This window comes from Podarcis melisellensis, assembly GCF_964234715.1.
Source record: "Podarcis melisellensis genome assembly, chromosome: 5".
Taxonomy (NCBI): Eukaryota; Metazoa; Chordata; class Lepidosauria; order Squamata; family Lacertidae; genus Podarcis; species Podarcis melisellensis.
In genome coordinates, this window is record NC_138537.1 from 49,449,921 (window position 1) to 49,576,734 (window position 126,814).

The 126,814-nt window shown below is 40.7% G+C and overlaps 2 protein-coding genes across 4 annotated transcripts; one reads left to right on the forward strand and one right to left on the reverse strand.

Annotated features, from left to right (window-relative positions):
* Positions 1–28,180: 28,180 nt before the first annotated feature.
* HABP2 (hyaluronan binding protein 2) lies at positions 28,181–59,960 on the forward strand. 3 transcript variants are annotated; one of them, XM_081912113.1, is made up of 14 exons: positions 28,181–28,307; positions 34,536–34,569; positions 42,477–42,611; positions 43,347–43,457; positions 44,278–44,394; positions 44,844–44,963; positions 46,582–46,753; positions 47,605–47,699; positions 49,988–50,237; positions 51,171–51,313; positions 52,222–52,356; positions 55,308–55,453; positions 57,058–57,260; positions 59,124–59,960. In XM_081912113.1, exons 1-13 carry the CDS (start codon positions 28,239–28,241, stop codon positions 57,232–57,234), a joined length of 1,704 nt encoding a protein of 567 aa, XP_081768239.1. In that variant the 5' UTR covers positions 28,181–28,238; the 3' UTR covers positions 57,235–57,260; positions 59,124–59,960. The 3 variants fall into 3 exon arrangements, with proteins under 3 accessions (XP_081768239.1, XP_081768241.1, XP_081768240.1); XM_081912115.1 differs by having other exon boundaries at positions 42,489–42,611; XM_081912114.1 differs by lacking the exon at positions 59,124–59,960 and adding an exon at positions 57,388–57,751.
* NRAP (nebulin related anchoring protein) lies at positions 59,008–117,690 on the reverse strand. Its single transcript, XM_081912025.1, has 42 exons — positions 117,460–117,690; positions 116,983–117,077; positions 114,674–114,761; positions 110,519–110,623; positions 109,151–109,249; positions 108,848–108,955; positions 107,552–107,656; positions 107,359–107,466; positions 106,625–106,717; positions 105,860–105,964; positions 103,420–103,536; positions 102,707–102,811; positions 100,608–100,712; positions 99,126–99,230; positions 96,057–96,155; positions 95,604–95,708; positions 95,317–95,424; positions 93,991–94,092; positions 92,401–92,598; positions 91,563–91,667; positions 89,918–90,016; positions 88,351–88,455; positions 87,495–87,602; positions 84,319–84,630; positions 83,140–83,244; positions 81,759–81,857; positions 80,503–80,607; positions 79,247–79,354; positions 77,210–77,320; positions 75,918–76,115; positions 75,392–75,496; positions 73,739–73,837; positions 71,842–71,946; positions 70,364–70,471; positions 68,239–68,550; positions 66,840–66,944; positions 65,931–66,029; positions 64,787–64,891; positions 62,248–62,355; positions 61,202–61,513; positions 60,120–60,272; positions 59,008–59,222 (listed from the first exon to the last, which is right to left on the reverse strand). The coding sequence occupies exons 1-42, from the start codon at positions 117,529–117,531 to the stop codon at positions 59,100–59,102; spliced, it is 5,211 nt and encodes a 1,736-aa protein (XP_081768151.1). The 5' UTR covers positions 117,532–117,690; the 3' UTR covers positions 59,008–59,099.
* Positions 117,691–126,814: the final 9,124 nt, after the last annotated feature.

Sequence of the window (126,814 nt, forward strand, 5' to 3'; positions counted from 1 at the left end):
GTGGCAAAGCATATACTTTGCTCACAGAAGGTCCCAGGTTTAATCCCTTGCATCTCCAGTTAAAAGGAGATTTGAAAGACCTCTGCCTGAGACTTTGGGCAGCTGCTACCAGCCAGAGTGGACAACACTGGCCGAGATTAGCAAACAGTGTGACCTTGTACAAGGCAAGCTTCCTAATGAGAAGATACTGCTGGGCACCATCTTTGCTCTGTGAATATCCCATGACAGGACAGGGAATGGCCTTACCATTTCCATGTCTAGGGGCCCATTACTGGCAGTAGTGTCTGGTGTCATATAATCCATATTTTACAGATGGCAAAAGTGCTGCAGAGAAAGTGACCTGCTTAACATTGCACAGAAAGCCTATTGTAAAACCTGATACTTAAATCTGACCACCCGGGAATCACGAATACTAGCTTTTTTCTGCCTAGGATCAGATATTACAATGGGGGTGGGGGGGTTTCAAGGCAAGGAAATTCTATTAACTTATAATATCAAACTACACTTACTGGCTGGATATAATTTGGTGAGTTGCACAGCTAGCTGCACTGTGGTTATGATGTACATTTAAGAGAAAGAAAGGCGTTGTTTTCATATAACTTTGTACCAACTTATATAAGGAGTGAAAGCAGTGCCCACAACAGTAGATAAAATTACCTGTTTAAGATGCTCTACAAGAGTTTTGGAGGAGATGCTCCCAGGATTCAGTAAAAGTCTACTAAGATCAGGTCCTTTAGTGTGATAGCACCCGCCATTTGGAATGTGCTCCCAATGAACATCAGAAAGGCACCTATAATGCTGGCATTTAGGCATCTTCTTAAAATATATCTGCTCATCCATGCTTTCCCTGAGGGGTTATCCAGTTATGTTGATGTAGCAATCTGATCTACGGATCAGTTATGCATTTTATTATTCTTTATGAATGTAACTGTATTGTTGATTTTAAGCTTTGCAGTGCCAGGATATTTTCTTCTTAATGCTGGCATTATAGAGGTTTTTGTTCTGTGTTTTTTTTTTTTTTTGAAAATGATAATAATAAATGAATATCTTTGTCTATCACATTCAAAAGATGATGTTCCCACAGTGTTGATCTTGAGCAATCTACCAGCCTCACTGGTGGTACGTTCTTCATATTTCATGTGCTTTACAATGGGAACCCTTATCTCACCCAGCAACACAGAACATTAATTTCCTTTATAGACTATCCATGGAAGTCCATAGTTGTATCCTGCATGGATGTAGCACAGAAGACCCAAGTGTTTTCTCTTCTTTGTCTGCTAGGGAAAAAATGAATAGTGGATATATTCATTAGCCTTACTCTGTAGGATTTGACCAGTAGTGGAATGGTATAAAAGACCAACGGCATTCTGAAAAAATGTTGACATTGCAGGTGTTCAATGGCAAATTGTCCAGGATATTTACATATTGAAAGATATTATTGTTAGCTGAATGAGAAGCTATACATTGCCAGATAATCTGTCATTTTCTGCTCAAAATTACTTACAAAATTACTTATATCAGGCCCATGCAGAGCTTGTCTGAGGCCTGGGGTGGGAGTCTTGTTCTTGGCATGACAGCAGAAGTCCGGCAGCGCCCTGGCAGCCCAATGCCCGGTGCAAGTGTACCTGACTGCCCCTCTCTCTACACAGGCCTGACTTATATCCTTCCAGCTTCCTCACCACAATGTCCATTGTCTACAGCCAAGCCCTACAATACAACTGCAACTATTCAAACTTGTCTGACAGAGACCCACAGCTTAAAAAGTTGCATTAGGCATTCATCAGAGTCAGACCAGTGCTTTTCTTCTAGAAAAAATAGTGTCAGTACTCATCAGGAAGTTGTTACAGTAAGTGCTACATTTTTAACCAGTGCTTTTTGTCTAGAAAAAAAAGGTGCCAGCACTGGGTACACTTGAGTAAAAAAAAAAGCACTGCATCAGACCATAATATCCACCCAACAAACTGCAATCATTATGGCAGGATTGGTAGCTAGACTACTACAAGATAGCCCTAAAAGAGGAAATGATAACCCACCACTTATTGTCACTTACAACTCCCAGTTAAAAGCATTCAAACGTATCCTCAGTGATCCACAGCTTTCTACATACAGGCCAGTCTCTACATGCACACAGCTAAATGGGCTTAATCTAGCACAGCTACCCCACTGAAAATTATTGCATATAGTGAAGATGCAATTTACTGTTTTCAGTAACTAGTAATCCCATTTTCCTTTTGATTCCGGGAAGGTCTGCATCAGCCCAAGCACAATAAAACTAGACATAGCAATATATGATATTGAGTCAAATGTGCAAGAGGTCAGTTTCCAACTGCAATGCCATCAAAGAGTTTTTGCTTGATTTTTTAAGCAGATACTTTCAACAGTTAAGTAGCAAAGTTTCACTAGCTGTTAAAATGTCTTTCTGTGTATGTACATGGCTCTCTTTTAGCTAATGAAACTGAACCTCCATTTCAATTCTTCCATCTAAGGTTGAGCTAGCTGAATTTTTCCCATATGAATATTTGCAATAAAAGAAACAGTAAAGCCATTTTGCTAGTTAGAGCTTCAGATTGCAGTGCCCCCCCTTCCTTCCTTGCTTGCTTGCCTTTCCCTTTTTCCTCCTTTTTCTTTTTTGGTATGGTGCCTCCTGTTGGGATACAATCTAATAAAACTTCCATTTTCACGTTGAGATGAAAGCATTACCTATCTGATAAATCTGGCTGTAGACACTAATGCTGCTTGGCTTTGTTTTCATATATTATATGCACAACTAACATTAATTGTCACCTTTTTTCTTGAGTCTTTCCCGTACGTTTTTAATCTCTGTGGGCTGTATTGATTTTCTTCTCTGTTGAATCTACCGTTGCCACCAGGACCTCCTTGTAGATAAGGTGTTTCAATTCTGTGTGTGATATTTCATGGGAAAACACTTTTTAAAAAAGTATTCCCCACCCCCACTCCTTTTTCAACGTATTAAAAGGAAGATGCTGTAAAAAAAGAAAGAAAGAAAGAACTCAGAGCACAAAGCAGAGACTTTTGATGCCCTTTCTTTTTTCGTAAATCCTTTTATTCGACTGTTGGGAATGAAGCGTTTTTGTTATGGCAAATGCAGACTTGTGTTTTACAGCCAAAGCTGTTTAAAAGGTTACACAGCTGGTCTGCAATGCTGAGCAGGCCTCCAGTATTGGCAAGAAGGAAGTGGTGCTGTATCACCATCTCTGTAGTAAAGAGCTATCTTTTCTCTTTCATTTTTTCCCCTCCCTTCCTCTCTCATTTATAGCCCAGTGGAGTTGAGAGGAGAAAGTGTTAACATGGAATCTTGAACTGACATATTCTGGGAAGTTCAAGGATGATTGTCCATGAATGAATGTAGTGACATCCATTCTCCCAACATGATGGATGATGACTGATATTCTACTATAAATAACCAATTATAGAGAAAACGACTTGGAATGGGCGCGGGGGAAGGGTCCGATTACTGGAAGAACATACATTGGAAAATCATGGGATGTATTTCGCAAATATACCGCATTGTATTTAAGAAGCAAAAACTTGAAATGAATGCCGCTTTATGGAAGTGCATCATACTGCAAAACTTTGTTCAGCATGTTTGTGGGCCAAACTAAGTAAACCACAGAGCATGTTTTCATATGTGTGCCCTGAAATCTGGTTGAAATCATAGAAGCATAGAATTGCAGAGTTGGGAGGGAAGCTGAGGCTTCTCTAGTTCAACCCAGTGTCTCTCCACCCATGCTTTTCTCAATTTTCTCTCATTATTTGACAGCGAGAAGGTAGTAGCACAGAAATAATAATTTTTAAAAGGGTGTTTAAAATTTCACCCTCTTGTATACCTCAGCTGCTTCATATGAGGGTGATAAATGATTCAAAGCCCTCAAATATTCCATAATACCTTCCCACAATGTATCTCACTCCTGGTACCATGTGTTCTCTTTAGCATGAAGCTCCAAACTCAGTGTAGTAATTTAGAAGCGATACTTTATTAACAAGAAAAAATACACGTGCAACATCAATAAATGGAACTTAACCTTCTCTGACAGACAGACAGACAGACTTGCTCTTAATATTTTGTTCCTCTTAAAGATACAGTAACAATTAGCAGCCTGGGATGTGTGCATAAAGGAGGGGCGCTGAAGAGGAGAGAGGATAAGGCATGGAAATGGGGATGTAAAGTAGAGTTGGGGAAAGTGAAGTGTGTGGAGGGGGAAAAAGGGAGTGAAAGGGAAAATGGGGGTGTAAAGGAAGAGATATGGGAACGGGGTTGAAGACATAAGTAAGGGGCATGAAAAGGTCTGAATAATAGAAGAGGATGGTGGCTTTATAACTGAGCAGAAAGTGAAAAGGCGGCTTAGTAGTTGCTCTGAAAGTGAGGAGAAAGATGCAGGAGTTTACCACAGAGGGGCTTTGAGTGCAAGGGGGTTGCACAAAAGGACAGGGAGGCATGGGAATTAATGGCGGAGAAGCAAGAAGGCTAGTGAGCAGGGACATGACACCTAGAATATCTATGTCTGCATTAATATCAATAATTCTTTCTCCCTATTGCTGTGTTACAATGATTTATGATATTCATTTGTAGGAAACTGGATGTGGTGAACACTGAATTCCCTACAACAAATAAACAATGGCTCATTGCAACATTTGTTCTCCACATGAACATTGCCATTGTATTTCCAAGGATGGATTTGCAAGGAATGCATTTCTATATTTCACAAAGAAACATTAGGAATGTAATGATGACATGGAAAATAAAGCAATTTGAATTCAAATTGTAATCTCTAGAAATTTGGCTATTGAATTATGTACGTTTTTCTGTCTTCTGCATAGACCCTTCTGAAAGGCCATTTATCTTGCAGCAGAAGTGGTAAACTCCCATAAGCCCTTGCAAACATGGCCAGTGGCCAAGGATGACAGGCTTTGTAGTTCAACAGCTTCCCCACACCTGTCTCTCAGAGACATAGCCATATAGCATCAAAGCTGACATCGCAGATGAATGAAGAATACCCTGGCCTAATAAAATGATCAGCTGACATCCTGTCTTGGCTTAGTCTTGTAATACAGCTCTAGTTTCTATCCTATCAAAACTTCTTATTGAAAAACTATACCCCAATGAAGTTAATGGGTTACTGCAAAGTAAGTGGTATAAGGACTGGGGCTTTTGAAGGCAAAACACCACACCACACTATCTTGAGCCAACTGGAACATAGCTGTCAACGTTTCCCTTTTTTTAAGGGAAATTCCCTTATTCCGAATAGGATTCCTCTCAAGAAAAGGGAAAAGTTGACAGCTATGAATCGGAATGCCTTTGCCAAACAAATCACATTGTAGGAATAGGGGAAAGGGGTTCCTGTATCCAAAACTGAACATACTAGCAACTGAGAAGAAATATTTAGCCCCACTGTAACCCCTGTTTCTAGGCTGCACCATTAAAATGATTTGGATGAAGCTTCCACAGCTGTTACAGTCCTGTCTGACTAGCTCAAAATTCTGCTCAGGAAGCAAGCTAAATGCAGCATATCCACCCCCACCGGGTAATTTCACAGTTTGTAATAAATATACTATTACTTTAAATTCCATCAGCTCCATCCATATCAGTGATGGAGCAACACAGATGCACAAATTGCATTGCTGCTTCTGAGCCAAACATAAGCAAAGCAGGCTGAATACAGAAACTCTCTGTAAAATAGAGCACCTCTGAAAAAGTTTGAGCAGAAAGTGAAATGTTTTGCAGTTTTGTTTTGCTTCTGGACTAGATGACTATTGAAGTCAGAGCTGTGTAGGAGAACAGTTTAACTGGAAGAAAAGAAAAGTGGAAAGAGTTAGAGAAAAGTACCAATATCTTCACGGAGAATTTAAAAGCCTTCTTTCTAAAAGGAGCCTGTGTCCAAAGAGCTGGTGTTTTCATATTTGTTCCTGATGGGAGGAATATTGGTCCATAAATCTCCCAGTGATGCAAAAGAGGGTGGGTGAACGCATACTGAAGTCAGGAATGTTTAGCAGTTGTCGTTTAGCAAAGACATAATTTGTGTTAGGGAGAAAATGGTTCAAGTGTTTTCTTCTGCCTGCACTGCAAGATATCAGGGTGATTTAAACTTGGTGCATGCTGAATGTTCGGCAAATAACCCAGTCACCCCAGGAGAGAGAAAGATGATTTAAAGAAAGATGCTTTATTCTTCTTACTTAATATTGTAGTTTCCTTTAGCAGCAAAAGCAATCCTTCCAGGTTTTAAGACAGATGTTTCTTTCTGATTTGTTTTTGTTTATTCCTTCTTTGCATTCAGGAATTTTGCAATGTGTGTGTGTGCGCGCGTGTGCAATTAATTTAGAAGGAAATGGCAAAAGTACTGCAGACAAAAGCAGAAAGCAAATATGGCCTACCGTAGATCATTTATAAGAAGAAAAGTTGTGGAGCTTGGGCCAGCCATAAGCATAACAGCCTTGTTATCCTTATTTACTCCTAATCCCACATATGTGAAGACAAGGTGTATATACTCCTCTTCGTTTTTACCATACTTCCAGGGCTGATTTCATGGCATTCCATTCCAATTTAATGTTTCCAATTCAGCCCTCTGTGTGTGCCAGAAAGATAGTTCCAAATCTGCAAAACTGGGTTTCAGATGATCACAGGTCAGCCATGTAGTCTTTAGAAGCCCCTAAGCTGTCAGAAAATATGGGTGATCCCCATATGACTGCTGTTGAATCACTGGCCTCTCCTGCTGTCCTGATAGAATTCCCCTTATTAGTGTAGATAACATAGGTAATGGGCTGTTTGTCCAGCTGCTATGCCTCAGTTCTTCATCTATAAAATGGGGATAAGAATGACATGCCTCATAGGGGTAAATGAAGGAAAATTCACTTTTAAAAGTGTCCAGAAGTATTTATGGCAAGCTAGCACAAACATATGAAAGTTACCATCTGAATTCCACCCCCAAATATAACTGAAGAAAGAGAAATGAGAGAATATTATTTTGATTATAAATCAAAATGTAGTTGTACCAGACAACATTGTTTTCTTGGGATGCTGGCCACACACGGGAAAAAGAAAAACCAGCCATTTGGGATTCAAAATCTAATACAACCTTCAGTGTATAATAAATCAAAGCAAATTCATGAGAATTGGCATTTATAGAGGAGCCAAAATTCTGAGAGTTACTCGAACAGAAATGGTCCCTGTATGGTGACAATGAGGAAAACGTGACAATTGAAATATAAAATTTAGCTGTTAAGTGTTGCCAATTGAGTTTAGGAATCTAGGACACCATGAGAGCACCTATTCAAATAAAACATTCAGATTGATATCTGTGTCATTACTTCTGGGTATTTTACAATACCTTCACAAAGAAACAATGTGGAAGTATCTTGATCAAGTGTTTTCTTTACTTTTATTTAATGAAAGGAAACTCATAAATTACTCCATACTTCGGATAACCAACATGTGATTCAGGAGATCCATGATTCAATTGTCCCAACATTTTAATTTTTACTTAAAAGCAGCTGTGGAAAAGTGGGGGCGGTTCAGATGGGATTGGCACAGCCGTTTTTCTCCCCACCCCTGTGGTTACACTGATCTAAAGCATATCTCAGTGGAAATACCTGTATTTTCCCCCAGCAGAGCTAATAGCAGTCTTGGTAACTAGGTAAATGGCTTGAAAAAGGAGGAAGTGTTCAACAAACCATCGCCCAGCATCTCTGGTGCTATATATATACTCCAGTTCAAGGTTTGGGACACATCAAAACCATATATTTAAAACACTCTTATAGCACTCCAACAGTCATAGATGTCCCCAGAGGATCCTGGGAAATGTAGTTTGTTAAGGATACTATGAGCTGTTAATTCACATCACCCTTAACAAACTACAGTTCCCAGGATACTTTGGGCAAAGCCAGGATGGTTAAATAAAAGTAGGCCCTAAACAACTTGGGTCCCACATACCTAAAGGAGCAATATTGCCTCTCATGCAGTCCAAACTGGATGCTGTATTCATTTAGTGAGGCTCTGTTAGCAATTCCACTACCCTCATTCAGCATGTTGAAGGTGGTTCGCTCAAGTTATATGCAGCTTGATCGTGGACCACTCATATTATACGTAGCTTGGACCCAGCATCCCAGTATTGATCATTTTGCCTTAGATTAACAAAATTACATTCTATAGTTTTTGTTCAAGCTGTTCATTGCCAATAAGTATAATATGAATCATTTTTGCATGGCAAAGGGCATTTAGAAATGACGCTGTGAAAACGGTTGTGGATATTATTCATATGAAAGTAGGGGAGAACCATTTAAAAAACTGGATGTTGTATTACATTCACTATCACAGACATGGGGAAGATTTTAGAATCATTTATGATAATCTCTTCACTCCAAGGCAGCCAAAATCTGTACTATTTGATATCGTAGGTACCTTCTGGTCATGATAATTTTCCTTATATTTTCTTTTCTTCCATCACTTGGAATCCTTTCCCCTCCTAATGTTTCCTATGAAAACCCTAACGTTGTTTCAATATAATAAGCCGGGAAGCCAACTAATCTGCATAAGATACAAAAGAATTACTCTAAAAAGAGGCATATCGCAAAATCTTTATTATTTGCTCTTGCTGATGTTATCTCTGGAAGAATTTCAGGTGGTGTTTCATCACTTCCATTTCAGAGCCGACTTTGACATTTCCATTATGCTGTACATATTTTGCATTATATTGGCAGTGGTTTTATTTAAGCAGCACAGTTACTAATTTTTTACTCTGCCAGAATTGTTGCCTCAAATGCAATACCATATTAAATATGTGTGCTTTTCGTCTTCCTTTCTTTTAGTAAAAATTCTATGAGAACTGTGTTAGCAAATCAAAATGATAGCTAAAACACACCTATTTAGATAGATCTAAATACAGCTACGTATATCTACTTGATTCTAATTCTTTATAGTATGCATAAATTGTTGCTATAATGTGGGGGGGGGGAATAGCTAATAGTAAATATACAGCAACAAAAACCAACAGAACTAGAAAACTTATATTATGAGTGTTTTGTTCCTTTGAAATAAATTTCAAATATATTTTGCTGGTTGTAGTTTTTAAAACAGTCCAATGTTCTATCAAGTACAAGCTTGCTTTGCAAAGACGATTGTATAAATGGAAATGAGCACTAGTTTTGTTTCAAACTCCTTCTCACAACTGGATATGTAGTAGTAAATGTATCTATATGCTGGTTCTTTCCCATTTTTAACTGAAAATATAACTGCAGAAAAAAGAATAATTCATATCAGATTGCAGGTCAATTCCTCATCCCCAAAGTGGACAAGAGTAGCTCAACATATTTTTTAAAGCTGAACTATTTCAGCTCATGTAGCCTTGTACTTTAGTGTCCTCTAGTGGCTGAATTCACAATTTTCTGTTGTGATGTGAGAGGAGGTGGGGGTGAGAATAAAGAAACTAAAACATTCATCATCGGGCAGAAATGAACATTTTACCTCACTGTGTATAGCCAGAGGGACAATGCACGTAGCCATTGTTGGACTTTCCCCCTAGCTGGCTTCTCTTCTACACAAACCTAGTCTAAGCCCAGCAAATTAGTCCTATCAAGTGGCAAGAACAGATGTGCGCAGTTTCATATGTATATATATTTTTCACCTCACTAAAGCAGCCTGAGTTTTATGGTGACTGAGTCACCATGCACATATAGATACTGTAGGTATTAGCAAATTGAAAGAAGTCAAAATAGAGGGTTTAAAGAATGACTTTTGTTGAGTTAAATCATTGGCTAAACTGGTTTTCTGTTCATCCTGACTAGTAGCACATTTTCAAAGTTTTACAGAAGGTGAACTTCACCCCCACCTCGATTTGAACCAGCATTCCAGAATGCCCTACATTTATTCAGGAGAGTCCACCCTGCAGTTTATACAGGATGGGTAGGGCAGTATATGAAAATGAACTGGGAAGGATTTTTCTATATGTGGATGCAAGGTGCCCTAAATTCCTGGAACCAATAGTATTAGAATTTAACTAAGGCTTGGAGTATTAAAACCTTGAAACAGCCAGACTCATGTGTATTTAGGATAGATCCATGTGTTTATTTGAGTTGTGTACTAGACACTTGTAATTCTCTAATTAGTGTGTTTGAAAGTCTAAATTAGGCCAGGGTTTCCCAAACTTGGGTCTCCAGCTGTTTTTGAACTACATTTCCCATCATTCCTGACTCCTGGCCCTGCTAGCTAGGGATGATGGGAGTTGTGGTCTAAAAACAGTGGGATGTTATAAATAGGGGATGGTTAACTGTATCCCTATTTTCATCCATCAGGCATTGGAAGGTGTGCCAGCTCATCAGGGATATTCTTGTGGGTTTTGGTAAAACATTCAATCCCAAAATCTGCCACAGTTTCATTCCAGACCTGAGGAATCTCCTTCAAGTGTTGTCTTAAGCAGCATTCAACAGCAACTCTGGACATTTTTTATATACACACATGTATCTATAAATAATCATTCCTACACAGAGGTCATGTACTGTTGATTCTACAGGGTTCTAAGAGAGTGTATGTATCATTCCAGTGGGGAAAAATCTGTTCTTCCTTTTTTCCATTGCTGGGAGAGTACACTTTGCAGCATGCACAGCCAGACACCATGGGAATTGTAACTGATGAATGAGCAAAGAAGCACAATGCTGTTTTTTAGCCTTCTTGGTGATACAAGTTACCCTTCCAAGAATATGTTTTGCCCTTTTTTTAATGCACCTCCTCCTGCTATATTTTTTTTTTGTAACAAGTGTAACAAGATCAGTGCATCTCGTTACACATGCCCATAACTACATGTTCCAAACAAATATACCTTTGTCCAGTTGTAACCACAAAGGCATCCTGTTTCAAATTTCTTTTCTCCAGAGTAGTGTTATGTCAGGAGGATGTTGCACAATACACTTCAATTAACAAGAACAACCCAGTCATGGGTTGGGATAGCTCACTTGCCTTCTGAACCCTAAGTGCTGCTGTCAGTTCCTGAGAGGGTGAGGGGTAAGGTGAACTCAGTACAGCCACGGCCGTGGAGCCAATCCATTGCTCCGGCCAAATCCCTTTCATTTTCCTCCATTGATCACTGCATGGGGCTGACCCAATTGTTGCGGGATGACCATCTTGTATAATGCTAAGACTTCAAGCTATATACTTCAGGAATATATTCAAATTCCTATCCATTTACCATTAACAATTTCTACCTGCTGTAAAGACTGAGCACTGACTGGTACTCAGAACTACCAGCTCTATTTAAGTCCTTCATCCTTTCATGCTCATCCTTTCATGCTGCTGCTTGGGGGCCTCCATCTGTCTCCACCAGCCTGGACCTACAGACCTGCAGCTGCTGAGAGTAGTGCAGGGACTAGGACCCTGGGCAGGCAGGCAGCATTGATAACACTTGCTGTCCCAGCTAGGTGTGGATCAGCTGCTGGGACAGAACTATAAAGCCTGCCTGTCTGCCTGCCTGCCTGCCTTGGGGACCTCCATGTGCCTGGACCTGCAGCTGCTACTTGAGAACTTCCATCTGTCTCCATGCATTGGGCCTGCAGACCAGCAGAGAGTCATGCATGAACTGGGTGGGCAGGCAGCACTGTTAATACCTGCTGACCCAGCTAGAATTTCACCAGGTGCTGGTGTACCAGGAACTCACACCTGAAAGTGTGCCTGTGGACCCATACAAGGTGAAAACGCAGTCAAGGCTAAAAACTATGACAGATCTTGCTGCCTGGAAGTGTGCTACCTATGGCCTGCTGCCCTAAAGAAAATAGAGACTGCTTCTAAGAGAGGATGCCGTCTGCCACAGGGTAGGTGCTCAGCAGCTCTTTCTGATATTTTGAATTACTATGAGTTTATTGAATTGCATTAATCATTTTGATGAATTTGTCATTTGCTTTGTGTGCTATTGTGTTTGATAGTATAGTGACTGCAATGTTTGTTCTTTCTTTAACACTGTTGCGATCGTTGTGAGCCGCTTTGAGCTCGGCATTTGGTATTGGAAAAGTGAAATACAAACATTAAATAAAACCATCAAATGCAGCCAGTGGCGTAGCGTGGGGTGTGCAGGGGGGGCCGGGCGCACCGGGCGCAACATCTGGGGGGGCACACTCGCAGCTCTCTGCCCCCTGCTAAAATCCACGGGTTAGGGGGCGCAAATTACTTGCCTTGCCCCGGGTGCTGACAACCCATGCTACGCCACTGAGCGCAGCCCATTCAGTGCTTATTCTAATCCAAACTCCTTTGCAGGTGTGAGGGCATTAAGAGACACCACACATTTAGAGCAAATACTTATGAGAACTGTAGTTTAAGGGTCCTGAGAATTAAAGCTCTGTATGAGCAAACTACAGTTCCCAGTATTCTTTGGGAGAAGTCATGACTGTTAAAGTGCTATAAATGTGCTTTAAATGGATGGTGTGGGTGTGAACAAAGAAGCTACTCCTTCCATCCCATTACCATTCCAACATATGTAAATAATGTGCTTCCTGTAACAGAATTGCTTAACCAAACATTTTGTAATATGGGGAGAAAAGGCCAGATTAATGGTTAGCTGTGTGCTAACTCAGACTCTGACCCGTCTACTGCAAACAGATCAGCTGTCATCACCACACACACAGATACACACACACATGTTAAAAGCACAAACACACCTGGTAACACACAGCTTTTTGGTGTGGCTTCTCTTCGATTAGCAACACTACAAGTGATGAATGGTTTATAATATCTAAAAAGGCCTTTCAAAAGGTCTGTGGGTGGGAAACAGTCACTGAAAGTTAGCAGTTATGTATTTGAATATAATGGTTATAGATCTGCAATTTGTCCCTTCAAATATGACTTGAGTGTACACAAATCTATTGCATGTGGATGCAAATTACATTCACACATCCATCTAGGAATACTTTTATTCATTTAGATTATATCACCCTGATTTATCACTCCATTTCTGGTAATATATACTGAAGGTTTCAACAGCATCTTAACTGTATTTTACTGGGGACACACTTTACTGCGTTAAATTACATTTGCGTGTCGAGGTCCCCAGGTCCACCCCAATAACTCACACATCACACAGAATTTTTGTTTAAGGTTTTTGGCATAATTTTGGCCACAACTTTATTAAAATACAAATTTGTGAGTGGTTGCTTAGGCATTGGTTGCGACTATCTGCCCCCACCATGGGGGACAGACTGACATTCCGCACGATGCGGAAGTCAGAATGGGGGAATACACTTGGGGGTTACGCGGAGCAGGGAACCTGCCCTCACCCCAAATGCAACCAGGAGCTCATTGCTATGGCCCGAGCCCCCTTGACAGAGTGGACAAGCAATAGTTAGCCCCCAATTCCTTTAACGGAATCCCTTGCAGCAGCAGCATTAGAGGGGCAGGCACAGCCAATCCATGCCCCTCAACCAACCAAACCATAAACCAATGCCTAACCGCAACCTTACAAGTTGTGACGATTTGCTACGCAGTAGGCAAAAACCAAATGGCCCCAGCCAATCAGCCAGATGGACAAAATTCCTACCAGGCCCCCGCTCCAAAGCAGACGACCCCATGACAGGCATAGCAAGGTCAAAGCGAACAATCCTATTCTAGGGAGGGAGGGACGGGCAATCCGCTGCACGGGTGAAAAGAGGAAGTCCTAGCCTCGTGCAAGGAGTTTTAGCATTTTTGGCTGTCAATCAATAAATGGCAACATTAATTTCTTCCCAACAACAAGGGAAGCCCCAATCGCATCAGTGGCCAACGATCAGTTAGCCCACCCCCAACTTTGGAGTGTCCTGGCGGCCCCCACCGCAACACGTGCTCTCCATGAAGGAGAACACGCTATGTCATTGACAATATTAAATATATCTATATGAACAGCCTTTAGGAGATTTTCCCACTAGTAAGCAGATGGCACTCACAGACAAAAAAAGTAAGATGATGACACCAACTTCATGTTTTCTTTTACGTCTGGATCAGTGTAGTCATGCAGGTTGGATGAGGGTCAATAGATGGATGGATGAGGGTCAATAGATTAACCCGAACCTTGACAAGATGGAGTTGATGTGGGTGAGTGGTTCCTGGATCTAACAGTCCTGATAGGCAGAGTCAACTAATGCTAGTTTTGTCCCCATTGTCCTATCTGCTTAGCTCTCCAAGGGCAACACTGAGACTAAGGACCAGGATGCTGGCAGGCAGCGTCATCTTATGGACTGGTTGCAAATAAGTAGGTGGGGAGGTGGGAACTGGCTGAGGGCAGACTGAGGTTGGTTAGGCAGAGCTCCATTCAGTCCAGTAGACCAATCTCCACTACACAGCAGAAGTCATCATCTCTCTCCTTCCCAGAAATTCAACACCTACTACTTACATTGTATGTTAGAGGTTTTATATCTGTTATGCTATTTCAGGAGGATTTATCTTGTAGTCAATAAAGCTGAAAGTTCTCAGAAGACTCTAGGTGTAATTTATGTGCAATTAATCTGATTTTTCCCTTTTTAGCAGCTTCAACTCTTTTGGATCCTTTCACCTTAGGTTTTTATTTTTTTACAACCCCATATAAGTAATTCAAGTAATGCCACTGTCATAGCATACAAAGGGGTTATGAGATCTAATGACAAGTCCTAATGAGCCCTCTGACATTGGCATCACCAGCATGAATTGCTACATTGGCTCTCTCAGCATTTTCACCAATAGCTTTGACTGAAACGGGCCAGCTAAACAGTCCTTGAAACTGCTACTCCAGCTGTTCCTTTTTTTGCCAATTCTATCATTGGATAGATTGAAAATTCTGTTCTCAACTTCACCCTGTCCAAAATGAGCAATCTTAATCCACACAAGCAATGCATAAAGGCGTATACTACCTAGCACCCTGCATTCTGTGTTTATATAACTTATCCTTGTGCTATAACTTTGCTGTAACTCTGATATGGTTCTTGGGCATTGCCCTGAGGGCTCATGCAATTCAAATAAAATGCTTTATTGAAATAAACAAGAAAAAGCTCTATTTTTGCAGAACTAAGTTTTATTACACTGAGATGAAGTAAAAGAATAGGGTGAATCAGCAGGGATGCAAAAGCTATTGAATATATTCTAGAACCTAGAAGGGTAGAGTGGAAATCTGCTCTCTTGGATCACTGAAGCTTGTACTAAGAAGACTTCTACTATTTCAGTTAGATTCTTGGCTCTTACGTAGTCAAGCTTCTCCATATCCTTTCTTCTACACATGTTAGCGTTAATGCCGTAGCACCTTGGAGAAAATTAAGGTTTGAAAGCTGCACCATATCAATGTATGTTAGCAATATTGGACAGCTCATAAAATGACAGCCATTTTGCATCCTAGGCATGAGCTATACTTGGGCATGATTATTAGTTTTGGTCCAAAGTGTGATATGTGTACATAACCAGATGAAACAGCTAATAAAGGTAAAGGTAAAGGTACCCCTGCCCGTACGGGCCAGTCTTGACAGACTCTGGGGTTGTGCGCCCATCTCACTTAAGAGGCCAGGGGCCAGCGCTGTCCGAAGACACTTCCGGGTCACGTGGCCAGCGTGACATCGCTGCTCTGGCGAGCCAGAGCCGCACACGGAAACGCCGTTTACCTTCCCGCTGGTAAGCGGTCCCTATTTATCTACTTGCACCCGGAGGTGTTTTCGAACTGCTAGGTTGGCAGGCGCTGGGACCGAGCAGCGGGAGCGCACCCCGCCGCAGGGATTCGAACCGCCGACCTTTCGATCGGCAAGTCCTAGGCGCTGAGGCTTTAACCCACAGCGCCACCTGCGTCCCCCGAAACAGCTAATAATAGAATGTAATTACTGTCTTTCCTGTATGAGGGAATAGTGATCTATGCTACACATGCACCTCTTCTTTGTGGCATCTGAGGCAGAATGAAATTCAAAATGGCGGCCACTCTATGACATCCAAGCACTCCAAGGATGCTTTTCTAAAAGGTAGCTGCCAACCTCAAGTAGCTTGGTGTCTTCAATTCTTGAATGAGATTGTGTCTCATTGAGGTTTGTGAGGCTTACTTCTGAGTAAGCATACAAAGGGTTGGGCTCCACCAGTAGCAGAGGCCCTATCCTCACAAGGGAAAGCACACAGCTACATAGCCAAGTGTATCTCCAGCTAGCCGGGAAATCTTTTTATCCTCCTACTGCTCTTCACTTGTATGTTGAGGTGAAGGCCTCTAGCTTTTGATAGCACTTTCCCTAACTCTCAAAAGAGGTCCTTTGATTTTGACGTCCATTCTTCCCAGTTGAGAAGCCAAAGACATAGATCAGAATGTATGGAGATTCCCTCTTCCCCTCTTCCAACCCGTGGCTCGCAAGATGCAAATCTCAGGCCTATTCTTTTCAAGTGTTGCTCCTAATTCCTTTAAAACAGTGTTCCCGGTGATACACACCGCCATAACGAACATTTTTCATGTATTATTAATGCATTTCTTTGTTCGGTGTTCGAAAGAAGGAGGTAAAAAAAAAGTTTTGATTTATTCCATACCTTAAACCCAATGTGACAAAATTCTGAGATGGCAGCGGGCTGCCTCTTTCTTTCACCAAGATTTGAAAACTGAAGTTAAAAGTCTGGAATTATACTCAGATGCATTTCTCTCTTGTAATATTAACATTTTTTTTTATTACCTGAACTATTTCCCCTGTCTCCCTTGACTCCCACAGCAGGGACTCTCATATTATTTCCCGCAGCGTTCCACCTCCACTTTCAGAGACGTGGATTTCAGGAGCTGCCCTACCGTTTATCAAAGCTTTCCCCTTGGTCATCAGAGACAGAAAGAGAGAGAGAGGCTTGTCTAGTTTGGGCTGGTATGAAATTGTCGGCTTCTACTCTCCCCCCCCCCCCCCGCTTTTTCTTCTTCCTCTTCTTTGTATTGAGTTATCTGTTCACAGCTGAGTAATCTCACTAGAACTGCTGGGATGATGATCTTCATTCAGCACCTCTGGCAGCTAAGCCTAGGGCTTGTAATAGTGCAGTGTATTAATAGCTACAAACACAAAACTGGGCATGCAGCGGTAAGATCCACAGGATACATTGCATTTATCACACACCTTTGACCACCACACCTACTCTTTGGCCACCGGTGCACCTCTTCCAGGAATAATTACCTCAGGAATTGAAGCCACCAAGATACTTCATGTTGGTGGCTGTCTTCTGAAATTCACCATGACAAAACTTTCTGTAGGGACATAAGAACACCAAATTTGGTCTCCCCTAGCAACTAACCTGATGTTTCTGAGAAGCCCACAAGTTGTCCTTCCCCAGCAACTACAGACCTTGTAGTCACTAACAACCCACTACTGATGGCCTGTTGTAACCTGCTGTGATAGGTGAGTCAGGAATATACTGATAATATAGCCATTTCTTTAATGTAGCCATATTAAAGAAATATAAGGAGCTCCTTAAATGTTACTCTAGCCATGTTTAAAATGCTTATACAGGCCTTCCCCACATAATTGCAAAGACAAACAAACGCTCCAGCCTTCTGACAGGCAAGATACCAGTTGCACCAGGCCCAGTAGTTTGGATTTAACTTGGGCAACAAATTTATAGATAACAATAATCTGGAGAAGGGTAAAAGAGCTTTGGAGAGAGGGAGAGAGAAATGTGCTTGGATTATATATGCCTATGTCACTTCTAACAATGCAACCCTAAACATGTCTACTTAGAAGTAAGTCCTGTTGAATTCAATGGGGCTTACTCTCAGGTAAGTAGGGTTGGGATTGCAGCCTGAGTCACCATGTTAGAGGATGCATTCCTTCTCTGTGAGAGAAAAGGTAGAATACTGCTGCTGATAGGGGTCTTGTTTCCCAGTTTCTGAAAACAACTGGTTTTTAAGCATATTTACATACAAAAAATCTAATCAGCCAATTAATTGGGGGAGTTGTTTTTACTTGATCAGAAATTAATCAATTAGGGCACAATACTATACTCTTGACAGGCATCCCAGGGATCTACCCCTCTGTGGACAGAAAGAGGTCTGACCACATAGTAGAGAGATCTTGTTGTGCTCCCCCACCATTGGTACTTTGATGTCAGAAAGGGCAAAAGGGGGCAAAAGTTGGTGGTGTTGGGGGAGATCACAGAAGGCTATGGATATGCCAAATACGAATATGCCCTCTCATTCCCCTAACAAACACCCCAAATGAGACAAAAAGTACACTGGCCCTGGGTGTCCTTAAAGAAGAGAGGAAGAAACACTGATGTAATAATCATGCCACCTCATTTTTTCCCCCTTGCAATGACAAAAATACAAGTTTGGGCGGTTCATCCACTTTTGATTCCCCCTCCCTTGCCAAGATCAGATTGGTCTGTCCATCTAAACCAAACACTGCAGCTGTCTACATGTAATATTTTCCTTGCCACACATTTAATTGATTACACCTGAGGGTAGGATGTTGAAAAGAGGAAGTCTTGTAGTGTTTCACATGAGCAAACATGGTGCCAAGGTAAAATGAAGTTCTGTGTTTATGTTTCGGAAACCCAGAGGTATCTGATCAAACTAACCATTTGGCCAGAGAAGTAAACATTGAGGTGATTGCAGATAACTTTAAACATTTAAAAGCTTACAATGTATGTGGCAATTGTCTCTGTAAACTCTAGCCTCCAACCATAAATTTCAGCTCATCATTACCTTTCAGCCACCTGCAAGGTGAAGGGGGCTTTAATTCCAAAGGCTCAAATGCATGGACAGGATAGAAATGACAGTATTGATGCCAAGCAGTAAACTTTTTAAGTGGGTACGTATGGCTCCTGGATCAAGTCTAAATTGGCTGTCAGCTTGATGTGGAGCAACATTGTTCTGTCAATGCGACAGACACTAAAAAAAAAGGGTGTTCCTAAATCCCAGCAGCCATTTGGTTCCAGGTGGGCTTTTGACAATGTAAATTTAGAAGACATTTCCTGTGATAGCATTTCTCTCCCTCTCTCTTTTTTAAGCTGATTCCATAGATCTTAAGCAAACACAGTGGCACATTCTCACCCTCCTTTCATTCAAGTACTCGGAAAGGAACAGTTTATGCAGAGGTGTTTAACAAATCAAAGAGACTCTTACAACAATGTGAATGGCTCAGTCTAGGTGATTAGTTTTTTGTGTGTGTCTTTTTAAGTTATTAGAAAAGGAGACCAGAGCATGTGGACTAGTCTCTGTGTACAAATGACTGATAGAATGGGGAGAGATCAGAAACAATATTGCAGACAACAGATGAACACAGAATATTTAAAAAGCAAGGAGGGAAGAGAGGAGCCCTGCTGAAAGATTAAAGAAGAGAGAGAAGTACAAATGAGCAAATCAATTATTGTGTGAAGATTTCTAGGATGTTGTTTAATTCATAGTGGTCTGTGCTATATTAGGCTCCCTCACAGTTTATTTTCTGTTTTTTTATTGATGTTTCTTTTAGTTCTGTCTCTGGCATCTGATTCTATGGGAATGGGTAATCCTTTGAGGGTAAGTGTTATGAAATGGAGGTCTGATCCTGAGCATCAATTCTGAGAGTGTTAACTGGGTTCATCCACACTGTCATATTGATTTCCACAATGATGTGGAAGTAAGTGATGCTAATATGAGAGAACCACAAGATTAGGCATTCAGGATGTGGGGGGCTTAAAAGAGTCGTGCTTTCATGAAGCTGAAACTGAGCAGAAAGTCATATGAACACAGATTTTTTGAGGAACAGACTTCACTAACTGGAGGCAACTTTCTGTGATTTTTCATGTACATACAAGATGCAATAGGCCCAACATGGCCCCATGTTGGGAATCTACTGGCATTTATTTCATGTAAAAGGAAGTATGTCTCAACAAAACACATGCAGTAATACTATAGAATATTTTGTTTGTTTAGCCCAAATGGGGACCAGGAAAAAATTGTTGTAGCTGTTAAATTCACTGTATTCCCCCACCCTCACCACAATCCTTGTTTGTTTGTCATTGTGCAAATTTCATGGGCCCAAATACACCTAAATAAATACATTTTAAAAAAAAAAAATGATGAAAAGCTGCATTTCCAACTCTTTAACAAACTGCAATCCGCTTAGGAATATCTCTTCACTTTTCAAATTTCCCCCCCAGGGAATTCTAGTAGAGAATTAATGTGGACAAAGTAAAAAGGAAGTGTCATCCATTTCAAATCTGAATATTTTAACCCTTCCAATATTTTACATGAATTTCTATCTATTCTGTTCCATTCAGCAGATACTTTCACTTGGTAAATGCCTACAAAAATTTGATTCAGTATTTCAGATTTTTAAAAATCACCTCTAATCTTCAACTAAAATATCCAGTTAGGATACTCCTATAGAAACTGTCTTTGTACATCTCATGTAACCTACCTTTTGAACACTTCTATTTTGCCATTTCTATATGTACTTCAAAATCAATAGTATATATTATTCCATAATTTCCACCGCTGCTGCTGCTACTATTACAGTTGTATCAAAGTTTGTTGAAGGCATTACACAAAATCATAAGCCGCAAAGATCTTCTGTGTCACACAGATCTTACAAATGCATTAGTATATATTTTTCAAAGGCACCTTGGCTGTTTTGTCATCCAAACCTCATTGACATTCACAACATTTCTGTAGGAACTGCTGTAGTTCAGTAGCTAGCATGCATGAAATGGAATGAGTCACAGCCATGGGGGAGGGGGAGTCACTGACTGATTTCTCTCTCACTTTCTCAGAGATGAAATGTAAAATGCTACCTTGTCACACCTATGCAGGGTAGCTCAGTTGGTAGAACATGGAACACTTAATCACAGGGTTGTGAGTTCAACCCCCTTTCTGTACAAAACGATTCCTATGCTGAAGAGGGTTGCTCTAGATTACCCTTGAAGTTCCTTCCAACTCTACAACTCGGTGGTTCTATGATTCCATGACCTCTTTCAACAGCGTCTTAAAAAGCAGAGACACCACCTTGCCAACAAAGGTCCATATAGTTAAAGCTATGGTTTTCCCAGTAGTGATGTTTGGAAGTGAGAGCTGGACCATAAAGAAGGCTGATCGCCGAAGAATTGATGCTTTTGAATTATGGTGCTGGAGGAGACTCTTGAGAGTCCCATGGACTGCAAGAAGATCAAACCTATCCATTCTTTTTTTTTTTTTTTTCAATCTTTATTTAATTTTCCATTAAGAAAGAAAAAGAAATTAAAGAAATTAAAAATACACATATACAGACGTAGAAAATATTACACAGACAAATAGAAATAAAGACAAGTAAAAGTAAAATACAGAAAACATGTAAAGAATTTCGAAGCTTAGTTTTCTTCACTATCATTCTTCTTATTGGTATTTCTTCTTTCGGACTTCCTTTAGCTTTCCCGAGAATCATTCGAAGCAATAATATAAGTTTCGCATTTCTTAGCCTATATTGTCAATGTACTTTTTGAGTATAATCTCCGATATATAGCTTGCCTTTTTACCTTTGATCATCTACTACATATTGACAATAATTCATCAGACATCATAGCGTGTCTCTAAAACCCTTAAGCGTTATTTCCCTTTGATTAAGACCTTCCAGATATACCACAAATTTATCCCAGTCCTTTGTAAACACTTGATCTTTCGTATATCTTATTTTCCCTGTGATTCTATCTAATTCCATATAATCCAGCAGCTTCGCCCTCCACTCTTCCACCGTTGGTATTTCCTGCCTTTTCCACATCTGGGCCAGTATCACTCTTGCCGCTGCTACTGCATAATACACTAATCTACAATCTTCCTTTTTAACCTCACGGCCTAATATACCTAGTAGAAAAATTTCTGCTTTCTTTGGAAATGTGTACTTCAAGATTTTCTTAAGTTCCATATAAATTTTTTCCCAAAACTGTTTCACTTTTCCACACTCCCACCACATATGATAGAAGGATCCCTCATTGGCCTTACACTTCCAGCACCTGTTGTCCACTCTGTACATTTTCGATAGCTTTACAGGTGTTAAGTACCACCTGTAAAACATCTTCATTACGTTTTCTTTTATTGACATACACGCCGTGAAGTTCAATCCATCCTTCCATAGTTTTTCCCAGTCCTCAAATAATATACTATAGCCAATATCTTTGGCCCAGCGGATCATTACACACTTGACTTCTTCGTCTCCTAGATTCCAGTCTAACAGTAACTTGTACATTTTCGATATGATTTTCTTTTCATTATTTATAATCTCTAACTGAAACCTTGATTCCCTCTCCATATAGCCTCTTTCTTTAAAGTCTTTCCTAAACATCTCGTTCACTTGGATATGATGTAGCCAATCATACACATGTTTCTTGACCTGATCGTAAGGTCTTATCTTCCATTTCCCATTCTCCTTTATTATAAGTTGGCTGTATGTGGCCCAGTCCTTCCTCATGTTAGTTTTTTTGACACTCATGATTTCCAAAGGTGACAGCCAGTGTGGGGTTTGGGGTTCTAAGATATTTTTGTATTTTTCCCATATTTCGATTAATGGTCCCCTAATAATATGGTTCGTAAACCCTCTATGAATTTTCCATTTCTCTCGCCACAAGTAGGCATGCCATCCAAAATAATTATCATAACCCTCCAAATCGAGAAGTTCTCCGTTTTCTAACTTTACCCATTCTCTAAGCCAACATAAGCAAACCGCCTCATAATACAATCTTATGTCTGGCATGGCGAAGCCTCCTCTTTCCCTGATATCCGTTAGCAATTTATACTGAATCCTTGGCTTCTTCCCCTGCCAGATGTATCTTGAGAGTGCCCTTTGCCAATCTTTGAATGTCCGGTTTCCTTTAATTACGGGGATAGTTTGGAACAAGAACATCAACCTCGGCAACACGTTCATCTTAATTGCGTTGATCCTCCCCCAAAATGACAAGTTCAACCTTTCCCATGATTCTAGATCTTTTCTAATTTTCCTCCACATCGGTTCGTAATTATTTTTAAATAAATCTATATTCCTAGGTGTTAACCAAATTCCGAGGTATTTCACTCTTTTGGTCACCCCTATTTGTGTTTGTTGATATATTGTTTCTGTTGTTTCCTGATCCAAGTTTTTTCCCATTATCTTTGTTTTATTCTTATTTAATTTGAACCCTGCCAATTCTCCAAACTGGGTGATCTCCTTCAATATTTCGTCAATGCCATTTATCGGGTCTTCCGTCATTATGACTACATCGTCTGCAAAGGCTCTGATCTTATATGCATTCTGACCCAGGGTCACTCCCTTTATTTTTTGGTTCCGCCTTATGGAATTTAGTAGAACTTCTAAAGTCATTATAAACAAAAGCGGGGAGAGTGGGCACCCCTGCCTGGTGCCTTTTTGAATCTTGATCTCCTCTGTCACAATATTATTAATAATCAGTTTTGCTCTCTGGTCTGTATAAATAGCTTTTATCCCGTTCAGGAAATCCCTCCCCACTTCCATGTGTTCTAGGTTTCTTAACATAAAGTCCCAAATGACATTGTCGAATGCCTTTTCGGCGTCGACAAACATCATTATGGCCTGCTTGTCTATCCTTGTCGATAGGTACTCTAGCATATTAATAACATATCTCGTGTTATCTCTCATCTGCCGGCCAGGCAGAAATCCTGCCTGGTCCCTGTGAATGATTTCAGATAGTAACCTCTTCAGTCTTCTTGCTAGGATCCCAGCAAAGATTTTGTAATCTATATTAAGCAGCGAAATCGGTCTGTAATTTTTGACCAGAGTTAGATCTGCATCTTGCTTAGGTAGAAACGTAATAAACGCTTCCTTCCAGGTTTCTGGGAGTTCTCCATTTCTAAGGATATTATCCATCACCTCTTTCAAAGGTTCTACCAATACAGGTTTCATCTCTTTATAGTATCCTGCAGTGAATCCATCGGGACCTGGGGCTTTTCCCCTTTTTAGTTCTTTAATTGCCTCTTCTATCTCTTCTCTCTTGATTGGGGTATTTAATCTTTGCCTTTCCTCCGATGAGATTTTCTGCACCTCTTTATCTTTCAAAAATCTCTCTATTTTCCTTGAGCAGGTTCTCTCTTTGTTGGAATATAAACTTCTGTAATAATTGAGGAACTCCCTTCTGATTTCTTTTGGGTCCGTTTTTTCATCCTCTCCTACCTTTATCCTAATAATAGTGCCCTGTTCCTTTCTCTTTTTAATTTGCCATGCAAGCCATTTGCCTGGTTTATTTGAAAACTCAAAGTTCCTTTGCCTTAGTCTTTTGATATTCCACTCCACCTCTCTATTAATGATTATAGCAAATTGGGCTTGCAGGATCTTGATTCTTTCTTTTGCTTTCTGACACTTGGGGTTTTGAGATAATTTCTGTTCGTTTATCATAATCTGTTTCAAAATTTCCTCTTTTCCTTTCTCCCTTTTCTTATTTTTAATTGCGTTCTGTTCCATAAAGTACCCTCTTATTACAGCTTTGCTCGCGTCCCACACCACCTTGGGCTTTGTCCCCTTGTTACCGTTTTCAGCAAAATACAGTTTCAATCTTTCCTGTCCCATTTCAACAATTTTTTGGTCATCTAATAAGTAATCTTTTAATCTCCATCTGTAGGTTTTAGGATCTAGACTCCTCAATTCTAGCTCTACCGGGTTATGGTCTGATAGAACGCTTGGTCTTATCTCTATTAGTTTAACTCTCGGGCAGAGCTCATTTGAGATCCATATCTGGTCGATACGTGACATCGATTGATTTGGTTCGGAGCGAAAAGTAAATTGTTTGTCTAAAGGGTGCTTGAGGCGCCAGATATCTATTAGGTTCCCATTTTCCACCATAGAGAAAAAAGACTTTGGTAGCTTCCCCTTTCTACTTTCACCTTCCCTACACCTATCGGTTTCCAATGAGACCACTCCATTTAAATCACCCATTAAGACAATTTTTTGATCGACGTATTCACATATTTTCTCCTCCAATTTTCTAAAGAATTCTAACTTGTTGTCATTTGGAGCATAGACTCCAATTACCACCAAATTTTCCCCTTGCCAATTGATACGGACCCCTATTACCCTGCCCTCTTCATCTTTAAATATTGTTTTAGCTTCGAATTTGGTATTGATATATAATATCACCCCCCTTTTCTTGACGTTATCCAGTGATTCGAATTCGTTCCCCAACCTTTTGTTAATCAGTACCTTCCTATGTCTTCTAGTTATATGCGTTTCCTGGAGACAGATAATATCCAGATTTTTCTTTCTCAAATATTGCTCTACTTTATTCCTCTTTCTTTTCTCGTTCAACCCATTGATATTACAACTCCAGATTTTCAACCCCATACCTGTTAACCTGACTTCAAATTAGATTTTTCCTTGATAAATTCCTTTATTAGTTCCCTGGTTCTTCCTCCTCTGCCTCTTCCTCGACGTCCTCGTCCGGTCCACTCCCTCCCCCCTCCTCCTCCACCTTAGATTCTGAGTCCCCCGAGTCCCCTGAAGCCCCTCTCTGTACTCCCCCCCCCTCGCTCAACTCCACCTTTAGTTCTTTATACTTCCTCAAAAATTTCCCGGTCTCTTCTTGGTTTGTTAATCTATGCCTTTTCCCTCTGTATGTAAAGGATACATACAAACCTTTACAAACCTATCCATTCTTAAGGAAATCAGCCCTGAGTTCTCATTGGAAGGACAGATCCTGAAGCTGAGGCTGCAATACTTTGGCCACCTCATGAGAAGAGAAGACTCCCTGGAAAAGACCCTGATGTTGGGAAAGATTGAGGGCACAAGGAGAAGGGGACGACAGAAGATGGTTGGACAGTGCTCTTGAAGCTACCAGCATGAGTTTGACCAAACTGCGGGAGGCCGTGGAAGACAGGTGTGCCTGGCATTCTCTGGTCCATGGAGTCGCAAAGAGTCGGACACGACTAAACGACTAAACAACAACAACAAATTTCCCACATATCACTTTGTACTCTGCATATTTAGTTACCAAAGTCACAACAACTGTATGCTAGGATTGTAAATAGATCCTAGTCATGACTCAGGGAAATTTCACTCAATAATTTTTGAGGATCAAACATTTCTCCTGATCAACTGCCCAACGACCACCTTAACATAAGGCTGATTTATGATACATTTGCCCAACCTAATGCTTGCATAGTACAGACAAATCTGTGCAGTGTGACCAGTTTGGCCCACACATACAAGAAGCAGGATTTTTAACTATATTGGTATCAGCATGACATTATGTTTAGTGTGTAATATATTATTTTTGAAAAGAAGTCACTGAAGTGATGCACAAGGGCACATCTTAATAGAAAGCAAAGGAAGTGGCATCACCCAAATATGATCTATATTTCACTTGATCAAAGACTTTGTAGGGGGAAATAATTAAAAAGTAAAAGCCTTACGCAATGAGATTTAAAAGAAAACTTAGGAGGCTGACAAGATGCATCTGGCACAACTTCAAAGTCCTTCAAAGTACATATAATCAATGTTTGTCAATAGCAGTTTTGCATCCTTTAATTTATCTTTCATGGGTTTAAAGCATGTTGTTATTAGGATCCAGTCCACACTTTAATTCTGTTTGAGATTTGATGAATCAGGGCTTTATTAAAATTCAGTGCACCTCATCTTTGTCAAGGACAGATTACATAAAGCTGTGCTTTATTACATTCCTTTCATCTTCCTGTCTTTCTAGCTAGAGAAAGTTACCTTATTTATAGAAACTTTTGTAAGACTGCAAACACTGTTTGTCAGTGAGCACCTCCACATAAATATGTGTGCTAAGACCTGCATGGATTAATACAAGAACATAATATAGCCATACTGGATTGACATAATGGTCCAGTGTCCTGTCTCTGACGGTGCCTGAATCAGGATCTTTCAAGAATCGTAACATTACAGAAGAATTACTTCATTCTCTGACACTGCTTCTCATAATATATTCTGGGGAATATGAGTTCTTCAGTAGCTGATTAGGGGGGTTAGTTCTTCACACTGAGACAATGTGGACAAACATCCCTGGAAGAGAGCTTTCCTACCACTCTGTCCCAGTGGCCTCAACACTGTCAGCCGTTTTGACACCGTAGTGGCAGAGCAGATTGCTAGGGCAACAGTTGGAAAGCAGTTTAGAAGAGACTTGTTAAGCTTTAGATGGCCTAAAACGACTGAGGACTGGCCCAGTCAATGCTAACTCCTTTGCTTCAGTCTTGCCCATGGACATCAATGCATCACCTCACTGGTGCATCATTCAATGCATCTACTCAGAAGTCCCATTGTGTTCAAAGGGGCTTCATCCCTGATACCTTGGTAGGTATGGCAATGCAGCTTTGAAAGTTTAAACAGAAAGGTAGGCTGTGAATGCTGGGCAAAGCAACTTTAAATGAGGGGCAGAGATGAGAAGACAGAGATTCTGTGGTGGAGAATCACCATGCCTATCAGTCTGCCTACTTGCTGCAGCCAGGGCAGGGCGAATGGGATTTTTAATTTCTCTTCCCATGGACTTTGGGGCGGCGGCGGGGGGGGGGGTGTTAATGAGTTCTAGGCCAATTTTATGGGTATACCAGAAAATTGGGAAGGGAGTTGGATCCGGTGGATCTGCCACCACACCTGACATACCCACTTTCCTGGAATGCCCCAGTATGCTCACCACCAGCAGAGGGACATGTATACTTGTAGAGTTCTTTTCAGGCATTGGGGTGTGGTGGGGGACACCCTGGCGGTGTAGCTGTCATCCTAAACTTGGATTTCCCTCTCTGCCAGCAGAGCTGCACTTATCCCATTTCTTTTTATTTTGGAATAATGTCTTAATGGTTGTTTTGATGATGTATGTGCTCCACCCTGGGGCCATTTTGTGAAGGTTGAGTTATAAATAGAAATATTAAATAAATAAGATTTTTTCGTTATATCAGCTGGCTGTAGGATTGCAGCCTTAAAAACAATAACTTAATAAAATATGTGCTTAATTTTGGTTGGGTTACGATCTTAGACAGCAAGGACATTTAGCTCCCCAAAGAAAAATGAAGACTTGAAGCAACTCTTATATCTTACCGTGGACCTGCTACATCTCCCACTGTAGGCGTCAGATGACTGAAACTAGTGATAAATCCAGATGAAAAAGAATAAAGGTTGATAAATAAACAGCTGCATTGTCCCTTGATATATGCCATAGAGAAAGCTCAGATTGGGAAACTCTCTAGCAATAGTACTTCTTGGATCAGGATAATCAAAATGGAAAACGTAGTTAATAATTTGCAAGGCATAAACCTGTTCTCTAACTATTTAGATTGACTTACCAGGGGGGGAATTGGAAAGAACGAAAAGCTTGTTCACAAAAAAGGGGGGGAAGCCGTGTGAAAATAAGGATGGTTAACTCTTTTGTCTGTCTGTCGATTCTTCCCCTCATTGTCTTTGTTGGAAGAGCAACTATTTGTGTAAGTATATCTATTTAAAGAACTTATTTAATGTGGATTGATGAATTCATGTCAGAAGAATATCAGACTGCTCATAAAGCTGAGCTTTAGATCAGCAACCAAGGAAGATACATAGTAGAATTTTACGGATTTAACATTTATCATAACATTATTGGGGAAATGTGTTCCTAATCCAGTGGAAACATGGAAAAGGTCGGAAAAGGGACACAGCACTTGAAAAATGTAAAATTAGTATCAACATTTTCCAGCTTTGGCATTTTCTGTTCCTGCTTCTTCCATGATTCTTTTTCTTTCTTCCTCAAAACAAAATCTGTATCTGTGAATGCCACCTACAATAATTTATGCAAATTGTGGGTTGCTACTTGCTTTACAAGGTGCATCTTACATAATTTTTTTCACTCCTGTCCAAAAAGTTGATCAACTACTGTCTGGAATTCAACATTCATGGAAATACAGGGTTTTCTTACTGAAAATCAATTAATGTTGCTAAAATGCAAAGTAATCACAGAGAAAGAGCACAGCAGAATATGCAGCGGGATAGTTTTTAATAAAACATGGTGTTTCGTTGTAATTAATGTAATATGAACTTCTTGGAATAAATCCTGCCGGGAATGTGTTGTGATCACTTGATGGCAAATATGTTGTAAGCTGACTATATTCTTGGCCATAGAGGCCCTTTCCGAATAAGATGTGAGAAAACATCTGTTGCCAATGTAACTCAGATATTAAATGTTATTGTGTGCTGGGGGACCTTGTGATCTAGGAGTATGTGTGTGACATGTTCTGGGTAGGGTTGCATTGAAAGTTCCGTCTAGTAGGCAGTAAACAATGACTGTGTGGGCAGGTTGACTTAGGGGTGCATGTAAGAGAGGAGGGGAATGAGAGAGAAAATGAATGGATGGTAGGTGAATTGGGTCATTTTGTGTGTGTGTGTGTGTGTGTGTGTGTCAGCATGCAGAGGGTTGCAAGGCCAGCTGGCTAACGCCAGCTGAGTCATCTCCTTCTAGCTGTCCCACAGCAAAGACCCATCAGCCTCTGCTCAGATGTACATCAGCGACCCGGGCTTCAAAGCCAGGGCACACTATTTCAGCAGAGTGAACTGCGCACACAGAATAGGCGTGAGGCTTGTGGAAGCATACTACAACTACGGATTTATTAATCATAAATCAGGACAAAGAAATATGTCATCTCTCATTGTCTTCTCAGAGAGAAAGAAAAAGAAGCAAAAGCTATAGACACAATGGAAGTTCCCAGCATACTGTGCTGGAATGTAAGCAGACATGTGACACGCAACAGTTCCATGTCTGCTCCTTAAGGTGGAATGGAAATCTCAACAGTTTCTACATATTCTGGGTGTTTGTGCCTGAAAGCATGGGAAAGAGAGGATAGGTGTTTGACTTAATGGGTGGTAGTGGGATAGGGAGAGTGGGGGGAGGAGGGTGTTTGCATTTGATCCACCCAGTTTCAGTCCCACCCAACTACTACTCCAAGAGTATGCAGTCACTGACTAAATAATATTGATGTTTCCATTGCTGAATTAAGGAAGTATATAGCCTGAATGTATTTGACAGTACCAGCAGTTCATAACATTTAATCCAAGAAAAGTCATAGGTTTACGTCCTGGGGTTAAAGGTACACACAGGGCATTAACAATGTCAAGTTTTCTCAGGACCAAGCCAGATGTGTGCGGAATGTAGCAGATATAAAACAGCAGTGGGAATCTAACTCTTTACGCAATAAGAAGTGCACAGTTGTGGAGGAGAGCAGAATCTAGAACCATCTCCTCTCTTATTTCTCTGCTTTTAAGCAGCTTTTGACCAGTTTGGCTCTGACACTAGAGTTGGTGTTGCAAGTATGTAGAAAAAGCCTGAAAGCTGGTGCAATGAGGTACAGCAGAGGAAAAAGAGGCAGGTTTTGCTCCTTTCCTTACATGCTTTCTTTTCTGTTAAGTATAGACATACACACACAAAAACTTGCTATGCGAACATGACAGACACATGTTTAGCCTGCACACAATCGGCACTATGTATACTTATTAGGAACTAAGCCCTGAACTTAGAACTTACTTCTGAGTAGAACTGCTTAAGAGTTGGCTGCAAACATTTACAAAAGGAGTTTGCTCTTTAAAAACGATCGCCAGGCATCTGTTCTGTGCATGCGAGAAAATGTCTTCTGTTCTGCTGCATTGTAACCTATTAGTCTCTAGAGGGGGGAAGCAAGTTGCCAATTCAGCATTGTTCATTCATCAAGGAAACCCAATATGCTCTTTTTACAGGATGGGTCTGGGTCTGCCTGAAGCTACAGGATTGCAAAATGTCTTAGCTAGATGCATTAGCAAATGTTGCACTGATCTCTTATAGAGGGAAAAATTCTTTCTGACCCCTGAAGGCAATCAGCATATGCCCTGAAGCATGAGAGTTCCCTTACAGCTAAAGAGTCTTAATGGGCTTCCATAAGCTTTAAGTCGAGCTGCATAACCTGCATTCTCAGCACAGATAGCAAAAGGTTTGATGATGCAGAAATCTTGTGTCAGGCTCATTGGAAGGCCTGCCTCTTGAGCTGTAACCCAACAGGCTTTGCTGTCCCTGTCTAAATGGAATCTGCCCTGTCAAAGGGACCAAGTACGCAAGCTCAGCTAAAATGGTGCAAAAGGGTGTAAATTCTTGCCGTAAAATGAAATTAAATGGTCTGACTTTGGGATAGGGTGTGAGAGAGAACCTTAAACCTGGAGGTGCTACTACTTACAGGATATTTTTTTAAAAAAATAAATGTTTCGCTCTATTTTGAATTCTACAATATTTTTATGTAATTTTCTGATTCTTCAGCTTCTTTGTCACCCCCAAAGTAAGTCTCTAAGCCTTAAAATTGTTGAGCAAAGCAGGAAAAAGGTGCTTCGGTGCTCAAGGCTAGACTGTAATGTTACTGCAGCATCTGCCTCATTCACATGAAGGGGACTGGTGGTGAAATTTGGTTGTATTTTGATTTTACCTAATTTGCAGCCCCTGAAACAATACCTGAAGAAAAACCAACTATGCTTTGAAACTCTGTTTAGGATATCATTGTATGGCTTTAAAGAACAACAACCAACCATCGCACTTTTCTGAATTTTGTAATGCAGTTCTCTGATGAAATAATGTGTTAAAAAATATGTATATTGGGCAGGCAGAAGTGGCTCATAGGGTGGGGTATAACTGCTATGCTAGTTCCCAACACTGCTTCTTAAAGGGAGGGGAGGCAGCAGGGAGGCTAGCATGGTGCAAAGGCACCAGCAGGAACCCTGGAATGGCCCTGCCAGTGTGTTTGCACCATGGCCACTTCCTTGCTACCTCCCCGTAAGCAGCAGCAACACAACTTCTGTGAAGTATCTGCTGAGCCACTTCTGTGGGTAGGAACTTGTGTTTGAATGGCACAGCAAGTTTTATTTTAATGCCAACAGCCGGGGGGGGGGGAGAGAAGGACCAACATGGCTATCCCTCTGGAAATACCAACAGTTTTGCCATTCTCTCTTATTGTTCCCCAGCACTGTGGAATTGTTGTTTTTATTTAAGCAGTTTATAAATATGAAAATGTTGGAAATATTTGTGGTGAAACTTACTTCCATTTTTCTTTTCTTCGGTTGCTATGAAAATACATTTTCTCTTTGCTTTGTATGGCAGACTTTTAAGCACTTTTCGGGTTTCATCTCTTATACAGTGGTACCTCGGGTTAAGAACTTAATTCATTCTGAAGGTCCATTCTTAACCTGAAACTGTTCTTAACCTGAGGTACCACTTTAGCTAATGGTGCCTCCCGCTGCCGCCGCACAATTTCTGTTCTCATCCTGAAGCAAAGTTCTTAACCCAAGGTACTATTTCTGGGTTAGCGGAGTCTGTAACCTGAAGCGTCTGTAACCCAAAGCGTCTGTAACCTGAGGTACCACTGTAGTCCCAGACTGAAATGACCTATACTAGGGGAATTTGATTGCATGTATACAGGTGAATGTGTTACAGCACACAACTCTTTAATTTTGCTGTTTTCATTGTATATTATGGCCTGATCCAGAACATGGAAAACTTGAGCATTTACCAGGACCCCCAAACAAGCAAAGAGACCAATTTTCTACCAGCGTAGCCATAATCTAACTGGACAAGCAGCACTCTAAGGCTGTACATCCACTGTACATTTAATGCACATTTAAAGCACACCTAGCCCAAGAACCCTGGGAACTGTAGTTTAAGTGTGCTGAGAACTCTAGCCCTGTGAGTTGTAAACTACAATTCCCAGGATTTTTTTTGGGGGGGGAGGCAGGAATCTGCATGGTGTTTGTGCAGCCTTAGAGGTCAGAGACACCTTGCACATTTTTAGAATTGAGGAGTAAGATAGAAATATACTGAATGAATGAATGAAATAGCACCAAATTCCAGGTGCTCAGAGTATTATTATTTTTCATTACCTGCGTCCTCCAGGCTCTTTCAAGCAAAAATACACCAAACTCTCCAGGGTACAAATTATTATCTGTAATCTTTGGCTTCTTTTTACCTGAGCAGCACTGTACTTTGGAAAACGCCCCGCATGTTGTCAGGTGAAATTAAGATAATTCCAAGTTTTGACATTTTGAACTGCAACTATTTTTCAAATAAAATTCCAATATATTAATATAGGCTCATGAATCTCAAAATGATTCTAAAATCAGTTGTCCATTGCATTTTTGAATTAAGTGTTTTTGTCATTGGTTTCCTGAAATAGTGCATTAAAATAAAGCTCCTGAAAGTCTCTCAAACTTCAGAATGAATGTTGTCTCAGCTGTTTACAGAATTAGCATGTATATTATACAAGATTATACACAATTATGGTATTTAGCATGTTTGTCCCTTAATAAAAATGCAGTATCTAGCTACGCTGGATAGCAGAAACAATTGGTTTTGTGAAATACAGTATCAGTACCTATTTTTTGTTTCCTTTCAAACTTTGAAAGACAAGCCCTCCCTCTTCTGGCTACGTAGAACATAACAAGCAAAAAAGAAATGGACAAGCAAATGAAAGATTGCAAGCTTTAAATGGTGGCATGTGTACTAGCTTGTAGTTCAATAGTAAAATACTGGTTATATATATTCAGGAGCGTGCTGAATTTATATACAAGGGTAGCAAGCAAGTGGTAGGTGTCTTAACTTGCGCAGTTAAGCATTCTAGGTGGCTTTAACATGGACTCGGGCGGTGCTGTGGTCTAAACCACAGAGCCTATAGGGCTTGCCAATCAGAAGGTCGGTGGTTTGAATCCCCGCGATGGTGAGCTTCTGTTGCTCTGCCCCAGCTCCTGCCAACCTAGCAGTTCGAAAGCACATCATAGTGCAAGTAGATAAATAGGTACTGCTCCTGCAGGAAGGTAAACAGCGTTTCTGTGTGCTGCTCTGGTTTGCCAGAAGTGGCTTAGTCATACTGGCCACATGACCGAGAAGCTGTACGCCGGCTCCCTTAGCCAATAAAGCGAGATGAGCGCCACAACCCCAGAGTCGGCCATGACTGGACCTAATGGTCAGGGGTCCCTTTACCTTTACTATAACACAGAGTAAAACAAGCCCAATAGTTATTTCTTCTCCTAAGGCCCCCTGGAAACTGTAGTTATCTGGCAGTGGCTCTTCCCCTCCTTAAGGTGTTTTCCTTAAAGTTGCATTTGTGTATGTATTTATTGCATTTGCGTGTTTATTTATTGCATTTATTTCATTTGTGTATGTATTTATTATACCCGGCTAAGCAGTTCTCCCCAGGTCTCGTGCTGATACTTTCCCCTTGTTTGTGGATAGTGTCATTTTGAATTAATCAGCACTCAAAGAATGAGTTCACTATTAGTATTCACTATTCATGGGAAGGACTATAAAGCATTTCAGAGAAGTAGAGCCCTAGAAATCTAAATCTGTCTCTCTTCTCCCCTCTCAAATGATCTATCCATTGTCCAGCAGAGATTCTCCACAAAACATAAAGTATTTGTTGAGTTTGTGAGCTGCTTTTAAAATTGTTAAGAGAAAGCTGCATAGAGACGATTTTAAATAAATAAATGTGCAACTTCGTCCTTGAAAACTGCACAATATTACCGTCTGCATTGTTCAAATGCATTTGCTTTGAGTAACGAGGAAGGGTTTAGGATAATCCAATTTCCAAATGGAGCAGCTTTATTAAAAGGACTTCCCAGGCAGTGCCTAAAATCTGACTTAGTTGGCTTTATACATGTCCATTTTTCTTCTTCTCTTGCAGCTTTCTTATATCCTGTCATTTGACCAGCAAGCTGGTAAGCAATACTTCTTCTTCTTTTCCCTTTGTGGCAAATACTTCAGAACATCTGCACTATCATATAGCTAAGGAGGCTATAACTTAACTGAGCAAGAAGCATAATTGGAGGTTTGATTTTAAGCAGCTTAGCAAATCCACTGATTCTGGTGGAATAAGACTTGAAACTTTTGCTGGCAGTGTGGAAAATTAACAGCACAATCCTATGCATGTCCTTTTTCAACTGCGCTTTTAAGTGGATATTTTTTTATTCTAGGCTGTATTTGCTCTGGGTTGCATCCAGGGAGATTTCCCTTTTTCTCCTTTCTTGGGTGCCCTCAAAATCTGCTCTGGAGAATCCTCCAATCCTCTGCAACAGATTTTGGGGGTTGGGGCGGTAAGCGCTGTAGGGGAAAGAAGGAGGGGAAAATTTGGATTCACAGACAGAAATCTGCTGCACTAGCAGAACAACAGCACTGAATATAACCTATTGGTTTGAAATTGTCTTTATAGGAAATTGTTTGAATTTGTTTTTTTATATATCAAATTGTTTTACATATATTTCTATTACTGATGTTTCTATTGTTCAATTACTTTGAGATGTCTCACAGGAAATGATTCCTAAATGGGAATAAATAAGTATATAAATGTCTACTCAGAAGTCAGTCCCATCGAGTTCAATACGGCATACTTCTGAGTAGACATGTATTGGAGAATACTGAACATTATATTCTGGTGGTTGGTAAGTCTGACGCAAAAGCAGTAATGAATTAATAGGAGATAAAATGTTTATTACATGTTATGGAAAGGGATCTGCTTTACTTCCTGTATTAAAGTTAACAGAGTTTGGAATAAATTTATGTCAAAAACTATGTAATACTTCTCTGAGGCGCCCTTCACATACTATGAAAAATATGTTTATACAAAAAGCATCAATCTTTACATTATTTTGGAATGACACATTAAAATATAAGGTTGGGCCATCATTTTCTATTTGTCATCTTGTCCTTTTTGAAAACTATATTATATACAAAATGGTACAACTTTGTACAGCTGGAGACCTTTACTAACCTTAGAAATAAACAGTCCAACTTCTTGGACTAGGGATGGAGAAGAAATTCTACTCAGTTACTATTTAAAGGCAAACCTAAGTAATTCAAAACAGTATAATAACTGAAATCCTTCAAAATTCACACTCCGAATTTTGCAATGCAGTTGTCCAATCAAATAATGTGTGCAAAAATGCAAACAGTAGGGTAAAATAAGCATCAAAAAGCATATATTAGTGAAAATAATATACACAAATGCATTGTATTGGGGGGACATTGCTTTGCAAAAATGGGTCTATCAGGATAAATTTGTGCTAAAAAGCTGGTGAATTTTCATGAAGACTTAGTAAATAAAGGAACTCCAAGGTGGCACAGGCTTCACTGAGATGGTTCAGAGATATAACAGCAGTTCTCTATGGTAGTGTGGTTCTTTTCTCTGGAACAGGGTTTCTATAAATGAATGAATCAGAGAGTATTGATCAGAAATTCACTAATTGATTCACAGCTCAAACAACATACAAAAATGCAGATGAAAGTATAAGCAGTTTAAAAGATCGTCCAAGTCCTCAAAGCTAATTTCAAGCTTTTAAAGTCAATCTCTGCCTATCAACTACAGTAAAAGAGAGGAGGGTCTTTTTTGTACTACACAGAAGAAAGTTATGCTTTGAAAATACATGTAGGATGTCTCATTTAATTTTGTGTAATAGTCACATTTCAGTGACAAATGTCAAATCACTGCATCTTTAAGTGTGTTAAGATTTTTCTGCATTTACAGAGAATGAAGGCTGTGATTCTGTAATATGTTAAAATAAGCCAATGTATCAGAATTTGAGTGTTAATTATGTGCTTAGATATTTAAAAAAAAAACAATGTTGCTTTTACTTTACAAAACCAATGGCTTGTTATGAATAATTTAAATGAATGGAACAGACACACTTCTTAAATAAAAGATATTAGATCCACAAAGTTATTTAGTACTGAGGAACTAGTGTAGAGGAGTAATAAAAAATGTTTCATGGAATGTATTCCAATTTGCCTTCATGTGTGAAGGTCAATTTCACCTCACAATAAAAAGAGGATTTTTATTTTTCGCAATAAAACCCTAGCTTGGCAACAGAATTTATGCCAAAGGGAAAAACCAAGAAACTGAGGTGCAATCCTGCACACACTGTGGAGTAAATCCATTTTGAAAAATTAGATTTACATTTGAATAGGCATGGTCAGAACTGGAGTGAAACGCTATTAAGTAGTGTACATATGATACTACACTGAGACATTCTCACAGTCATTTGAAAGAGGTAAAATATAAGGAGATGTCCCTGTAAAGGGGAAGGAGAAGACAACTATGAAGAAGGAACAGTCTTCTGATCATTAGCAGACAATATGGTGGGATACAACTGTTTTGCTGTGCATACCGGAAGGTAGAGGGAGAGGGGGAGACAGAAACAGGGGCACCAGTTGAGCCAATCTGGTGCTCCTGCCATTATCTACTGACCTCACTGCCCTCTCACTCCTCCTCCTAAACCTCCCAGGATGTAGCAGTGGTGCAGTAAACCAAAGGTCAGGTGAGTGTCAGCATTCCACCATGCTGTCTATTGATTCATATTTATCACTACTGCCTGAGGTAAAACTACTAAGCAGGACCTACCTTTGTATAGCTTAAAAAACAGGTTGCAATTTTCCCCAATCACTTTATGCTAAAAACATGAGGGAACGTCGTCATCTTGGTTAACTATATGATTCACACATTCAAGTTCTTCCTGTCCAAAAGAATCCTTATTGAAACCTAATCCTTCTGCAGTTCAACTCAGGGCTGGTTTACATTTTATGGCTGTCAGGTGGAAGCTACTGTAGTCATTCTACAGTGGTGCCTTGGTTGTCAAACATAATCTGCTCCAGACCACCATTCGACTTCTGAAACATTTGACAACCAAAGCGCAATGAGAAAATTGAGAAACATGCCTCGGAAGCCGTTCGACTTCTGAGGCGGGTTTGAAAATGGAATCATTCACTTCCGGGATTTCAGTGAAAACCAAAACATTATACTTCCAAGGCGCTGGAAAACCGAGGTACCACTGTGTATGGTGCCTGATATCACAAAGCAAGGCAGTTTTGTTCAGAAGCTCATCAAATAGATAAGGGAAGGAGTTTTTTCTTGCCATACCAATGAAAATGTTCCAAGAGGAAAGTTTAACTGCCGTGGTGAAATCATCTACTCATTTGTGAGCACATTAGTTGATGTCACACGGAACCAGTGACTTTCATGTGATACTGCCATGTGTAAACAGTTGCCATAATAATGTACCTATATTTCACAATAAATTCATAGGTTCATCATGCTTATTAGAGATGTGCAACTGATACAGCTGGTTCCTGAATTGATTCCGGACAATTTGGACAAAAGCTTTGCTTGTTAAATGCAAATGGACATTGTTTGCCCAGATGTATACTCTTCCCTTATCTTAATACCCATTTGTACCTTCGATAGTAAAGTGGTAAATTAGGCAAGTATAGTGTTTTTAATCTTATAAAGTTATACCCATTATTAACACCTTAAATTAATTTCTAGCTTTAAAGATAGTATTTATATTTTCTACCTGACTGTGGAAGTCTGGTGAGATTGGCTGCTCCTAAATTGGCATTTTAAATTAGTTCAGGCTCCTTGAAGTGACTTCGGTTAGAAGCTAATCCTTACATTTCCTAGGAACAATGTGAAAAAGGAATCTTCTTCCCCATGAAAATGTTGTATTTCACCCCATCTCTGGAGAACTGTTGTTCTGTCATGTGTATATCTGAATCCTATCAATTTTTATGTTTTAGAATCAGCTCAGCATAGTGCCATCACTATGTAGAGCTAGACATAGAGACAGAAGTATTTTAAAACTTTTTATTTCAGCTTTTCCTATCTCTCTAAAGATTAGCAATTAAAATACACAAGAGGGACTTGTTGAAAATATTAACATATCAAAGTGCTCCTATTCAGGGTGCCAGACACGCTCGTTTGCAGGGTACTCAATTTCATTTTCCGTCCTCCATTTTCTCCACCCACCCCACCAGTCAGCCAGCATTCTCTATCCACTCAACATGCTCATTTTTCACTGGGCTGCTTTGGGAATCTATCCTGACATAACTTTTCTAAATGCTTTTTGTACGTCTGCAACCTTTAGTGTTCCCCCAAGCCTGTGGGTGCCTCTCTCTTTTGTACGTCTACTGCTGTTTTGGCTATGTAGGGATCCACATTTAAAAAACATGTTTCCTATTAGTATATAGGATCCCTGGACTCATATACCATAGACTGGTATCATTCTGCAAGTTCAAACTCACCCAGTAAACCTAAATGTTTTGAAACATTGCTGACTAAGAGGATTAGGTATAGGACCACCTACTTCCAAGAAAATTGCTGGGTGGGGAGGAGGCAAGGTATTACCTCCCTTGCTAAAGATTATATTATTCTCTGTACATTTTTACCATATAAAGATAAAGAGAGGAGCACTGGAAGCTGACAAATGTCTGAGGTATGCCTCATGAGTAACCTCTGTCCGAGCGCATGACTCTGTAAAAAGTGGGAACCTCCAGTCCCATCAGGTGAAGTGTTCAGTGGCCATTCTATAACCTAAAATAGATTATCAGGCCACATCCAGGCTAGCAAACAAATGGTATGGCCACTTAACTACTTTCACTTCAAAATTCACAGTTAAACAGAAGAAGAAGAAAACTGTAGGGCTTGGAGCAGAAAGCCTGGAGCCCTACTTACGTAGTTTTTTAATGCCTGAAATAATGTAGGAGGGTGTATCAAAAATGAATGAATCAAAAATGACTTTCATTGAAATTTATCTGCTCAAAGAGAAGATTTGTTTTGATGATAATTATCAACCCTGAAGAAGGATTTTTATTCAAAACTCATTGGGAGTCTCAAATATTGACTCACAATGTTACCTTTCTGTCATTGTTGAAGATTAAAGTCCATATCTGGGAGCCAGTTACTACCAGTGTTCAAAGGGGCTTCACTTGTCCCTTTCAAAAAAAGTAAACCTCACACCTATATTGGCAAGTTACGTATATTATCTTATAAGTGCATGCTATCCATTTCTAATGTTTGTTCATGATATCTATTCATAGGCTTCCTATTGGAATGATTAATGACTTCTCTATGTGTGTAATCATAGATTTAGAACTAGATTAAGCAGACACAGCAGATTGCTCCTGTCAAAATTAGCTGACTGAAATGGTCTGAACCCAGATATAAACTTCTCTCTGCTTCTGCCAGCTTTGTGGGTTGAATTTTCATTAGCAATTACTGAACAAAATGATCCAAATAGAAATGTTCACAGAAAGAGGAACAAAGAAAGACCAACAACTGTGTGAAACATACTGAAATAGAAGTTCTGAATGGCAGGTGCTATCATGCAGCTGGCTCAAATGATGTCACCCAACATTTCATCAGGAACTAAGAGACGCAAGTTAGACAAAAAATAATAATAATCAAGGAGAAGTCCTCAAGGGGGGAGAAACTATCAAGATGGCCTCAAAGGATCCAAAAATGGATCCTTTGTTCAGAAAAGGGGAAAAGTCCTGTTTGTTTCATCTGTACTGTAGAATGTCTGGATGACATGCAGATGTTAAAAGTACATGTGGAGCCAAAGGCACCTTCACTTAGATGAAGTTTAATAAATAAACAGAGGAAAATCTAACTTCTTGAAAATCCTCCCACGCGATGTCAGCTTGAAGTCTCCCTTTGGTTTCCTCTGCTTTTCTATTGTATCACATTAAAGTTTATTTGCTCAGTGAAGACAATGGCCTTATCTTGGAATGAGATCCTTATTCCTCCGCCCGGCGTGCACTCCTGCAGCACTTTCATATTGCAAAGACTCAACTCTTGTGAAATAATGAGCGAAGAAAAGAAGTCTTGACTTGACATAACGATAAATGAGGTGAAACTTTTTTTTCCTCTTTTTTTTTTGCCGTCAAGATACCAGGGTTGGCACATAGAAAAAAAGAAAGTACTATTTTAATATGAAATATAAAGCATCCATTGTACAAAAAGTATTTTTTTTTCATCAGAAGCAAAGGAAGAATAAAGATAAAGGCTGCAACAGAATGAATGAGTTGAGAAAACTAAGATAATACCGTTGATAATCAGTTCAAGGCAAAGCGCTATCCACCAGGCCATCGGCCCAGCCCTAGGGGAGAGCTTTTAAAAGTGTCCCTGTATGCTTTTTCGCTCTCCTCATTACCATACCTGCTCTTTGAAACTCACCGGTGGTTCCAACAAACTGCAGTGACACCTGCCGGAAAGAGCGGATGACCCGTCTTAATCAACTACTTCTGTGAAAAGTCTATGGAAAGAACTGCCGTCCCATCTTCACTTTGCTGTTCTGAAAGCTATTTGTCAATGGGTATCCTGAGAGCCATGGCTATGAACAAAGATCTGTTTCTGTGCATTGGAAATGTGGCACCATGATCAAAGCTAAGGAGAATCTCCCACTTGTTCCCTTTGTTCGTGAATATGTCCCTTCTCTTATGCGGCTACGAGGACTGGAATAATTATCTGTACTTCATTGTACTACTTGTATTCTAGTAGTGTGATTTCGGCAGTCCCTGAGTGGGATTGGGACCCTAAAGCAGTCTATATACTTTCTGCTCGCCCAAAGACCATTAGCAAAGTTGCAGTGACCTTGCAGGAGTGTGCGAGTAGTCTCGACTTATGAGGGGGATAAAAATAAGCTGGCTGGACAATGCAGGTAAAGAAAATAAATGAGCATTAAAAGTTGCGATGTAAGTGCTAAAACCAATAGAAGCTTTGTCATAGACTGGGATGGAATATGAACTGCATCCTATGATGGAACTGTGTTCTTCAGCCATGTGCTAGGCAGGCTAAAAGATATACAGATATAAATATTTAGGATAAGATTGCTGTTTAAATGGAGATTTCAAAATGTCACATTCTTTGTTGAAATGCCATTTTAAATAAAAATTGTAAATATATATTTTATGTGTAAGTACCATTGTTTTGAGCAGATCAGGTTGGTAAATGCCCATGTCTTCAGTCATCACAAGTGTGTTTGCAACTGCATGCACATTCACATGACCATAAGACTAAAGCCCACTTCCAAAGATACAATTGAAATTGCCACATTAATTCTGTATGATGAGTATTTTCTTTTTATAAGCTCTCAAAACTGCTATCTATTTATAACACATTCATGTGAGCTCTAGTTATTAGGAATTCACCAGAAAGGATAAATATACTAGCTTTCATCAAATAATAAAGACAAATATTCAAACAAAGGATGTGCCATAGAAAACTGACACAGTAAGAATGAGCTTATGTGACTTCATCATGTTCAGTATTGTGAGAATTGAACTGGAGTTCCATTGTTCCCTATGGGATGCAATTAGATACATTGTCTCAGTGGCAAAATAATTAGTCTGGATAATGACCTCTAGTGTGGAAGATTTAAGGTCAGAACCCTGCTCAGCCATAAAACACATTTTGTAGCCTAGGACATATCATTTTCTCTGAATCTCATCTTCTGTTGTAAAGGTAAAATAAATTAAGGATGTATTGATGACCTGGCCTGAGCCTACAGTGATGATGGGAAGAAAAATTTAAGATCACCTGGACTTTATGTATTGCATTTATTTTTTTATCACATGTATAATCTGTCTTTCCTCCAAGGAGCTCTAAGCAGTGCCAATACCCCAATGTTATCTCCAGATCAACTAACCTTTGAAGTAGATTAAGCTTAGAGATAGCAACTGGCCCAAGCTCATTCAAATGTAGTAGGACCTCTTATAGAAAAAGTGCTTCCAGTTACTTCCGAGGTCTGCTACATAAGTAAGTATTTTCTGAAATGCTATTTCATAATTCACGTAGTAGTATGGTCTATAGGTGCAGCAGACAGCTATTACTATGAATACATCGATGAAGATGCACAGCCAATGCAGGATAATACCAGATATGACCTCCCTGCTATACATCCTGACTGGTTTCATGAATACGTCAGTTATGAAGGTATTTTACTGGGTCACACTTTGTGATGGGGAAGTGTGGGGTTGGGGAGAATTGAAAACTATTTCCAGGGTAACAGGAATTGTATACTGGTTGTTATTAATGGATTGTCTATTATTGTAATACTGTAGTAAAGGATCTAAACTTCATCTACTGACAGAACAAATTTAGACTCTGCAACTCACTTTGGATTCTAGCAACTTTTAAATAGCTTCATTCTTTTCAACTTAAGTTCCATCTATACTTGTAAAACAGAGAGATGTGAGATATAGTTATTTCTGTGTTGATACAGCTTCCAAGATCCAGCAGCTTTTATTATGAATATGAGCTCATCTGTGTCCTTTTATAATTAGCATGGGGTGCTACACCATGGTTTATGTCATATGTAGAAAATCTGAATGGAGGAAACCCTTATATTTTCCACAAAATGTCCGATACTTTTCTGAGATTGTATAGAGCTCTATCTAGAGATGGCAGCTGTGGATGAACACAGAGATGGCTAGTGATCTACTATGTGTTCTATGCTTGTTCCACTATTTGCTGTGCATATTAGTTGACACCTTCAATCTAGATGTTCTCTGTGTGAACCAACCATTTTGGCAAATATTATTGGCTTGAACTGACTGTTAAAATAATAAACTGGGTAATCCAATCCATGACTGCTTTTAGAAAACCTTAGTTGCACACATGCAGCAAGCTAATTGTAAAATAAGCTTCAGCTTTCCACTCCCTGTCTAGAAAACCCATGCCTGGAGATGCCATGCCAGAATAATGGTGTATGTGAAAGGAAAAGAAACAGGTATACATGTCGCTGCCCCGAGCCATATGAAGGGTCTAAGTGTGAGAATGGTAAGCAGAATTTTCATAGTGTTAGATAAAGCTGAGTGGGACATTGTCTTTCAATGAACTTGATAGCTACTTTATTTGAATTGTTATGGTCACAAGTACATACTTACTGTATTTATGTTTTGGACAGAAAATATTTTATTGGCATTCCAGCTTAATAAGATAGTATGGTTTTGCTGCAAATTTAGGAGACTTGCCAGGAGCTTCAAGCTTAGATCTATAGGGGTTTTTTTTTCTATTGTGCTTGTCACATTCCCCTCACCACAAAAAAAGAAAAATCACAAAAAAAGAAATCCCCAGTGCTGATCTCCAACATATATAAAAAGTCACCTATATATATTTGTTGACTATATTTCTTTGGTTGTGGGTGGTTGCTATCTTCAATGAACTTCATAATAATGTACTCAGATGTGGTAGACTATATACTCCTTACTTTATTCAGCTGAATGCTTCAAGCTCTTGCCATGCAAAATCAGGTCCACAGAAGGATCAAGGCTGGAAAGGAAATGGAAGGGATCCAAACCACAAAGAGCAAAGGCATACTCCTAGAATAATCTTCATCAACCTCGTACCCTCCAGGTTTTTCATAAGTCCCAGGCACCAGGCTGGTGAAAGCTGCCCTAGAAAACAAATGATAAAGCCTGGCTTTTTGGGGTGGCAGCAGAGGGATGGTATTTATGGTTTCACAGAGATAGGAGCAAGGACCATGGAAACGTTTATTGGGAAGGCTTCCGAGTAAAGACACATAGAGTTTGACAATGAATGAACTATAGAGAGATAACCTTAACACACTTGTCCATTTTATCTATATCATGCAACATAGTGAAAAACACATGTGAAAGGATCAACTGCAATAGAGGAGATTGCCTTATAAGCTTAAGAGCTCCTTATTATAGATGCCATTGCAAACACCCCTACAAAGCACCCTTCTGTGACAAAGGTGAGTACCAAACTTGAGGGATATGGTTACTATCAGACATTTGTCTTACTGCTGCCCTATATGCCTAAGAATGAACCAAAGAATGAATCATCACCTTTGATCTCCAAATTTGCTCTCCAAATTATGGCAGTTGCTGCTTATCCTGTTAGTATTTCTAAAATTCAGACAGAAGTACTTCCTCCTTTTTACAAGGGGCTCAAGAAGGCTAGGGTGAAGCTATCTCACTGTGTAGGGATGATTGTAGGGAGAGTGATAGCACCACCTGGTGAGCTTTGATGAGGAATTTGACGGTGGGCTTCTCACATCCATACCTGTGCCACTATGCTTTGATTTGCTTTGCTTTCCTTTTCTGCCTATAAAGGTATTTCTTCCTGGTTAGCGCTTTGTTCATGCAAGCTATGAATCTTACTTAAATGCTCTGTTTTGTTTTGTTTTCTGGAAACTAACAGCACAGTCATCTTGCCGACCAAATCCTTGCAAAAATGGGGGCATCTGTCAACGGCATCGTATAAGGTCCAAGTTCAGCTGCAAGTGTCCTGAGCCATTCAAAGGAAGGCTTTGCGAAATAGGTGAGGGATCCAGTTCTGGCCTTTTGGCTATTTTCCAACGGATTTACCAAGAACAGGGATCTGTGAATGCCTCTAAGCACATATGACCGTGCTGCAGAATTTGGCACATGGAAGTCCTCATCCTTGTTGCCATTGGCATGCAGGAAGTAGATTCAAGATACTCAGATTTGCACTTTTACGAAAGCGGAAGGTCAAAGCAACAAACTGAGCTATAAATGAAGGAGGAAATGGGGAAGGGGGTCTGCTTAAACATTGTTAGGGTGGGCCTGCTTAGATGAAATGAGAATCACTGTGAGATAGTCGGTCAGATCCACAGCATACATTTAAAGCACATTTATACCAGCTTTATCTGTTGATGGACAGCCACCCTGACTCAGCCCCAGACACACTGACCAAATGTTTGGCTCTGCGTGGGAGCCGGTTAAAGTTAAATCCTTCGAAGACAGAGGTCCTCTGGCTGGGTCAGGACAACATGGGGTTCGGGGGCCAACTCTCATCTCTTGTGGGGGCTCAATTTGTGCCAGTGCCTTCTATCAAGAGTTTGGGCACAACCTTGGACGCTCCCTTTCTATGGAGGCACAGGTTGCAACCACAGCAAAGGTGGCATTTTTCCATCTCCACCGTATTAAGCAGTTGGTCCCTTACCTTTCTCACCCTGATCTGGCCACAGTCATCCATGCAACGGTCACCTCCAGGATTGATTATTGTATCTCACTCCACACGGGGCTGCCCTTGAAGCTGACCCAGAAACTCCAGGGTGGCAGAATGCCGCAGCAAGGCTCCTTACGGGGTCCTTGCCACAGGATCACATTCATCCAGTGCTTTACCAGCTGCGCTGGCTCCTGGTGGAGTACAGGGTCAGGTTTAAGGTGCTGGTTTTGACCTTTAAAGCCCTATGCAGCCTAGGACCCTCATACCTACGGGACCACCTCTCCTCGGATGCCCCACGGAGGACCTTAAGGTCCATAAATAACAACACTTTGGAGGTCCCGAGCCTCAAGGAGGTTAGATTGGTCAGGGCCAGGGCCTTTTCAGCACTGGCCTTGACTTGGTGGAACGCTCTGTCACAAGAGACCAAGGCCCTGCGGGATTTGATATCTTTCCGCAGGGCCTGCAAGATGGAGCTGTTCCTCCTGGCCTTTGGGTTGGACTCACTCTGACCCCTTATATGGGATCTGGTATATAAATTTTCCCTTGGCTTTTTTGCTGGCCCATGTAGGACCAGCATGGATAGCTGGCTCGGGTGAATATCTGATGTTTCCTCCCTTTATGGTCTTGATTTATGTGCTGCTACTAAACTGAGGCTGTATTTTAAGCCGTATTTTAATCAACTTTTTTTCTTTTTTCTATTACGTTTTATTGTAATTTATATTTAGTGTTAGTCGCCCTAAGGGTGGGGTATAAATAAAAATGTATTATTATTATTATTTATTATTTAACTGTCATGGCTTCACCCAAAGAATTGTGGGAACTGCAGTTTACTCACCCCACAACTATGGTATCCAGCACCTTAACAAACGACAGGTCCCAGGTGACTTTTCAAGTAGTGTAAGAGTGCTTTAAATGAATGGTGTAGGGGTGAGAGAGCACATTTCTTAAGAAGGCAATCCTTTTGTAGGACCTGATGACTGTTTTGAAGAAAATGGCATTTCATACAGAGGAAATGTTAGTCAAACAATTCTCCATAAGACCTGTCTTCACTGGAATTCTCACCGTCTCCTGGAGTGGAATTATAATGCATTTATTGAAGATGCTGCCTCTTATGGCCTTGGTGACCATAACTTCTGCAGGTAATCTACTGCACATTCATCAAGGAAGGCCTTCTTTCTCCCACTTCCATGAATGTCAATGCCATGCACACAAATACGTCTGCTCATCCCACTCCAAAAATGCAGTATCTGCATGAGCTATATCAGTGTAATTCAATTACATTTCTTTTCTGTGATCTTCATTGCAAATAATTACTGATTCTTCTTGGCTACCGAGACACCAAGGATATTACCCCAACACTATGATGGTTGTCATTATGACCTCACTTTGGAAATAATGACCACTGTCATAGGAACTAACCCCTAGGAGCCGAAGGGACCCCACCCCAATAAAATATTTCAGGGGGCTGCCCCCCTCAAAGCTGATGGTCATTGTCATTCAAATAGTATGTGGACCATGTCATGCTGTATTGTGTTTTTAATATTCAGTTGGGAGCCACCCAGAGTGACTGGGGAAACCCTGCCAGAGGGGTGGGGTATTTATCAATATTATTAATAATAATAATAATTAAAAATTCTTGATGGTGATGATGATGATGCTTGTGTCATGTGGTTGGCCACTGTAAGAACAGAATGCTGGATTATATGGGCCATTGGTCTGATCCAGCAGGCTCTTCTTGGTTTTTTTTATGTTTCTAATATACCACAGTATACTGGTGACCCTGTAAAAACAATGGCCTTAGACAACACCCTAAAAAGAAGGCATGCTATCCCTTCAGGCACAGTTTTTGCTTAGGGGAGATCTCTGGATCTTTTGTGCTTTTGTGCGAGCATTTTCCAGTTCTCCTATCTTTCAGAGCTTCATTTAGTAACTTTCTTTCTTGAGACATTACGCTCTTCTGACTGGTGAATTTTGAAACCTCCTCCTCCAGGAACCCAGATGGTGACGAAAAGCCCTGGTGCTTTGTCAGTGTGAATAACAAATTGAAGTGGGACTTCTGTTATGTATCTGCATGCTCAAAAACAGGTACGGTGGGTAATAATATAAAGTGGGGCAAAATAAATGTGAAAGGTGTAGCAGTAATTCAGATTGACAGGCATTGTGATTATTCCCCCACCCCACCCTCCATCCATCTACCTTTAAGAATGCAGCCCACAAAACTGTAATGACTCTAGCATGATTTTTTAAATAGTCTTCTTGAAGCTCTGCCCAAGAGTTTAGTGAAATTTTAGGATCTGTTAGCTTTAGAGCATGGAGAAGTATGCCAAACAAATAACAGGTATCGGGATATCTATTGTCAAGAGATGTAACAGGAAATGAAATATGAAACAGTACAGCAGAAAATAAACCATTCACATAATGAAGGAATAATATTCTACATGGATCTTTCAGGAATTATACTCATGCACTGAGAGAGACAGCTTTGATGCTGCAAGATTCAGTTTCTGTGGGGAGCTATTTCATAATTGAAAGGTATATTCAGGAACATAGGAAGAAGGGATTGCTTCTATTTATGCCCTACTCACTTAGGTTCCTCAATATGGCCCTGTCTTTCGTATTTGTGTGCTTAGCTATTGTTGTAGTTTCAGGATGGATACACCAGTGTGATTTTGTTATTAGAGTTAGGTAAGGGCCTGGGTAGTGTTTTCGAGGCTACCAGCATGAGTTTGACCAAACTGCGGGAGGCAGTAGAGGACAGAGGTGCCTGGCGTTCTCTGGTCCATGGGGTCACGAAGAGTCGGACACGACTAAACGACTAAACAACAACAAAAGGGCCTGGGAGATATCAGGTTCCACTCAGCGATGAAGCTCACTGGGTGATCTTTGGGCAGGCAAGGTCCTAGCCTGTCTCACAGGGCTAATGTGAGGATTAGAAGGGAAATACAGAAATGTGTGAGGAAAAATTGTAGTATATTTGAAATGAGAGGTTTATGAAATGTTAATTAATATATTGCTATTTTGCAATGGGAAATTCTACAGAAAGAAAAGAGGGGAGAGACAACAACAACAACAACAACAACAACAACATTTTATTATTTATACCCCACCCATCTGGCTGGGTTTCCCTAGCCACTCTGGGCGGCTTCCAACAGGATATTAAAAACACGATAAAACATCAAACATTAAAAACTTCCCTAAACAGGGCTGCCTTCAGATGTCTTCTAAAAGTCAGATAGTTGTTTATTTCCTTGACATCTGATGGGAGGGCGGGCGCCACTACGAAGAAGGACCTCTGCCTGGTTCCCATGTAAAACCATGTATCCCATCTTGAGCTCCTTGGAGGAAAGGTGAAATAGAAATGCAATGATGATGTGAAAGATGTTGCCAATTATTTTGAAGATATAAACTTTTTCAGAATTAGAGTCAGACTTCTATATCATAGCTCATAATACTGCAATATTTTCCCAATTGCCTTATCAAGCCTTGAGTTATCATATTGGCCCGAATATAAGCCGCACCCGAATATAAGTCACACCTTTAAAATTGATGGGGAGGGGAGAGAAAAAAAGAAAAAATACCCGGATGTAAGCTGCTGCATTCCTTGCTGCTCCTGGTTGCATACTGGGGATGGGGGGTGGGACTGTGTTGCCTGTGGCCTTTCCCCTTCCTTCCTCGCTCTTTCCCTTCCTGGCCTTGGGGAAGAGGACAGGGGAACTATGCGCAGGGGGCGGGGAGCTGCTTTGCCATGCTCCTGGTGCTGTTTGCCCCACACTCCTGGCTGCATACCATAAGATCGCGAATATAAGCATCACTCTAACTTTTCACGGTCAGAATTTGGGGAAAAGGTGGGGCCAATACGGTAAGATACAACTCCAGTGATTGTGCTGTGTCAGTGGTCAAAGCACAGTGTGCAAGTCTTGCGTGACACTTAGAGAATCCAGATCTAGCTGTTCAGACTGCCTGAAGCGTCCTCCTGAAAAACAAAATTGAAAGTGAAGGAAGGAGGAAGGGTCTGTTTATGAGTTGTTAGGTTAAATGAGAAAAAGTTGGAGTGAGGGAGCCTTTGTAACAGAGACAGTGCCATTATACCTGTTAGGTTGTGGGTGAACATATCAGACGGCAAGTGATTCTTCAAACAGCTCTCGTTTATTCAGAGGCCAGAACAGAACAGAACTGAAGGGTTCAGTCAGCCTGCTTATATAGAGCTCCAGTACAACGTAACTTAACAATTTTCTAAAACTATCCAATCGCTGAACATCACTTTTGATCCCTTATTTGCATATCTATCTACAGTATCCCCTGCTGGCCCAGGGTGAGAACTTCAGTACATAACAATACCATTTCCATATCCAGTTGTTTCTTTTGTATTGCAGCACAGTCCTCTGGGAATACAGTCACCAAGAATTCTGCAGCAGATAGCAGACCTAATACATGTGGAAGACCAGAGACAGAAAGACCATTAAAGAGAATCTATGGTGGTGCCAAGTCAACTCCTGGCAAACATCCATGGCAAGCCTCTGTTCAGAGGAAGGTTTCAAGGGGCATATTTTTCCCCAAAGGACACTTCTGTGGAGGAGTACTGATTGAATCATGTTGGGTTCTTACTGCGGCACACTGTGTTTTGTAAGCAATTCATCTTTCATTTCTGACACTAAGAGTTGTTTGGCAGTGGAATGGTCTCCTTCAAGAAGTGGTGGATTCTCCTTCCTTGGAGGTTTTAAGCAGAGACTGAATGACCTGTATGCTTTAGTTGAGATTCCTGCATTGCAGGGGGTTGGACTAGATGTCCTTCAGGATCCCTTCCAACTCCGCAGTTCTAGGAGTCTATTAATAGATCCTTATCGGTATGGTTTATGCATGATTATGATTTAGTCACATTTTTGCTCAAAATGGCAGAATAGGAATAGCAGAGATATTAAAATCAGACATAAAAACAGCAATAAATTGAAACTCAAATACTTACCAAAATATATATATTTAAAAGGAGCATGTCTTACCTACCCCACATAAAGCATGGACATAGAAAAGTCCACATTCATGCATTCAGGTTCCCATATGGTAGATGAGAGTAGCTCTACATGACTTGGATCTGATTGGCTAGCAGTGCTGAGCCAAGATCTGTCTTTGGGTTTCTTGACAGGTCCTGTCCTCCCCCCCCCCGAAAACGTGGTTTCCAATTTTTTTTTCTGCCTCATTCTAAGGCACCTGAGAATTTCTTTAGAATTTTGGCCAGTGTAGAGTGTAGAGTTTTTAGCTTCCCTTATCAACGCAAGGTTGTGTGTGTGTGTGTGTGTGTGTGTGTGTGTGTGTAATATACATTTCTCTAGAACTCTGCAATTTCCTGGCTTCCTGGTCTGAGAAAGGCCTATGGGAGGAACTAATTCATGACATCTTCTCCCAGGCTTTAGTTGAAGTATGAGTACCCAGGAAGCCTGCCAAGTGTTAAGTCTAGTAGAGAATTCCAGTATATTAGTTGAAGTTGATTATCTTTGAAATCTCTTGAGGTTCTATAATTACAACTGATCATTCTTTGTGACATTTTTCTCTCCTTCATAGGACAGATGCCCACACCCTTGAAGTGGTCCTTGGGAAAAAAGATCTCCTTAGGAAAGAGCATTATGAACAGAGGTTTGATGTTGAAAAGATAATTATACACGGACACTATGAAGAAATTGAGGATGTCCCATACAATGATATTGGCAAGTTGCTTACAAATGTTCAAATCACTGTCAGTGTGGTTACAAGATGGAGATAGTGGCTATTAGGCTCAGTAACTTTGATGTGGGCTAAATATCATGGATAAAATATTCTGACTTGAGTTAAGGAGTGGAACAAACATTCAAATTCCCCAAAGCTTCAGAAAATAGGTTTAATTAGTATTTCCATTAAAAATATATTGAATTTCTACATTTTGTATAAAAAAAGAAGTGGGAAGCCTTTCAGGGGTGCTTTTGCTCCCTTAACATTCCCAGGATAGAGAAATGAGTTGGATGAGGTTGTGAGAAGCCTACAAATACTTAGCTGTATCTGTTTGAAATCAGTGAAAATAATGCTTAAGTTTGATGACAGATCTGGTTGCTTCCTTAGCTAGCTTTGCATGCTATTGACCTAGATTTATTTCTGACATAGGACTGGCAGATCCATGATATTTCCTTAACCCTTTCCCTACCTGCTGTCTGTCAGCTCAAAACCACTCCCTTCTCCCAGATAGTTTGTCACCTATAGAAGAAGAGAGGTGTTAACTTATCTTCTCCACCACAGGAAGAAAGCCAGCTGGAGATGATTTTCAGTGGACTTTGGGAAGGGAAAGGGGTCAAGCTGCCAACTCCTCTGCCAACCGTCCAATTCCCATTTTGGCTCCCACAGCTGCTTTTCGTATTTAAAAACAACCAAGAGGAAGAATCAGGGAACACGTATAGCTTGGTGACCCTAAGATAGCAACAGAGAAATGAAAACCATTCTATAATTTCAAATTAAGTAGTCTAACAAGCAAGAGTACTCAAATAAGAAAGCTTGAGAAAATGTTATTTATTACTTTCCGGATACTGTTCAGAGTGAACATGTCATCAGCTTGATTGCACAAAATTGTCTTCCATTCGGCCTACAGCTTTGTTGAAGTTGAAACCAATTGATGGCCACTGTGCAGTGGAAACAAGATACGTCAAACGAGTGTGCTTGCCTGATTCTACTTTTCCTGATGACACAGAATGCTATATATCAGGTTGGGGAGAAACTGAAACAGGTAAGCTATTGTTTAATGGTGCAGTCCTTTATAGTTAATACATTGACAAAATCTCTCTTAATTTTTGTATTCCTCCTCCTCTCTTCCCAATTTGGCCTTTAGTGAGATCCCTCTGCTGCTGCAGATAGGAGGGTCATTGCTGTTTCCTAGATGGACTAGAATTACCACCCTCCTGTAGTCTGTGTTTTGCCAAGGTTGTCTCTGCATAGTGCCTGGCTATGTTGCTGTCCTGGCTTCTCAACACTATGGGTCGCGCCAGTGTGAGAACAGGATGCTTTACCTTTCCCAAAACTGAGGGATATATGATGTCAGAGGATGCTTCTCTAGTATGAAGTCACTTACCTTCAGGTGTCCATGTTTCTAGAAGGATATAGACATCCACTTAATCGTTTACACATTTAAATCAAATGGATGATTATACCTGGCTGTTCTCCCAAACTCCTGATTATATTTGGCTGTTCTCCCAAATTCTTGGCTGTAGATAAGATGACTAATTGTCTGGCTGGGGAACATGTTCAGGAAGACCAACCACCCCTCATTATTCCTGCAGAACAATTCAATCAGAGAAGATACGCTACAGATTATGAATAGCTATACCAGGCATTTTAAAATCAAGCAATTTTTGAAAACAAACTTTGTTCAATATTCAGAATGTGGAAATCTGTTTGGAGCTTTTAAAAAATAAAAGAAGTAGTGGTATTTAGGGCAAACCTCCCATCAAATTCCTTGTCCCTTTCTCTGTCATATGCCACTTATCATCTTAACTTCATTCAAAGAATCAAATCAGAGTGAATGAGTCTATGTGCTTCCAGATAAAGATTCTGAGCCATATCTCGGAAATAAACCCAGGAACTTTGACAGTATTTTCCAGCCTATTGGTTTGGATAAGTTTTTGATAAGCAGCATCTGGATTTCTGGATGCATATTGAAACAGAACTGCCAAATCTATTCAAGTTCAGCTAAACCTCTGTGACATACTGTGAGTTCCTTGGAAGGAGGAAATTATTCTTGTGCTTAAAAATAAGATAATGAGACCTTTCAGAAAAAAATGCAGTTTTTCACTTTTCACTTAATGAGTTGCTGTAAAATTGCAGGTGGACAATGTGTCAATCATGTTCCCAAAAGTACCCTTATGTTTTATGAGCACTATAATCCAATATGAAGTATATACATCTTTTGATATAATTCATATTGAAAGTAAGAAGCATCTGGTATGCAGATTTGATAGATTATGTGCTGATGATATGAGTTAATAAAACATCATTCTTCCATGACACAGTCTCCTTTGCAAACTACCACATTCACAGTCCACTGTCTATGAATGTTGCCCAAGAGTGAATAGTTGATCTGTTTTGATGCCAGAAATGACTCCAATTTTAAAAACATTTGCTTGTATCCTGCCCTTTCCCTAAAAAAAACTCACAAGAGCCCATGACTTAGCTGAAGTATAGAGCTAGTTTTAGGACCAAGACTTCCCAGGGAGCTTCATAGCTGAGCAAAGAATTGCATTTACACACATAATTCATACAAATCCATTGTGTCACAAAAGGCCCAGTCAACCAATGAAGACATTAGAAATGCAATTCAAATTTGTCTTGCTAATTTAAAATACGTTGTTAAACTCAACTGTGCAAATATGTGGCTAGATCCATGACTGGAAGGAGAGCTCTATTCATGGAAGGGCCCCTTCTGTTCAGTGTGGTGTAGTAGTTAAGAGTGGTGGACTCGTAATCTGGTGAACCAGGTTCGTGTCTCCGCTCCTCCACATGCAGCTGCTGGGTGACCTTGGCCTAGTCACACTTCTCTGAAGTCTCTCAGCCCCACTCACCTCACAGAGTGTTTGTTGTGGGGGAGGAAGGGAAAGGAGATTGTTAGCCGCTTTGAGACTCCTTAGGGTAGTGATAAAGTGGGATATCAAATCCAAACTGTTCTTCTTCTTCTTTCTATGAATGAGAGCTCTTTAGGACACATCTCTTTGCCTTATGTCAGGGGTTCTCAAGGGACATCTTCTGATACATGCCAATTGAGACACTTTGGCTTCTTTTGATTAAACCAGGAAACACTTGCATGGCATGTGCTAGCAAGAAAATATTTTGGGGAATGGGTTGCATGAAACATCTCTGTTTCCATAGATATTTCCAACCTTCTGCTTGATGGCATCAGTGTATTTATCTGCAACGGTTGATATGTGTTTGTTTGCAATGCAAATCCTAATCATTATAGCACACCACATTTATGTGAATAATGATAGCAAATAATGTTCCCCATTGAACAGCACAGAGATCTCTCAGACGCGGAGCTGAATAATTCTTCTGCATAACATGCATAATTGACTTAATTGCGCAAGATTTTATGGCTCTAGCCACCACTTGTTTCATTTGTGGATCTAGTGGTAATTCTCTCAAACCTGTTTCCTGTTTGTGACATCTGCAACAGCAAACACACTATTAAAGGTGGGCTATGGAGATAACTTGCAAGCCTAGCAAAGGGTCCCAAAAGAAGACAAAATTATATCCATGGATCAATACATGGAAATTATTGATGTAGCGATCCCAGAATAAACATAACAAATGTCAGGATTTGACTCAAACAGTTCTGATTTAACACACCTTTGCAGTTGTAAAGTCTACCGGCCAGAATCTTCCGAGGTCAGTCAACATCTGTTAAATACAACACAGTGTAGGTTTTTCAAAGGCAAAACACTATTGAGATGCCAAACTCCTATGCAGCAGTAACAGAAATTCACTGCCAAAAGCTGTTTTTAGCTTGATAGCCTTCTTTGGGCTTGTTTATTTCCTAACCCTGCTCTGCCAGAGTTGTGGCTTTCCCTTGCAGCAGATGATCATATCTTAGGCCCAGGTACAATTCTATTATCCCATAGATTGAAAAGAAAGATTTCTCAGAGGGAAGAAGGGAAGTTAAGAGTTTCTTCATTTTCCTGCATCCTGTAGGTGAATCATCTCATCAGCTGTTAGATGCCAGAGTAAAGCTGATTTCCCAGGTGCGGTGTAACGCACGAAGTGCACATAATAACAGACTGGATGAAAGCATGCTTTGTGCAGGAAATCTTCAGAGAACAAGCGCTGATACTTGTCAGGTCTGTTGCTTTTTCAGTATTTGAACACTAATTTCTCTTTTAACAAAATGTAAATAGGCTATGCAGAGTAATGTCTGGCAGGGTACTACATATGTATCTGCTTCTTGTATCAGATACATTACAACAACTTCCTTCCTTTCAACATGATGTGAGAGGCATGTCCTTCAAACAAACAGCAGCTCTTCTGGTGACAGGCAAGCCTATGGGAGACGCAGAAGTTCAGCTGCAAACTTGGGAGTTTTGTCATTTGATAAGGCCTGTCCCAATACATCTTAGGTGCATGATCACTGCACCTCTCCTTTCCCCAAACCACCACGTTTAATGTTCTTCAGGTTCTTTGTATTGCTAGCCTGAAATATCTGTGGTACTGAATATGTGCTTTATTTACTTTTTTTTTCCATCCGACTTCTACCCTGCCTTATCAAATTAGCTCCAGGCAGTTTACAAGCAAATCATGCAATCTACTAACACTTGAAAATATCAAGAAAATCAAATACATCTTCTGAGGTCTGGAGAATTTAGCGGGGCAGCCACAGAAGGGTATGTGTGTTGTCCTCTGAAGAGCATAGCCAGAAGTGACCCTCCCATTTTGTGAATGAATGGAAGCTGGCTACATCCGCCCAGGACTCCTTGAAACATGAAAGGCCTACCACCACACGAATATATCATGCCGGAAATTCCACTACTAATAAAACATGGGCTCTGCACCCCCGGGTGCCATAGGAAGCATTGAATCTCCTTCTCCAAGGGCATCAAAGGAGCCATAAGGAGTGCCAGATTCCCACTCCTTCCACCAATGAAATTTTATGACCCTTACTCTATTGATATCAGAGCTCCAAGGTCAGTAGGGCTGGAAATGGAGTGTGCCACAAGGCCTGCCACTGAAGAACTGGATTTGCTTGACATGCCCCCACATCGTAGATTAAACCATGCCAGACCATTTCTCTCCCATCATTTCTAAAGCAAACTGAAAAGAATGGAGTTGACCAGTATTCCTCCATGCTCACTTTTGCCCTGCCGGCACTGGATAAGGTAGATGAACCACTTCTGTATCCCTCAGCCATCTTAGAACTGCAGCATAAGTGCAATGAAATGGAGAATCCAAGGCCAGGGATTTAATATCATCAGTTCCAGAAAAGACCACCCAGTGCCTAGGTCCATCACGGACAACTGCTCTCCACTTTTCCAAGGGCCACTTACTATGCTGAGGACAAAACCGAAGAAGAAAAATCTGGGCCAGGAGTCCATGCCATCAGCTCCAGAAGAGACCTCAGGTTTGAGGTCTCCCTGTTTAGGCATTAAATAAAACTACTGTTGGTCCATATTTGAATTACAGCGGTACCTCAGGTTAAGAATTTAATTCATTCCGGAGCGCTGTTCTTAACCTGAAACTGTTCTTAACCTGAAGCACCACTTTAGCTAATGGGGCTTCCCGCTATGCCGCCAGAGCACGATTTCTGTTCTCATCCTGAAGCAAAGTTCTTAACCCGAGGTAATATTTCTGGGTTGGCGGAGTCTGTAACCTGAAGCATATGTAACTTGAAGCGTATGTAATCCGAGGTACCACTGTACTTAATTAAATGACCTATTTTATTTGTCGCTAGGGAGATTCAGGAGGCCCTCTAACCTGCGTGAAAAATGGCTCTTATTATGTCTATGGAATTGTGAGCTGGGGAGAACACTGTGGGTTAAGACAAAAACCTGGAGTCTATACCCATGTGATAAGATTTCTCAACTGGATTCGTACAAAAATTCAACGCGAGTCTAGCTTTGATATCTAGGAAAGCCCTTCGAAAAATAAATAAAGGTAAGCCTAAGACATACTGATATACCTTCCTATTAATCTCAGATAAAGAAGTTAGTTTTCCAATTGTCTTTTTGGCATTAAGGTTGAAATCTTATACACAGCATTTAACTCACTTCCTTCTTTGTAGAAATGTGTGGGGTGATTATACTTCCACCAGCCATACACCAACCTCCTCCTAGGAATCTTCGTAAGGAGAGTTCTGGACTTTGGGGTCTAGGAGTATACAAGTCATGGGGGGTTGTTTGTTACTACCACTATTAGTTTTAGGGTTGCCTTTGAATATTAATTGGTCTGTGTGTTCATAAGCTTTATGCTTAATTTCCTTTGACATCTTTGAATGAATTCTTGAATTCTTTGCTGTAATGATGTTAAATTTTGAATTGTGTATTATGGTTACTGTACTGCCGTATTGAATGTTCATTTTGGTAAGCCTCTTTGAGCCACAAATCTGTGGGAAATGTGGTATTTAAATAAATTGACTGTCTGCAAGACTATATTTTCTGAATAGGATTTTAAGCACCGAGAATTGCAAGTTCCACTGGATAATTCAAAACATGCCATGTTTTATTCAAAATGCAAACCCTGACACCCTCTCTTAGGATTTAGCGTATTGGCTTAGCTTTCACCAGTTTATTATACAGTGGCATGTGTAACCACATAGCCTACACTTGGAACGATATGCCATTTTTAAAAAAAATATTTGTTATATTTTTATCCTCCAATGTGTTCAGGATAGCAGACCTAATCCCTATTTTATCTTGAAAAATGAGCCAAATTCGTAGGCTGAAATATAGTGGCTAGCCCAATATACCTCAGGGGAGCTTAGCAGCTGAGTTAAGAGTTTGAATCTGGAGGTTGCTTGTCCAAATCCACCACTCTGTCTGCAAACATTATATGCAACTTTCACATCCCATTCATAGAAGCTCAATCACACACTCAGGAACTCATTCTCCTCCACTTACAAGGGCCTACACAAAGCCACACATCAACATTTCACTTGCTGTTACATCCCATTCAAGAATAGGTAAAGGTAAAGGTACCCCTGCCTGTACGGGCCAGTCTTGCCAGACTCTGGGGTTGTGCGCCCATCTCACTTAAGAGGCCAGGGGCCAGCGCTGTCCGGAGACACTTCCGGGTCACGTGGCCAGCGTGACATCGCTGCTCTGGCGAGCCAGAGCTGCACACGGAAATGCCGTTTACCTTCCCGCTGGTAAGCGGTCCCTATTTATCTACTTGCACCCGGAGGTGCTTTCGAACTGCTAGGTTGGCAGGCGCTGGGACCGAGCAGCGGGAGCGCACCCCGCCGCAGGGATTCGAACCGCCGACCTTTCGATCAGCAAGTCCTAGGCGCTGAGGCTTTAACCCACAGCGCCACCTGCGTCCCTCCATTCAAGAATAATAAACTTTAAATTATCAAGAGTCACATAGACCACTTTAGAATGTTCAAAGGAATGCAGCAAATAAAGGAAGGTTTCATAAACCAAGAAAACCCTATCATTAAAATACCAAAACAAATTATTTATGGAAAGTGATTCCTCTTATTTATTTTCAATACAAATAATTTTACTTTCAACAAATCATGTTCATTAATTTTTAGTACAAAGTTGAGCCTGCCAGTCATCTAGTACTAATTTCATTCGCTGTCAGAAATAAATACTACATTTCATAATAACATACACTTAAAAATTACTTACATGCAAAAAAAAATATAAGAACAATATTAAATTATTTGCATAGGGTTTCACTGTTGTTTTAACAAATTCAACCGCTTTGGTGCAGCCTATGCTTCGGGGGGGGGGCTCTACTTGCACAGCAAGCTGAAAAAAATTATGCATTTTCTTAAGGCTGATGTCTGTGTTGCAGTTCATTTCTTGACATCATTTTTCTCCGCCTGACTTGCAAGATCTCTGCCGCATCAGGATTGACTCTCACTTCTTGGGATCCTTCTCCAGCTGCCTGCTCCTGCCAACCAAAATAGATACTGAATGTGAGCTACTTACGAAGACAAATTTGCAGAATTCCCATTTATGAAAAAGAAACAGTACTTTATCAGGCAAAACATTAAAGCTCTGCTAATGCCATCTTTCTGGGGTTGGACAGGTTTGTTAGCTTCAACATGGTCTTACTTCTAGGGAAGATGCAACTTCTGGGTTACTCCAGCTTCCTTATCCAAATGCCTCTGTGCGAATCAAAAGCTTCTTGTAGATGCTTCAGATCAGGTGTTGCTAATGCAGCACCTGTGCGTGCACATATGTCCACAAAGGGCTTCTCAGTTACCTGCAAACTGCCCTTCTCCACTGAAATTAGGCTTGGAAGAACCATTGTATTGAAGCCAAAAGGTTGTGGGTGTGATGCATCCCATAGGCACTTATCTAGCAGTAAGTCCCATTAAACCTCTCAGGAGGCTTGTACAGGATTGCACAGGAACTGACTTTGCAACAAGCACTAGACCTGCAAACCTTATTCACATGTCAGAATGAAGATTTGTGTGATGTAAAAACAATGAATTCTTCAACTATTATGTGAGTCTTGCTTTGCAACTAAAATGTCGTATGCCAGCCGAGTCTCGTCCCTCCAGCCATGATTCAACAGGCTGCCTTTTTTATAGCTTGCAGGGCCCTCTACATGTCCTTTATCCATTAATTTGTTGCCTTATTTTTAGAGTGGAAAAAATAAAATAAAATAAAATTGGTGACATCAGGGTAAACAAGCCATTCAGTCTATTTCTGCTGCAGTCTTACAGCAGAACCACTAAGCTGCTTTTCTATATGACACAGAGTGGGAAACAAGCACTCCGCCTTATGTTTGGGATTCTGCATCCTAGGTGATTAGAAGGAAAGGGGCTATTCGTTCACGTACAGTTTTCAGATTGTTCTGATCCAAAGTTCCTTGAGGTTCCTGTTCCTGAGCATATGCCAGCTCAGCAGCCCTCCTGGCCATTTCCACTTTGTAGGAACCTGGAGGTGTCCAGCCAACGCCTCTGATCCAGTTCAAATCAGATTTGTACTTGACCTGCAAAACAAATACACAAACCTCAGGAAATTAATAAACACTTCAAATCAGATGCGAAATAAATTGCATAGGACAGCACCTTAGCTTTCAGTTTCCTTCACTATCAGGACTTGATTCATTTATTTCAAACACTAAGAATTCTATAATGATGAGGAGATGTTTACAAAGTAAGAAGTGAATGGCAGCATGTACGAAAGGCTGTGCATTTCCACAGTTTGTCAACATTTCTTTCCTTATTATTAACTGAACGTTACTTCTAAAACCTCAGAAATCATATGAGGGCTACTAGAAATCCAAGGAAGAATGGGACAAGCATACCTATTCTATCTTTCCGTTTTTCTCCAGAACTTCAAATTGCTTACTAGGGTTGAGACCAAATGGTCCCACCACTTCACAACTCCCTTTGCAGGCAGTGAAAGGAGATGTTCAAATTTTTCAAGATGGTAGGAAATTGCAAGGTAGGAGAGCAGCTATTCACCCTTAACTAGCCTTCCCCTTTTGTTTCTCCCTCCACCTCCACTTTTTTCCTGTCACAAGCTGTGGTTAGTAGCAAATATAACACTTTTTTCAGTAGCTCATGAACCACCATTTCCTTTCCTCAAAACTGCATAGAAGCAACAATGGGATGCAGGGGGATAGCTGAGTCACTCCTTACGCATCTTTTGGTCCTTCATTAGCATTTCTTTTCTACTAGCCAAACTCTTTAAAAGGTATTCTTTTAAAGGGGGGGCACTTTATGGATGTTTCAAGGACAGAGTTTTGGTACAGAGTATAGAGCCCTGGAACGAGACTCTAGCCAGGCATCCCCAAACTCGGCCCTCCAGTTGTTTTGGGACTACAATTCCCATCATCCCTGAGTTGTAGTCCCAAAACAGCTGGAAGGCCGAGTTTGGGGGTGCCTGCTCTAGCCTATAGATCAATGCACTTACATCACTCTGGAGGTTGTGTGCTTGCTTAGCATGCTTTAGGTTCAGCTGTTCTGGGTCACAGGTATACTGATGCAGGTGCTGCCTGTAATTGATGTCACTTATCAACTGTTGACTTTTCTTTGCATGGATAAATCTTGGCTGGTCAATGTGGCTCTTGAACTGCGCTCTGTTTCTGACAAAATCCCTCTTGTATTGGTTGTCACTCTGGAGGTAGCCCATCTTGAGAAAGTGCCTCATTTTAGGGTCATCATCCACATTGCGGAATCCAATCTGCTGCCCCCTATCCCTCAGGAAGGCCTCTCTGTATCTGAACTGCAGAGTAGTGAGACAAAGCAAAGACAAAAATAATTTTTTACAATAATTTTTACAATAATTCCCTTATTGTAGTATTTTTGTATAGAGAGCGGTGACTTCTATGCGGATATATAACTTTGCTAAATCAGAGTACTAGCATCTACATCCAGAGGGCAGAGCTGCCTGGTTGGAGCAATTTTTGACTGGAAATAAATGGTCATTGGATTTACAGAATATACACAGTTTTATTATCAATAGCATACTTAATGATGAATACATTAACAAGCATGTGGATGAAATGGAAACCAGTGGTGTAAGGCAGCTTGCACAGCTCAAAAAATGTCAAACTGGCTACTAAGTCACATGTCAGAATGACTCGACAGTTAGCAGTTAGGCCTGAATAAATTTAGTAGGCCCAAATGACTGTGGAGTCCCAGCACTTCCCAGCTTGCTTTGCTGCTTCTGCTCTCATGTGTCTTTGTCACATGACGTGATGTTCCATTAAATCAATGAGACTTCAGAACTTGAAGCTCATTAATTCAACAAAATGTATGTGCACCTAAATTCATCTGGACTGCACTCTGGCTTTCTAGCAGTTCCAGATTGGCTTAAAGAGTTTGAGTGCATGTTCCTCAAGTCTTTGGATACCAGTGTCTCCATTTAAACTGCAAAGGAAAAGTCATGGGTTGCACAGGAGCCTGCCATTCCAATAATCTTGTAATGGGATCCTAAGATGAATCTTGAATACATACATCACTGGCAATGTCTCTGGAAGCTTTAGCCGTCTGGAAAGGGATGGCATCCAATCTGAAATCATAGCCAGCTGCCCGTGTCTCCTCCCAAGATGTTTTATAAAGTTTCTGCAGGAAGGAGTTAAGAAAGATGATGCCTTAGTTTACAAGTCTTTTGTTCTTATAGTAATAAATATTTGATTCTAATGGGACCATTTGTGTCTGGGCCAGTCATACAGGCCTTTAAGATTTTCCAACTGCCCTGCAGCCCTTCAACAGTCCCACCTACAGAATACTGTACATTGGTTAGAGTCTCATTGGTGGGGAGTCAAAAACACCCAAATTGAGATTTTGTTTTGCATTTCATGCATACATTGATTCCAGCTTATTTGGTTTCTGTTAGACACTTTGATGCATCAGCCACATCAATATTGCATCGACACACTGCCCCTATTCTGTCTTTCGAAACATCTCCTAGTAGCATCTTGGGTTTTACAGTATAGGAATGTCAGTGCTACAAGTCTCCACTTTTTGTTACTTCAAGCACTTCTAATGCTTTCTGTGCTAGCTTCATACCCTGATGGTTTCATCAACTAATCTAAAATAATGAGCTGCCGGATAAAATATTGGATATGATTTATATGAGTAAGATGCAAATTTTGAAGATAACATGTCTCATTTCAATCCCAAGGGTTTATATTACAGTGTCTGAAGTTATTGTGATACTGCATCGTTGTCCTGCCTGAGAGATGTTTCTCAAGTTTAGCCATTCAGCTTAGGAGAAATGAAATATTTTTGTACATAGGTGCAAGGATGCGAACAAGGAGAGACATAGCCTACTTTGATGAGGGACTACTTTGGTTAGGGCACATTCTCTAAAACAGTGGTTCCCTAACTGTGGCCTATGGACCACTGGTGGTCTGTGGGCTTCATTTAGATGGCCCATGGCATGTCTGCATTAAATATACATATTGATTTTCGATTGTATTTGTATTACTTATTTTACTTCTTATGTGGTATTTTATTGTATTGCAGTTTGAATTCTATGGAATGCAAGTTGTAACACAATCAAATACAATGTAAGAAAAAAACAAAATCAAACCCTATTTTAAAACATACAGCATCTAGCACAGCACATACAAATCGCTACAACAGGCAGAAAAGAAATCATAACGTGGTCTGCCAGCAATTTTTTAAACGGTCTGTGGGAAAATTAGTTTGGGAACAACTGCTCGACATGATAGTAGGTAATAATCCCAGGCCTCCAACTCATATTACTTACTGACCAAATAATGTTTACTTACTATGAGACTGAGATAAAAATGCACCTCTGAAGACATGGAGAGTGAAAATGCAAAAAATGGGGTATCCACACTTCCCAGTGGGCTTGCTATTTCTGATAAACATACTTAGAGCACCTGATCAAATTCTTGAATTATTTCCTCCCAGATCATGACAGTAGGATCCAAAATTATCCCAGATGAGATAATATGGGAGGCGTTCCGTCCAAAAATGAGACGGCATATTTAAAGGGCAAATCCAAATAAATTCTTAAATTTATTTAGAATAATCAGGGTATGAAAATTTGGGTAACAAGCCCTTTGGGGTGGAAGGGAATCAGGAGGGCTGGAAGAGCCGTGGTTCCTCCTCAGCTGTGTCATAAGTCCAAATCTGGAGTGTCTCTTGCCATGGGAGCTTCTATCTTGCAACCACCAGCAAGTCCTAGCCATTTCCTGCCTCTTCCCCTCTCTCTTTTTAATCTCCCAAAGCTTTTGCCTTGCTGTTGCGGATCATTCTGTAACATGGGTCCTTTGATCTGAAACCCCATGCGTCATTTTACTTTATCACAGTTTGCACAGCTTTTGCACTCATCCTCACACATTACATTCATTTGATTTACAGCTATCTTTGCAGTTTTACAAATACCAATGTGGTTTTTGTGTGTGTTGTAAGGTCAGTCTCTCTCAACAGATTTCTGTGTGTGGCATCTGATCCAATTGTATATCTACCAAAAACAGTTTCATTTTTAATGAGAGGCCCCCAACTCTTCCATCTCCCCATGCTCTCCCTGGCTGTTTCAGTTCAGATACATGCTGGTCCATTTGAATGTTTTGAGAAGAAAGGGTACATATCAGACTTACAACTGTGACATTCATCTGTGCATGGCAATACAGTTCTAACTGCATGAGCAATACATCTCACTCATTCTTTTCTTCTAACAGGAGAGTAAAGGTTTGTCAATGCACAATGCTCTTTCTATTTTGATTTCCAGTAGCTGACTAAATGCACCTTTTAAGGTAATTTAATGAAACATAATTCCTCTAAAAGTACTGTAATTTGTGCATGAAATAAAATTGAGAATTAATACACATGAAACGACTATATTCCATTTTGAAACAATGCAACCTAGGCTAAAAAGAAAATTATCTACAAACTGGAATTACGGGGACAAGTGATGGCTGGACATATTCCTGGTACATATGAAATCAAAATACAACTAATTGTAGCTGTGTTCATTCACAAAACCCATCACCCTAAAATGAAAAGATCTATTACTTACATCACTGAGGTGGAGCGCATTGAGACGCGCCCTTATGAAGTCAGGATGGTCAGGAGGCAGAGTATATTCATGCATGGATTCCAAGTGTGCGGCTCGGTACAGCCTCTGACAAACCAAATGACATTTGTTACTTTCACAATTTCTATAACGATAACAAAAATCTATTTCCAGCAAGAGCTACAGCACACAATGCATTTAATATTAAATTATGCCTATGCTTATTAAAGGTGCCTTAAGACAAGATGACGTGGGTGGCGCTGTGGTCTAAACCACTAAGCCTAGGGCTTGCCGATTGGAAGGTCGGCGGTTCGAATCCTCGCGATGGGGGGAGCTCCCGTTTCTCAGTCGCAGCTCCTGCCAACCTAGCAGTTCGAAAGCACGAAGTGCAAGTAGATAAATAGGTACCGCTCCATCGGGAAGGTAAATGGCATTTCCATGCGCTGCTCTGGTTTCGCCAGAGGCGGCTTAGTCATGTTGGCCACATGACTCGGAAAAACTGTCTGCGGACAAATGCTGGCTCCCTCAGCCTGTAAAGCGAGATGAGCACCGCAACCCCAGAGTCGTTCACAACTGGAATTAACTGTCAGGGGTCCTTTACCTAAGACAAGATATTGCTTGACTTTCAATATCATGGTCTTTCAATCTTTTCGCCTGTCAAGCAGTTCAGTTTGCCAGAAGGAAAAATTCCCCGATTTCTTCCCCCTGTGCACCATTCTGTGGGTTCTGTCCACCCCCAACCCCCAGAGCCAATTTCAGGGGGCACATGGGAGGAAAGCTTTGTTGCGGGAGTGGAACTCCTTGCACAGGGCTTCTGTTAATAGGGTTCATAAGGTAAATCCTGCCATAAGTATTTGCACTGATTTTTAATTGTACTTTTAATGCTGCTTTTATTTCTTATGCTGTATTTCATTGTGTTGCAATTTGAATGTAATCAGTAATTCGATGAAATACAATGAAAGGGAGGAAAGAAGCAATAGAATACAATTAAGAATCATTCACCATCTAGCACAGCACACCTAAATCGCAACAATGGGAAAAATAATAATTAAATGGTCTGCCAGTACCATCAATTATTTTCAAGTGGTCCATGGAAAAATAAGGTTTGGGAACCACTGCTCTACACCATAAAAAATGCTTAACTTACATCATTGCACTGAAGATAACTATTCTTAGCATGGAGGAAGTCCAGAGAGTCAGTCACTGTGGTGAACTTGAGTCTATCTGGTTTCTGACGATACTTTGTCTATAAGTGGAATATAAAACATGCAATAAAGACCGGAGTTAAAAACAGAATATATCATATGTGTGGCAGCAGATGTAGAAATAATGCATAAATGTGTGTTTTAATACATATTGTATAGAATTTTTAAAAAAACCATTTAAGAAACATTGAGAGAAGGTTTGTTCTATCTGTGTGTCTGCTGAAATAGCTTGCCCAAAATAAATGCATATATAATTTGGCTATATCCAGAGATCCCCAATGGATTTCGTTTTGTCAAAAAGATATACAAATGGGGAAATGTCGTTTTCAACGCTTGTCTTTACTGTGCAATTGTCCAAAATGATTTCAATATGTTATGGCAGTGATGCACAGAGAAAAACACATAGTTTTGACTGGGCAAACAGAAATCTGTATCCAAAATGTCACCCTGTTAGATCTCCAATCCACATTTAGGACATTTTCTCTGTTAATAAGTTATGCTGATCACGATAGAATCACTCTCCACTGACTTTGCTGTCAGTTTCAAGTATGCAATTTTCAAAACTATGTTATCAGCTGCTTAGCATTCCATTGCTGAGTCTGCCGTCTTTCTTTATTGCTATGTGTTTTTGTTGTTGAGAGTCTCCTGTTCAGGGTAGAAAATATGCAGCAGGATGTCACAGGTGGACTCCTATCTTGTGTACTGCTCTTTGGTAACGTACAACCGTTGTATAAACAGGCTCTCACATCAAAAGGAAATGCTAAGCTACATCCATAAGTGTCATGTAACAAGGAGCCTTGATGGTAAACAATTCCTACAGACGTACCATCCCATGAAAGATTTATCAGTACCTCACTGATGAGTTCTCCAGCCTTCTTTACATTCTCTATCTGAGGGGATCTCAGAGCCATCCAGCTAACCCCCTTCATGAAGTTCAGGTCTGATTTGTAGCGAAACTGTCAAACAAAAACAAAACAAACTTAGACTTCGTCAGATTTTTATTTTATTTTTTTGTTTTTGGCCTAGCGATGACTCCTCGAGGTGTATTAAAATTTTTGTCTTGTCTTTTCCACGCATACATCATCTCATTGAGCCTAGCTTCTTTGCATTCATCCATTCCTTTTGGAATTAAATAATGCATCATATACAAGATACAAAAGGAGCTCCCACAACTGAATCAACATAACCGTAAGCAAGAAGTGATGCCACCTGTTGGTACTGAAACCTGTACAAAGCTATTTTAAAAGGAAGGACCAATTCAGGGATGCAAATTATTTTGCGCAAAATCAACACAAGTATTTGTAACTTGGTTTCTCAGCTGGATTACAATATTGTGGCTGCTTTTTATTAAAAGTGGAGATTTTACAGCAAGCTAAAATAAATTGGGGTAACAACTTAATCCATATGCTAGATGTTGTACAATGTGATTTAATAAGATTACCAGGAAGCCCTTTCTCAAGAATTCCATTGATGGGGCTCCTTAAGTGTATCCCACCCTCTACCTGCAGCCTGAAGCCAAAACTTGGATAGTTAAACTGCTGGCAGAATATCCTTTTTAAATATTCTGTCTAGTAGTTAATATCCAAGTGTAAAAGTCCATGTCTCTATCAAAGCAGAGCAGAAAGAATTTTGAAGCACCTCTTAATGCAATAAGCTAAACCTCATGTTAATGGGTGGCTTTATAGTTTGGGATCTCCCAGTTTCTACAGCAGATTGCCTTTGTCTCACCTCATGAAAAGAACAAAGGCAATTGGTACATTTGTTACACTTAGAGGAAAATCCAACAGGGATTCTTCCGTTTTCTCAGAGGCTTTCATTGAAGAGATAAAGCATACAGAGCTCTTTCAAGTTGCCTTTTGTTGCAATATAGAGTTGAGTCTTACAGTAAAGTAAGGCAAACAGGTTGCAGACAAGCTTGGGCTTTGATTGAGGCCTAGGTTCCTATCAATGGCATTTCCACTGTTCATCTAGTCAAGCTTCTTCTGTGATTGGTTTTGAATGGAACAATAGCCGCCCCATAACATTCTGAGCTCAATTAGCAACAGAATCCCGAAAGCCATGTAGGCATATGTGGGATTTGACAGGCAGATTTTTGAAGCAAATAGTTTTCTTTCTTTCTCACTCATAGCAATCCACGGCATCGGTTCACCATGCCCCCCCTTTTTTTAGCTAATCACAATCACAAAATCAAACAGGCCATCACCTTGTGAGTACTATTTATATTAAGGTCTAAGCAGTATCTTTCTTTACCTCACTCTGCAACAGGTGGGCTTTCTTGGCCCACTTCATCTTCAAGTCCTCGGGGAGCACTGTATATTCGTGCAGCCTCTTCCTGTAATCCTGGTCACTCGCTAGGTTCTGGGCCTTCCTGGCATGGACCAGGTTCACCATGTCCAAAGGCAGGTGGTACTGAGAACTGGTACCTCGGGATCCTTTCCTGTACTCTTGCTCACTCTGTAGCTTTGCAGCATACAAGCAGTGCAGCAGGTTGGTATCATCCAAAACGCTCTTGGCACCTATGTGCTTCCCTCTCTCCTTAACAAAGCTATGCTTATATTGAAGCTGAAAAAGGAAAGGAAATGCTGTTTAGCGGGCATTCATGCTTTTCAGATCCTTTAAAAGTAGGTATTATGCCTAGGTAACTGTGAGATAGAGAGAGATGGAAAAGAGAATTAGCAATGTAAAATTCAACGCAAGAGACACATCCAATTCACATTACAGGTCTATCTTTCCTTCCGTTGCATCTTTCATTCATGGCTCTGAACAACCATATTCCGAAACAGAACTTTTTCCCCTTTACATGGTCTAAAGCTAAGCAAGGATAGTTTAGAAAATATTTGGAAGAAGAAAGAGTTTTGCCACTGTTATAAGGCTGGATCGCGCATGCATGTTTCTGCATGGCCATTGTCACTGCAACATAAATAATAATAAAAAAAATCAACCATGGCATTAAGGAGGTATTATGTTCATTGGACAGGGTGCCCTATGTTTTAGTGAAAGTGGTATCACTGCAGCCAAAACACTAATTCTTTTAACGGATGGATTGGGCAATATGGGACATACCATGTTTAGATAAACATGGAACAGCCAGGACCGGATGTAACTTTCCCTACAGTGAGACAACAGTTCGAGAGTCAACAGACAGAGTCTAACATTCTTACGGAGTTCTCTCAACAAACAAGTTTTCCACTGGACTTTGGCAGCAGCAATGGGCTCAAAGCTGGCAGTCCTGTGTATGCACACAACTTCTGGTGTTGCTCAGCCCAGGTAGGACTGAACCTCAGGGCTGAGGTCTGGGGCTGTACCACATGACCACCCAGAGTATTGTGGATGACAGAGACAGTTCAGCATCAGCACCAAGGCTGGCAAAGGCATGCAGGGCCCACCAGAGCAACTTCTATTTGTATTTTTATATATAACTTTTTATACTCAGGTGACATCCAGTCAGGCATGGACATGATTAAAGAGTCTCATTTTAATATTTTTACTTTAAACGATATTACGAATCTTTTCTTATAACAAAATGGTGCCCAAATACAAGCAGCATCAGGAAGGGAGAAGCTAATACCATTTTATGTCTGCAGTCATGGCAGTGATATGATTTAAGACAGGGGTTTTTTTAATGCAAAAATGCTCAGAATATATCTTTATATTTTGTTTGGTATTTTACTGTAATGTATCAGGAGTTGTGAGGCATGGGCTTCAATGTGTGGAGGGGGAGAAGAGAAATGTTAATTGTGTGCTTCGCAACTGAGGCAATACACATGGTCATCTAAAAACCCCAACCCCCACGCAAGACCCTTACACCCAGAGTCTAAAGTCATCTAGATGTACCACTGTTTGGGTGCAGCCTAAGTGCTTGATTTTCTAAGAGATTTTTCAGAAATGTTGAGAATTACCTTTGGCTGCTTAGTATCTCTAAATTCATTGGTATAAAATGAATGCAGAAAGACATCCGAATGGATACACCAATACTCTGAGCCCTTTCATGCATGCTTAACTTTATTTTTCTTTCGTTGCCCCTAATTGCTTTGGTGGACTATTCAAGGAAACAAAGGAATGGATTAAATATTTGCATAGACAGGTAGTATTTTGGATACTTTGGATAAATTGGAACTGAGTATCCAGAGATACTTTTTCCTTCTCCAATTCCCATCGCAAGATCTTCAGCATGCCTTGGCTTCTGATTAACAGTGACTCTTTTTTTTTTTTAATTCACACAAAGAATCTCATTCATAACTAATATATTCTGTCTCACATCCTTGTCTCACATGATTATGGTGCTGCTTTAATTCGGTATAATCTGCTTTAGACGATGTATTACATGAAGTTAACAAAAATCGGGCAAGATGGAAGGCTGCATAATTCAACTCACATCACTGGCAATTTCTCTTGAGGCCTTGGCAGTCTGGAAAGGGATTGCTTCCATTGTCAGCTTGTAGCCTTGAGCGCGGAGATTATGCCAAGACTCCCTGTATTTTGCCTAAAGTGGAAATGGCAACTTTAAATTCTAAAGTGCAAGTAAATTGACAGAAGAAACCTTCTCTTGGTTGTTGTATAGAGTTAGCAAGCACGTCTAGATTTTGTTTTTCTTTTCTTTTTTACCCTATTGTAGGAAGCCCCAGTCAAAGCAAATACAGTCACAACAATACAATTAAAAAATGACAACCGTTTGGGCATGGTATTGTCCTTGCAGCATGTGTGCAGAATGATAAGTGCCAATGGCTCTGAAAGCAATGACGACTCAAGCGAAGGCTTGACACAGGGCAAGTGAGGAAGCCATGGCCAGCTTCTTAATGCAAGAACCCCTGCACATCATGCCAGTTCCTCACAACCATAAAGGTGGGACCTGAATCAGGGGAAGGGGCCAGGAGGGAATCTAATTGTTCTGAATTATTGAGCTGCATTATGTGCTGGCATGGGGATTCTGCCTCCACAGCTGGGGTTTGGGTTGGGCATCACAAAGAGAATTCTTAGCAACCATATAGCCAATATGACAACACGGACCTGTACTGATCTTGAAGATACTGGAGGTGTACTACTAAGCCTCTCTATCATCCGGAAGCTATTAGGTAAGTAAATAAAGCCTGCCTTCTTTTCTCCTTACTTGTCCTAGTGCAGTCTCCATCCTCTCCTGTCAAGTTTATTTACATACTCTGAAATTGCTGCACTCATTATTTATTGAATTTATATACCACCCTATACCCAGTTCAAAGAATAACTGATATCATATCATTACAATATCATATTTCAGATAATTACAAAAACTATCATCAATGCAGTCTTTAATTTCTAGCTACACATGACACCAGGAGATATTTATTGATTTACTACATTTATATACCACCTTTATGTTCCAAGAATCTCAAGGTTGTATACATGGTTCTCCACCTCCCTATTTCATCCTCACAACAACCCTGTGTAAGAGATGGTGACTAGCCCAAGGTGAGCTTCATGGCTGAGTGGAGATTTGAACCCTAGTCTCCCAGGTCACAGTCCCAACACTCTAAAAGTCACCATTTGTTTACCTGACAAAGCAAAAATCATTTGCAGAACTCAGCACCACCACCAACACAAATTAATTATGGTTTCCATATGAAAGTGCAATGAGAATATGAAAAAACCACAGATGAAAGCAACAACACCCTCCTAGATTCATCCAATACTGAAAAACACAAATTCAGCAGCAAATATAAAATGCAATTCATATGTTTCAGCCAGATGGCAAGGTAATATCTTACTGCCTTGAAAGTCTTAATAAGTCTTAATAAACTTATCACGCCTACAATAGGAGGGATGCCCAATGATTTCAGGGCAAAAGAGGGGTAGGATAGCATAGATCCAAGCACTTACCTCACTGAGATTGCTAGCATTTGTTCTCGCCCTTTCAAATTCAGGCAGGCCCAAAGTCACGGTGCAGTGATGCAAAGTGTCCTCCCCTGCTGCCTTGTAGAGGCGCTGGGATAGATTTAAATGAAAATGAATGAATATATTTATACTAGCATACTGGAATTCTTTCTTTTTCTGAGAAAACGTCCGACAGTGCAGCTCTGTACGCATCTACTCAGAAGCAAGTCCCATTAAGTTCAATGAGACTTACTCTCAGATGTCTATGTACAGAACTGCAGTCTTGCGGAGTTGAATGTTTCAACGTAAAATTGTTTTGCCTGAAAAAAGTCTAGCCACAGAGGGTGCATATTAGTCAGCTGGATGTTTTTGGAGCCCAACTCCCATCAGCCCAGCCAGCATGGCCAACTGGACAGTTGATGAGAGTCCAAGAGCAGTTGGAGGGAACTAAGTTGTCTACCCCAGGATAAATGATTGCATACACCCATCCCTATAAACATTCACAGGTAAAACCATAGGTTTAAAAAGGTAAAAGAAGAAGAGTTTTTTTAAGAAACACGGGGTTCAATAGTGCATAACAAATTATCTAAAAAGCTATATAGCCCAGCTAAGGTCGGCACTCTGATAAAAAAGGCATGCTTGCTTTTCTCTCATGCAGAGTGGACGGCTTACCAGCAGTTCCCGCACACAATCCAATATGACTTCTGCTGCTGATAGAAGTACCGTATTTTTTGCTCTATAAGACACACTTTTCCCCTCCAAAAAAGTAAGGGGAAATGTGTGTGCTTCTTATGGAGCGAATGCAGGCTCCATGGCTTCAGCGAAAGCAACGGGAAGCCTCCGGAGCACTTCCCATTGCTTTCGCTGAAGCCAGGAGAGCAAGAGTGGGTGGTGCGCACCGACCCCTCTTGCTCTCCTGGCTTCGCTTCGCTGGAGGGCGCTGTGCAGCTTTTCTTCTCTGCACAGCGCCCCTTCAGCAAAGCGGGAGGAGAAATGGAAGTGGTTCCGGTTATCCTGCCGCTTCGCTGAAGGGGTGCTGCACAGAAAGGGAGAGCGAAAAATACGGTACTTGCATTGGAAGCAATCTGGGGCACTATTGTAGTCCATCAAAATGCTTTAATTAACTAGTCTAACTGATGCCACAAAATGAGTTGCTAAGGGCTACAAACCTACCACAGCAAGGCTGACTTATGTCAAACACTGGTATGAGCCAGCTTCAGACTGGCAATAATAAATAGAGCTCTGATGGCAGAGGATGTTAACGGGTAACATCCCGTTAACTCTTAAGAGCCTTATTTGATGACATCTCTAGGAACATTCAATATTGCTGTGAAAAATGCCATGAACATTTTCTTTAAAAAGGAAGTTCACAGTTTGGAGCATGTCAGCTCCCAAATGTGATTCCACCCCCCTCTTTTTTGTAATGGCATAATGAATTTGCAAGGCCATCTGTATGTTTTTGAAAAATCAGAAACAAGATTCTTGGCCTCAGGTGCATTAAGTGGGTTCCTGAACGAATTATTCAGCACCTCACACATTAACCATCACGAAGACTGTCCTCCTTGTGTGCTCCTTCTTTGCATTTCTTTGCATTATGGCTGCTTTCAAGTACAAAAAGAAAGCCAGTTGCATGAATTCATATCAAATGGCTGCTCTGATTTTTAGTTTTATTTTATTTTTGCCGCTGTTTTGTTTTAAAGGAGCAAATCTGATTGACAAAATGATACTAAATGTTTGTCCAGGAATAATAAAAAATGATCTAACTATGCTAAAGGATAAATCGATGATGCCTTCTTCTCTCCTTTTGATGTATTATATTTCTCAGAGCCTGCTTCCCTACTCCCTCCTCAGCTCATTGCATTTTAAACAGCATATTTTTCTGATCCACGTTAGCAGAGCCTACCTCATTAGCAATCATATTGCTGAATTTTGCATGAAGGAGGCCAGGAGAGTCTGTCACCGATGTGTACTTGAAGGAATTCGGCTGCTGACGGTATTTACTCTGAATTCACACACAAAGGAAGAGGAATGCAGAAGCTAAGTTACATTTTGAGATGAGGACATTGTATTTTTAGTGCTCCTGGTGATTTAGACTTTACAATGGGGTCAGCAAAAAAAGACTGGTTCGGTGACCTCTGTGCCAATTTAATCCCATGCTCCCAACTCACTGCTGGATCCATGTCTATTTATTAAGTTCGGCAGAGACCCCATAAATGCAAGGACCAGTTGGCAGTATCACTGCTGAAGTGTGCTCGTGACCTGTCTCTGAAAGGTGGTTATGGCAGATATATATGGAAAGCAGGAGGCATTTTTAGCTTCTGGGATATTAAAAAAAAATGTGCTAAAATGGTAGGGGCTACTTTAACTATATTGTATTGTGCATTGCTCTAGAATCTGTTAGGATGTAGGGTGATTTTTTTTATTTAAAAAATTGAATGAGTAATTAATTAAATAAAAATAAATATGAACTGCTCACGTGCAAGCTACCTGGGCCAGGGTAGAGTTTCAATGTGAGAAGAATGTTTTAGGTTGTGAGTTACATTTCAGCTTGAGTCACCAGGAATGTTGGTTCATAGTCCACCAACGGAATAGAGAATGGCAATACAGAAATAGAAATACACTATTTCCCACTGTGTACTAACTAACTGTGTCTGGTAAGCCCATGGCTGACAGGGTGCAATGGGCTTATGAAGGGCATTTTGCTGGGTGTGCCTTCAGGCCAAGTGGCCTCTTCAGCAGTACTTTTTGTGTTTTGTTTTAGATTTTAAAATCTGGGCACTTTTATTCTGAAAAGGAGAAATTCTGGCTCTCATTACAATTATCAGCTTTTTGAAAATGCAATGAGGAACTTGGTTTCAGTGAAGTTAGGACTATGTCAAAGAGATACGACTCGTGAGCCCAGACAGAAAATGATGGAAGGTAACAGCAAAGAGGGAAACCTAAGGAAATTCCTGACCAGAAGTATAATATAGCTCAGCTAAAACCAATGGGAATTTTGCTCTTCAACAAGGTTCGTGCGAAGCTTGAACGTGTGTGTGTGTGTGTGTGTGTGTGTGTGCACGCTCTGCAAAAGAAAGAAGTCCCAGAAACGAAAGAGACATATGTGATCATTGGAGACAAACTCTGGGCCAAACTAGATGTGATGAGACTTAATAAAGAAAAAGAACAGAGATGGGGAGAAGGAGGAATTCTCTCTCCAGGCCACTTATATGGAGCCACCTGGGTTTTGAGAAATGTGATTCTGTGTCTAATAACAGAACACAGCCTCTCTTTCATCTGGAAAGGAACATTTCCTTCTATAAAGGTTCACCCTAATGCACCAACCACTTGGGTCCTGATTACAGAATATTAAGTTTGTGAAAGTAGTTAGCAAGGTCTGAAAAACCTTGAACTCCATTGAGTTCACCCAGGACATGAATTGAGTGATCAAATAAAGAGGGAGGGTGAGGAAGGGAGCCCACCCTTAATCCAGGGAGTTACTTTGCCAGCCCAGTTTTACACAGACATCTGGCAAACTCTTGTTTGTAGTGAAAAAATCAAAACCCTCTTTTGTTACCTCGCTGATGAGTTCAGAAGCTTTCTTCTTTGCTTCAATCTCTAAGGCCCCTGGCGTAATACAGCCAACTCCTCTCATAAAGTTCAAGTCAGACCTGTATAAATTCTATGGGAAACCAATCAAAAGTAATTTACAACGTGGAATAGGAGAGGCAATATAGCCATCTAAATGCATTCGTTAGAAGTAACACCTGCTCCTCAAGACGTCTGTATCATTCGAGCATATTGGAATTATATTTTCAGATTCTGTGTTCATGTGTTTACTTTGTACGTACTTATATCTATTACAGAGAGATGGGGGGAGGGAAAGAGAGGAAGAGAAGCTCAATATAAATAGTCTATAAGAAAATTCTAGATTATCGCGGTTTTTACCTCCTAATTTCAGTTGGAAAGACCATTAAAGTGAAACTGTGCATTAAAAACCATTTCTGGTCACTGATACCGAGAGACAGACAAAGCATAAAACCACAGTGTCGCAGTCCACCCCCACCCCCAATGTTAAAGGCTTCAAGAATAACTTCATTTACCTCACTCTGTAATTTATAAGCATTCTTGGCGCACCTCAGCCTAACATCTTCAGACAGAGAAGTATAATCATGAAGCCACTGTCTGTATTCCTGATCACTGACCAAAGACTGGGCTTTTTTGGCATGTACCAGATTCACCATGTCTAAGGGCAGGCGGAACTGAGACTTCTGAAGGCCAAAAGCTTTCCTGTAATTTACCTAGGGAAGGGGAAAAAAGAAGGAAGAAATACTGTTATTTCAACGCCATGGCTTAAACCCAAACCTGCTTAACATTCTATTGAATTTATTTGCTTACAACACATACACGGAACAGCAAAGAAAACTCAGGCAGCCTCATTCTAGAGTGCCTATTGTGCAGTGTGCACATTATACAGACCTCTGGATAGTGACAGTGAGATGGTTAGGAAATCAGAAATGTCAGGTGTGGCTAGTGTGTATTTATTTATTATATTTATAAAAAAAATATGTACATATACCAATATATATATCACATCACAGTGGTTTTCAACAGGATAAAAACATAAAACCAAACAATAAAATCATAAAAAGTTAAAAATATATTAAAAACAAGCATCAATAGACCATTGGGGTGGGGCAGGCAGTGTACTCTTAAGAGCCTGCATTGACAGGCCTGGAGGAATAGAAAAGTTTTCACCAGGCATTTTAAAGTCGGCACCTGCTGAATCCCTATTGGCGGGTTGTTCCAATCAGTGGTGTAGCGTGGGGGGTGCAGGGGGGCGGCTGCACCGGGTGCAACATCTGGGGGTTAGGGTTAGGGTGCGCAAATCCACGGGTTAGGGGGCAGAAATTACTTGCCCTGCCCCGGGTGCTGACAACCCACGCTATGCCACTGGTTCCAATGACACTAAAGGTTCAGTTTCTTGTTGTTGTCTAACGAGCCTCACCAACACAGTGAACCAAATTTCAGATATAATGATATACCATCAATTGCTCTGAAAAGGAACTGGGGATGGTTCGAAGGAGAAGGTAAGAGTTTGACCATGCAAGGGGAGCAGGAAGACATTTATAAGCCTGCAGGCTGCTTCTTATCTCCCATAGCCATTGTTAAGTCTGGGTTTTAGTGCCTGCCCATGGGAAGGAAGCCCTCTTCCACCAGCTTCCACTGATGGGACTCCTTAGGTGAGTCCTGCCCATAATGGATAAACAAATTGTGCTGCTGTTGTGAGAGTACTGCCAACTCAAAAGGAAGTGCTCCATCATTCAAAGTACCTATCAAACGCCATCTTTTTATGTTTATTCTAGGTTCATCTTCCATGCCCTGTGATACTCACATCACTCTGCAGCAAAGCTGCATGCACAGAATGAGAAATGTTAATATCTTCCAAGCCACAGGAGCCAATCATCTGTCCTTTCATTTTCTCAAATGCTTCCTTGTATTTGTACTGAGGAAAGATGAAGCAAGGGCATGAGGATTTACAGAAACATACTGGCCACTACAGCATTACTTTTTCTTGTCTTCTCAGCCAGCAAGTATTTTAAATAAAGATCCAAACCTGCATTAAAATAGGCATAGTCTGCTTTAAAAAAAGAGGAATGGGAGTTTGAAATTTCAGTTTATATCTACTAAATAGAAGAAACTTTGTTTCGCTAAGAGAGAGGCCCTCATTAAAAATGACACCTGCCAATTCAATCAATGTAGGGAGTGGAGCTGTGCCAACTAGCCCTGCCCCCTGGCATCCATGCACTCAGTGGGAACGTCTGTAGCAGGGAACTCATCACACACACTTGCTCAGGCTCCTTGCAATCTAGACCTTTTCTTGACTGTGGTTCCAGATGCCACGGAAACCTTAGTATATACAGCTGTACATGTGAAAGGCTTCCCTACTGCAAATGTTTGCACTGCATGCGCAGCAATCTCTGGTGGGCAAAGCTAGTTGGAGCAGCCTTCATTCGCACTCAGGCATCAAATGAATGTAGCTTTGTCATTTCTGAAGAGGGCTATAATTTCAGCAGAATCTGCAGAAGGAACATTAAAAAAAACCAACGTGCTACCTGGTTTCAGGCACAATGAATTCATATACAGTGGACGCTTGGGTTGCAAATGTGATCCGTGTGAGAAGCACATTCGCAAGCCGCAGCGACGCGTCTGTGAACATGCAGGTCGCGATTCGGTGCTTCTGTGCATGCGCAAGTGCCGAAACCCGGAAGTAACCAGTTCTGATACTTCCAGGTTCAGCCCGGTGCACAACCCGAAGCGTCTGTAACTCAAGGTATGACTTACAGATGACTTACAGCCGTGTTGGTCTGCCATAGTCAAAACAAAAAAAATTCCTTCCAGTAGCAGTCTGGTGTCTTCTGTTTCAGTATATCTGAAGAAGTGTGTATGCACACGAAAGCTCATACCAAGAACTAACTTAGTTGGTCTTTAAGGTGCTACTGGAAGGACTTTTTCAAGGTATGACTGTATTTGAATTCCAACCGAATACAGTATCATATGGCACTACTTTTGATTACATGAGTTTTTGATCTGCTGTTTATATCTTATCTTGGAATACTGCTGAATTGCCTCTTTTGTACAAGTGTCTTGTTATATTTTTCTTTACATCTTTTGCATCAATACCTTATACCTGACCATGCTCAATTGTTGTTTTTTTCTCTTTTGTTGAATTTTCAGAATACTCTGTTGGTTGCGTTTGTTATACATTTAATAAAATAATTTTATTTAAAGATATATATTTATTATTTAATAAAACGCAAGAGTTCTTTTATCCCAACAGGCCATAAGAGAAAAGGCTTCTCCATTCAGGACTTCTTTAACATTATTTTTGACTCAAGGGATATGATTATTACAAAGCATGGTAGCAAAAATACTTTTCTGTGTTTATCTTACAGCTCTTGAGCTAAGGAAGGATGCAGGTTATATGCTGCTTTATTTTCTAGCCTGTCCAAGACCCTTGTTAATGTTCCATTTGACTTTGCTCCACCACTGCACATTAGGGTCCTATTTTCACTAAACCCCAGGATTTTTCCCCAGTTTAATTGTAGCCAATTTGTTAATGCGAATTTGATCATGAAGGATGGTAAAGAAATATTTCAAGTAAGTATTAAACTCAGGAAAACACAAATTTATCATTATGTACCTAACATACATCAGGATACACTTACTTAACACTGAATTATGTCTGCTTTTTTAGTCCAGTCACACAATTTGTAGAGTTCATCAAGAGCTGGTTGTATTTTCTCTTCAAACATAAATCACAGGCTTTCTTTCTGCCTTCCCACTGTCCATGCCAATTGCCCCCTGGAGAATTTTATCAGCTAAGATCTCCCATTTTGTACCAGTCAATATTGCTATTAAATCAACTTACATCACTTATAATCTCAGTGGAAGCCTTTGCTGTCTGGAAAGGAATGGCATCCAGTTTCAGTTTATAACCCCCATCTTGCATTTTCTTCCAGGATTCCTTGTAGCAAATCTGTTTTAAGACAGTAAATGGGAACAGTTTGAAGCTCTCTCCCCAATCATATGCATTGAGAAAGAAACCTGCATTAATTCCCTTGTTCCTAGTTTTGGCAAATATACCTTTAGGCTCATCTTGGGTCACAGCTCTCTTCCAATGCTGCACTTCACTGTTGACAGTGTGCTGGATCCAGCCCCAGTTATTTGAACTAAGGTTACAATGAAATCAATAGGGCAAATGCCTTAAGCTCTACTGGTTTCTATGGGAACCCAAGTCCAACTATGTTGTGGTCTGGATTTAATCCAGTAAGTTTAAATGGAAAAATCAGGGATACAACCCACCGAGTTATGATTTCATGACTCCATCTGCAGGCAGCAACACTGGGAGGCCATATTTTCAGAGAGCACTTGCCTTCAGCAGTGGTGGTTGCTTTTTCTTTTGTGCTTCATTTCGCTGCTACCACCAGAGGCAGTGGCAATAATATGGATGTTTTCTTAAACAAAATACTTCAGATGCAGTACTGCTCCAAGGCATCTTGGGGGTGGGGGGGAGAATGGCAGCCAGACACTAACGAAAATGGTAATTGCCAGTGTTCATATGGGAGCACAAATGTTTGTGTCAGCTGCCATTTCCCTCCCCACAATGGCCCAGACTGATGCTGTACCAGAAGCATCCTGACATAGAAAATGGTGGCCAGTCACTGCTGCTGCATATAAAGAAAATGAAGTAATCCCTCTCCCTATGAACCTGTCAGCAATTTTTTACACTATACCCCACCCCATTTAGGGACCAGCATTTATTCTCTGACTCACATGAAGATTGACAAAATTCTTTTTTCAGCAGTTTTCACCTCAGCCCTAGTTCCTGAGCTCTTCTGCATCTTCCTAGCAAGTCTTTTTAGACCAAGTCACAGAACCTATAACACAATCCTGTGCTGCCTTTCCTAAAAGTAAAGGAGGAAACTAAGGCATGTGGGCATGGGATAATGCTTCAATGACAGTCATTGCATGCAGGCTGAGATAGTCTTAACATGATCACCCTCAGGATGTAGAAATCTAAATGCATTGTTATCAATTCCAGCTATGATGAGTGTAAAGAAGTCTCCCAGAACAACATGCTATTGAAAGTGTCACCGCAAGACACGGCACAAAATGAAATCTCACCTCACTGATATTCACAGCATTTTGTTTAGCTTGAAAGATCTCAGGAAGTTCTGCCGTTTGGGTGTAATGATGTTTGACATTCTCTCCGTGTTCCTTATATATCCTCTGCAAAATACAAAAAATACCGTATATGACGCTTGCTACATATGCCACAGTGGTTCACACAGACCGCTAAAAAGTTATATTGTGTAAAACAATTCTTACTACAATTACTAAAATTATTTGAAGGATCAGCTCTCCCGAATGAAGCTGTCTGAGCACTTTGATCTTAGAAGAGCCCCATACCAATAATAATAATAATAATAATAATAATAATAATAATAATAATAATATAATAATAATAATTTATTTATACCCCGCCCATATTAAATAAAATAAGTAACACAGTAGTGGTGTTTAATACTACAAGATAAGGCATTTCCCAACATGCAATTGTCCTCAGGCATGGCCGTGCCTATGACCACATGGGAATAATTCTCTATGAAGCAACCACACATTTTCACAGGGTGGAATCCACTTGGTGCCCTTGCACTCACAGAAAGGCTTTTGATCCAGCAGTGGTACCCACCAAATGACTATTGGAAGAGGAATAGAGAAGATGTTGGTAGAGTCCCCTTCCCCATTCAGAACCCAATTTCCCCTGAAAAATGCCTTCAGATAGTTGGTGAACCCTCTAGAACAGGATGGAAGGTGGAATGAGAGGCCACATGGGGGAATCCATAGATATCACCACCCCTTCATTAGCCAATAGCTCTGATGAATCAAAAGTCTGTCCATTAGTGCAAGGGAACTTCTTGGATCCCATTCTCATTGACTTGAATGAGTGTGAACTTGACTGCTGGAATGAATTTTTCAATACCCAGTTTGAGAATATTATTCATTCAGATTTTTTGGTTTAAATTTGGAACCTCCCAAAAGAAAACATTACGGCACTGGTCCAATTACAGATTGCAAATATTCTAATTCATGGATATAAAATTTTATCACTCAAAATACAGTTGAAAATGCATCTGTACAAATGTTCATTTATGTTAAATGTTCTATACAAGGGTTTCCACTGGGCTCTGTGGAGAATGGAAGGTTTCCATTCTGATTAAAAGTGGCCTTTGTAAGGTTCATCTGATTAGAACACAAATTTCTTGGTTCCTAGGAATGATCTCAGTGACAGGGAGTGAAAAAGAAAGCCTGTGTTTCAATGAGGTCGTTCAAAGAGGATACCACTCTTATAATCATAATGTATATACATTATAACTTACATCCACAGCCTGGTTATAACTAATTCTAGCCTGGATCATCTCAGGAGTGTCTTTAATACTGGTAAACTTCAAAGCATATGGATGCTGACGGTACTTCGTCTGTTGAGCAGAAAAAGATCAAAGCTGTGAATTTTGTGCTGCTCTTTCATGCTATTTGAAAGGAAAAAAAATCATAGGTTGCTTGAGATTAGAGTGAATTTGTGAACATAATTATTATTCCTCTTTCCTTAGCTTCATCTCCTAGGAACTTCCAGATTAATATTTGTTTCCATTTAACAATAACCTTTACCTATTAATCCTTAAAAGAAATCTCACTTAAATTTAAGGAAAATATTTCAAGATGATCTACGCCTACTAAAATACCCAAGGTCCCATGACTGGAAAATCTTTTTCAAATGGCCTGAAACACAAAACAGCATTTTGTATTAACAGGGTCTTCTGGAGGCAAAATAATTCAACAATAGGAGGCAAAACAGCAATATTTCCCAGGAGCTGTCATTCAGGTGTTGAAAATGCAATGTCCTTGTAAAAGAAGCGCTACATGAAGGGAAGATGCAGGGGGCATGCTTTCATGGGAAAGTGAAGCCAGTAACGAACAATATTTTCAGAGAGTTGAACTCAAGTGGGTATGACAGAGGCTCTGATTCCTATCTGTGGCATATGCATTTTGAACATACACTTTCATTTCTTTTGCGCCACCATGGCTAAAGCACTATAAACTTCCTACAAGACCTATGTTCAGACTGAGACATTTATATACTTCTTATTGTACCACCTTCACCTCTCTGTATTCAATCTGAGTGTGCATAAAGGCCTTCTTAGCATAATTAATATAATTGTCAGTGATGGTACCCTTTAGAATCTCAGAGGTTCTAACTGTGGATGGTCAGTTTAATTGTGTTCAAAATCATCACCAAGATGCATTGTTGCTCTTTGTTGGAAGTGTGTGTGTGTGTGTGTGTGTGTGTGTGTGTGTGTGAGAGAGAGAGAGAGAGAGAGAGAGAGAGAGAGAGAGAGAGAGAGACCTGGTTAAAAGTAGGTTCTCTGTGCCTATAAGTACACCTTATATGGCTTTTTCTTGATTCACTTCATTAAAAAACCTAAGCTAGTGGGGTAGCAATTGAGCATTGTTTGATTGTCATTATTATTCATGATATCATTTGTCACCTACTTTGTTTTTGCAAAGGCTATATGGACTCCTACTGTTTTGTGTTTGGTATCTGGCTTCCCTCTAATTATGAGTCCTATTCCTGGTTTTGAGGGCTTTCATGTGGGATGCCTTTTTCTTTTCCCCCTTTGAGTGGAAATTATTTTAATTTTATACAGACATTTTGCACGCATTATGCAGCAAGTTTTGTTATGTGCTGTCATGAAATCTCACCTCACTAATGAGTTCTCCTGCCTTCTTAGCTTGCTTCACATTTAATGACCCAGTGGCGATCCATCCAACGCCTTTCATCCAGTTCAAATCTGCTCTGTATCGGTTCTGACAAAAGGAAAAGAAAAATGCCCCATTGTTGCTGCTCGCACATTTAAAATGCCACCTAAAGAATTCACACATCAGAACACCAGCTGAGCCAAATTAGTGACTGCTTTTGTTTTATCCACTTCTTTGCAGTTGTGGGTAGAAATGGGAGGGGGGGGTTAAGAAAAGAGATGGTGATATCACCAACAGCAAACATTTCTGCTATAAGATTTAAAAGAAAAGGGTTTTCAAAAGCTTTATTTTTTTATATTAAAAAACCCTCCTGTTAGAGCTTGCTAATGGTTTGTGGTTAAATCAACACTGCAGGGATATTGAGTACTAAAACAGTGCAGGAATGTTCCGGAAGATTTCTCATCAGATATTCCACTCTATCCTGTGCATGTTTACTTGTAAGTAAGTCCCGCTTGGTCCAATGAGACTATTCCCATGTAAGCGCAGACATGATTGCAGCCCTAGGGTGGATGGTAGACATTTGCCAGAACTTGCGATGTGTGACAACATGTAACCACTTATCAAACTTGTGGCATAATGCCTGGCGGTGGGGGGAACAGGCATCTCCATAGGTGTGTGTTTGTGGTTTACCTTTATATTGCACCTATATGACTAAATATAGGGGAGAAGCATAACATTCCTTTATACCAGAAGTGTGAAAAGCTGCAGTAGCTTCATAACATCCAGGGCTCCTTCATTTCCTGGTCTAGCATAACATTATACAAACTGCTGGGTTGGAGGATAAATGCAGTGGAGGATGGTTCCTCAAAGCAAACAGGGCAATACCCCACCAACCTCAGCCTTCCCTTAACCAGCCCCCATCTGCCTGCCTCCTTACAACAACAAGGCAAGAAGGTAGCTCTGGCTGTCACCTTCCTCCTTTGGCCTTGCAGAACTCAGTAGGGAGGGAGATGGGAGCCAACCCACAATTAGTTGGCTCCACCTGTCATTGGCTCTGTCTCAGTCAACTGCTGGTTCCCATCTACTACTGGCCTCCCTGTGTTCTGCACTACCAGTGATATATAATTCTTGAATAATAAAAATAAAAATAAATAATTAAAAAATAGACAATGTGTAACTTACATCACTCTGCAAGTCATATGCCCGCTTTGCCCATTCCACCTTCATATCTGTAGGCAAGGCAGTATAGCGATGAAGAATTGTCTTGTATCCCCTATCAGTGGCCAAATCCTGAGCTTTCTTGGCATGGACAATATTTACCATATCCATGGACACATTATACTGGGTCTTTACATTCTCAAACGCCCTTTTATATTCCAGGTCACTCTGCATCTTCGACATATGAAGCGAGTGAGCCATCTGCGAGTCTTCGTTCACACCTTTCACCCCAATCAACTTTCCTCTCGTCTTCTCATAACTCTCCTTGTATTTTACCTGTTAAAAGTGGGGGGAGGGAATGGATCATAGGTACAAAGAAAGGTAATAAGCTCAAAGCCATTGTAAGCAACAGCATCGGGTTGAAGTAAACGCAACATTTCAATAAACCGGTTTAATAGGCTACTTCAGAAAAGGCACTTTGGCCTCCTGCAAAACTACTGACAAGCACGCTTAGTATGTCTAAGTACAACACATCCGTACATCAAAAGCATACTTTTCCCGCTCAACGAAAAGCAGAAAGCAAGTAATAAGGACTAACTTTTATATGTGGTTGAAGTGCACAAAATGAGGATGCTTGCATGCTCTTTTTTAATGTTTCCAAAAGGAGCATCTTTTTCATTTACTGCTTGTCATTATTAGCACAGTCCTATGCACCTAAGTCCTACTGTGTTCAGCAGGGCTTATTCACCCTAGTCAATTTGTTTAGAACCACAGTCTAAGGTCCTAAACACATTTCTCACTGAATACACTGAGATTCGCTTCCAAGTAAAAATGCATAGTATTGCATCATTAGAGAGTGCTGCACCTTCTTGACAGAACCAGTAGCCCAAAAGAACAACACACTTGGCAAAGGAACATGTATAGTTCCTTTGTTATTTGGGTTGTCAGTTATTTAGCTTGAGGAGACAGATCCGGTCCTACCATTAGGGAAAGTGAGGTAGATGCCTAGAGGAGCAGCTTTTGCATGCCATGAAAGGGCAGCACATTTTCAGCGTTTTTTGTATTATTATTATTTTTTCTGCAGAAGTCATAGCATCTTGGAGTGGTACTGGGAAGCTGTAGCTCAAAAGGTCAAGTTGTGCTTTTGAGCACTAGCACAAGCTAAATAAAATGTATTGTTTCAGGTAAAGGTCAGTGAAGAGATACGGAGCTCAGGTAATATCTAAACTCAGAGGCTTGGGAATCAGATCCTAAGACAGGCTTCCTCAAACTCGGCCCTCCAGATGTTTTTTGGCCTACAACTCCCATGGTCCCTAGCTAGCAGGACCAGTGGTCAGGGATGTTGGGAACTGTAGTCTCAAAACACCTGGAGGGCTGAGGTTGAGGAAGCCTGTCCTAAGACTTTAGTTCTGAAATTTTTCACAGAATTGTGTTTGATGGTAATTCAATAGCTTAGTTTTCTTGCGCAAAGCGTGTTCTCCTTCATGGAGAGCACGTGTTGCGGTGGGGGCCACCAGGACACTCCAAAGTTGGGGGCGGGCTAACTGATCGTTGGCCACTGATGCGATTGGGGCTTCCCTTGTTGTTGGGAAGAAATTAATGTTGCCATTTATTGATTGAAAGCCAGAAATGCTAAAACTCCTTGCACGAGGCTAGGGCTTCCTCTTTTCGCCCGTGCAGCGGATTGCCCGTCCCTCCCTCCCTAGAATAGGGTTGTTCGCTTTGACCTTGCTATGCCTGTCATGGGGTCGTCTGCTTTGGAGCGGGGGCCTGGTAGGAATTTTGTCCATCTGGCTGATTGGCTGGGGCCATTTGGTTTTTGCCTACTGCGTAGCAAATCGTCACAACTTGTAAGGTTGCGGTTAGGCATTGGTTTATGGTTTGGTTGGTTGAGGGGCATGGATTGGCTGTGCCTGCCCCTCTAATGCTGCTGCTGCAAGGGATTCCGTTAAAGGAATTGAGGGCTAACTATTGCTTGTCCACTCTGTCAAGGGGGCTCGGGCCATAGCAATGAGCTCCTGGTTGCATTTGGGGTGAGGGCAGGTTCCCTGCTCAGTGTAACCCCCAAGTGTATTCCCCCATTCTGACTTTCGCATCGTGCGGAATGTCAGTCTGTCCCCCATGGTGGGGGCAGATAGTCGCAACCAATGCCTAAGCAATCACTCACAAATTTGTATTTTAATAAAGTTGTGGCCAAAATTATGCCAAAAACCTTAAACAAAAATTCTGTGTGATGTGTGAGTTATTGGGGTGGACCTGGGGACCTCGACACGCAATACATTTTTTACAGAGCATTCCATCTGACTATCCTGTGTTTTGAGGGATTGAGTGTCAATATCTGATAATGTGAGAGACTAAATACTACTTCTTGCAGGATGTTGGGCTAGTAAGTGGGGCAGCCAGATGAGACCATTGTACTGCTGTACTGGTTGCCAGTGAGCTACTAGCCAAATTCGAGGTGGTAGGACTAGCATAAAAAGCTGTAAATGACATGGGATCCAAGTACTTAAAAGATATTATATATATCTGATATAAACAATCTCAGCAAGTGAAGCTTTGTTGGTGGTGCCGCCGCTGAGGTCTACACAGCTGGCAGAGACACAAGACAGGGTCTTTTCAGTAGCATTTCTCTGTGGGATGCCCAGGAAATTTTGTGGGTTTTCCAGGAAAACAATTAAAAGCATCCCCATTTACTCTGACCAACAGACACTGCCCCTGACAACCATGAGAATCGCTCACTGAGATAATGTTTGTAACTGTTCTGAGATCTTTTGTGTTTATTTGCTTTATAATTTTCTGTGCCCTGGGCTCTTTCAGGGTGAGATATCTCCTTCTGGGTGAGATATGAATCAAATTAATATAAATAACATGAACAACAGCAACATCTCGAACACACAGCAAGGTCATTTCGGTTGGCGTTTATTTGTTTTGGTCAGCCCTCTGTACTGTGATTTGGAGCTCAGGTAATGTAGGGGTGAGGAACCCATGCTGCACAAGAAGAAGCCAGTGTAACAGGACTAGCCTCCTCTTCCCCCTGCACCATCCCCAGATCTGCTCAGGAGGGTAGAGAGAACCCCCCCCCCAGGACAGCACACAAGTGGAGGAGAGGAGAGATCACTCCAATGCTTACACAGATGGAATGACTGCCTTAGGGTGACACTGAATCCCATCTTGTGTGTTCAACTTGAATCGGTACTCACATCACTTGCCAGGTCCCTCTTTGCTTTGGCTGTCAGGAATGGTATGGCATCAAGATGAAGTTCAAATCCCTTCTCCTTCTGGCTCTCCCAACTACTTTTGTACAGTTTCTAAAAGGATTTTTAATGCCGCAATTATTATTTTTGTTACTATGCACCATTGCCATAACAGTAACACCCAAAGTTTCAAATGGTACCAGAAACCTGTGGCTTCACGAGGTATTAAAAACACACTGGATTAAATTGTTCTTATTCTAACCTGCATGTCGCCTACTGCTTAAATTTAGGAGTACCTCCATTAGCATACCAATACAGTGGTACCTTGGGTTAAGAACTTAATTCGTTCTGGAGGTCCGTTCTTAACCTGAAACTGTTCTTAACCTGAGGTACCACTTTAGCTAATGGGGCCTCCCGCCGCCGCCACGTGATTTATGTTCTCATCCTGAAGCAAAGTTCTTAACCCGAGGTACTATTTCTGGGTTAGCGGAGTCAGTAACCTGAAGCATCTGTAACCTGAGGTACCACTGTATTGCTTATGTTAAAGGGCTAAAAGAGCAGTTTAAGGGCATAACTACTATAACACAGAGCAAAACAAGCCCAATGGTTATTTCTTCTCCTAAGGCCCCCTGGAAACTGTAGTTATCTGGCAGTGGCTTGCATTCTCAACACTCTTATTAAACTGTAATTCCCAAAATTATTGGTGGGAATCAAAGAAAGTTAAAGTGGTAAAAAACAACAACCCAACAACCATACATTTATAGTATATATGCATTGAACCACTCTTGAGAAAGCATCAATCATTAGCCACAGAATAAGTATTTCAATAGCATGAAAGCAGAGGATTCCCATCCATCCATACCTCACTGATATTTGCTGCATTTCTTCTGGCTTGTATGAAGAGGGGCTCATCTTTGCTGATGGTGTAATTATGAAGAAAACCCTCTTTTCCTGACCTGTATGCAACCTGTTTACAAAGGCAGACCAAACAATATCAGTGCTGGGCATATTTGATTTAAGAAACAATCTGTAACAATTTTCAAAGGTAAACTTCCTGGATGCTTACATCCAGTTAGTGTATAGTTTGTACCGTCAATGATGTTTTTTTTTAAGTTGCCTCAAAATCAATTTATGTTTTAGACTGAACAATTATGGTTGATATCAAAGAATAAAATGAAAAGAAAGATGAAAGAGCACGAGTGCTAAAACACTTGTGAAATGACTGGCTATCTGACTGTATCTTTTACCTCAGTCTGAAACCCTCACTAGACAATAGTTTCGCTTAAATTGAGGGTTGTGCCTTTAAAGCACATTTGAAGCACAGTCCACACACACACACACACACACGGGCACTGCAGTTTGTTGAGGGTTGCTGGGAACTGTTAACTCTGTGAGAGATAAACTACAGTGCACATAATTATTTAAGAGAAAGAACGTGTTTCAAATGCGCTTTAAACGAATAGTGTGTACACAGACTTAAATTATCTTGTTCAGAACATTAAGAAGGGATGGCGGCCTACTTCTGCCATTTCCCCAAACACCAAGACAGGGATAGCGAACACTCAGCCCTCCAGATGATGTTGGAGTCCATAGTAACCAATGGTCAGAAAGGGTGGGAGTTGTAGTCCTTGGAGGGCCAATGATTCCCCACCCTTGCTCCGTGGCCTCACTTGTGCTAGCTACTGGATTATAAACTGTATTATACAGCTACACTACATTGCTAACCTGTATTGGTGAAAGCAATACTGATCAAACAGTGGTGCGGAGCCTGTGGTGCTCCAGAAGTTGCTGGACTACAACTCACATCAGCACCAGCCAATGATAAGGGATGAAGGGGACTTGTAGTACAGCAACATCTGGAGGACCACAGATTCTCCACTTCTGCACTAAATAAAACACTGATTTCCCTTATTATGTAAAGGCAAAACATTGGTCTAAGGGGAATGAAACTGGATTATAATTATTATTAATAATAATTATTAAATAAAGTCTAAGCAATGGGAAATATTTTAAAATGAAGCCATGTGCAGACAATCTAATCCAGGTACCACGCAAGACAGGCAGTGTATTTTTAATGACAGAAAGAATAGCCTCACTGAGGAAGAACAGCCACAGAGGTCCATGCAGATGTTCTAAAAGATCCAATTTAGTCTTTTTCTCTCTAGTTAGGTACATGGCCTTTATCACCATAGTATCTGAAACCTGGTCAGCACGCCTCTTGATAACCCTTTGGGTTTAAAGGTTTTCTACCTGCAGAAGTACAGGGAGTTCAAAAAAATCTTAGAAGTACACCTCAAAACTATGTAAAGCAATGACAAATTTCTGTGGCTGGATCCTATTGCTTTTTCAGTGGTGGTGCCTGTCCCCAAGAATTACCCGTTTTAATGATAAAGAATCTGTGTGGAGAGAAGGTAAAGTAGGAGACTCACATCACTCTGCAGTTCCTGGCTTTTCTTCGCATGTTTGATCTGGGAACTGTCTGCCACACTTGTGAACTTTAGAGCATCAGCCTTCTGTCTGTACTTTTTCTAATTGAAATGCATTTTTTAAAAAAGATGGTATAGATAACATTACCACATTTCTCAAAGGTAAAAAAATTGACAAGTTATGCCTTCCACTTACTCCCAGCACTAGCAACAACACCACAATCTTTTCATGTTAAAACCAACTCAGAAATAGAGGCAAGGTTACTCAGATAACACAGTGGTGGAGTACATAAAGTGGAATATCCATTCTGTTTCCCAACTTTTATGCTATCATTTTACACTGATTAATTGTTCTCCCCACCCCACCCCAATGGATCATTTTAGTTATTTGTTTTCAACATGAACCAGGTTCTTTTTTTGTCCACACACACATGCCTACTTCACAAGTTGCTTTCAACTAGAGCCAAGCCTAACTATGGTTTACAGTTCAACAAACAGTACAATAGTACACAGGGCAGAAATCAAATCATCACTGCTTTGCTCCTCGTGGGCTCCTGCTGCACTGCTGGGAGCAAAGCCATGAAAAATGCAGCCCTGAAAAGTTCACAATCTGCATTGCTTTTCAACATCTGTGGCAAATGCTCAACATAACAGAAACCATGTTATTTCTGAATGAGGCCCGAATTTGTTGCTGTCAAAAACACCGTAAGAGGAAGAAAAAGACAGCCTTTTCACAGTAATGTCTGTTGATAAAGAAGAGGCACATTCTTTTGCATACTTCATGTGATTCTCTTGTACTAACAATTCATCAATCAAACACACAACCAACTCCAGGGTATGTGTTACATGCACGTCTCAACTTGGCATTTCTGCAGGGAAAGACCCCGTCTCAGAGCAAACACACCCACTCTTGCCCTGTGATGTTCCCAGCTGAAAATAAGACTGAGATTGATTTATTTTCATTAAAGTGCATAAAGATTTCAAAGAGATGCTCATTATTCCACATTCAAGATGTGGGAGAGAGTGAGGCATATTAGGAACGAGTTGTTTTCAAAAATTATGTTCCGCTCTATATGATGTCATACAAAGAATAACAAAATGCCAAGTCCTTGGCTGGAAATAGAAGCATCCAAGGTACGTGTTAGTTTTCAACTGATATACCTTTTATACAGTTCAGAAATGAAGAATTGTGTCACCTGATCATGGCTGGGTTCAACATTTTTGACAATAAGTATTTATATGGCAAACTCCAGCAGTAGATGTCAATTTGCTTCCTTGCAAGATATTAGATCTGAGCACAGCTGTTTCTTCCTGCCTCTACTTCAGAATACCTGCATAGCCTGATGTCAAGGAACTACAGTATCAGAGTATAATCACTGGCAACTTTAAATAAGCCAAACTAGCTCCTATTCCTTCTTTTCACTCTTACATATCTTCTAATTTTCTTTCTTTTAATTTCTGTTTTTCTTTGATAAGTTAGCAGAACTTGTGACTGAAGAAGCCAAACTCAACCCAGCAGGCATGTATGAGAGTTCTCCATCCAATTATAATACAGTGCCATAGTTTCAAAATATTTCAGTCTGCTTCCATCTTCCAGGAAGGTCCTGCCAGACTTTATTATACTTAACAGGAAAATCAAGAGACATACCTCACTAATAAGTTCTCCTGCTTTCTTTGCTTGCTCAATATTGAGACTCCCATCCGCTATCCACCCAACTCCCTTCATCCATGTAAGGTCTGTCTTGTACTGAAGCTGAAGACAAAAGAAAGCTCATTATTCCACAGACTAATTAGGTAGGCAGGCAGCAGGGCTAACAACTTGAATAAAATATTAGGAGGGGCCAGGTAAGCCCTGTCCCATATAATCGACCACAAGACGCAATGAATGCACTTCATTTGAATGGCAATACCCATCTACTTTGGGGATCCCAGCCCCCACAAATATATTATTGGGGGGGGGGCAAATGGACCTCGGCCACTAGTAGTTGGTTCCTACAGCAAGTAGGTAGATTTAGTTGTATCACAAAAAGACATGAATTTGCCAGCCATAGGTGATAAGTCTTTAATTTATAGTCTTTGGTATTACCTACAAATTCTCTTCTACACAAATACTGATGGCAAGCATTAGAACTCGGCTTAAAGCTGTCTTCCTGCAAAGTCTTTCCACTAAAAGTTAATATCTTCTATTGGACAAAATTTAAATTGGATTGAATTTGACACTTGAGTTATCTGCATATGAGACCCATGGATTGCTTTAATATAATATCTGGCTTGTAATGACAAAGAGTTGAGCTACTTGGAAACAATAGTAGCTAACAAGTTGCCCTCCAGATGTTCTTGGACTACAATTTCCTTCATCCCTGCCCAGTGGTCATGCTGGCTGGGGCTAGCAGCAACATCTGGAAGGCACCACATTGGCTACCCATGCAGTCCCATAAATTCTGGTAACACCACTGCCATCATCAGCTTTCGACTTTTGCTCCTACCTCACTCTGTAGTCCATAGGCTTTTTTGGCCCACTTTGTCTTTAGGTCTTCTGGAACCACCGTATATTCATGAAATTTCTTCCTATAGTCAAGGTCACTAGCCAGAGTCTGGGCCTTCTTGGCATGTTCCAAGTTTATCATGTCCATTGGTAAGTGGAAATGAGCTTTATTCTTCTCAGATTCTTTTTTATATGCAATCTAGGGAATATCAAAATATTGCATTCAACATTTTACAAAAAGAGTATAGGTGAAAACAGCAGGAGAATAATAGCAACCATCTCTACTATATATGGGATGCGGGTGGCGCTGTGGGTTAAACCACAGAGCCTAGAACTTGCTGATCAGAAGGTCAGCAGTTAGAATCACCGCGACGGGGTAAGCTCCCGTTGCTCAGTCCCTGCTCCTGCCAACCTAGCAGTTCGAAGGCACGTCAAAGTGCAAGTAGATAAATAGGTATCGCTCCAGCGGGAAGGTAAACGGCATTTCTATGTGCTGCTGTGGTTCACCAGAAGTGGCTTAGTCATGCTGGCCACATGACCCGGAAGCTGTACGTCGGCTCCCTTGGCCAATAAAGCTGCAACCCCAGAGTCGGTCACGACTGGACCTAATGGTCAGGGGTCCCTTTATCTTTACCTACTATATATCCAACAGTTTTACTCTTTAGAATATAATTGCTGTATACAGATTCATGCTTCCCTGATTGAAAAGACTGAAGTTCTGATCCAACCTTTATGCCCTGGTTGTGAATGCTTCTTTCAGATACCTGTAGCGATTCACTGTTTCTCAGCATCACTTAACAGACATTTATCATTCATTATCATCATGTATATAGCGTGTGAAATGTTTTATGTTTTATTTCCACACACACAAATGTGTCAGTGTTTACTTTACATTAGGGTTTTATGTATATAGTCGCAGATGTAAATCCCTCTGATTTCAATGGGGTTTACAGTAAAGTGCATAGGCACAGAACTGCAAGCCTTGTTTATTTTTAACAAAGATTTCAATGCAGTATTTCTTGGAACTAGGGCCTGGTGCAGAACCAACATTATCAATTTTCTGAACATGCACAAGAGATTAGGAGTGCAAAGTGACCGCATGCACTTTCTCCCTCTCCACTCATCTGTGCGAATCTATTCACGACTGTTAACCACGGTGCAACATGACATCTCTGTTGGTGCTAACCATGGTTGGTTTTGCAAACCCTGATTAAGGTGAACCATTTTTAAGAGTATGTTTATTATTTTCTGTTACAACAATAAACTGTAACAGCTTTGAGGCATTGAAGGACTCATTTTTCTTTTTGAGTTCTTTATTGGCAATAACCATGGCAAGCGATGGTGCAGATGGTCGGGAAAGGAAGGGGGAGAACTAGAAGGGCCTGGAAGGGGAGTTTTTAATGAGTCTGTGGCATGCTTCTGCTCACATAACCATGAGTTTTGTAAAACCACCCTCTTACCAGATACAACAGGTAGAGTTGTTGTTTTTTTACTATGTGCAGTAAAGGATATATAAATCCCAAGGTAATAATGAGAGTAGGAGTTTCATCATTAAAAACAAAATTTAAAATAGTAATGGGAAGCCATTTACCTCACTGCTCATTTTGGCTACTTGTAAAGAGTGAATAAGTCTTGAATCTTTGGTTGCCATTGCTTTTCCTTTCGTTTTCTCATATTCTTCTTTGTATTTAATCTGTGGAGTAAATAGGCAACATTTTGCTCAAAAGGCAGATAAATGCCAGCCAAACTGTATCTTTCTTTTAACAGTGCTCTTTAAAGAAGAACCTCTTCCCCTTAAATTTTCTACTGACAAAAACAGAAAGCCAACTGCTCCAATCTCATCCAGTTTGTCTGCCAAGTAGTAGTACACTTTCTGTTGCATTTTAAACTATAACAAAAAAGGGGGGGCTCAAAAGGAACAACTAAACTAATGTGGGAAGAAATTGAGAGATTACGCTGGGAAATGTTAGATTCTTCAAATAATTGCAAGGGAAGATAAGTTAATCTTGTATGGATATATAGGTAGTAACAATATCTAAAAAATATAGTCTTAAAAGTAAATCTAAGTGAAATAAATAAAGCTGACTACAGTGGTACCTTGGTTGTCAAACTTAATCCGTTCCAGAAGGTCCGTTCGACTCCCAGAATGGTTCGAAAACCAAGGCACGGCTTCCGATTGGCTGCAGGAGCTTCCTGCACTCAATTGGAAGCTGCGCTGGACATTTGGCTTCCAAAAAATGTTCGCAAACGAGAACACTCTTTTCTGGATTTGAAGCGTTTGGGAGCCAAAACGTCCGAGTACGACGAGTATGACAACCAAGGAACGACTGTACAGAATGACACTGAAAATATTGTAAAATGGAGGAAAAGAAAATGGGTGACTTACATATGTGTCCCTCCTCAAGGACAACACATTTCTTCTCATGCAACAGTACTTTCCCTTCCCTCTTCTCCTCCTTGCAGCCACCTGCACACTCCAAATCTGCTCAGCAGGCCTGAGCAACTATCCAGAGCAGATTAGGGAGGCAAGGCTGAGATGAGGAAGGGGAAATTCCATTGGGTGATTGAAAGTCTGCTCTTGCAGCAATGGATGCCACCCATTCTTTGGTCCTAAAGGATGAAAGCATCACTGGCCCATTAAGATATTTCAAGCAGGAGGTCGAAATATCTGGAAATATATTCACTTTATAATTATTTATTTTAGGTTTTAGGCAATTTAAAGAGCCACTTTCAGACACTAAGGTAAGTCAGATAACTAGAATGTTATTACATTTCTCCGTTAGTTTATCAGAGTTTGTGACAGATTATTTCTTAAGGAATTTTCCATCTTAAAGCCCCAACTCAACATGTTTTCATTTCTCTATATTATTGCAGACGTCTCTTAGTAATATGCCCCAGATAAATACGTATAACCTACATCACTGGCAAGATCCCTTGAAGCTTTGGCAGCGAGCAAAGACATGGAATCCAAATTCATTTCAAAGCCGTGGCCCCTGCTTTTCTGCCAGCCTTCTTTATACTTAATCTGAGGGAAGGAAATACAGTAGTAAGTCATTAATGTGAATAAAGACAGGCAAAAAAAAACTAGCAGGCAATTCGCTCAACAAACTATAAAATCAGCTAGCGTAGCATGTGACTTATGCTTCTAATGAAAATCACATCTTTGGGTATATTATGCAAATGTATATTTGTAGGTTCTCTTACCTCACTGTATAATTCCGCATTGGCTTTGGCCTTGACTAACTGTGGGACATCCTGTGGCAAAGTATATTGTGTTTTGGTTTTCTCATACTGGGCTCGGTAGTTCAGCTGCCAATCGAAAGCATATTCAACATGTCAAATGCAATGATATTTAACGGCAAGAGGAGTGTTAATTGTAACAAGCTATTCTTAAAAAAGTCGTTAGGAAATAAAATCTGAAATTATACGAAGAGTGACTATGACTACTCCCTGGCTTTTTTTCCAAGAAATGTCTGAACAATAATAAAAAATAAATCTTCCTAAATGTGAGGCTGCAATACTTCTTAAGGGGGCTCTGAAACTGACTCCCCAGAATGCCTTTTACTTACAAAATGTTATCCACGGAACAACTGCAAGATACCTTCTTATTTATGTAATACTTCTCATGCGTTGGGGTACAATGGAAATAGGACTTACATCACTCAGCTGCTGAGCATTGATTTTCGCTTGAACAATCTGAGGTGTGCTGGTAACAGAGCTGTATTTCAGCTTGTCTATACTTTGCTTGTAGTTTACCTAAATAAAAAAATGGAGAAACACATTATGACTACCACAAAAGGTTTAGTAAAGCAATTCTCAAGGTAGCTTTTACTACAAATGGCAAATATATCGTTATCTAGAATATTCGCAGCAGTTAACCAAAAGCAGAAATCCTGTAGGGTTTTGTTTTTTTTAACTACAGTGCAATTTCATTGGTCTGGTATTTATATAAAATTAACAGCTTTCTTTCTGTCTCTTGCTCACTTTTATTTGCCAGCATTTTTAATTGGTTGGCCTTGTCAATTGTGTTAAATTGTGGTTTTAAATATTTAAAAATATAAAGGGAAATCATTAAATAGAAGAAGCTATATGTGCAGAGTGTCGTGAAAAATCTTAATAAGGCAAAAACGTTATTTCAAAGTCAGCGACTGATAAGGTCAGAGCCCACTAACTTGCTAATATATGAAGGCAGCAGTAACAATACGAACCCATACAAAGCAGTATATTAAATCCACATTATGCAAGATAAAATGTCATGGTGAGGTTTCCCTTTAAGCCTATTCTTCCCAAAGACCTCCATGTTACACTACAGGATACAATTATTATTCTCGGCAGGCTTTAATTAATATTTGCCCTAGTTAATTACCTTCTCACTAAAATGCAAATTGTATGCTACTTTAAAGTAGTTGATTTAGTGAGAGTTTTTCCCCCCACCTTCTCTCTTTTTTTTAAAAAAAAAGGGGGATGTGGCATCCAAATTTTATTTAATGCTACGGAGTCCATTCTTACATATCTTCCATTAAAAAATATATAACTTATCTAATATGATCAGTATAACTGAAACAATGAATTCACTGTTCCTGTTTTGATGTCCCGTTCTCACATCAGCAGATGATCTGGAGCGTTCAATGCCATTTTCTACCGATATTCCACATTTTGTTTTGTTTTAAATGGATGAAACGATTAAATTTGGGCTGGCTGTACATGGTGGAAAGAAGGGCAGGACTCTCTAGTAATAAACAGTTGTTTTTGTTTTGTGGAAAAGGAACTGTGGCTATGAAAACCACTTGTGTAGAACAGGACATTCCAACAGATGCCACTTTATAGATCCTCAAGTGTCACGCTGCACCTCTGAAATCCTCTCCTCTACAGAATTCTAGTTTATAAAGGAAATCTCTACAGCTCTCTGCCTGGTCATCCTGCTGTCTGACCCTTTGACACTCAAACTGCCATATACCAGGGCTTGACTGAACTTGAGGTGCAGGGGTTGTTACTTGAAAGCTATACACGTAACATTTTTCTTTACATATCTAATACAACTCCACTTTTGTGTGGACTGCTCTGCTAGCATACCAAAGCACATCATTGAGTTGTTGACCCGATAAAAATCTCCTCTTAACAACCTTTGAATTCTTAGTGTAATTTAGAATGTGTACAGGGTATTTTTTAACCTTCCAAATAAATTTGGAGTTATGTGAAATGCTAAGTGGTAGAACATGCAAAAGGTTCAATCCCTGGAATTCCCAGTGCTGAGCTAAATGGACCAAGGTTTGAAATGGGAGGCAGCTTATATGGCACAATGGTTTCCTAAGCTTCAATGCCCAGATATAGTAAAAGTAATGGCTGTTCTCCAGTTTACATCTGTGATGTAGCTATAGCTTTAGTATTGATCCTGTTCCCAGTGGAATAAAGTAAACATCGGAAATATGTAGCATCAGTGGTCTACAGATAATCAATAAGGTTAAAAAGGCAAAACCTGCAAAGCCTGTTTTGTCCTATGTGGAATTCATCCTCACACAACAGACAGGGATCCCTTAGGCATTTGCAGACATGTTTTTCAACCGAACCTTAGTGCAAGCCATCAGACACTCTGATGTATGCTCTTTCTAGTCAGGTGTAACATGAAAAGATAGGAAGTGACCAGAAAGAGGGAAATAAGGCTATAACCAATCCCTTGTTTTTGCTCTTTGAAGTGAGAGTTAATGACTCTTTTCCTATCAGGGAATCCTGGGACCTGTGGTTCAGTAAGGGCAGGCTTCCTCAAACTCAGCCCTCCAGATGTCTTGAGACTACAATTCCCATCATCCCTCACCACTGGTCCTGCTAGCTAAGGATCATGGGAGTTGTAGGCCAAAAACATCTAGAGGGCTGAGGTTGAGGAATCCTGAGTAGGGGGGTGTAAGGAATTTTAAGAGAGTTTGCACCACTTTCACTCAGATATTTTTCTCATGGCATGCTCTAAAGGCACAAGATGCAAAAATCTAAGCAAATCTGATTCTGGATGGGAGACTGCCTGAAAACTCGGTGTATACTGTCATGAGTTCCAAGGGGGTAGAGAAGTGGGATATAAATGTAAACGGTGCAACGCTAACCCTGTCTATTCAGAAGTAAGTCATTCTGAATTCAAAGGGACTTACTCTCAGATGGGTGGGGTTAAGACTGCAGTCCAAGTCCTTTTTTGGAAGTGGTTGTTAAATTAGTATAAAAACAATATACATTTTATAGTGCGGAACTGCCACTATGGGAAGCAGTAGTTCAATAGACCCACAAACTATGCAGAGGTTATGTTCTAGAGATTGCTCATAAAGCCAAAATTGCACATTGTCAAAACCCATTGGGTTCAATGGCAGGTAGGATTGCCGAAGTCATTTTTCCTGAAACCCTGCCCCCTTTCCACACCCTTTTTAATTTTTTTGGCACATATGTAAAGCTGAATGCACACAAGTTAAATGGATGCAATTTGTGGGATTACTGTAATCACTTTGGGATTACAACAAAAAAGGATTGACACTGGGACTGCTAAATGCAGGAGGTTAGATATCTCATTTCCAGTGCCCTGAGAATTTATGAGTCTACCAACCGGAAAACAACTTTTATCTCTTTCTTTCAGGGCGCTGTTATCATCAGCTATATTTGTCACCGTAATTAAATTACTGCCTTATACAGACCGCAAATCGTACTCCATCCCATGCAAGCAGAAGGGTGAGAATTCAGAAGGCTATTTACATCTTTCAAAGGGATCAGCTTCCTTGTTGTCTGGTATGAAGGAGTGAGGGTGGCTGGGTAATTGTAGTCAACATCATCGTGTGTGTAATCAGATTTATAGGCTATCTGGAAGAAGGAGAACAAAAAGAATCAACTTTTTTTAAAGCTGTCATTTGTTCTGAATAATTATCAGACAAGAGAAAAGGAAAAAAAAACCCCAGTAATATTAATATTAAACACAAGCAACAAAGTAAATTCAGTGGCGTCAATGCCAAAGAAAATGAAATTATTTGCATAGTTTAACTGCTAATTGATTCTTTTTCAGCTGCACAATTAATCCAGTGCCAACCGCAGAAACAATACCTTAACTTCCACCTGTGACACATTGCTTTTATCTTCATGCTTACTTTTTGTGCTTCTCACAGAGCTTCAAATAACGCATTTCAAGACATGGTACACAATGTCTCAACGCAGGCACCCATCATTCAGTGCAGGAACTCCCTTCCCCTTAAGATACAGTTGGCACAGAACCTTACAAGCTTTTGATGCCAACTATTTATTCATCTAGGATTTTAGTTGAACCTATGTCACTGCATACTGTGATGGTTATTTTACTGTTGTGTGGGCAGGGTGGTCCCTCCCTCTACCTGGCCTGATCACCTTGGCAACGCTTCCCCAGGCGGAATTGGGCAACTGGCTGAGGTAGGTGGAGACCTCCAGGTATCCCACCTGGGGAAGGCAAAGCCAAGCCTGTGTTAATGGTGCCACATAGGGTTCAGGAGGCTGCACGCGACCACACAAAGGGTGCCCCCCATTTAATGTGGGGAGCGGTCATTACTGAGTACATACTCCTATATATTTACAGATTGTGTGGTTTTATTGTGTTTTATTGTTTATTGGACCCTACTTTGGGATTATTTTATAATGAAAAGTGTGTAGCAAATTTTATAAATAAAACTAATAAATAATGAAATGGAACTTCAGTGAAGCCAATAATAAATAAACCAAGACAAATGGCATGGACGCTGGAAGATGTTGTGTGACCTTAACAACCAAAAGCAAAAAATGCCCAGTCTGCTACAGAACAATACACAACCCTCTTAAGGCCCAATCCCATAGCTCACTGTTACAGCAATTAATCTGCATTAATTGTGTGTGTGTGTGTGTGTGTGTGTGTTAGTTTGTTTAGTTAAATCCTATGGAGAGTTGTGCTACCTGCTGTGTAAGTAAAAAGCTGCAAACCATAATATTACACCAGTGATCCAGCAACGTAATGCAGGCATGCTGTCCAATTCATGCAAAGTTCAGTGGTAGCGTATAGGTACTTCAATATTATTTACAAACACAGTCCCGTCCCGTCCCGTCCCCCCCATTTTCATATTTCCTGCTAACGCTTTCACCTCCCCAGAAGTAATCAAACCTATGGCTATCCTTCATTTGACCCTACTAAGATGAGAAGCCGTATCAAAATAGTATATTGCCGAAGCATTTACAACAACTTACGTTGCTTGCCAGACTTCCAACCTTCATGGCATGTGCTGTGCGTCTGTCTATGCCAACTCCTTCATAATGACCTTTCTGGTTCTGGTAATGTTCTCTGTACTTGAGCTGCATACAAAAACAAGCCTCCTCTCAGACGCAGAAGTTTCCTTCTTTTATATTGCAAAGAAAATGAGCAAGGCATAGGGCAGGATTCACCTCATGAACCCTCTCAATGGAAGCCCTACACAAGGACTTCTGCCCAGGGGCAGTGAAGGTGCAGACAGTGGCCCCAAGAATTTCAATAAATTAAATGGGCCACAACTTTGTTGATTACAGAGGGCAACAGGTTTTGGCGTAGACCAGTGTTTCCCAACCTTGGGCCTCCAGATGTTTTTGGCCTAAAACTCCCATCATCCCTAGCTAGCAAGACCAGTGGTCAGGGATGATGGGAATTGTAGTTCAAAAACAGCTGGAGGCCCGAGGTTGGGAAACACTGGCGTAGACATTGTATTTGTATCCTGAATCAACCAACCCATGTACTGGTTGATTATTTTTGGCAGGGTTAACCAAGGTTACGGATTGCCCTATGACACACACCAGATCAGGGTGAGGCTGTCCAAGATCAGGTGGATGCAGCCATGGTGCATCAGCCCCAGTCTGGGTATCTGGGCAGAAACATCTCTACCCTGGATCCATTTAATGGGACAACCTGCTTCCTTGGGCTGGCGGTGGTTCTGACCACATTGTTCAACTAGGATACACCCCTATGCCTTATCTCCCATCAAGTTGTGACAATTGCTATGAGGTAGACAAAACCCCCAGACAGGCCCAATTTGTCTGAAGGAAAATTTCTCCTTGGTCCCAAATACAGTGAACAAATCCTTCCATAGCAAGCTCTTAAGGCGGGGCCTGCTTGCTTAGCCATTGGGCAGCCCTGCACAGAATAGCGCACAGGAGGAGGTGAGCAAGGATTGCCCCATCTAGGATGCTGATATGTTTGCACAGGCGGAATGTTTGCCATAGTGAATCCCACCCATAAAGAACTTTCCTATTTTAGTGCCACACCACAGAAATGGAAAGCAATTCAACTTTATTGTTTATCAAGAATATATTTAGAATAGCTATGGTTGACTTTTTCTGCCTTTTAAGGATATTTTGCCTAATCCAGTGATTAATGTCTAAACAGTGGTACCTCGGGTTAAGTACTTAATTCGTTCCGAAGGTCCGTTCTTAACCTGAAACTGTTCTTAACCTGAAGCACAACTTTAGCTAATGGGGCCTCCTGCTGCTGCCACGCCACCGGAGCATGATTTTTGTTCTCACCCTGAAACAAAGTTCTTAACCCGAGGTACTATTTCTGGGTTAGCGGAGTCTGTAACCTGAAGCGTATGTACAGTGCTACCTCCATTTACAAACTTAATTTGTTCCAGAGGTCTGTTCTTAACCCCAAACCATTCTTAACCTGAGGTGCGCTTTCGCTAATGGGGCCTCCTGCTGCCGCCGTGCCGCTGGCACACGACTTCCGCTCACATCCCGGGGCAAAGTTCGCTACCCAGAACACCTACTTCCGGGTTAGCGAAGCTCGTAACACGAAGTGTTCGTAAGGAGGACAGTATGTAACCCAAGGTTCCATTGTATCTGAAAGTTAGATTTTCAAGCTTAATTCTTAAATTCCATTGATTTTAAAGGACTTAGCAAAAAAATGATGCCAAGAAGTGCAATGTAGCTCCTCTGACACCTTTTGTTTATAAAGGATAATGTGTTGAATTCAACAGAAATATCTTCCTATATCTGAAGTTATAAGCAGATGACTTGGTCCATATTCTGTTCTGTAATTTGCACTCAGACAGTGTTGTCTGAGGTGACCTGGTGGTATTAAGAACCCACCAAGAAACAGAGATGAGACCATAAACATTTACAAATAACAAATAACTGTTTGATTGGATTACTGATAAATTAATTGTACTTTTTCTTCCCTGTAAAGATTTCTAAATTCAAACACCCAGCCCTGTTTTTACCCAGATTTCCTGTTCTTATCTTGAATTCACATATGTACAAACTGCGATTAAGTGACTACATTAAGCTTTCTCAGAACTGCATGCAAATGACTGAGGACTTACATCACTGGTGTATTTTGCGATCTTGCTAACATTCCTGAACTGAGGGGTCTCACAGTAGTTAATACTGTGGCCTTTGCTGCTTTCTAGATCCTTCTTATAGCCCACCTGCAAAATGAGAATTTAGAACAGTGAGAAGTGAAACTATATTCAATGGCTGGCTATGTATTTCAGTTACATCCTGCAATAAGCGAAATAAGAAGCTGCTTTATTGCATAGCAATACTCACTCTCATAATAAACAAAGGGGACGGACATCACGTTGCTAAGCATGAAAGAAATCTGAAATGTCCTGTATGCCATGAGGATATGGTGTATATTTCAAAAAGAGTTAGGCAGGCAAAAGTCCTGCTGGGATTCTGGTCACATCCATGCCATACATTTAAAGCAGTCATGGAGAATTCAAGGGAACTGTAGTTGTTGCTAAGAGTGCTGGCCTCACTGAGCTACCTTGAACAAACAGCAATTCCCAGGATTTTCCATGACTTTAAACTGGTATAAGAGCTCTCAGATTGTTTGGTGTGGATGTGATTTCAATCTCAATTAAATGCTTAAGGCCACACTTAACCAGGAGGAAGCAGCAATTCACGCCATGGGACTTACTTCTGAGTAGCCACGCATCAGCTTATGCAGTAAATCCCATCAAATTCCATGCAATTTGTTTCTCTGACAAACCAGTGTGGGTGTCCTGATAAAATTTACATCTGGCCTTCTTACCTCACTGTACAACTTGTTCATATTCTGGGCTTGCTTAAGAACTAGGTTTTCTTGGGCAGAAAGAGAATGGTAGTGAGCTGCTCCTTTCATCTTTGAAAAGTCCTGCTTGTATTTTATCTAGAAAGAAAAAGGCAGGATCAAATCAAGTTATAATGGCTACTGGCTGGCCACACTTTCAGTTTCCTTTACTGCTTCTCCACGGTCAGCATGGCAATTGGTTTTGCTGCCCTGCTTTAAGGATTTGGTTGCTTCCTATATGCCAAGCTCAAGTATTTATAAAGAAACAGTTATTACAAATACATCACACTGTAGATCCTCAGCTTGCTCCTTTACAAAGAAAGAAACCTTATAAAGAGGACCGCCCTTGAACTTCCTACCACTTAGAAAAGTGTAACAATTTATCACTGTCCAAACAGCTATCATTATACATTGGTACCTCAGGTTAAGTACTTAATTCGTTCCGGAGGTCAGTTCTTAACCCGAAACTTTACTTAACCTGAGGTACCACTTTAGTTAATGGGGCCTCCCGCTTCTGCCGTGCTGCCACCACACAATTTCTGTTCTCATCCTGAAGCAAAGTTCTTAACCCGATGTACTATTTTGGGTTAGCAGAGTCTGTAACCTGAAGCGTCTGTAACCCGGGGTACCACTGTACAATGATTAATATTTGAACCAGTGTGGTGTGGTGGTTAGAGTGCTGTACTAGGGGTCAGAGGGCTCTGGGTTCTAATTCCCTGTTCAGCCACAAAACTCCTCTTGATTCAATCACTGGTTTCATTCAGACTGATTATGTGATAGGAATCGTCTCATTTCAGAAGTCAGCCAGCCAGCCCAAAACTTTTAATATTAACTGGAGCTATTATTAGAAGCTTGAACTCATGTCTGCAGATTAGCTGGGATGCCAGGACACTAAGCTAGTACTAAATAATTCAATAGTTACCCAGCGTTTAATATTACATTTCCACTCAGAGATAGACAGTGAGCAAAGCCTTGTTTAAACAGGAATGAAAATATTGACGAATAAGAAGTAAGGGTCCTAGTACTGAATGTTTGCCCTGTTAAAATTGCAATGGTGATTCATGATGACTCCATCATCTGCCTGCTTTTTGTTGCTGTTGCTATTTATGGCGTGCATACATTTTCTGAGATGCAGCCGAATGAAGGTTAATCACCTCAGTGCTAGTTCCTTGAGTAAACTAATTAGACGGGACACAAAGGTTCCCTCTCTGGAAACAGAGCGGGCCATTCTGGAAATGGAAAAGCATGTTGGGATTCAAGCAATTATCTCTTTGGAATCTGAGATTTAGACCAAATGTTAGGAAGAACTTTCTGATGGTAAGAGCTGTTTGGCAGCCGATCAGACTACTTTGGAAGGTGGTGGATTATCCTTCATAGGAGGTTTTTAAACAGAGGTTTTTTTTTGGGGGGGGGGAATCTGCCAAGGATGTACATTGCAGGGGTGGGACTAGATGGGCCTTCCAACCCTCCAATTCAATGATTGCATGAAAACCCTGCGAGAAGAACATTTTGGTGGTGCTAAAGCAAATAAGATTATATATACAGGGGTACCTCAGGTTAAGAACTTAATTAGTTCCAGAGGTCCGTTCTTAACCTGAAACTGTTCTTAACCTGAAGACCACTTTAGCTAATGGGGCCTCTTGCTGCTGCCACGCCACCGGAGCATGATTTCTGTTCTCATCCTGAAGCAAAGTTCTTGACCCAAGGTACTATTTCTGGGTTAGCGGAGTCTGTAACCTGAAGTGTATGTAATCTGAAGCGTATGTAACCTGAGGTACCACTGTATATGCACGTATATATGTACACATGCATACAGGATACAAATATTCAAAGCAAGCATATAGCAGACAAATTTATTTAAAGACAATAGCCCATGCGCAAGGCTGCCTTTGGCATCCCAAAGAGCTTTGGTAGACATTGGTAGATTTTGTACTCCCCACCCCTTTCATATAGCTGTTTTTCAAAAGTATCTTCTCTGTTTAGAAAGTGGTTTGGGGACACTAAAATGGGGGCTGTTGGTTGAAGCCTTCTCAGTGGTGCATTTCTTTGTATCCTTCCTGGTCATTATAGAAATCATGACTACTTTGCTCACTTTTGATACCTAAGCAGAAAAGGAATGTTGTGGTTACTTTGGGGGTGACCCTCTAGAGCTAATTCCAATTGAGAACAAAGTTTGATCTTTCACAACATATAAACACATACCGATGCTTCCATTTTGGAGGTCCACTAAAATAGTGCGCTCAGTCATAGACAGCTATATTTGACATCAGTGGATGTGGTACAAGAACACCCAGAGTCCTAAGGGGTCTCACTCCTTCCCACTAGTTGTTCAAATAATATGACACCAGAGAACCTTCTGGTTATTATAAGCAACTTCTTGCATCTGGCCCACGCTGACCCAGACCTCTTCTTTCATACTTACATCACTCGCCAGTTCATTTGCCTTCTTAGCGTTGAGATATGCTGGTGTGATCATAGCAGGAAAGCTCCCTTTCCCTCGGTGCTCTTCATATTCATCCATATAATCCTGAAGAACATCCAATAGTTATCATTTACTTATCTTTAACTTATTCATTTTGGTTCACTTCTGTCTTACCAACAGTCTTCCTAACAAGCAGGCATACCTCACAGTTTCCATATTTTATAACACAACCCACACCGTACATTTAAAGCACACCTGACACACATTTTAAACATGTGGCTTCTTCCCAAGAATCCTGGGAACTGTAGTTTTTTATGGATACTGGGAAATGTACTTTTGTTAGGAGTAAACTACAGTTCCCAGAATTTGGTTGGGGGGGGGGAGCCATATACTTTAAATATATGATATGGATGTGACTGATTTGTCTCTTCATCCAGTCTCCTTTTCAAGCCATCTCATTCAATTTCCAGCTTCTGAGTTTTTTGTTTTATGCCTCTCAATGTCCAGTCAGCATTCTGTGGGATACTTGGGGGGGGGGCTTCCTAAGGCTGCCCCCCAATAAATATTTTTGTTTTTTTACAAACCTTATTACTCTTCCGAGTCTACTGCTATCTAATTCTTCTGCGTGGTTGGTATGGCTATGGCTACATAAGAGCAAGCCATCAAAGCCTTGAGATCAGTATCCTTACATAGATGTGAAGAGAGTCACATCAATATGCATGAATTAATATATATAGATGTGAATACTTTTGCATTGCTCCTTACCTGACTAAACTGATTCACATTTTCGTTTGAGGCACCAGCAGAATGACTTGCTTTTCCTTTAATCTCCTTTTCATATCTTTGATGATACTTCACCTGAGAAAGCAATGGAGGTGAAAAGGATGTGTTTATTCTGCTGATCTTACAACCTAAACAAATTGCATTTGTTTGCTTTTAAAGCCCACGGAGCTCATTTTCCATACAAATTGCTCAAAGGGGCATACAGTAGAAAGGCAAAGTGAAAGATCCATCTTTAAGAAGTGGGCAGGGGAACAATGCCAAACCATGTTGTATAAAAGGGTTGTGCTCACCCAACTTTTCCAAATAATGAGAAGTTTTGCCAAGGCTGATTTCTTGAGAAGGAGGTCACTGGTTTATGGCATTTTGTAGTATACAGTTTGAGCACAGAACAAACGCTCCAACCAACAGCCAAAAGCCACTGCTCCAACTTTGGAGCACCACAGAGCGGGGGAGTAACCAGCATCTTAAGATCAGCATATTTCCTTCAAACTTCAGTCTATCCTTTGTTTCATTAGCAGACACTTATTTTCAAAGTAAGTTTGGACAATGCAATGATGCTAAAATACAGAAGTCTCCACTCCTTAACAGTGGAGATTGGCTGACCTAGCAATGTCAGGATTTTTCTCACAACAGGAAAGTGGCCATAATTTTGGAAGACCAAGTACAGATTTTTCTCCAATATGTGACAACATATAGATCGCACTTTTGAAACTTACGTCACTAGCTAATTCATTGGCTCTTTTAGCTATCTGGTAAGCTGGAGTGATCATCGCAGGGAAGCTCCCTTTCCCTCTGTGTTGTTCATACTCTTCTGTGTATTTTAACTGGAAAAATCGGGAGAGTTTAAATCATACAGCTATAAACAAGCAGAAAGTCTATCTACTTGGTCTGCTCTTCTGTTCTACTTACATCACTCGCAAGCTGCCCCCCAGCCTTTGCATGAATTACATCTGGAGTATCCGCAACACTGGTGAATTTGGAAACCCGGTCTTCATGCCCTCGTTTATATTCCACCTATTGTGGAGAAGCAGAGTCAAAGAACCTTTGAAAACTATGAAGAACTGCCATCTTATCTCTTGCAATCAAGCATCAAATGACAGTAAAAATAGATGATCTTTGGATTTGCTAATATAAGTGTTTCCAATATTTGGCCCTGAATTTAAATTCCTTGGTTGCAAATGCAAATGAAACTGCAGTTTCTTATTGATGAAAAGAGGCTGGAATAACAACACATTCTGGCCTTATTTGTCAAAATGTTCTGCTCCAGTTTAATTCACCCCAAGCCCATCAGTTGCCAAATATGTTTATTTCATAACAAGTAAATGGCAGCAGAGGAGTAAATGCATAAAAAGAGCTCAATCTAGAAGCCTATTAAAGTCTGTTAAATGACTAAACTAAATGGAAATGCTGAAATTTTTATTTGGATGAAAATGCTTTCTTGAACACAAGCCCGGCGTGCCTAATCAATAACAATCTCACATGCTTTCATTTTCAATCTCTGTTGAAGCATTATACATAATTCTTGGAATAACAACTAGAGAATTTTGCTTCGTGATCTTCAAGGTGAATCTTTTCTGGGCTTCCTGTTTCTCTCTCATCATAAATGATATGCATATTGTTAATTAAAATAGATTTCTAGATCGTTGCGGATGTTATACCCTACAAAGAAAGCGGGCAGGTAGTAAAAACACCAGCCAATAAAGACTATTAAACACAGCTGAACTGAAGAGGGCAGGATGTCATTTAGGTAGGAATACTCCTGTTTTTCAAACCCCGTGTAATCATGCCTCCAAATCATTGATATCTCAGGTTATGAAGTATTTAAAAAGTAATCACAACATGTACTCAAACGGGTGGGTTGTATCAAACATAGCACTAAAGCCAAGTGAAAGGGAAAGCACAAGTACATTATCAAAGATTTTTGTGAAACCGATTGCACAAGACAAATCAGCTGCTGTACAAGTTTTTGCTAGCACAGTTGTTTCATTTAATTCCTTTGTTGCACAACTTTTGCCCGCTGCCGTCTACTAGTGCAAGAACTCTTATGCTAGCAGACTGAGAACACTGGATATGGTCCACATTCTTTTTCTTTTCTTTTCGGCATTTTAATCATATATCAAATTTAGACCTTTGACTCTTGAATATTGCCTCTCTATGCTACAATCTCTTTGCCCTCCCTCAAAAATACATGCCCCAGGAACTTACGTTACTGGATAGCTGAGAGGCCTTCTTGGCTATTTGATAAGCTGGAGTGATCAGAGCAGGAAAGCTGCCCTTTCCCTTCTGCTGCTCATATTCCTCAGTATATTTCAACTACAACAGAGAGAAAAAAGTGTGTTTAAACTTTGTTCGTCAAACTAATTCCTCTGAGGTAGGAGAAGAGGGGGAACTTTTCTGCCATGAATTCCCTTAAGTTCACTCATCTAAGGATGCAAGTCCATGTGGATGATCTCTCCTTGATATATTTAACTCACAAATAAAGCTGTCATAAACTGGAGGTTCGCTTACATCATTGTCCTGTTCTTGAGCTATCCTAAGCATTTCCGCATCTGGGATGGTTTCTGAGTACCATGATTTGCCTTCTTCATACGCAGCACGGTAGGCTTTCTAAAAACAGAATACATCATAAAATGAGGAGCGGGCACAGTGGTAAACACTTTTGACTCCATCTCTAAAGATCAGGGGATTAGACTCTTGACAGGATATAATCTATTAATATGTGGCTGGCTGTGACCACATTCCTTTCTTAGGTGGCTCCTGCCCCAAACCATGCAGATTCTCTTTCTACTTTTCTAAAGCTGGTGGCTGCATGGGAAAAGTTCCCAGCAATTCCCTGCACTTTTGCACCCATAAGCTGCACATGAAATTCTGGCAGCTTAGTTCTGAGCACAGTGAGCCTCTTTCATTTCAGTTGAACTGACATTCCAGTTAATTTTATTTCATCACATCTAGAGAGGACAAGATCCTAATCCTATGTGCCTGGTGTGTTTGCCCATAATTGCAACATACTATAATTACAAAGCAGTATAATCTATACTTTTCTGAAAGTGAGTAGGCACAGCTTGAAGAACTCCACTGCCAGTGCTATTTTTTGGGGTAGTGGGGGGAGATCAGGAATCTCTCAAGGCAGCCCTTTCCCCATCACCCCTTTCCTCTAAACCTCTTGAAATTATGAGTGATCTGAAGGAAGGTTACGCAAAGGGAAGGCCCCAGGCAAGAGTAGGAAAAAGCATCTTCCTCTAACCACATCCAAATCTCTTGAGCTGTTACAGATATAACATGGGGAAGAGGGGAGGAAGTAGTGGGGTTCTGGAAGTAGTGGTGCTATGAAACACAGACTGCAACTAGCACAACTTTTTGCTGACCTGGGGCTTTCCTCCCCCTCCCCCTTAATTGTTTTCTTTCTTTCTTTTTAAACAGAATTGCAAATATCTAGTTAATTAACAATGAAAACCATATAGGATTAAAAAAAAAGCAAGTAAATTGCATAATACATCATCCTAAGTATTTGCATGAAGGCATCATAAATCTTCAGATCAAGCTACCAGTATCTTAGCCAAAGACATGTACGGCCTGATCTATGAAGCATTCTCCTGGCGCCGTTTTCACAGAACCAGATGAGGCTTACACCCAAAGAGTGTTTTGGATCCAGGTCACAGCATTCCAATGGCAATAGTCAGAATAATTGGAGACATATTTTGAAAATGGCTTCCAAACCAAATGAAAACATAAAGGGGTCATTTGTATTACGGTAATACAGAATGTTAAGGGCATAAAATTACAGTTTTGTAAATGGCGCAACCTAGGAGCCTGGAGGATAGCAGAGCATCTGCTGAATGTTCACTAGCAAGTAAGTTATCGATACGGATCTCCTACCTGACTGCTTAGCTGCTGCATCTTCCTCGCAGCCTCCATGTCTCCGGATTTCACATTCCAGTGAAAAACAGATTTGAACTTCTCACCCTCTTCTCGGTACTTAATCTGCATAGACAGACCCAAAATGTTGTTTTGAAACCTATTTCAGAGGATTATATGCCAGCCTTCATATCCAATATTAAAGAAAGATAGGCTTCCTCTTCAATCTGTTCCCTATACAGTGGTACCTCGGGTTAAGTACTTAATTCGTTCCGGAGGTCTGTTCTTTACCTGAAACTGTTCGTAACCTGAAGCACCACTTTAGCTAACGGGGCCTCCTGCTGCCGCCATGCCGCCAGAGCACAATTTCTGTTCTCATCCTGAAGCAAAGTTCTTAACCCGAGGTACTATTTCTGGGTTAGCAGAGTCTGTAACCTGAAGGGTATGTAACCTGAAGGGAATGTAACCTGAGGTACCACTGTATATTCTGAATTTCAAAAGGAAAATTCTGTCGCAGAAATTCATTTTTGAATACCCAGCCTCAGAATTTTGTTTTTTGGTGTAATTTTCTCCACTTTTGCCTGAACTACCAAAATGAATGGGTTAGAGCTGAAGTCACTTGAAACAGCAAAAAGACAAGGCAGCAGGTATTGGGGAGGGGGGAGATTCTGAAATAAGACATGGTCTCATGTGCTTGAAGGGATACAAATGGCAATACTACCAAATAAAAAAGACAATCCCATTATTTTAGTATGCAAACATTTGTATAAAAAATATAAAGTAGAAAATAATGTCTTTTGATCCCAGTACAGGAAACTGGGCATGTATTGGCTTCTCTTGGTATCTTCGTCAGTTTCCCAATATGAATTTACTGTGTACAAAATATTAACATGAAAATTGAGTCTTATAAACCACTTTATGAACCTCAAACTTCCTTTTGTGATTGAAAGGAGCAGGGTGTTTCTTAAGTGACAAAAGAAAAGGAAAGTGATCTAGCACTCACACAGAGATATACTGAAGTAACTGGATCTCTTATCACAGCCATCAAACAGAAATAGAAATTGTTGTTAATCTCAAACACATTCCAGAGCAAATCTGTCATGCACAGTTTAGAAGGAAATGTATTTGTTGCTGTTGTTATAGGTTTAGTGAGAGATATTGCAAATCCTGCATGTGTGTTTTAAATATGTAAGAATTTTTCAAGAATTATCTTGGAAAAGAACAATATAGAATGAAGATGTTAAAGTTGTGACAACAATATTCCCGATACTTCAGAGGAAACAAAAGCATGTTTGTTTGTCATATCCTTATCCTATTCTTATCATACATTCAGACTGCAATCCTGTGTACACTTACCTGGAACTAAATCCAAATGAATGCAGAGGGATTTAATTCTGAGTAAGCATGCATAAAATTGTTCTAGGCATCAGCTCTTTCTACTGTGAAAACTGGGGCAAGATATAAAATTTTAAATCTAGAAATTTGGAAGAGCTGTAACTCGGAAGGCAGTTTTTTAAATATATATATATATATATATATATGCAGGTTTTGGTGTCCTCGGGTGTCTTCCCGTGTAAAAGTTGGGGTGTCTAGGCGACGTTTCGACGAGGTCTCACTCGTCATCTTCAGGCCTCGTCGAAACGTCGCCTAGACACCCCAACTTTTACACGGGAAGACACCCGAGGACACCAAAACCTGCATTCCTGTACCCGTGAAAATCTACGAAAGCATATATATATATATATATATATATATATATATATATATATATGAAAGCACAGAAAGATTTCAGATTTCCTACAGCTAGCAGCCCCCTGACATTTCACCAAGTTTACCCAATGCAACCATGTAAAACTCACTCGACTTTACAATTTTGTTAAAAACTCAGATCCAAGTGCCAGGTTCATCAGAGGTTTGAAAAGTCTTTTTGTGTGTGTGTTTAGCAAACCTAGGTTCAGATTCTAATGAATCTGCAGACACTTTTTGATTTGGTGTCAAAGACTTGACAGTTTCAGCAGAGTTTTCCTTTGAGTTTCCTGGTTCATTTGAAATGAAATTTCAAAGGATGACATGGGACCGTGAAACAAAGCAGCAGAAACCGTGCACACGAACTCTTCTAACTGACTGAACCCGGCATACTTTCCACACCTTAGATCAGCATCCCTAGCAATCTTTTGGTGAGGAAGAATGTAGATTTTCAATGGCTGAAGGAACCACTAAGATGTTCTGCAGTTCTTATTTAAGTAGGGCTCCTTCAGATATGCACTTTGTGAGTATAACCAGGTCTTTAAAATGTACAGATCTTAAAACTTGGCGTTTTTGCATTGCGTCACAAACATAATCATTCAGTTCTGCAGTTCCTTACACTTGAAGGGTCTTGGGTGGACAAAACGTGCGTCAATGTGCAAAATACGATCCCTAGTTGCTACAATGTTGGGGGCAACTTTGAATGTACAGCCTCACTGCGTGCGTGGGATTGTCATTAGCACTGAAATGCTAACACTTGGTTATGCAACTGCTTTGTACATACATTGCAACAGCAGTGGTACGATTTGAATTGGAATGGACTCCCTTGGAAGGTGGTGGAGTCTCTTTCATTAGAGGTTTTTAAGCAGAGATTGAATGGCCATCTGTCATGGATGCGCTAGTTGAGATTCCTGCATTGAAGGGGCTGGACTAGATGGCCCTACCAACTCTACAATTCTATGACTGGTACACTGGTTTGACAGCCACGGACAGGAAGTCCCTACAGAGGGTGGTGAATACAGCACATGACATCATGGGCTGTCCTCAGAGTTCGCTAGATGACATCGCAGGAGACCGCTACCTCAGGAGAGCGAGGAAAATTCTCAGGGACGACTCACACCCTGGCCAGCACCTCTTTAATCTCCTACCTTCAGGCAGGAGATACAGAAGTATAGTCAGCCGCACCAACAAGTTAAAGAACAGTTTTTATCCATGGGGTGTTGGGCTGCTGAATTGAAAAAAATAGTGGTGCAATTGACTTCCGACAAGCACACAGAGCGCGAACAAGACTGAGTGGGGGGGGGGCTTGTTTAATTTCACTGCACACAGGTGGTGTAATGACAATAAAGGTATTTTTATTATTATTATTAATCAGGCTGCTAATGTATTTTTCCCCCTTCTGCCTTTACAATGTAAGTCCACAAGAGAACCCTGTGCAGTCCAATAGAAGCCCATTCCTTCAACTCTAACCTGGTGTTTGAATTGATGCAGAATTCATACCATTCTGTCAAAGTCAAGCTTGAGAGCAGTCACAGTTTGCCCTTGTGTGGCTTCTACATGGGGTTTAGCTAATTGAGATTTGGCTAACACAGGTTCTATCTTCTGTTACAACCTTCAGAAGGAAATAGGATGATCCAAGAAAGGGACCCACATTGTAAACAACTTCATTGGCAATGAAATACCCTCCAATTCATTCTGAAAGGGCAGCATTTGATAGTTAGATTCATTTTTGATGGCCAGATATCTGATTGGCTCGGATCACCCATATGATGAGTACAGCAACCATCACTCTCACTTTAAAGGTAGCATTTGTGCTTAATAGTGCGTATACAGTAACCAGTTCATGTGACTACACAGCACTATGATGTGATTAGATACAGTAAGTGATTGCTGACTGGCTGAGATCGCTTTAGAAGAAATGAAACTGGGAAAAGAGATGCCACCAAAGCAGCAGCAGAGGTGGGAAACTGCATACAGATATGAAAAAAGGAGGATGAAGGGTTTGGTCCATCTATCATCACCCTAAAAAGAATATGGGTAGCTATGCCCATGGACTGCAAGAAGATCAAATCTATCCATTCTGAAGGAAATCAGCCCTGAGTGCTCACTGGAAGGACAGATCGTGAAGCTGAGGCTCCAATACTTTGGCCACCTCATGAGAAGAGAAGACTCCCTGGAAAAGACCCTGATGTTGGGAAAGATGGAGGTTACAAGGAGAAGGGGACGACAGAGGACGAGATGGTTGGATAGTGTCTTCAAAGCTACAAACATGAGTCTGACCAAACTGCGGGAGGCAGTGGAAGACAGAAGTGCCTGGCGTGCTCTGGTCCATGGGGTCACGAAGAGTCGGACACGACTAAACGACTAAACAACAACAAATGCTGATATGACTGACAAATATTAAACACATTAATTCCTAAGGTATCTTACCTCGCTTACTGCTTCAGTCTGTTTTTTCACATTTATATTTACTGGTGTCTCAAAAACACTTGTGAATGTGTTGTTTTTTGGATTATGTCTGTAAAAGAAAGCAGATACAATTTGGAAAGAAATAATCAATGTCCCTCAAAAAACCAAATACTTCTTATATGTATGTACATATGTTAAAACACAGAACTGATTGCTAAAATACAACTAGCAGTTCACATACGAAGTTTAATTTTGAATAGTTATCTACATCTTAATTTAAAGTTTCATTCTATCAATGTTGCTTTTCTATTAACAAAAGGAAATTGCAGAATAAAAAAACCCCCAAAACAGAAGCCACTTCTTCATTTCAGAACATTTGAGAAAAACTGAACATATTGACTTGCAAGTTGAAAACACTGTATTTTACTTATCTTTCAGCTCTAACAACCACACTTATATTAAATTATCATCATATGTAACAAAGGTCAAAATGCAGTAACCAGGTTATGAATATTTGATCTTTCAAATAAAAAAATCAAGAGGGCATAAAATGATTCAAGTTTAAGGATAATTTCTTTTTCTTTTTTTTCTATTACACCACATGGTCCTTTTCATAATCAGTGCTGCACATTATAAAGATTTTGACTAAGGAACCTTGGGGTCAATTAGTCTTCAATAAAGTTGCTACATAAAATTAGCCCCGCTTAAAAAAAAAGTATTTACAACTATCTTGTGGACTGTCCATTGATCCCAGATGCCTGCCACCAGATAAACTGAGCATCATTGTGCCAACTCTGATTTCATAATATAATGGCTGTGTGAGTGCTCCATCACATGCTGAAAGCTTCTTGCAATTCACAATGAGATTTTATTGCACACTGACAGGCAAGCCTCATAAACTGTTTTTCATTACTACCTGGTGCCATGTAAGGTATACAGTGCATATCAGGAAGCTGGACAATTTTTTTATTTATATCTCTCAAACAAGAGCAGAATGGAGACTGCTGATATCACCCATATATAGCTATTGTATGTCCAATGCCACCTAGTGACTAAATTATATAACAACACTATCCATCAAGCGCCAAGATACGCTGAAGCCAATACAGTGGTACCTCTGGATGCGAACAGGATCCGTTCCAGAGCCCCGTTCACATCCCAAAGCGAACGCAACCCGCGTCTGCGCATGTGCGTGACGTCATTTTGAGCGTCTCCACACGCGCGAACGGCGAAACCCGGAAGTAACACGTTCCGTTACTTCCAAGTCGCTGTGGAGCACAACTTGAAAATGCTCAACCCGAAGCTACTTTAACCTGAGGTATGACTGTTATATGTCACTGCACACAGGCTACACTTACAACATAAAGATTATTCCACATTTCTTACAGTAACGTAATAACTGCAAATGACTACCAATGTTTAAATGTGCATTTAATCATCCCAGAGACACTGTTGCGTGTTGACTAGATCATAGTTGTTTTTTCCTAAATCCCGCTCCAGCTATGGGACTCAAAACATGGCTTTAAACAAGTCACTTTCTCTTAGACAGCAGTTTAATGTGATGTAGGAAATCTATGGTTATTTTTTCTCCTTTGGATTTAAAAAATTGTGTAGCATTCATTGGGAGGATCCGATTAATTTTGGAACTGTTACTACTTAACTTACCATGGGGGGGAGGGGGGAAACACAGATACAGTTCAGGTACTGGAATATTTCCCCTCCACTGAGCACATAGCAACTTCAAGATGGGGGCAATTTTACTGGGTATATGACATGGTGGAAAGGGTCTGACATGAAGAAACATATATATATATCTAGCAATGAGAGATACTCTCAACAGATAGGCCACATCACATTTAGTTGGGCTCTTAACCTAAGCAATTGAGTTCCTTGGATTTAAAAATAATATAATAATAAGGAACATTGAGTTCCTTGGATTTAAAAATAATATAATAATAAGGAACATTGAGTTCCTTGGATTTAAAAATAATATAATAATCTGTACCAAAGTATGCTTTTACACCAGTTAAATTTACTCAGCTCTGATCCATAAAAGTTTTTCTCACAATATGTTAAGGTGCCATAATCCTGTTTTCAGGACTTTTCTTTTCTTTTTGGTTGTTCACTATGTTAAAGTAATATGACTACACCTCAGGAGTTTCCTACAGTTTTTCAGAGTAAAAACACTGAGAATAAAGCAAACTAATCTATGGGGTGGACTGATAATCTAAAAATGACTTCCATAGTATCAGAATTCGATCCAGACTGAACCTGTTGATGGATAATATAGGAATAATGTTGCCTTGCTATATATCTGGAGAAAAACTTACGCTTGACAGTAAGGCATTTTCTGGTGGCTAACAAAGTTATTCACGGTAAGCATCATCTTGCAGACCTCGCAGTGAAAGCAGGCTTTGTGCCATGTCTAGAAATAGCAAGGATAAAAATACAGTGAAAGTTGCTTGTGTTTCAGATTTTATTAGTCTGCTTTAAAAACGTATAACTGATTATTCTTGGCAGTCTAATAAACAACTCTTCTCACAGTCTGAAAAAGCATATGCCAAAGATCAATTTCCCGCGTGTAACCTTTAAAAGATGTAAAATGTTTCGCCAAATTACACCCTTGGCAAAGTTCAGTTCTGACATCCAATTTACCCGACATGAATTAAGATTATGAAAGCATAGAATATTTTCTACCAAGTTAAATTAAAGGAGATGCAGGTTGTCTATCTGAAAGCATATTAGTGGGTTATTTATGTAAGATATATTTTTTTCCATAATGGTGAAGAATAACAGCATCTACTGACCTGATCAATACAGTTAATCTTCTCTGCGGGATAAACCCCGTAGCCACATCTGGCACAAGGCTGAATATTCATCCTGAAATTATCGAAGGAAATAGAAAAGACTGTATCAAAATTTCAAAGGAAATTATAACTTTAAAATGCCTTGTTTCCTATAAATCACACTCCGGTCTTGTCACACCAATCCACAGGCCAAAGCTTCTGCTTGTCTACTGCTGAGCTTGTGCTTCGAACTCAGCTGTTGTCTGGTTTTTAAAGCTGCCAGTTACTAAGAGGGGCTATTTTGGCAACTGTGTAAGAGTTCATGGAAGGGAAAGAGACGGGAGAATTCAGCAACACCTTTCTCTAAATAGAAGAGTGAACTCACAGTGAAGCATCATGGTCTTATGAGCAAGAACATCTAATTGTTAATATTTAAGCTATGGGGTTTAACGTTGAGTTGCCAGAAGCTCAGGATGGACTTCTAAATATATGTCGCTTCATCTTTAGATTATTACCTATTCAAAGTGTCATTATTACAGAAAGAAGAGCAGGGCAAGGCAGCTTCCCAAGAGAGTTCTGTACACAACTTGATTCAGTTTCCAGCACTGACAGGAAATGGAATACAGTGCCCACAATATACCCCACGTCAAGATTGTTCCTCAGAATATATGCTATCTGGCCACAAAATGCTATGGTCAGTCAGCCTTAACGGACCTTGCCCAACTGAAAAAGGCTTGTTTAACAGCATATATTTCTCTAGATGAAGTACCGTATATACTTTTATCATAGCTGTCAACTTTCAGATTTGAAAATAAGGGATCAGCAGACTCAAAAATAAGGGATCAGGAGCCTCACCTGTCCTGGGGACAGTCTATGGGATATCTAACAATGCGGGATAGCAGTGGGAAGCAGCGGAAATGGCGCTGAAATTGTTGGGGATAAGCAGTGTCCAGTGCACAGCGGAATGATGAGAAGTATGAGCCAACATGCTCTATACTACTTTATTTACAGTTCAAAGCTGGTAAGTTACAGAAAAACATTTTCCCTCTGCCGGAGCAGAGAAAGCGTCATCTCTCCTCTAAAGCACGGAGAGAATCACAAAACTGAAACTGCAAAGAGCAGAGAAAAACAGGAAACCAGTGTACGTCATATCCAGTCTCCCGTTCCCGTGGGAAAACCTCCAACAGTACAGACTCTGTGGAATGTAAACACCTGTCTCGTGACAAGCACTTCGCTGCACAGAGAAGAAAGCAGAAACCAACATCCTCCCCCTTTCTGTGAACATCTCTGGGCAGCGTGTTCGTACAATATCAGTACAAACCCAACTTCTGCACATAGGTACAGTGTTGATCCCTTGATACAATCTTGGACAATACATCAGCAGGAATTTCATTACCTGGCATATAGGACACCGTTACGAGTCCCTTTCGAATACGTTCCCTAGCATGTTGCAACTTCAATTGCAAGTGCTTCGTGCTTTGCTTACAACCTTCAGAATTCAGCAAAGCCAAACACGCTTTGTTGTCCTGGTAAACCTGGATTGGACATTTGACAGGAATTTTCATGTCTTTGCACAATTGTAACAACCATTCACAATCTTTAAGTGAATAAGACAGTGCATTCAGTTCAGCTTCACAAGTACTTAAGCTAACTGTTGTTTGCTTCTTGCATGACCAATCAAATAGACCCTGATTGTACTTATAGCAAACTCCAGACGTACTTTTCCTGTCTGTAGTGTCACTTCCAAAACTTGCATCTGCAAATATCTCAAGACCACCAGACTTCTGATTGTTAAACCTCAGTCTGTAATGCATAGTGCCTTTCAAATACCGCGCTATGCGTTTCAGAGCTTTCCAATCCTTAACAGTAGGATTGTTGACTTGTCTGCTTAGCAAATTACAGCTAACAGCAATGTCTGGTCTTGAACATCTGGTAATGAAGTTTAGCTTGCCTAGCACACTTCTGTACAGTGTAATGTCAGAAAATGCTTCTTCAGTGTCATCTACCTGATAACCTGTTATCATCGGTGTGTCCACAGGGTTAGCATCCATCAGGTTTAGTTTACTTAACACATCAGCAATTTTCTGTGACTGGTGTACTAGAATGTTACCATCTTGATCTCTCCCTATTTCAAGAGATAGGTAGTTGTTTACCTCACCAAGATCTTTCATGTCAAAGTGCTCTTTCAGTTGAGCTAGGGCGTTATTGTACATTGTGACATCTTTCCAAAAGAATAAAAGATCATCAACATAAAACAAACAATACAGTTTCTTTTGCCCCTCCTCTTTGATAAATACACAAGGATCAGCTTTCCCTTGCTTAAAACCTAGAGAAAACAATACTTCAGTGAGTTTTGTGTGCCAACACCGTGCACTTTGTTTGAGACCATAAAGGGACTTTTTCAGAGCACAAACAAATCCCTGTTTTACCTGTACGCCATCAGGTGGAAGCATATAAAGTGATTCACCTAGAGATCCGTACAGAAAAGCTGTATTCACATCATGGTGACTAATGTGTAGATTTTCTTCTGCAGCTAGCTTGAGCATAAGCCTAATGCTTTCATACCTCACTGTGGGTGAGTAGGTCTCGTGATAGTCTTCACCTGGTACCTGAGCAAATCCTCTGGCTACCAATCTGGCTTTGTGTCTGACTATCTTGCCATTTTGATCAGTCTTCGCTTTGAAGACCCATTTGCTTCCAAGCAATTTCATTCCTGGAACTAGTGGAACAAGTTCCCATGTTTTGTTCCTTTCCAAGGAATCAAGCTCAGCCTTCATGGCATTTAACCATGGCTCAGCTTCCTTTGAATCCAAATCCTGGATTTCTTGGAAACTTGAAGGTTCAAAAACCTTCTTGGAGCTTTTAACAGCTGTTACTGCTATCTTAGCAAACTCATCAGCAAATCTCTTTGGAGGTCTGCCTTTTGTGGCTCTCTGTGACCTGCGAATTAGCCTTAAGTCTTCAACACTCTCCTCTTCCTTCTTAGGAGAAAAGTGACCTATTGTGAACAATGGTTCCTCCAATTCTTGATCAGAGCTTTCAGAGGGTCGCATAGAGGCTTTCGCACTCTTGAAATCCTCTGAATCACCCGATTCAGTGTCAGACTCAGAATCAGAACCTTCATCAGTGGGTGTGGGTTGTTGCGGCTGCTTTTGCTGTTGACTATCCTCAGTCTCATCACTGTCATCAGGATAACATTGGAAAATTCCCACATTCTCCCCCCACTTGGCATTGTACTCAACACTTCTTGTGAGCTTAATTTCCTTAGAGTCAGTCAACATTATTCTGTAAGAACCTTTCTGATAACCTAGAAAGATACCATGCAATCCACGCTTGTCTAACTTGGAGTGTTGTGGTGAGTGAACCCACATGTCCGAACCAAAAATTTTCATGTGTTTGATGTATGGCTTCTTGCCAAACATCTTCTCATAGGGGGTACAACCAATCGCTGAAGATAACCTGCGATTATAACTGTAAGTGAAACATGAGAGAGCTTCGGCCCAATAACTCTCTGGAAGATTTGCATCATGCAGCAAGGTTTTTAACCCTTGAAGCAATGTCTGATTTGCCCGTTCCGCAAGTCCATTCTGCCATGGCGAGCGAGGACTAGACAAATCGTGTTGAATTCCTTTCTCAGCCAGAAAAGCTTCAAACTGCTGAGAAGTGAATTCCCCCCCCCCCGGTCAGTGAAAAGAATCTTTATCTTCTTACCATGCACATTTCCCAACCAAGCACAGAATTCCTGGAACCTAGGAAAAGCCTCTGATTTCTGCTTGAGATTGTACACAAAAATATACCTGGAAAATGCATCAAGGAGAACCATGAAGTACCTATTTCTACCCAAAGAGGGCGCTAGTGGTCCAACCAAATCAGCATGAATAATTTGGTATGGTTCTGTAGCTTGCCTACTAGACACCTTACCTTTCGCAGCCACTTTCACCTTGTTTGCTGCGCATGCCTTGCACTTCATGTGGTACCTGCAGGGTTTAATAGTCATACCTTCAACCAAGGCAGGCATTTTAGATACTGCCTCAAAATGCAAATGACCAAATTTCCTGTGAAAATCATGAATACATTCTGCATGCAAACTTTTGTTAGAACCTGCAATGCAACAAGTGTCATCCTGCACAACATCATCATAATACAAAAGAAACAAACGACCAACAAATTCAGCATACAATTGATAATCATTTTTCTTGGTGATGATGCATCTATTGTTTTTAAAGGAAACGTCAATCTTCTTCTCAATCAGCTGTCCAACGCTGAGCAGATTATGTTTCGCATCCGGCACATAAAGAACATCCTGTATCGATAAGTCCAAACTGTGAAGAACAACAGTTCCGTAGCCTTTACTGCGGATAGTGTGGTCATCCGCCTGGTGAATTGCACCTTCCTGTGGTGTAAAAGACACGAACAGTCTCTTATCGTTGCACATGTGATGCGTTGCAGCCGAATCAACAACGAAGAAAGATCTAGACGTCTTCTGGACCTCTGCAACCTCTGCAACCTCTGCAACCTTTGGAGCGTAGCGTGAGACCATTGCCTTGTGCTGCGTTGTCCTGGACACCGGACCTTTGCCTTTGCTCTGGCCTTTTCCACGCGATGAGCTTCCGCTGCGCTGCTCTGTCTTGGCCCTGGGATATTTGCATTCCCTCTTCATATGGCCTAGACGTCCACACGAGTAGCATTTCACTGCCTTCAAAGCTTTGGCGCCATCTGGTGGTTCCACTGCACTATGGGATGACGTCTGTGAAGTCTCCCCATTTCCCATGCAGCCAGCACCTCGCCGATCTGCTTCATTCTGAATCATGGCAGTATCACAGGCTACTGTGAGTTGAGCATTTGGCTGATCAGTGGTATCAAATTCCCCACTTGCTTCATCCAGCCTTCTGCAGCTAGCCATCATGACTTTGGCATTTGCCTCTTGCGTCATCTATGCTGCTTTAAATCAAGCTGCTGTATACATGCTGCTTCTGTGTACAGCTGCTTCAATCCAAAAGCAAAATCAAAACAGCCTCTGCCTATGAGCCTGTGCCGCTCTTCTGTTTATTTGCTGCTGCTTCAAACTGCATTCCAAAAGCAAGTTCAAAAGCGAAAGTCCCCAAGTGCTTTCTCTATGTTGCCCTTTAATTCTTGCTGCGTCACATCTGCAGCTGCTGTGAAACAACAGCACTTCTAAAAGTTACTTTCGATTTCCCCCAGCATAGGAAAGTGTTGCTTTTAGCCATTTGCCTGTGCCACGGCAAAAACCGGCTATTAAAAGTTCAAAGTCCAGCCATAAAGCCATTAATTAGAAGCTGGCAGGCTGCCCGGAGCAGTAGCACATACCTTCATCAATCATTTTGACGCGCAGAGCAGATACCGTGCGTTCCGTCTCTCTGCCGCTGTTCCGATGCTTTGCCGGCTCTCCGTTTCTTGCTCCTTTGTTCCTTTGCCAGGAGCCCGACTTCTGGAGTCCATTCTCAAAACACTGCGTTTTTCTGGGCCCGTAACCAAATGTTGGGGATAAGCAGTGTCCAGTGCACAGCGGAATGATGAGAAGTATGAGCCAACATGCTCTATACTACTTTATTTACAGTTCAAAGCTGGTAAGTTACAGAAAAACATTTTCCCTCTGCCGGAGCAGAGAAAGCGTCATCTCTCCTCTAAAGCACGGAGAGAATCACAAAACTGAAACTGCAAAGAGCAGAGAAAAACAGGAAACCAGTGTACGTCATATCCAGTCTCCCGTTCCCGTGGGAAAACCTCCAACAGTACAGACTCTGTGGAATGTAAACACCTGTCTCGTGACAAGCACTTCGCTGCACAGAGAAGAAAGCAGAAACCAACAGAAATAAGGGAATTTCCCACAAAAATAGGGAAGGTTGACAGCTATGACTTTTATTCCATATGCGCAGAATGCCATACGTTTTGAGTTAAAATCTGTGTTGTAGTGATTGGGACAAATATGTCCTGGAAGAGTTGGCAGGGATTCTCCTCAGTATCCCCACATCCATCATTCTAGACCAGGGCTCACCAAACTTTGTTCTGTGAATCTTCAGTCAGCTGGTCTGTAGTGTGTCTGTGGCTTTGTGGTTGAAGACAGAAGATGGCATATCCATTGTACTGTAATTTACCGTATTTTTCTGTGTATAAGACGATGTTTTTTGCTATAAAAAAATAGGCAAAAATTGGGTGACGTCTTATACACGGATGGTGAATGCCGAGGGGGAAGTTCAATTAATGGCAGCAGCAATCAGGAGAATGGTAGTGGCGATTGGGCAGGTGATTGGGGGCTGTGGCAAGGGCTGCTGGTGATTGGCTGTGGATATTGGTCAGGCAACTAGTGGCTGTGGTGAGGTGGACAGCGATTGGCGGCTGAGGCAAGTGGGCGGGTGGGCCGTTGGTGGCAGTGAACGGGCAGACAATTGGCAGCTGTGGCAAGGTGTGCAATCAGCAGTGGCTGTGGTAAGCAATCGGCAGTGGCAGGCAGGCAGGTGAGCAATTGGCGAAAGTGACCTCCCCCATCCCACCCTAAAAGCTAAACAATTTCTTTATTTTCGGTTAAAAAAATATAGGGGTCGTCTTATACATGGGGGCGTCTTATTCACGGAAAAATACGGTAATATTTTAATAGTATTGTATTGCATTTTATTTCTTATAATGTACTTTATTGTATTACAATTCGAATTCTATGAAGGTGGCCTGGGGAGAGGGGGGGTGGCAGGAGAGCCCTGTGGGTCTGATAGGGATCCCTGGAGGGTCACATTCTGCCTGAGGTTCCCCATCCCTGCTATATTTATTTTATTTTATAAACCTACCTATAGAACTTATATCTATTGGACTATAAATATAGAAATATTCATATATATATATATATATATATATATGCTTTCGTAGATTTTCACGGGTACAGGAATGCAGGTTTTGGTGTCCTCGGGTGTCTTCCCGTGTAAAAGTTGGGGTGTCTAGGCGACGTTTCGACGAGGTCTCACTCGTCATCTTCAGGCTGGTGCTTTCGGCTTCTTGTTACTGGAACAGAGCTCTGTTCCAGTAACAAGAAGCCGAAAGCACCAGCCTGAAGATGACGAGTGAGACCTCGTCGAAACGTCGCCTAGACACCCCAACTTTTACACGGGAAGACACCCGAGGACACCAAAACCTGCATATATATATATATATATGGGAAGCGGGTGGCGCTGTGGCTTAAACCACAGAGCCTAGGACTTGCCGATCAGAAGGTCGGCGGTTCGAATCCCCGCGACGGAGTGAGCTCCCATTGCTCGGTCCCTGCTCTTGCCAACCTAGCAGTTCGAAAGCACGTCAGTGCAAGTAGATAAATAGGTACTGTTCCGGCGGGAAGGTAAACGGTCTTTCCGTGCGCTGCTCTGGTTTGCCAGAAGCGGCTTAGTCATGCTGGCCACATGACCCGGAAGCTGTACGCCTGCTCCCTCGGCCAATAAAGCGAGATGAGCGCCGCAACCCCAGTCGGCCACGACTGGAGCTAATGGTCAGTGGTCCCTTTACCTTTACACACACACACAATATATATATATATATATATATATATATATATATATATATATATATGCAGGACTTTACAGCAAAACATAGGGACCTGTCTTACCAGAATCAGGCTCTTCCAGTTCAATAGTGTCTGCACTGCCTGGCAGCAGCTCTCCTGGATTTCTCAGAAACCCCTGCTGAAATACATCAGGAATGGGCATTTGAGATTTTTCTTGGGCTGAAAATAATGAGACACAATAGGAACTTAGGAATCTGCCTTAGACTGAGACACACCATTAGTTCATCTAGCTCAGTATCATCTACACTGACTGACAGCCGCTCTTTGGGATTTCAGACAGGGAACATTCCAAGTCCTACCTAGAAGATGCTCAGGACTGAACCTGGGACCTTCTGCATGCAAAGCAGATTCTGTATCACTGACCTGCAACCCTTCCAAAGACCAGAGACCCACTCAGAAGATTGAATAGGAGGATAGCTCAGTCAGCCTAGCTAGGAACCCCTACTGCATACACACTCCAATCTCCATGAAGTGGCTGCAGGAGATTCCAGGAGCTTCAGGCACTTACCCAGAGCTGTGTTTCCATTGGGAAGATCCAAAGCAGTGAAGACTACTGCCTTTATTCATTGACACCTGGAAGTCTTCACTGGAGATGGTGCAGAACATTATGCCCCAGAGTGTCTCTCATCGCCTGTCATTGCTTCAGCATGGGACCAAAGCAGCAGTCAGTCATGGCTCCGGGTGCCTCAGTGCAGCCTCCTTCAGCCAGAGCCAAGATGGTTCCCCCTTTATTCCCCTTCATCTTCCAGAACACCTTTCTCCCAAAACCAGAGCCTCCTGTAAATTGACACTTCCCCCCCTCCCCCAGGCAAAGCCTGCTCCCTTCGTTTTCCTACTAATGGAAGCTGAAATCCTACACCTTTCTCCAGACCCAAGGACCCATCTTTAATGTGATAATGACCAGCAATCAGCTTATCCCCAGCTGGCAATGGGCTTGTGATCCTAAACTTTAATGCAACAGCGCTTGGCATAGTTTTAACCACTTTGCTTAACTGGTGAGTTGATGAGTTTGTCCATATTCCAACCATAGCTGTCAACTTGAGGAAACCTATTCGGAATAAGGGAATTTCCGTTAAAAAGGGGGAAACGTTGACAGCTATGATTCTAACCCTTTACAGTGGTACCTCAGGTTACATACGCTTCAGGTTAAAGACTCCACTAACCCAGAAATAGTGCTTCAGGTTAAGAACTTTGCTTCAGGATGAGAACAGGTGGCAGCACGGCAGAAGCGGGAGGCCCCATTAGCTAAAGTGATACCTCAGGTTAAGAACAGTTTCGGGTTAAGAACGGACCTCCGGAACGAATTAAGTACTTAACCCGAGGTACCACTGTACTGAATCTAGAAGTTATAGGGTGTCAGTCGCTCACCCAAACTTGTAACAATACATCTAAAGTGCACGATTCCTCCCTCAAAGAATTGTAATAACTGCACTCCTCACGGGGCCACAGCTCCTAGCACCCTTAAACTACAGTTCCCAGGACTCTTTGGGAGGCATCATGTAATTTCAACGTGCAGAGTGTACCCAAGCCCCCTCAAAGCAGTTGGTGCCAGCAATAGAGATATATTTTTTTATTTCATTTCTATACCGCTTTATATTTTAAAGAAAATTTACAGCATATTAAAACATCAATAAAACAATCTGAAGAATGTCAAATATAGCATATACAGTCAGAGCAACATAATTAACAGAAAACTAAAATATTATCTTAAAGATTTCAAAATAAAACACTACAAAGGAGGTCAACTACAGAACACTGTACATATTTAACACAAAGTTAACAAAAAACAATTTTTAAAAGTTTCAAAAAAAA

Coding starts and splice junctions, on each gene's coding strand:
- HABP2 (XM_081912113.1), top strand. CDS start 28,239: ATGGTTAACTCTTTTGTCTGTCTGTCGATTCTTCCCCTCATTGTCTTT. Junction 44,395..44,843: donor AGCACCCTTCTGTGACAAAG/GTGAGTACCAAA, acceptor GGAAACTAACAG/CACAGTCATCTTGCCGACCA. Junction 55,454..57,057: donor CAAGCGCTGATACTTGTCAG/GTCTGTTGCTTT, acceptor ATTTGTCGCTAG/GGAGATTCAGGAGGCCCTCT.
- NRAP (XM_081912025.1), bottom strand. CDS start 117,531: ATGAATATTCAGCCTTGTGCCAGATGTGGCTACGGGGTTTATCCCGCA. Junction 107,467..107,551: donor GGGGGCAGCTTGCGAGTGAT/GTAAGTAGAACA, acceptor CGATTTTTCCAG/TTAAAATACACAGAAGAGTA. Junction 66,945..68,238: donor CCCACCTGTTGCAGAGTGAG/GTAAAGAAAGAT, acceptor TTTGTTTGACAG/TTTCGCTACAAATCAGACCT.